This window comes from Drosophila persimilis, unplaced genomic scaffold (assembly GCF_003286085.1).
Source record: "Drosophila persimilis strain 14011-0111.01,24,50 unplaced genomic scaffold, DperRS2 tig00001237-arrow-arrow-pilon, whole genome shotgun sequence".
Classification (NCBI taxonomy): Eukaryota; Metazoa; Arthropoda; class Insecta; order Diptera; family Drosophilidae; genus Drosophila; species Drosophila persimilis.
The window spans coordinates 201,460-326,137 of NW_020825442.1; the positions used below are offsets into that span (position 1 = coordinate 201,460).

At 45.1% G+C, this 124,678-nt stretch overlaps 22 protein-coding genes and 2 long non-coding RNA genes across 34 annotated transcripts; 9 read left to right on the forward strand and 15 right to left on the reverse strand.

Annotated features, from left to right (window-relative positions):
• Positions 1-13,109: 13,109 nt before the first annotated feature.
• LOC6596800 lies at positions 13,110-14,802 on the reverse strand. The gene is made up of 2 exons (XM_002021844.1): positions 14,637-14,802; positions 13,110-14,281 (listed from the first exon to the last, which is right to left on the reverse strand). The coding sequence occupies exons 1-2, from the start codon at positions 14,800-14,802 to the stop codon at positions 13,110-13,112; spliced, it is 1,338 nt and encodes a 445-aa protein (XP_002021880.1).
• Positions 14,803-25,760: 10,958 nt separating this feature from the next.
• Positions 25,761-26,445, reverse strand: LOC6596799. 3 transcript variants are annotated; one of them, XR_003409271.1, is made up of 3 exons: positions 26,307-26,445; positions 26,146-26,246; positions 25,761-26,093 (listed from the first exon to the last, which is right to left on the reverse strand). It is a non-coding gene; the product is annotated as an uncharacterized LOC6596799 (long non-coding RNA). The 3 variants fall into 3 exon arrangements; XR_003409272.1 differs by having other exon boundaries at positions 25,762-26,087; XR_003409270.1 differs by having other exon boundaries at positions 25,764-26,084.
• Positions 26,446-29,654: 3,209 nt separating this feature from the next.
• LOC6596798 lies at positions 29,655-30,339 on the reverse strand. Of its 3 annotated transcripts, none has more exons than XR_003409274.1 (3): positions 30,201-30,339; positions 30,040-30,140; positions 29,655-29,987 (listed from the first exon to the last, which is right to left on the reverse strand). It is a non-coding gene; the product is annotated as an uncharacterized LOC6596798 (long non-coding RNA). The 3 variants fall into 3 exon arrangements; XR_003409275.1 differs by having other exon boundaries at positions 29,656-29,981; XR_003409273.1 differs by having other exon boundaries at positions 29,658-29,978.
• Positions 30,340-31,189: 850 nt separating this feature from the next.
• Positions 31,190-45,651, forward strand: LOC6596797. The gene is made up of 6 exons (XM_026994104.1): positions 31,190-31,381; positions 38,339-38,405; positions 38,486-39,068; positions 39,159-39,309; positions 45,292-45,408; positions 45,490-45,651. Exons 2-6 carry the CDS (start codon positions 38,346-38,348, stop codon positions 45,605-45,607), a joined length of 1,029 nt encoding a protein of 342 aa, XP_026849905.1. The 5' UTR covers positions 31,190-31,381; positions 38,339-38,345; the 3' UTR covers positions 45,608-45,651.
• Positions 40,734-43,450, reverse strand: LOC6596796. Its single transcript, XM_002021840.2, has 2 exons — positions 43,191-43,450; positions 40,734-43,126 (listed from the first exon to the last, which is right to left on the reverse strand). Exons 1-2 carry the CDS (start codon positions 43,324-43,326, stop codon positions 40,941-40,943), a joined length of 2,322 nt encoding a protein of 773 aa, XP_002021876.1. The 5' UTR covers positions 43,327-43,450; the 3' UTR covers positions 40,734-40,940.
• Positions 45,652-45,683: 32 nt separating the features above from the next.
• Positions 45,684-46,664, reverse strand: LOC6596794. Its single transcript, XM_002021838.2, has one exon. It carries the CDS (start codon positions 46,591-46,593, stop codon positions 45,820-45,822), a length of 774 nt encoding a protein of 257 aa, XP_002021874.1. The 5' UTR covers positions 46,594-46,664; the 3' UTR covers positions 45,684-45,819.
• Positions 46,665-46,764: 100 nt separating this feature from the next.
• On the reverse strand, positions 46,765-48,114 carry LOC6596912 (cyclin-dependent kinase 7). The gene is made up of 2 exons (XM_002021837.2): positions 47,963-48,114; positions 46,765-47,876 (listed from the first exon to the last, which is right to left on the reverse strand). The coding sequence occupies exons 1-2, from the start codon at positions 48,056-48,058 to the stop codon at positions 46,890-46,892; spliced, it is 1,083 nt and encodes a 360-aa protein (XP_002021873.2). The 5' UTR covers positions 48,059-48,114; the 3' UTR covers positions 46,765-46,889.
• A 433-nt stretch (positions 48,115-48,547) lies between these two features.
• Positions 48,548-49,408, forward strand: LOC6596911 (U1 small nuclear ribonucleoprotein A). Its single transcript, XM_002021836.2, has 2 exons — positions 48,548-48,915; positions 49,006-49,408. The coding sequence occupies exons 1-2, from the start codon at positions 48,563-48,565 to the stop codon at positions 49,301-49,303; spliced, it is 651 nt and encodes a 216-aa protein (XP_002021872.1). The 5' UTR covers positions 48,548-48,562; the 3' UTR covers positions 49,304-49,408.
• A 14-nt stretch (positions 49,409-49,422) lies between these two features.
• On the reverse strand, positions 49,423-50,604 carry LOC6596910 (thioredoxin-2). The gene is made up of 3 exons (XM_002021835.2): positions 50,588-50,604; positions 49,951-50,496; positions 49,423-49,883 (listed from the first exon to the last, which is right to left on the reverse strand). Exon 2 carries the CDS (start codon positions 50,481-50,483, stop codon positions 49,980-49,982), a length of 504 nt encoding a protein of 167 aa, XP_002021871.1. The 5' UTR covers positions 50,484-50,496; positions 50,588-50,604; the 3' UTR covers positions 49,423-49,883; positions 49,951-49,979.
• Positions 50,605-51,167: 563 nt separating this feature from the next.
• Positions 51,168-51,960, forward strand: LOC6596909 (thioredoxin-1). The gene has a single exon (XM_002021834.2). It carries the CDS (start codon positions 51,280-51,282, stop codon positions 51,598-51,600), a length of 321 nt encoding a protein of 106 aa, XP_002021870.1. The 5' UTR covers positions 51,168-51,279; the 3' UTR covers positions 51,601-51,960.
• Positions 51,961-52,245: 285 nt separating this feature from the next.
• Positions 52,246-54,366, forward strand: LOC6596908. The gene is made up of 2 exons (XM_002021833.2): positions 52,246-54,000; positions 54,062-54,366. Exon 1 carries the CDS (start codon positions 52,341-52,343, stop codon positions 53,847-53,849), a length of 1,509 nt encoding a protein of 502 aa, XP_002021869.1. The 5' UTR covers positions 52,246-52,340; the 3' UTR covers positions 53,850-54,000; positions 54,062-54,366.
• Positions 54,367-54,397: 31 nt separating this feature from the next.
• On the reverse strand, positions 54,398-58,063 carry LOC6596907. 2 transcript variants are annotated; one of them, XM_026994092.1, is made up of 6 exons: positions 57,581-58,063; positions 55,800-57,527; positions 55,601-55,729; positions 55,433-55,515; positions 54,811-55,323; positions 54,398-54,729 (listed from the first exon to the last, which is right to left on the reverse strand). In XM_026994092.1, the coding sequence occupies exons 1-6, from the start codon at positions 57,740-57,742 to the stop codon at positions 54,426-54,428; spliced, it is 2,919 nt and encodes a 972-aa protein (XP_026849893.1). In that variant the 5' UTR covers positions 57,743-58,063; the 3' UTR covers positions 54,398-54,425. The 2 variants fall into 2 exon arrangements, with proteins under 2 accessions (XP_026849893.1, XP_002021868.2); XM_002021832.2 differs by having other exon boundaries at positions 54,811-55,362; positions 57,581-57,851.
• Positions 58,064-67,942: 9,879 nt separating this feature from the next.
• LOC6596906 (something about silencing protein 10) lies at positions 67,943-69,293 on the forward strand. Its single transcript, XM_002021831.2, has one exon. The coding sequence runs from the start codon at positions 67,979-67,981 to the stop codon at positions 69,263-69,265; it is 1,287 nt and encodes a 428-aa protein (XP_002021867.1). The 5' UTR covers positions 67,943-67,978; the 3' UTR covers positions 69,266-69,293.
• LOC6596905 (RNA-binding protein 4F) lies at positions 69,281-72,349 on the reverse strand. The gene is made up of 7 exons (XM_002021830.2): positions 72,282-72,349; positions 71,985-72,196; positions 71,748-71,923; positions 70,773-71,678; positions 70,228-70,680; positions 69,921-70,165; positions 69,281-69,857 (listed from the first exon to the last, which is right to left on the reverse strand). The coding sequence occupies exons 1-7, from the start codon at positions 72,303-72,305 to the stop codon at positions 69,555-69,557; spliced, it is 2,319 nt and encodes a 772-aa protein (XP_002021866.1). The 5' UTR covers positions 72,306-72,349; the 3' UTR covers positions 69,281-69,554.
• A 645-nt stretch (positions 72,350-72,994) lies between these two features.
• Positions 72,995-81,624, forward strand: LOC6596904 (acid phosphatase type 7). 4 transcript variants are annotated; one of them, XM_026994107.1, is made up of 5 exons: positions 73,005-73,341; positions 76,757-76,920; positions 76,980-77,323; positions 79,980-80,541; positions 81,362-81,624. In XM_026994107.1, exons 1-5 carry the CDS (start codon positions 73,191-73,193, stop codon positions 81,494-81,496), a joined length of 1,356 nt encoding a protein of 451 aa, XP_026849908.1. In that variant the 5' UTR covers positions 73,005-73,190; the 3' UTR covers positions 81,497-81,624. The 4 variants fall into 4 exon arrangements, with proteins under 4 accessions (XP_002021865.1, XP_026849907.1, XP_026849908.1 ...); XM_002021829.2 differs by lacking the exons at positions 76,757-76,920; positions 76,980-77,323; positions 79,980-80,541; positions 81,362-81,624 and adding exons at positions 74,133-74,320; positions 74,398-74,744; positions 74,802-76,264 and having other exon boundaries at positions 72,995-73,341; XM_026994106.1 differs by lacking the exons at positions 79,980-80,541; positions 81,362-81,624 and adding an exon at positions 77,381-78,335 and having other exon boundaries at positions 72,998-73,341.
• Positions 81,591-82,818, reverse strand: LOC6596901 (glycine-rich cell wall structural protein 2). Of its 2 annotated transcripts, none has more exons than XM_026994109.1 (3): positions 82,714-82,818; positions 82,286-82,631; positions 81,591-82,184 (listed from the first exon to the last, which is right to left on the reverse strand). In XM_026994109.1, exons 1-3 carry the CDS (start codon positions 82,723-82,725, stop codon positions 81,766-81,768), a joined length of 777 nt encoding a protein of 258 aa, XP_026849910.1. In that variant the 5' UTR covers positions 82,726-82,818; the 3' UTR covers positions 81,591-81,765. The 2 variants fall into 2 exon arrangements, with proteins under 2 accessions (XP_026849910.1, XP_026849909.1); XM_026994108.1 differs by having other exon boundaries at positions 82,280-82,631.
• Positions 82,819-91,017: 8,199 nt separating this feature from the next.
• Positions 91,018-95,871, reverse strand: LOC6596900 (trithorax group protein osa). Its single transcript, XM_026994095.1, has 7 exons — positions 95,727-95,871; positions 95,189-95,280; positions 94,317-95,102; positions 94,041-94,253; positions 92,534-93,918; positions 92,339-92,467; positions 91,018-92,205 (listed from the first exon to the last, which is right to left on the reverse strand). Exons 1-7 carry the CDS (start codon positions 95,738-95,740, stop codon positions 91,222-91,224), a joined length of 3,603 nt encoding a protein of 1,200 aa, XP_026849896.1. The 5' UTR covers positions 95,741-95,871; the 3' UTR covers positions 91,018-91,221.
• An 823-nt stretch (positions 95,872-96,694) lies between these two features.
• Positions 96,695-99,214, forward strand: LOC6596899 (protein regulator of cytokinesis 1). The gene has a single exon (XM_026994094.1). It carries the CDS (start codon positions 96,931-96,933, stop codon positions 99,049-99,051), a length of 2,121 nt encoding a protein of 706 aa, XP_026849895.1. The 5' UTR covers positions 96,695-96,930; the 3' UTR covers positions 99,052-99,214.
• A 1,921-nt stretch (positions 99,215-101,135) lies between these two features.
• Positions 101,136-104,480, reverse strand: LOC6596898 (zinc finger protein 677). The gene is made up of 4 exons (XM_026994093.1): positions 103,380-104,480; positions 102,327-103,329; positions 101,570-102,225; positions 101,136-101,498 (listed from the first exon to the last, which is right to left on the reverse strand). Exons 1-4 carry the CDS (start codon positions 104,401-104,403, stop codon positions 101,431-101,433), a joined length of 2,751 nt encoding a protein of 916 aa, XP_026849894.1. The 5' UTR covers positions 104,404-104,480; the 3' UTR covers positions 101,136-101,430.
• A 203-nt stretch (positions 104,481-104,683) lies between these two features.
• On the reverse strand, positions 104,684-105,682 carry LOC6596897 (probable 6-phosphogluconolactonase). Its single transcript, XM_002021822.2, has 3 exons — positions 105,515-105,682; positions 104,889-105,382; positions 104,684-104,826 (listed from the first exon to the last, which is right to left on the reverse strand). The coding sequence occupies exons 1-3, from the start codon at positions 105,651-105,653 to the stop codon at positions 104,716-104,718; spliced, it is 744 nt and encodes a 247-aa protein (XP_002021858.1). The 5' UTR covers positions 105,654-105,682; the 3' UTR covers positions 104,684-104,715.
• A 401-nt stretch (positions 105,683-106,083) lies between these two features.
• Positions 106,084-121,621, forward strand: LOC6596926 (nuclear RNA export factor 1). Of its 2 annotated transcripts, XM_026994101.1 has the most exons (11): positions 106,215-106,265; positions 106,417-106,612; positions 106,685-106,845; positions 106,922-107,014; positions 116,813-117,334; positions 117,396-117,505; positions 119,159-119,195; positions 119,283-119,512; positions 119,573-119,753; positions 119,827-120,338; positions 120,397-121,621. In XM_026994101.1, exons 2-11 carry the CDS (start codon positions 106,495-106,497, stop codon positions 120,494-120,496), a joined length of 2,064 nt encoding a protein of 687 aa, XP_026849902.1. In that variant the 5' UTR covers positions 106,215-106,265; positions 106,417-106,494; the 3' UTR covers positions 120,497-121,621. The 2 variants fall into 2 exon arrangements, with proteins under 2 accessions (XP_002021856.2, XP_026849902.1); XM_002021820.2 differs by having other exon boundaries at positions 106,084-106,612; positions 119,576-119,753; positions 120,397-120,496.
• LOC113566903 (putative sodium-dependent multivitamin transporter) lies at positions 107,961-109,964 on the forward strand. The gene has a single exon (XM_026994102.1). The coding sequence runs from the start codon at positions 108,136-108,138 to the stop codon at positions 109,948-109,950; it is 1,815 nt and encodes a 604-aa protein (XP_026849903.1). The 5' UTR covers positions 107,961-108,135; the 3' UTR covers positions 109,951-109,964.
• LOC113566904 lies at positions 109,943-110,643 on the reverse strand. The gene has a single exon (XM_026994103.1). It carries the CDS (start codon positions 110,433-110,435, stop codon positions 110,049-110,051), a length of 387 nt encoding a protein of 128 aa, XP_026849904.1. The 5' UTR covers positions 110,436-110,643; the 3' UTR covers positions 109,943-110,048.
• Positions 113,376-114,266, reverse strand: LOC6596927. Its single transcript, XM_002021821.2, has 2 exons — positions 114,014-114,266; positions 113,376-113,935 (listed from the first exon to the last, which is right to left on the reverse strand). Exons 1-2 carry the CDS (start codon positions 114,080-114,082, stop codon positions 113,801-113,803), a joined length of 204 nt encoding a protein of 67 aa, XP_002021857.1. The 5' UTR covers positions 114,083-114,266; the 3' UTR covers positions 113,376-113,800.
• Positions 121,622-124,678: the final 3,057 nt, after the last annotated feature.

The following is a 124,678-nucleotide window of genomic DNA, read 5'->3' on the forward strand; positions in this document are numbered from 1 at the left end:
CCGCCTGATGCTGTGCTTAATTATAATCTCAAGAACTTGGTACTCCTCGCTCGCCCATCAATTTACCCTTCCAACAGAGGTTCGCATGACTTTCACCAGACAGAAAGATCTTAGATCTTCGAGAGTATCTGCCTTGATCCCATGCCATGATGCCATGATGCCATCCTGCTAGGGTATTTTGGGTTTGGGGATCCTGTCCTTCGTCTCCTGTATTGTGTTTGCTCTGCTTTTGTGTTGCTTGGTGCAAAACTTCAAGCTGAACGCCTTGCTGCCATTGTCATTGCCAGAGATTTCTCTCACTCCCTTCTGTATCTGTATGTATCTGTATCTGTATCTGTATCTGTCTTTGTGTCCCTGTCTTCGCTGCATGTCTGTTTGTCTGCCTGTGTGTATGTGTGTGTGTCCCTGTCTGGAAATGGCTGACAACAATAGCAACTATCCTTCGCAGTGTGTGTTGTGTGTGCTGCACATTTACTTGTTCTGTTCTGTTCAGTTCACTTCTGTGTCAGTTTCGGTTACGTAAGTAAATTAATTAATTTTCAATTGCTTTAAATAAACAAACAGCTTTCTAAAAGCAAACAACTTTGAGCAGCAGCAACATCAAACATAATGAACAACCTCGAGGACGTTTAACAGGAATGTGGGCTGGGGGCTTTTGGCTGGTGGTGCTGCTGCTGTTGCTGTTGCTGCTGCTTCTGGGGTATGTGGCAGATTGGTCAGGCTGAGATTACGCCAGCGATAACGATTGCAATTACGCAGGCAACGTCGCAACACTTGGGCAAACAGCATTGTTGCCACGTTGCCGCACTTCAGGCGTGGCGCGGCGCGATGCGCGGCATGGCGTTGCTCTTAATTGAAAAGCGACAGAAGGGGCCATCCAGGGGACATCCACGGAGAGCGATCCCTTAGACACCCTAACCTAATGCATCGATAGAAAAGCTTTGAATTGAGCTTAGTCCATCTAAAACTAAATGGAACTCCAGCCCATGAGTGGTTGATCGGGAGCGGCGGGGTTCCTTGGATAACTGCATGCCGGCTCATCCTGATCGGTGTGACTGACTGGCCCCACAACGTTGAAAAGGTTTGGGTAAAATGTGCCAGGGAGGGCATCAATAATCTCCTTAAATCCGGCCTTGAAGCACCATCCACCGCCCCACCATGCCACCCTTAATCGACTGCAGCAACTTAATCTCTGTTTTGCCACGCCACAGCCCACAGCCCACAGCCCACTGCCCGATAGGAACAGTAAGCACTCGACGCACGGGAGGAGCGTACTCGAACAAGCAGAAAAGTTTTTATAGAAAAGTACGCGTATGATGCCACTTGTTCCATCTTGTTTGGCTGTACTTTTCCGAGCGGTGGTGAACTTTAGAGTGCCGTGCCGGGCCGTGCCGTCGAGTGGATATCTCCGACAGAGATGCCAACCTATTTATGGGGCCATCGGTCCCCGCAATGTGGTCCGATTGGCAGGCCTTAATGGGGGGTGGAGAGGTGGGGGTGGCGCAGCAATTAGCAGGATAGCCCGGGGAAGGGCGTTCGGAAATAATCCAGAAATAATCTGGGAATCATTCTTTGAATGCTTTTGGATGCGCCCCCCATCGCCATCCATAATGTCCTCACACTCGAGAGAAATTTCTGTTTAATTAGCAAATAAAGCGTAAATCTTGCTGCTCTTAAAGGCCAAAAGCTTTGCCATCCCTAATCCGAGGCGAGAGCTTTCCACCACGCCCACTGCGCAGACTCGCTCTTAGCTCGCCCCCGAATCTCTTCGCGGGCTCTCCCTGGTCTCCTGCCGCAGATGGATGCCATGGATGACATGGATGCCACAGATGCATGCGGCAAAGACAAGTCAAGCTGCTTTCGCATTTAAATGGCGGCGGCTCCTTCGCCCTTTGTTGCAATTGTCTTACCCACAAAGCTGATGCTGATGCAGTGGCAACAGCAGCAGCAGCGGCAGCGGCGGCAGCGGCGGCAGCAGTGCTAGAGCGGGGAGACAGGTGGTATAAAGGGTTGCAAGTGGGTCACTGGGGCAGCAGGCGCAGCAGGGGCGGAACGGCAGAGCAGCAGCCCAGCAGCGGCAATCAAAAAAAATAGAGTCAACATGCAGCGCATTGCAATGAAGACTTCCTGTCGTGCTGACGTCATTACGATGGGATCCCCTCCTAAACCCATGACCCCATCACTTTACAGCCATAAAGGCGAGCGCAGGCGTGACTCTTCATCGATGCAGCTTCATAGTAAAAGAATCCATGAACACTTCGAAGATAATTTTCAGAGAAATTCTCACGGATTTCAAAGATCTCTTGACGAACTATGAATGGAATTTACAAGCCATGGATGAGATTTGATACCATCATTCGTGGTGCCCTGGTAAGATCTCCTCTGGCTTTGATTGTGGCCTAGGAGGGACCCAGACCAGACCTACTTCAAGTCCAAGCGTTGTTCCAATTTTCGCACTCACTGTGCCCCGGCGCCGTCCCCGGCCCCGGCCCACCCGTCATCGCCAGACAAGGACATCAACTGTTTCGCTGTGGCTGTCGGCTGTCGCTGTCGCGGCCAGCTCTGCCCAGAGAAGAAACAACAACTGCAACAAATTTCAAAAGTTGCGTCTGCAGTTTTTCAGTTCTTTTTTTGTTGTTTTTTTTGTTATTTTACCATGGCATTTTTGTTTTTGTCCGATGTATTTTTTTATAACCTTTCAGAGGGTATGCGGCGTTTCCGAATCCATGCATTCCATGGTTCATTGCTCAGAGGAGTGGATGATCGGATCATTTCTGATGAGGAGATACAAGCCGTCAGTGCTTTTTTTCCATACCCTATCGAAATGGAATCCCAATCGAATTACAATGGCCTGTATGTACATACATAAGTATAGTACAGTCATAGCAGTGATGCTGATGCTGCAAGAGTAGTAAAAGCTTCGGCTCCGACTTTATTCGAATTTGTTGTTGTTTTTTTTTTTGTGTTTCCAGAGCGACAAACTTTGTTTTGTTATTGTTACCGCCTTCCCGACGTCGCTCTTTTTGTTCGTACTGTGCTGCCTTGTTTTTATTGTTGATGGCATAATAAGAGTGCAGATTTTTGTATTATTAAGTTGAAGTTGCACGCAGTTTGCGGCAAGCGACGGCGCTGCCAGCGCCAGACGCCAGTGGCAGCAACAGCAACAGCAGCAACAACAAGCAAAAACAGGAACCGGAAGGAGCTGCAGCCGTAGAGGAGGAGAGGAGGAAAAGAAAGGAGGCTGGGAGAAATGCAAAAATAAAATGACGGCGGTGGCTAGCCGCAGAAGCTAGAAAATTGGATGAAAAACGAGGGATGGAGAAGCACAGATGGGGGATGGGCAATGAGAATCGAGACAGCGATTAAAGTCGAGACTAAAGCAGCGACCTCCTCCGAAAGAACTCCAACAGATGAACAATAATACCCATAACTACACGAAAAACAGCGCCAGGAACAACTCCAACAACTGCACCAAGAGCAACAGCAACAGCAAAAACGTTGCATACAAATTAGCGCACAAAAAAATAATGACCGGAAGAAGCTAGAAGCGTAGAGACTAGGCGCAGAGACTGGGGCCCAGACTGAGCCAGAGACTGGGACACATACCAAGGATGAGGCATACCAGCTGTGGCGCAGACGAAGGATGCTACACAGACTAGGATGCCAGGGACAAAGACAAACAGGGAAGGCGAGGCAATGTGAGTCTAACAGGATATTGCATATGCAGATGATGCTCATAATTATAGCCAACTGGCGGGGCCGATGCTGGCAAAGCGCTCCACGGAATAGGGATCTGAACTTTTAGGGGGCATGGAAAGCCGCTCAACTCAAGGAAAACTTTAAATTCAAATAATTCCCTCACAAAACACTCCAAAACTCTCACCAACACTTTCACCATAAGATAACAAGACACATCGGAGAGCACATTAGAAATACACCAAGAAAAGCTCACAATCAACACAAAATTAAAGACAAATATGGAAACTATTCCAAGAAATGTCGACTAATTCCATAGATACACACACACATGCACAGTCAAAGGATATGGCGGGGGATCAGCAGCCGCAGCCGTCTCCATGAGAACCCCAGAAAAAGCAGAGAGGAAAATTAAATTGTCGCCATTCAGCGGACTATTAACGCAATTAAGAAGCCCACAAGCAGCCGGGGAGCCGCAACGTTGAGAGGGTCAAGAGTTCCTTAGTGCGCTGGAGAGAAGGATACACTCATGTGGGGAGCACACAGCAAAACAGCATTGTTCAACTTTAATGAGCATTATTAAAAATTAATCAACAATTTACATTTATTTACAAAGGTTGTACAGTGGCCGGAAGCACGGTGCAGGGCATACAGGGCACACAGGGCACGCAGGGCGGTGGTTTGTGGTTGGGGGAGAGTTTAGTGGGTAGTCATTCAACCTCGCTCAAATCCCCTTTGCCAACCACCATCCATGGCTGACCCAAAGCGACCGCACTTCAAACACAACAACAAAAACAACAACAAAAACAGCAACAAAAAACGAACTCAAAATGAAAATGAAACAGAAACTGATGTAGACATTCACTGAAAATTACGTAAATTAAATTTGTTTTTATGGCAGGCAGACGCTTAAATGTACCATCCATTCCTTCCAATCCCTTCCCATCCCTCCCCATCCCCCTTCAGGCTCACACACACACACGCACTCAGAGCTTAATAAGCGGCACACACACATGCATGGGAACCCAAAAAGTTGAAGTGAACACGAAAAAATCAAGAATGAAAGGACTCCATCGGAGGCCGTATCCTTGTACTCTTACAGGCACATGTATTCTAGAAGAAGCTATAAGACAAAGAGATCCAATTCCTCTTTAAACCCGACAAAAAAGTTCGATCACAAGGCATTTATGTGAAGTGCCTTAATAAAAGTGTTTCGTGGTACTAAACAGGAAGATCATGACGATCGAACATTATGTATCTGCAACAAGATCATCGTGCATATACGAATATGGTGTTGGAGATGTATATACGTACATACATTTTAGAGTATTTATGTTGTTAATTGGGCCTAGTCTTTTTTTTTTAATCGAATTGTCTGCAGACGACGTTATGGTCTGGTATTTCCAGAAGGAAGGAAAATGATGCACTCCATCCATTTTCCGCCCTAATACAGTACATCGATGCTGCCTGGTAGATCGAGCTTTCTGTTATTTGTAGCCTTCTCAAATTTCGAATAGGTACAGTTTGGGCGACGAGTTTTCTCCACTTTTACCACAAGTCCTTGCATTATTTTTGCTTATATTATTTTCAAGGACTGATGATGTACACATGGCACAATTCAAACTCAAAATGCCCTCGGAAAGGGTATCTGAAATAAAAAGGAACAGTAAGCTGAGCAAAGCCCAAAACCGGACCGAAGGCAGCCTTGGGGCCAAGCCTTTGGTGGGGGCTGTAGAGAGCACTGAGGGATTCAGGGAATCTAGAGGGGGGCAGAGTAGGGCGGAGCGGAGAAATGTAAAATAAGGACGCAATGGGGAGGCGCTAGACCTTTGGGTCATGCCCAGGCGCTTTTCGGTGCCCTGTTAATAATGAGAAGGCAAACTGCAGGACATGACGGAAGTCCAGCAGGCTGTGGAGCAGGCAGGGGTAGGCAAGCCAAGAGGGTGTTACTGGACAGAGTGGGGAGAAGGGAAGAGGGCTACTTCGGTCAGTGGCTTCATCAATTTTCAGTTTCGTGGCTTTATGTTTGGGCCGAAGAGTTAAAAGTCGAAAAGGTACGCCTGGGAGGGCTCCAACTGCACCCAGACCCGGATTCCAGATCCCAGATCCCATTGTATCCCGTAAAGTTTTCCTTAATATCATCATTATCATTATAGCATTTATATGTTGACATTTTCTTCTTTCCTTGTCATTATTCCCAGTCACTTCTTCATTCTCATTTGCTTCTAAGGAATAAATAAATAATAATATAATAATGGATCTTTTATCTTCCCTTTAAACATCGTTACCTTTCTTTAATGTTCTCTGAATTAAAGCAAACAAAAATTCCATTCCGATATCATCTTATTTCCAGAAATGTTCACCTTTCTTTCTTGTTCCTTTTCCCCCAAGATTCGCTCAACATCTTTCGACCTCTTTCGACGGGAGACAATCCAACCTTTTGCCTCAACTGGCATAATCATGGAAAAAGTTACGAAATCTTGAATCATGAATTACTTAATTTGTTTACTCCTTTCTGGAACGTTTCAACAATTGAAATATCTCAATTTCAACTTGTTTAACATTTGCCAAAATCCCCCACTATCGCCGCGTCTCCGTCCAGCACTCTGCCATGGAAGCGCCACCAGAAAAGCAGATTTACCAGGCGGCACCTGTGACAGAGTCCCCGAGAGTTTTCCGCCTCTTCAGCAACGGATGATGCTGCTGCCCCATCCCAACCCATACCAACCCATCCCACCCCGATGTCCCCCATCTCTCCATAGATGTCTATGCCCTTGCCCCGTTTTAGTTTCGTCAGGGTGGGGTGGGGCGCAGGGAAGGGTTGTCGGAGGAGAGATAGGGGCTATGGGGCCGTTTCTGTTTTCAACTCAAATTGAAGGCCCCTCGTAACTTTCAATGTCGTTGGGCGAAAACTGGCAAAAAGTTTCATTTACAAGAGGCGGTGGCACCGACCAGAAAGACACCAACAACAGCACTGACAATGCCCAGCGCAAATATCAATGATATGTTTGTTAAAAAACACAACAAGGACAACAAGGACCTTCTGCAACCAGCCGCCATCGTTCCACGGAATAAAGTCTGAAATCTTTTTTGTGCTTGGTCTTCTCTTTGTATACCCTTTCCAAAGGCCATTCAATTTTCACCAGATGTTTGTACCAAATAGAAGAAACCATCAAGGATTATTATTGAGTATCGAGTGTTCAAAAGTCGAGTCGATGAAGCATCTGTCGAGCAAAACGACTGTACACTATGAACTACTTAAATACCACCTTTGTTGGGTAAAATCTCAAAAATTAATATTGAACTGTGCTATATTTGCTGCCTTAAAACAATAACCTTTAGTATGTACATATTTTTGAGAGTTTTAAATTTTATTTTTAATTTTGTTGCAGCCAGTTTGTAAGCTGGATCGAATCACCATGTCCTTCAATCGAATAAGACATAGGACATCACACTTCTCCCATTCAAAATAAACATACGCTCTAAAAGGGCATCAAAGGCATCGACCCACTGATGCTGGCCTTCGCTTCTCGTTTTGCTTGATTTTGGTTTATTCGGCAACGTTTTTGGTGGGTCGTGTACTTGGCCCCTTTTTGTGTCCGTCCGGACGCCTGGCCCGGAGAGCAGCCATAGAAGAGTTGTCATGAGGCGGCGAAACTTTTGTAACCGGTCGTCGAGGCTGTGAATCCTTCGAGCGCTACTCCTTTTCATACCCGACAGCCGACACCCTCAAAGGCGGCCAATAATTGTAAATTAAAATTGAAACGAATGAAAGCAAATGGAAGATGGAAATGGTAATGATAGCAACAGCAGATACTCGTATTCCGTAAGGGAGAAAGGGAGAAACGAGAAGGAACCCCAAAAAAAAGAGAGGCTAGCTGGCTGGCAAGGATGGTCCTTGTGGACCAATAGACATGTTCACCGTGTGTCCAAGGGAATGCGAATAGGATTGGCGAGGATTGGGATGGGGATGGGGATGGGGATGGTACTGCACCGTGTCCTGAGAGTGCTTAGACAATTTTAATATCGTTCGAGATACTATACTATCTGGCTACTGATACCGATGAATGTATCGATGGCAGAGTGCTGTAATTGATTCAGTTATCGAGCACTTATTGCGATATACTGCAGAAACAACCAAAAGAATCTCAAATCCCGCCATAACCATATACCCACAGTGCGTATTATTGTTGTCTGGTGGAGGCCCTCCTTCTGGTCGTCTGGCTAATGGCCAACGCTTTGCCTAATTCCCAAACCCCAACTCCCCGTAGAGACCGCTGCTGCCTTGGACGCTTTTGTTACATTTAACTAATGCATTGTGCCTACGCATAATGCCCGCATCCATACGAGCAGGCGGACACCCAGGACACTGTAGCAGCAAGGCAGACATACAGTCGGACAGATATAAAGCGACACGCTGGGAGGCCATTGAAAACACACACTTATTGCTCGTGCTCTCCAGCACTAGAGCCAGCACAGTGGAAGGAATGAAATTGGAAACCATATTCGATATATCGACTTCAAGATTCATTTCTTCACCTTCTTCAGCCTTTGACAGCTTTAATGTAAAGTAAAAATCGGCAGTTGTTGGTGTGAGAAGAGAGAGAGGGAGAGAGCCAGTTGTGGCGAAATAATGGTCAGTAGCGTCAAAATGGAAATAGATAAAATACTCTCAAATTCTAAGCAGATAGCAAAAGAGGAGAAACGAAGTTCAAGAATTAACTTTAAAACATAGCTAGCGGTAGTGCTTCCTCTGACTGAGTATCGGGTATAAATGTAGAGGAGCGACCGTAGCTGCGACTCACAGCGTTCCCGCTTGTTTCAAACTGTAGTTCTTCAGAAAAATTAATTCGCAAAAACACAAGTCAATAATCATTAAACTTGTCCAAAGAATTTCAAAGATAAATCAACAACAATGTATATAATGAACATAATGTAATATAATTATAACATAGCCAAACGTCATAGTAACCAGTGTTATTCTTAAATAAACTGTGTTTTAACTCTAACCTCGTTGTAAATAAATAAATACATACATATATACATATATACAAATACATATGTATATTCTCGTGTCGCCAGTCTTCGGTTGCTTTTCTGCCTGTGATCTGCAACAAGCTTCGGCCACTTATCTTTTCAAGTGAAGCTCTGGCGATTTTCCAATGCAATGGCCCCACTGTGGTACAAGTAATGCGCCAAGGGTCAAACCCAAATGGCATCCCCTCACTCACACACAGAAACAGACAACAGATACAGACACACATTCGGAGAGACAGTGTAGCCACCGCAAAGGGACTGGGAAAGGGAAAGGGAAACGGAAATGCGGCTGCAAATGTAATTTTGTGGAAAAGTGTCGGACTGTTTCCTTGTACTCTCACTCTCCTCTCAATGGCTAACCAAATTCGTAATCGATCCGGACTTCAACTCGTTTGCCGGCATCAATCAATTATCATTTTGGGGAGTACCCCTTCTCCAGCCGCCCTTCGTTGCATGTCGCACAGAAGTGTATCAATTTCGATTTGATTTCGTAGTGTGAAAATCGACACGCGATTCAGCTGCAGAGCGCAGCCTGACGCCGCCATGAACCCCACGTCCGGCCCCACCAATCGCTGGCGCCACCATCCTGATTCCTGAGCCCTGCCCCATGGGGCAGCATAAATCAATTAGCATTAAGGCGGAAGAAAAAACCAAACGGAAAACGGCAAAAATCTGTCCCGGCCATTGCCCGAAGGACAAACACTTCACTTATTGTTATCCCCGGCACATAAATAATTGCCGACAGGGGACGAGAAATGCGGAAAGAGGGCAACGAATGATCAGGAGTGCAAGTGAATGCGAATAAACAAGCCCGAAAGGCACTTAATTGTATCAATTTAAGCAGTTAAAAGCGCCAAACGGCCATCGGGGCCAAACAGCAACGGCAGCAGAATGATAGCTAGATACCCTCTAAGGTCGATCGTACATATGGTAGCTATAGGATACAGTCTTCATATTCTGGTGGTATGCTTTACACGGTACACAGAAGTAATCCCATACATCCCATATGCAACACAGGTACCATGGAGCCATCCACCGATGACCAATATCAAAAGTACTGCTACACCTAACTGCTCAAACCAGTTACTTTAATTATATTATACCATAGATTTGATGCTTGCTAGCAATACTTAGCCACATGCATACATATGTATGTGTTGTACATACTCGATCATCATATTCTTTCCGTTTCTGAAACAGCGACCACGAACTACTAAGGAATAAGCCATCGTTTGGCATTCAAATATATTTAATCGATTAATAAAACTACAACAACATTCGATTATTTCTTTACATTTAATAAATAGTTTTTAATTGACACATTGTTATATTTCGTTTCACAAGGGAACAGTATGATGAGCTTCTGGCCTCGTGTCTCAGCCTGGGAACCGATCATGGATCTGCAGTCAGCCTATTGTACGTACTTACAGATGTATACCTATGTGTTGGTGAAGCATTAATTTAGGAGTACCATTTGGAAGTATTTTTGGGCATACGAAAATAAAATTAGTTTACTAGCTTTTAAGCGCTAAGATAGGGAAGTGCCTTCCCAATGTGCGTAGTACTGTGAATTGATCACAGTACCTGCAAGGCAATGGTGTCCGTCTTTGTTGGAGTAATGGACGTATGGTGCCTTACAGTATATGATTTCCGTATCGGACTTACCCACCAGGGCGTTTCGCTGTTTGCTTCCCCGTTACTAGTGCTCTTCATCTAATCCTCCAGGTGCATGAGAACTTTTATAAACTTCACATCGACGACGAGCTTTGGCGTGTTTTAGTAGAGATATCTGTACTCCTGCAGAAGCAGGAAACATCGGAACATATCCTATGTGACGGCCTTGCCTTGAGTAACTTAACTCATGTAAAAGCCTAGAGCATACACTATGCCCAATATGTATACGGTCAGAGTGCAATGGGGGTTTCTAATAATAATAATAGTAATCTTATAAATATTTAGGCTCGTTAATTTTGCTATCAAGTACGATCCACTCATCTGTTGCCTGTCGGGCATACCCTCAGCAAAGAAGGGTACCACAACGGGGGGAAGAACAAGGCAAAAAAATAACTGGGGGAAAAACGCACCCGCTGCCCCCGCAGGAACGCACACTTAGGGAGACACTCATGCACACTCCCACACACTGGCAGAAGGAAAGAGATGGCGAGAGAAGCGGTGAAAGGGACGGCGATAGACAAAAGGCAAGTCAATTTCATTTATTTTGTCACTTTTGTTGCTTTGTTGTTTGACAAGAAGCTGTTGTTGTTGTCGCTAGTGCCTGACATGTCTGTGCGTGTCGCTACTGGGTTTTCTTTCTCACTTTCGCTCTCTTTCTCTCTCTCCCTCCATTGACTTATTACTGGGAAATCTTCTGATTCTGCTAACTGTACCCCTTCTCGACTGCTCCACTACTCGACTGCTTGACTGCTTGACTGCTTGACTCTTTGTCCGCCATTTGCTGACGCATTTAAATTCTGTTTTCACTGACATCGACACATCGACAGCGATTGACTGCCATTCAGGAGGGGTTTCGGTTTCGGTATCGGTGCCGGTGCCGGTGCCGGTGCCGGTGCCGGTGTCGGGGATGCAATGACCCAGTGACAGGGCGCGCCAAACTGACTCAATTACTCCGATACTTGTATAACAGCTGGAAGAAGACCGAAGATGGCCCTGGAGCTGGAGACCGCCTCAGAAATTCAAAACATCTTGTGCGAGACACTCGGTGTTGGACGCAATGCATCTAACGATTACGTAAGGAAGGCATTCCGCAAGAAGTCAAGCCTTCATCATCTGTACCTTAAGTTTTTGGAGGTAGTGCGGCATATGAGTTGCCATCCAAGCGCTCAAGAGACGAGAGGGGCCATGAGATGGAAACCAAACCTGATCTAGGGGAATGGAAGTAGTTATATTCTTCACAATATAAAGTGAGTGATTAAATTGAGTAAAATGCGCTATGATTTATTAAACTGAATGCAATCAAGGCGTGATTCAATTGAATTCAATTTGCAAATATACGAAATAAATATAGACCTTAAGTATAAGCTTCATTTGAAGTGGCATCTTTGCTTAGATTTTGATAATTTAAAGACCTGAATAATGAATAGAGGGTATGTTTTCCATCCGCACACTTTTGCTGTCTAGGTTTCTAGCCGATCGGCTTTTGCGTTGCGAAATTTTTAGGAAGATTTTCATATTTTCCACCACCGATGCATCGGGGGAAAATGTTTCAGAGATACAGCAACAGCAACAAGAAAAGCAGTGGCATGCATAATGCATGACGAAGAAGAGGCGAGTATTCTGTGGCATGTGCGACTCCCCCAACCTGCAACGTGCAATCAAAACCAAACACTTTTAGACGCGAAAGCAGCGACGTTTATGCGTGTGTGCGTGCCCCGAAAGTGGTCGCCACGCCCATCGCCCACGGCTGGCCGCTCGACTCCCCCTTCCCACCTTCCCAACCCACACGTCAGGCCGATGGAAAACATTGCTATATCCTTCCAAAGGTGTTATCATGATTCAAAAGCAGAAATTATTTCCTACCCCGATCCTACCCTATATCCATATCTATAGTATACTGTATATGTACTGTATTTGCAAACATCATAGATTATATCATACATCCTTCATTGTAGAAAAGTGGTAACATTTAAGGAGGAAATTGCTTTTCAGTTCCATTACATATACATATATTTCGTTTGAAAAACTAGTTAAGCCTTCAGTATAAATATAATATATATACCTTAATATACCTTTTAATAAAATATATACAATAAAAAAAACCCAATGGAACGGAATGGAAAAGAGACATCGTCGCCCCTACTGTACCTATTCGAAACTAAGAAGGTTATAAATAACAGTAAGGCCGATCTACGTACAGACTGGGAACATATCGTACTATACGTGCATAATGTATGTATAATGGCGGTAAACATTCCAACCATTGCCATCTTTGCGGGCCATAAAGGCTCCGGAGGCTGCGGGATGCCTTCGATCAAGGCTGTAGTTCTATTAAATGAATTCGATTTTCACTTACAACTATGTTTCGACCAGAAATGACCACACCCACTTGATTTAGATGGCGTAAAGCTCCGATGGATGGCACTCAGATGATATAGGCTAATTCACAGTTAAGGATGGAAAGCAGTTGGATTTGGCATACAAATTGGAACATTTCCTTTTATTTCTGAACAGCGAAAAATATGACGTATGCAGAATAAGTTTTTTTTTTAAATACAAAGCGAATGCCTGAACTATATGTACATATATGATAGATCTCTGAATATGAAGTCGTGTTACAATAACTTTAAAATTCACGGTAAACCACTCACTTATTATATACCCTCACTTATTATAAATAGATCCAGAGGCAATCCTATGGACTATTTGAGCAGTTCGCTGACATCACCCAAGTGGTTGGGCAACTCTTTGACAGCACCAGCCAGGTCGGAGACAGAACAGACATAGAGATAGCCTCCCTGCATCAACTGCCTGCTTTTGTTGTTGGCCTTGGCCACCCAGCCAAGCCAGGGAACCTTCTCCTCTATGGGATCTATGGGATCACAGATGACATTGGGATCTTTGATTTCGCTGAGGATTGCATTTGGACTGTTGACGCCCACCAGTGCGATTCCGCGGCTGCGGTTGGCTTTGTCAATGAGTACCCGATAGAAAAGACGGGGCACTTCCAACACTTGCCTCTTGTTGGTATCTGTAGCCAGGTGGACAATGGCACTCGCATTAGGGAATGGCATCTGGCCATAGATGCCCGTGTAGACTTCGACCTCGATGCCTGCATTGGCCACAAAGCGGCGTGTGGCCTCCTCCAGATTTTGCCATGACCCACCATTGAAGAGCTGCCACTGAGGCGCCGTGTTCATGTAGTTGAAGCTGCTGCGTTGCTGACTGGCATAGATGAGATCCGCCTTGGCCACCAGATGACCGCGGGAAAGGAACTGGTTTTCCTTCTTGTTCACAAGACCTCCCAGGAGGCTTTGCTGATTTTTGAACGAGTAAATATTATTCATGTCATAGCCCTCGAAGTGTCCGGCAGTTGTGAACTTGGGCCTCTTCACCTTCTGCTGGAAGTGCTGGCTGGCGGGGGTCAGCTGATGGACGGCGTAGTGTGTGCGCACTGTTTGTGGGTCGTGGCACAGATTCATGGTCTCCACGAATCGGCCACGCCCGATGTCGTAGCCCACGCGATACAAATGCGACTGATCGGCTGGGCTGGGCGAGGATCCGCAACTGCTTTCTAACTTCTCCACCGTGTATGTCATCGACTGGGAGCACGTGAACTTGCGAAACTCCAGTTTCGATCCATTCAACTCGAACGTCGTGCCCTGCAGACACTTTGGCTGTATGGATTCCCTGTATTCAGTGATTTCCGAAAAGCTTCCTCTGCAGTAGAGCTCGATGGGATGCCCACTAGGTATCTCCAATTGGCCATTCGCATTGGGCAGCCAGTACAAACTCGTATTTGGTTGAAGGTATAGCGGCTGAAATGATCTCGGGGGGGGCAGATCCCTTTGCACATCCACTTTGCAGGACGCTCCTGAAATTTCAGTAATTCAGTAATCGTTTAGCACTCGAAATGCAGGTGAGGAATTTATTATTCAAATGAAATGTTATTACCCGATACTCAAAATGATTTATGCGGAAGGTGGATGTGTGTAACCCCCAGAAGGAAGGTTTTTCCGATCCCATAAAGTATATATATTCTTGATCAGTAGCAAAAGCCGAATCGATAGAGCCATGTCTGTCTATCCGTCCGTCTGTCAGACTGAGTATCGGGTATAAATATAGAGTAGCTGCCGTAGCAGCGACTCTCAACGTTCCCTGACAAAGTTAACGCGAGAGCGACAGCTTTTTCCCAGCTCTCCATTCAAGTTGCCCGCATATCTACTCACCTTGCCTCCACGCCGTCCCAGTGCCGTCTATATGTAGTCCATCGAGATCTTTAATGATCTGGCCTACTTCTGGACTGGGAGTAATCGCCTCACGTGCCCGAATCTCTCTCAGACTCACGCTTGCCGCGATCACTGCGATGAACAGAAGTCGTGCCGAAAGACTCATTCTTTTCTCGAGCTCTACGTGGCCGCTCCGGTCGCTAACTAGTCGCTATCTAAGTGCTGCCGCTGACTGAAGCATTTCTTGAACCAACAGGTGCTTTTATATTCTCTCTCTCCCTTTTTGGAACGCGTGAGCGTCCCGCCGCATAAGAAATCTCTTTTCTTCACACAGCCAACCAAGTGGCTTCTCATTTTCCATTGGGCATTCAGCGATAAAGCGAAAGAGAGCAAGCTCAAAAGCTCAATTGGTTTGTTAATAATATTGACATTTTATTCTGTTAAATAATTATTGTTAATTTATTTTTGCTGAGGAAGAAAAGAAAAAAGAAAATTCTTCCGTGCGAATCCAGTGCAGGTTGGTCTAGATTGGGTTGGTTTAATTGTGTATTGTGCCAATATCATTGTGGATAATATGTCAGGGCCAAAAGTATATTCATAAATTATTTCTGGCTTTTACGTGTCCAGTTGATGTGACCTTATGAATTGACGTTTTAAGAACGGATTTTTATTTGGACGAAATTGGGGCTACTTTTGATTTTAGGAAATTTGTTATATCCAAAAATAAACCGTTGCAAAAAGGAGGCAATATTTCAATGCTATTCATTTTAGGATGTTGTGCATTGACGTCTGTTAAAAATGGTTTTAGTTGTGGACAACAAATTATTTCCAATTTTTTTTTTTATTTAGCCCTTTTAAACGGTTAAAATATTTATTGTTCTCCGGTATTTGTTGGTTTTCCCAACCTTTGAATGCTTTTAGCAATTTCGAAGGCAGGCCAGTCCCGTCCCCACTCTTCCATCCTTCCGCTTGATGAAATCATCAACTTTGGGCAAGGGTTAGCACCAAACCGCGACCCACCGCACCACCGCACCACACCTTGCCAAACGCTTGTGCCACTCGGTCGGACGGTCGACTGCCTTTCTTGTGGCGGACAAAACGCTTATCTATAAACTAGTCCACGAAAAATCAAAGTTTAACAGAATCATACACAAAAGGAGCAGGAGTAGCAAGACGATAGGGGGGTTGAGCGGACTTACGGGGTAGTAGCAGGAAAAGAGAGATAAAGATGGCTGCAGGGCAGTGCTGTAAAGAGCGAGAAAGGAACATTCCACCTACACGTATTATTTTTAAGACAGTAAATTCGGTGCTTGCTTACATCTAATATGACTAATTTATCATGTATTTAAGAAGGAGGGGCAAGCTGGCCTATTGAAGGAGCAGTGGTTAGCATCGGGGAACAGCAGTAAGTTGGGCCGAGCAGTATTGAGTAGAACACTTTAAAGCGTTAATTTGTTGGCCCTCTAAATTTGGTCAACAGCTTTGATGTGTGCTTTGGGTTCTTATCTTGCTGAAGTAGGACTCCGAACGCGACGGTAAAATGTCATAAGTTTGCATTTAGAAAGGTTCAGAAAAAGAAGATTAGTTGAACCCCACAATAACAGTTCACTTGGACCCAGTTAAAGGCGTGTGTGCAAGTACCAATCAGAGTAAGCAGACAGTGTGTGTAGTAGAGTATGTTATAACTTGGGGAAGGTCATTCACAAATAAAATAAACAGAAGCGGGCCCAGATGACTTCCCTGTGGCACTCCTGAAGTAGCATTAACAATATTTGACAACACATTAGAAAACAAAACAGTACGTTGAGTACGGTTAGAGAGATAGGACAAAATCGAATTTATAAGATTCTTTGAGAACCCTAATAAAGAGAGCTTGTGAATACGAAGAGCATGGTTCACAGAAACGAATGCCATGCTAATGTCCGTAAAAACTACATACATCCGTCTGCAAACCACTTTGAAAATCACGGGGGATGGACCCGCAGTTAACGAAAGAAAAGAATTTTTTAGGATCACTACAAAATTTTCCACTACATTGTGAAAGGTATTGATTATAGCACTATTAACGGCAAGGAACTGAGAACGAGCGGAGGAGTATAGGAGGATAATAATGCCAAAAAAAAATTCATTTTTCTAGCTGATAACTACACCCAAGGTATACACCACAGTTTATAGCATCTTTTCGAGCAAAGCTTTGACAGATGGAACATGCATAATGTACAACAGAATAAAGTAAATGTAAAAAGTAGTAAAGTAAGCGTTCAGCAATGGATGGCGCCAGTGATGCATGTAGTGGAACACCTATTATACATGTAGCTTACACATGTGAGTAATCATGAAGATTTCGAAAATATTAATATATACGGTGGATTTCAATGTTCATAGAAAGCTAAATATATACATATGCACATGTATGTGCGCACATATAAACTAAAATCTATGCTGTCTTGCAGTAAATAAGAGTTTAAAAACTACTCACTTTTCCCATACCACCTTATAATACGCCCAAAAATGTTTGAATTTCAATTGTAAAAGCCTTTAAAATGATTGAATTCTGAAGAACATAAATGAAAACTAGTTAGTTTCTTAAACTTTTAATCAATGACAATGCCCCCTCATAGAACACAATGACTTTCGATAATCCCCCTAATCTGGGGCTGATGCCAGATCCGCGACCACGTCCACCTCTTTTTATTTGTTGTTCTTCTCCCGAAAATGGCGTTAACATGCTGCTGCGGGCATGGCACCGTAGACCCGGGTCCACGTCCCGAACCGAACCCGGGGGCAGTGTGTCAGTGCCGGCGTCGGGAACGACATCGGTAGCCGAAACAACAAACAATGATTATTGTTTATTAGAATAACAATATGACCAGCAAATGCCCAAAGCTGACACGTTTATTAATGGCCACAAAGCACCGGCACCGGCACCGCCACCGCCACCTCCACCTCCACCGCAACGCCACCTGAAAGCCTCTCAGCACTTTGGGGTTCACGGGTGGGTTGTCAGGTTGTCTCCGGCTCTCCAGCGCTCGAGCTCTCAGTTTCTCAGGGTTCATTCACTCACATTAATTGCTACCCGCATTATCCGAATCCTTGATGGCTAGCTTGCTTTTGGATCTTCTGCTTATTATTTAATGAATGCATTCATTGATTTTTAATGATTTTATTAGCAATTAATTGCGATTGCTGGTGGCACAGCTGCTTAAGCCAGAGGCGGTGCTTAGGGGATCACAAGTGGAATAAATCATCGATGAACAAGCGATGGAGGAAGAAGAACAGCAGCAGATGGGCGATAGACACCGATAAACAGCGATTGACCAGCGATGAATAACTGAGTTTTCTATAGATTTCTATAAATATATAGAACCTTTGGCCCTTAGGCCCTTGGCACACCCCCGAAGTAACCTTTCCCGATCGATCGTTCTTCTGGTGGCCATACCGTAGACTGATCGTATCTCTGGGACACCAGTTCGATGTGTTCAAAATTGATGGCAATAAGCAAAGGGTATCTTAATTAGAGAGCAAAAAAACCACACAACGTTTAGCTTTCGGTAAACAACAGATATATCACCTGCAATAACAAAAAGTTTAATCGAAAAAAAATAACGCATACCAATGGATTCTATATAAGCTCTAAATTTGCGCATGACAATGGACTTTCGACAATTCGTCGTGAGGGCGGCAGCCAAAGGTAGCTTCAGTGACTGAAAGACAGACGGACTAGCAGACAGACAAACAAACAACAAAACACGAGTTGAGCCAGCGGGTCAGAAGCGAGGCATACAATTGACGATTAATCGATTAGCTGATATTTGACACCCGGACAATTATCGGCCACGAATGCCACTCAACAACACACAGGTCAACGGGGAAGAGGGGAGTAGTGTATGGGAGAGTTGAATGCATGTCGAATTCCGGGCCTGAACAGCAGCCTGAACAGCAGCCTGAACACTGGAGAACACGCACAACTCAAACCTACACAGATAATTAACTGCGTCGAAACTCCCCAATCAACAAACAATCAAGCCAACCAGGTAATTGCTATATCCACTGCCAGCCATATCAATATCCATTTCCATCTTCGATATGCATAAATGTATGTAATCATCACTAAGTAATAATCGTCCTCATACTCGTACTCGTACTCGTACTCGTACAAGGATTTAGACGAGTAGGGGATGTTGTTGAAGACTGGTTTGGAAGCTCCTCAATGTTATCTCCTACTCGATTTTATTGAGGCAAATATATTGTTTATGGGCAATGGTATCTCCAAAACTTCAAAAAAATTTCCAAACATAAATCTATTATCTATCTATTTATTATCTTTAGGAAACATTTTATTTAAAGCTTTTATCTTTTCCGAAGCCCCAAATCAAAGAGCATTCACAAATCGCATACAGCTTTAACTATTTATCAACGCTTTTATGATTCATTTTTTTTTTTTTCTAAGACCAATCTTGTTTTGTGTGGCTTTTGTTTCTTATAACGAGATTATGACAGTTTTGTGGATCGTTCGCCGTTTTGTTTTATGATATCTCTAGCCGAAAATTGGCCTTAACGATCGACCGATCGGCGATCAGGCAGCAATCAACGCCAAGACGGGTCCAACTTTCGATAGATCAGAATTTGCGGGGGGGCTGGCTGGCTCTGGATCCCTGGATCTAGATCTCAAATCTACTTTTTTTATGTATTGTCATAAATAAATTTGCACATTAAGTGTAAACATTTCATTTGCATTTAAGTTGTTCTGGTTTACAAGAACATACTACGAATATTTTTAGTCAAATTTCAGTGTTTAATTTTCTTTTTAGTGATGGCACCCTGCAACGATTTTTATGGGCCTAGAAGGCGGAGCGACGTTGAAGTGCATTGAACCTTTCATTGGAACGGATCCGAGCTGTTGAAAGGAGAACACTGATTCGCTGCCGACAAAGAAATCGCCAATTCATTTTTGATTTCCATAAAAATATGAATATCTGATAAGCACAGACTTTCTGGATTTTAATTTGCTTAAAACTAAGTGATAAGTGAGACGAAGTACAGAGATACGTTTACGTTGTGTAGTTATTTTACAGCCATACAGCTATGCAACAATCTGTAAGATAGCCAAGCGCGTGGTCTAACAAATAGAGTTTGTATTAGATCATATATGATCATTTCATAATATATATACATAGCTATTAGCTTTATATGAATGTAAATCAAGTAAAAAAAGGAAAACTGAGCCCTTCAAGCGGTTCATAGCACATATGATCGAATCTAACATTCCCCCATTTGTTAAGCAGAAATAAGCAATACAAATAATATATGTGCATTTCAAAGTGAAGATTTTGCTCGAAATGTATGGCTTAGATTGATGATAAATACATAATGTTCGATACCATGAATTCTGATATTTAATAGTATGATTATCTATAAATAAACACACCATTTTTGTCTTTAAAGGTGTCTTTGAACTATCAAATATTACATACACTGCCACTGACTCCTGTTTGAGGCACTTGAACACCAGTTTCCATATGCAACTCCATATATGTATCTATGTATCTCTCAATCGCGTGTCGTTTATATCTTACTAAAATATCTAAAATCAATCTAAATTATTGGCGAGAGCAAAAAACATTAAGTTTATTTTTCATATTTGTTTAATCTGTTGATTTCTTACACTTAATTTTTTTGTGAATAATAATTTTGGCATTAAAATAAAGATGGTTTATCTCACAGTCAATGAATGTCAGCACTTTTCCTATCTGCATTTCTGTTTATGCGTGTGTCTATGTGTGTGTGTGTGTGTTTGTGTGTATTCTCCCTCGTGTTTTTGGATCTGTGTGTGTTTTTGTGCCACAGCATATGTATTTGTTTGGCCTATTTAGGTAACATTTTGCTTGTAATTTCCACAGAATGGCGGCTAGGATGAGCGCTTTTGCATAGCTAAATGCCTCACACAGACATCCTCCACAGACCCTCCACCGCTCACTCCATCCCCCCTCCATCCTCAGCACACAACATCCCAGTATCCCCACCGTCCCTCATGTCCCCTACACCTAGTATTCCCATATCTTTTGCCTTATTTTATGTGACAGTTTTATTTATTTAGTTTCTTTTTTGTTGCTGCTGCTGTTTTTTCTGTTGCTTTGCCTCTTTTTTTCTCTTTATATTTTGTTGTTAGTTTTAGCCCATCAAAAACAGAGAAAAAGAGAATCACAGAGGGAGAAAGACTTGATTGGGGGGAGACGCAGCAGAAAGAGCCTTTTGCATGTCTGTTTCTGATACCCTACGCGTATAGAGGGTATGCGTATTGGGATATTCACGAAAGGCTTTCACTTCCAGAAGGAAGCATCTCAAACGCATACCTTTAATACACAATCATTTTCTGTTTAGTTTCCTCAGTTTTGGGAGACTGATTTGTTGCCAGTTTGCTTCCCAGTTTAAGTGTTGGAGCTGCCAAAAACTATTTCAACTGTTCAACTATGAGATAATCAAATAGATCTTGCACTCCAATTTTCCCGATGATGATCGCGCAGCTGAAAGTGTATACAGACTTCGTTGCAGCCAAAAATTGCTTTCAAGTATTTCTTTTTATTTTATTTATTTCTTGTTGAGGTTCTTTTTGCTTATTTTCCAGCCTCTTCTGCTGGTTCTTTTTTCAGCCGCTTCTTGTGCTTGTTGTTAGAGATGCGCTTTGCGCTTTTTGCGGTTTCTTGGCCATGTTAATGACACTCACAGGCCCAGCAACAAAAACATGGAAAATATGGTGGCGGAAGCAGAGAGAAAAATAAATGTCACAGTAACACATAAAGGGGTGGGAGTACATATCGTACATCTAACACCTCTTCAAGGGCCCCCCTGCCTCCCTTACCGCCTCTGCCTCCCTCTGCCGCTAAGATCCGTCTCTCAATCCTCCCAAGACCCCTCCTGACACCATCTTCAACTACACACATACACTACTGGCCAAAATAATAAGTACACGCTTATGAGCTTTCTTTCACGTCCTATAAAACTTTTCTAGTAAACATAATTAAAAATTCAAATTTACTTTCAGTTTTCTAACCTACAATAGACTATAAAAATGTTTATCATAAGCATTTTTCATTTCAAATATATATTTTATGATCGATTAAACCTTAAAATCATAAATAAGGGCTGGCCAAAATAATAAGTACAGCAATTCTCCAAAGCGAAAAACTAAAAGCGTATCAAAATGTTTACACTTTTTTCTTATAATTTATAATCTTTTAATAGTATCCTATATAGCCACACTTATTTTGGATGATTTCGGCCATCCTTCTTGGCATACTAGCAATAAGTTTGGGGCAAGTCTCCACTGGATTCTCACACCACGTTTTTTGCACAAATTCTCCACAATTCTTTTTCTTTTCGAAAATAATTTTTACTAATTCGACGTTTTAAGTCACCCCAAAGGTTTTAAAATGAGTTTAAGTCAGGAGACTGAATTAGCCAAGCCATAACGTTTACATTTTTTCCCGTAAACCAAGCCTTCACCACCTTTGAGGTGTGCTTTGGGTAATTTTCCGGTAGAAAGACCCATCTCAAGGGCATGTTTTCCTCAGCTTAAGATTGTATAATAACTGTCAATATGTTTTTGTACCCGAATTGGATCACATGATTAGTTGTGTGATGTACCGGCTCAACGCCATGCCAAGAAAAATATCCTCAGATACCTATACATCAGCCTCCGTTCTTAACCGTTTTCTTTGTGTACCGGAAGTCGAATTCTTTGCCTTTGGGTCCTTGTATACATCTTCTGGAGTCATTATCAAAAGGATTTATTTTTGTTTCGTCTCTCAATAATATATTATTCCACTTCTAAGACCCATCTGACCCAGACCATGCCAAATGATTTTCAACGAGTTTTTGCTTCATCTTCAAAATTTTTACTCGGAGTAAGGTAACTTTTCGGACTATACGTGCTGTTAGGTCTATATATTTAAGTCTCCGACGAACCATCAGACCTGATTTTTCTTTCCCAATTTGAGCGTATTTGGCCTTGGAAGACATGAACTGATCCTTTTTTGCAAGACTGATGATGCGGGTGTCCGTTGTTCGTAAAGATTTCTTCTTCCATCCTCGATTTTCAATAAGCACTTTAGATTTGAAAGTATTCTGAACCAAAAATACCGATCGTTCAAGACTTTTCGCCATTTTCCCGGAGAATTTTCCTTTCTTTTTGAAGACTTATGGAAAACTTCCTTTCTTCAGGAGTACGGCCTATCTAAAGAATTTTTTTGACTCTCATGTACTTAAATATGAAGGAACTTAATAAAAAACAACAATCCTTTGACCAAATCCTTATCCAATCCTTTCAAATATATAAATAACACCAGTGTACTTATTATTTTGGCCAGACCAAAAATGCCCATTCTGCAAAAATGTATGAATAGAATTTTATTAAGATGGTTCCCCACTTTAATTTTTGATTTAAATAATTGGCAAGACTGTAACCTTTCCAAATATAAACAATTGGCATCCATACACTTACAAACATTCGAGCTATTCCATAACAAACTAGCACGACACCGATGTACTTATTATTTTGGCCAGTAGTGTACATATGTATGTATGTACATATGTATATGCTACACAATCCCCTTCAACATTCACCTGTAAACAAGTACAGTGAAAACTGCAACTCAGATAGAGTCGTTTTAGAGGAACTTTTGGTTGAGAAAACAATTAGAAAGGATCCCTGTAAGCCGAACATTGGGAATAAATTGTCCCTTCAAAAGAAACGCTATATAACTTTGATGAAATGATTATTATTCGATGTTTACGTATGTTTTCTAGCTGTATACTCGCATACAACTGTCTATATACTACCTACCCATCTATCTATCTGGCTCCTATACGTACATATCCCTTTGGCCGATGTTCTACTGTCCTTGCCTTGGAACACATTAACATTGGGCAGCTAAGGGCTCACCCCAAAATCCCAGAAGCACCATCCCATCGCATCCTCCAGCCTAACCCTCTGCCCTTCCCCTTTTCTAAACTTTCCTCTCCCTGTCGCTCTTCCTCCTCCGTCCACCGCCCTGCAGGCTCTTCACGTTGCCACTAATGGGACATTTGCAATTAAATTACTCGAATAAAGCATGTAAATTGCCAGTGAATGGAGGCGGCAGTGTGCTCCAACCCCCATCTCTGACACATAAGCACAGGAAGTACCTGTCCGTCCACCTACCTTCCTCTCTCTCTCTATATATATATTTACCCTGTTTCCCCCGCGTAGAGGTGAAAGTGCGGAGCCAACAGTGCGTATGTGTAATGTGCTTGGGCCTGGCTAAGTATGCTAATGCTAAGGCTACCCCCTCCCCCTAAGAACCCCAGCAACGACAACAACAACCAAAAATTAATTTAAATTAATTAAAATTAAAAATTTAAGTTTTATGTTTCCCAAATGCAGCAAGGTGGCAGATGGGTTTCCAAGATGGAAAGATTCAAGGAAATTGTAAAGTTTTAAATTCGAAAATGAGGGAAACTCGAAATAGTCCGAGTCACGAATGCGAGTGTACGAGCGGGTCCGGCATTACGGATGCCGGATCTCGCGCTGTTGTTTACCTAATCATTCATAGACTGCGGGGGGGTGTGTGGGGGTGGTGTTGTGGTTGAGCGGAACAGATAGAGCAACCTAGAATGAAGAGAGGTTGTGGTCCGTATGTCCTTCTGGCCCAACGACGACAGCTGCGAGAATGTTCCCGCAGAGTGAAACTCTCTCTCCAGCAGACACACGTTCTTGCAACATCCTTCACAAGGTGAACCAATCATACAAGGTAAGGCACATATTTCGTAGGTCCCTCTCTCTCTCTCTTTCCATCTCTGCATATCCGGCTTTTTAAATCCTGCGCATTTATGCTTAGAGCGCCAGAGAGACAGAGAGAGAGAGCAAACAAAAATTTCCCTCAGCATCAGCTGTTTTGTGGCGGAAAAGAAATATTTCCTACCAAACTGTTATACAGCCGTGACGGGCAATTCAAACGACTCCGCTTTAGGTTCATTGAACCTCATGTTGGAGCGCTTTGGTTGGAGCTCTGGTTGTTCTTTTTTTGCCCATTTTTTGGGGCCACCAATTACATTGCGGCCAATTCTCGGGGCTTATCTAAAGCCCCAAGTCACGATTTCAATTTGAAAGCGAAAAGAGCCCCAAATCGATCTATTGATTTCATATTCAGCGCTCAGAGTGGACGACATAAATCAAAATCTGTTTGCGACAAATGGTGACAGAAGCGAGACGCACCTCAAGGGCATCGTAGGGGTGGGGGGCGGGGTGGGATGATCTAAGGCAGGGTCTAAGCAGGTTTTTGTGACAGAATTCCCGATATGCTGCAGTGTAATGCGATAGGTGCTGCAGACCACAGTACCAGTATCCCCCTCCTTCACTTTGGGGACGACGCCACTACCTCTTACGCGCAAGATCGGCCTGGAGCCCGCCCGCAGACAGACAGACCCTTGGAGACTATGTTGGCAATTAATCAGCTGATTGCCTGGCCGCAGCAATTAGCCGGAATGGGACGGAGCACGCACTTGCCGTAATGCCGTCCCTTTTTTCAGGTGCAGAGGAGAGCAGAGAGAAGAGCACACGGCCTCACCTTGCACGTTTACCGCTTCCTTTGCATACCAAAGCAGAATGCGTTGACGGCAGCAGAGACGCAAGTGGCGGCAGCAGCAGAGAAAAAGCGCCAACGAAAAGACAAAAGCAAAAAGACAGCAGCAAAACAGGAGGCTCTTCAGCCGGTGGGCCGAAGCATTGCATACTCTTTCCATGTGGCAGCTACGAAAATGTATAGGCATTGTAGTGTTGTAGTAATTCCTAAAAATTGGGCTAAGTCGAAATGTAATCCAATTGCAATTTTCTAGGTTAGAATCCATCAGCTGCTTAGCCCGCATGCAGTATGGCAGCACTTTTACTTTTGCCGAAACTTCTCGAAATTTACAGCAACTTGCCTGTCTTCCAAGTCCTCCGCTAATGCGAAAGATCGAATATGCGACCACGAATTACTCGAAGAGTGCATGGCCACAATGGCACAACACCCGGCTATAACTTCGGAACCACAGACCACACACACAGAGAATCATTGTCATATATGTACATTTCTATCGAATTAATAATAAACTAATTATTATTATAGTTTATTAAGATGCCAGAGTCAGAATATCGGAGGCAGCCTTGGCATCAGTGAAGACAATGTAACGGGTCCGGACCACGATGCCATGGCTATTGAGGATCTTAATCAGACTGTGGGCGTAGCTCATATGGGGGCAGTGCCATATATCTGCGAGATGCATAAGCTGGGCGCTCAGCCAGGTGGGAGTCGACTTGGCGATTAGGAGCAGCTTGGCTCTTCCAGTCATAATGGCGCGGACGATGTCGTCGCAGGAGCATTCGAAATCCCCGTCCGCCACATGCACAGCGACTAAGCTCATCTTTGATAGCTGCTGAAACTAAAGCACTATTAGATCCTGCACAAATTGTCTTCTTCTTACGTACTCATACCTTTTTTTCAACGAGATGCAAATTTATTGATGTCTGTTCTACCGACAGCTTTTCTGCCGAACTCTTTGGCTCTTCTTTCGACTGATTTTTCTTGGTAATGTCTATGGAATTAAGCACAATATTAAATTGTGTTATCCGCAAAGTTTCTTACTAATTCGTACCTTTTTCTAAGACTCCGAGTTTTCTTCCGGCCGACTTTTTTCTATCTTAATGACTAGGCAGCTCTTCTTGTGACGTCCAAAGTTTGACAAGCTAATCATACCGATAACCCTCTGTCAAGTGTGACCAGGGCTGTCACCACTGTCTAACATTTTGCTGAGAAGCTTTGCAGTCCTTATTGTGTTTTAGGCGCTTCGCTCGTTCCAAGAAATTACTGAATGATTGGTAGAACTTTTGGTAATATTAATATAAATATAAATATAAAAATATAATATAAAATATATTTATATATACATATATAAAGTATTTAAGACTGCCCTACATCAGCTAGAGTTTTCAATAAGGTGACCAGAGTGCATCAATTATCATCCGCTCTGTTAAACGGTAGCCCTACTCAATCAGCTGTGCGAATTGTTAACAGAGCGCTTGTTTGGGCAGCGTTAAATTGTATTTAATTTGTGTACTATTCGGTGATCAGAGCGGATAAGGAGTGCATTTATTGTGCCATCGAAAATACGCGATACCTTATTGAAGGGTATACCAGCAGCGACGTCAACGACAACGACAACGCCAACGCAGTGCGCATGAGCAGCGCGTTGAGAGAAGTGGCAGCAGCAGAACTGCGCAGCCGCCAATATTATAAAAAAAGACCTGGACTCGGAAGCGTCTTGACGTTGGCGGTCAGCCGCTGCGCTGTCGCTGTCGCTGCCTATCTCACCTACCTTTACCTTTACCTTTGCCTCTGCCACAGTCGCTGTCGGTGCCTCTGTCCACCTTCGCTGCTGTTCCGCGCACTCAAAAGACGTTGAAATGCGAGCGCCGGGCGTCGTACGAAATCAGAACGTTGCCGCTGCGCAGACGCATAGCACGCGCCCAACACACCCACACACACACGCACAATCGGGAGTTATACTCGCTTATACTCGGTACACCACCCATCCACCCGCTGGAGCAAGCCGGCTTGCCATATAAATGTATTGAAAAAACAGAACAATTTTTAAAATACTTCCACAATTTCAAGGAATCTGAACAATTGTTTTGCTAATTTTTTCCGTTTTTATACTGTGTGATTTTTTTTATTGAGCTAAAAAGTTTCCTTCGGGTTTTCAACGTGTGTGTGTGCGTGCGTGAAGAATTTTTTGTAAATATTTTAAAGTGTTAAATAAGTGGAGTACATTTACAGGTAATTTTTTATCTCAAAAAAATGGAAAACAATGAAATATTATCGAGGAAAAAAATATACAAATATTCATATTGCAAACAGTTTTTTGAACACATTTCTCAAATGGTGGAAGAGCAATTTTCCTAAAGCAATACGCAATAAATGATGAACTAAGGAATGTGTGTCCTTGTTAAAATCTTCAGAAACTCTTTCGAACTCCCGATGGTCTCTCTATGGCGGGAAGAGGTGCACATACATCAGAAAATGTATGACATTATTTGTTTGTGGCAATTTCAATTGCAATCAACACTTTGAATCGATTTATGTGTGCTATTATCTCGTCCATCTACAAAATATGTAAAATGAAGGCATAGAAATGTAAAATTAAAACACAATCGCATTAGCATTTCTTATCTTAAATTATGCGGCAGAGTATTAAACAAGAGTTTCATATAAATTCTGATAAAAAAAAGGGGAGAAGGATTGCTGTTCCAAAAATATGGTACGCTGCGGTGCACAATTAAAACAAAATTGTATTCGCATTCTTATCTAAAATTATGCGGGAGAGTAATAAACAAAAGTTTCATATAAATTCTGATCAAAATAAGAGAAGCATTTTTGTTCCGAAAATATGGTACTCCGCGAGGTTCAGCGACATTTACACCCAAACGAGGGGGTGTTGTTGTGGTTGAGCGGAACAGAGAGAGCAACCTAGAATGAAGAGAGGTTGTGGTCCGTATGTCCTTCTGGCCCAACGACGACAGCTGCGAGAATGTTCCCGCAGAGTGAAACTCTCTCTCCAGCAGACACACGTTCTTGCAACATCCTTCACAAGGTGAACCAATCATACAAGGTAAGGCACATATTTCGTAGGTCCCTCTCTCTCTCTCTTTCCATCTCTGCATATCCGGCTTTTTAAATCCTGCGCATTTATGCTTAGAGCGCCAGAGAGAGAGAGAGAGAGCAAACAAAAATTTCCCTCAGCATCAGCTGTTTTGTGGCGGAAAAGAAATATTTCCTACCAAACTGTTATACAGCCGTGGCGGGCAATTCAAACGACTCCGCTTTAGGTTCATTGAACCCCCATGTTGGAGCGCTTTGGTTGGAGCTCTGGTTGTTCTTTTTTTGGCCATTTTTTGGGGCCACCAATTACATTGCGGCCAATTCTCGGGGCTTATCTAAAGCCCCAAGTCACTATTTCAATTTGCAAGCGAAAAGAGCCCCAAATCGATCTATTGATTTCATATTCAGCGCTCAGAGTGGACGACATAAATCAAAATCTGTTTGCGACAAATTGTGACAGAAGCGAGACGCACCTCAAGGGCATCGTAGGGGTGGGGGGTGGGGTGGGATGATCTAAGGCAGGGTCTAAGCAGGTTTTTGTGACAGAATTCCCGATATGCTGCAGTGTAATGCGATAGGTGCTGCAGACCACAGTACCAGTATCCCCCTCCTTCACTTTGGGGACGACGCCACTACCTCTTACGCGCAAGATCGGCCTGGAGCCCGCCCGCAGACAGACAGACCCTTGGAGACTATGTTGGCAATTAATCAGCTGATTGCCTGGCCGCAGCAATTAGCCGGAATGGGACGGAGCACGCACTTGCCGTAATGCCGTCCCTTTTTTCAGGTGCAGAGGAGAGCAGAGAGAAGAGCACACGGCCTCACCTTGCACGTTTACCGCTTCCTTTGCATACCAAAGCAGAATGCGTTGACGGCAGCAGAGACGCAAGTGGCGGCAGCAGCAGAGAAAAAGCGCCAACGAAAAGACAAAAGCAAAAAGACAGCAGCAAAACAGGAGGCTCTTCAGCCGGTGGGCCGAAGCATTGCATACTCTTTCCATGTGGCAGCTACGAAAATGTATAGGCATTGTAGTGTTGTAGTAATTCCTAAAAATTGGGCTAAGTCGAAATGTAATCCAATTGCAATTTTCTAGGTTAGAATCCATCAGCTGCTTAGCCCGCATGCAGTATGGCAGCACTTTTACTTTTGCCGAAACTTCTCGAAATTTACAGCAACTTGCCTGTCTTCCAAGTCCTCCGCTAATGCGAAAGATCGAATATGCGACCACGAATTACTCGAAGAGTGCATGGCCACAATGGCACAACACCCGGCTATAACTTCGGAACCACAGACCACACACACAGAGAATCATTGTCATATATGTACATTTCTATCGAATTAATAATAAACTAATTATTATTATAGTTTATTAAGATGCCAGAGTCAGAATATCGGAGGCAGCCTTGGCATCAGTGAAGACAATGTAACGGGTCCGGACCACGATGCCATGGCTATTGAGGATCTTAATCAGACTGTGGGCGTAGCTCATATGGGGGCAGTGCCATATATCTGCGAGATGCATAAGCTGGGCGCTCAGCCAGGTGGGAGTCGACTTGGCGATTAGGAGCAGCTTGGCTCTTCCAGTCATAATGGCGCGGACGATGTCGTCGCAGGAGCATTCGAAATCCCCGTCCGCCACATGCACAGCGACTAAGCTCATCTTTGATAGCTGCTGAAACTAAAGCACTATTAGATCCTGCACAAATTGTCTTCTTCTTACGTACTCATACCTTTTTTTCAACGAGATGCAAATTTATTGATGTCTGTTCTACCGACAGCTTTTCTGCCGAACTCTTTGGCTCTTCTTTCGACTGATTTTTCTTGGTAATGTCTATGGAATTAAGCACAATATTAAATTGTGTTATCCGCAAAGTTTCTTACTAATTCGTACCTTTTTCTAAGACTCCGAGTTTTCTTCCGGCCGACTTTTTTCTATCTTAATGACTAGGCAGCTCTTCTTGTGACGTCCAAAGTTTGACAAGCTAATCATACCGATAACCCTCTGTCAAGTGTGACCAGGGCTGTCACCACTGTCTAACATTTTGCTGAGAAGCTTTGCAGTCCTTATTGTGTTTTAGGCGCTTCGCTCGTTCCAAGAAATTACTGAATGATTGGTAGAACTTTTGGTAATATTAATATAAATATAAATATAAAAATATAATATAAAATATATTTATATATACATATATAAAGTATTTAAGACTGCCCTACATCAGCTAGAGTTTTCAATAAGGTGACCAGAGTGCATCAATTATCATCCGCTCTGTTAAACGGTAGCCCTACTCAATCAGCTGTGCGAATTGTTAACAGAGCGCTTGTTTGGGCAGCGTTAAATTGTATTTAATTTGTGTACTATTCGGTGATCAGAGCGGATAAGGAGTGCATTTATTGTGCCATCGAAAATACGCGATACCTTATTGAAGGGTATACCAGCAGCGACGTCAACGACAACGACAACGCCAACGCAGTGCGCATGAGCAGCGCGTTGAGAGAAGTGGCAGCAGCAGAACTGCGCAGCCGCCAATATTATAAAAAAAGACCTGGACTCGGAAGCGTCTTGACGTTGGCGCTCAGCCGCTGCGCTGTCGCTGTCGCTGCCTATCTCACCTACCTTTACCTTTACCTTTGCCTCTGCCACAGTCGCTGTCGGTGCCTCTGTCCACCTTCGCTGCTGTTCCGCGCACTCAAAAGACGTTGAAATGCGAGCGCCGGGCGTCGTACGAAATCAGAACGTTGCCGCTGCGCAGACGCATAGCACGCGCCCAACACACCCACACACACACGCACAATCGGGAGTTATACTCGCTTATACTCGGTACACCACCCATCCACCCGCTGGAGCAAGCCGGCTTGCCATATAAATGTATTGAAAAAACAGAACAATTTTTAAAATACTTCCACAATTTCAAGGAATCTGAACAATTGTTTTGCTAATTTTTTCCGTTTTTATACTGTGTGATTTTTTTTATTGAGCTAAAAAGTTTCCTTCGGGTTTTCAACGTGTGTGTGTGCGTGCGTGAAGAATTTTTTGTAAATATTTTAAAGTGTTAAATAAGTGAAGTACATTTACAGGTAATTTTTTATCTCAAAAAAATGGAAAACAATGAAATATTATCGAGGAAAAAAATATACAAATATTCATATTGCAAACAGTTTTTTGAACACATTTCTCAAATGGTGGAAGAGCAATTTTCCTAAAGCATTACGCAATAAATGATGAACTAAGGAATGTGTGTCCTTGTTAAAATCTTCAGAAACTCTTTCGAACTCCCGATGGTCTCTCTATGGCGGGAAGAGGTGCACATACATCAGAAAATGTATGACATTATTTGTTTGTGGCAATTTCAATTGCAATCAACACTTTGAATCGATTTATGTGTGCTATTATCTCGTCCATCTACAAAATATGTAAAATGAAGGCATAGAAATGTAAAATTAAAACACAATCGCATTAGCATTTCTTATCTTAAATTATGCGGCAGAGTATTAAACAAGAGTTTCATATAAATTCTGATAAAAAAAAGGGGAGAAGGATTGCTGTTCCAAAAATATGGTACGCTGCGGTGCACAATTAAAACAAAATTGTATTCGCATTCTTATCTAAAATTATGCGGGAGAGTAATAAACAAAAGTTTCATATAAATTCTGATCAAAATAAGAGAAGCATTTTTGTTCTGAAAATATGGTACTCCGCGAGGTTCAGCGACATTTACACCCAAACGAAATTCAATTCTGAAAAGTGCACCTGCCAAGGAATTCCAGAATTCACGGTACGATTCGTTCGGTTCTGCCGTCATTCAAATAATCGAATTAACCCCGAAATCTCTCGCTGTTTGGGGTTTCGTCGAGAGCCAATTGAAGTGCTACCCGATCGGCATACTAAAGAGGGGAGGAGGCCTTCGTGGAATGGTCAGGGTACTCGCACTCGCACTCGCACTCGTACTTCGTACAATGTGCAGTTAATAGAACCCGCTATGCCAGGGAATTGGGGAAAGGGAATACCAACTTTTATGTGCCCCATGCCACGGCACGGCGTGGCATTTGTGCATTTCAATGAGGCTCTCTTTTAACGTGCCCCTCTGAGTAATTGATTCCACACACCGAACAAAAAGCGCTGTTTGCAATGACTCAAAATCACTTGGCCAGAAATCATTTTTCGTTTAGCCATGAATGCACATATAATATATATACACTTTATACGATTTTATGTAGATATATTATGTACATCACGTTGGGGGTTCTCCATTTGTGGAGTTGTGGTATGGAATGTTGTGCACAAGGAAAGAAAGCAAAAGTTTCTGTTTGTTGTTGCGCAAGAAAACGTCAATGTCGTTTTCGATACAACTTTCTATCACCGGATAGTTCACCCAGAAGTGGGGAAAAACTATTCAAGTTCAAGGAAAGCCCCAGTTTGTTCGATGCATACTTTCGAGCGCCATTGCCATGCAAAAATAGATCTGTGAACGTTTCACGTGCCATCTGCAGTGGGGATCGGGATACCGATCTCCTCCGCTCACTGCTGACCTTCACTGTTGGGCCGTTAAGCCGGCTTGGTTTACTGACCCTCCCTCCCGTCGGAGTTTTCGCTTTCGATTAACACTCTTTAAATGCCAAAAGCGCCAAGGATGCCAAAGCCAGTTCCAGACGTCACGTCGGGTCAAGAGTAGCGGGAGGAGACGATACCGAGAGACTGGTAGACTGGTAGACTGGTTGACTGGCACGCTTGTTCTCACGCCCTGTCGTGCCATAAATTGTGGTCTCTCGTGGCACAAAACAAAAGAAATTTCAAAACGGAAATATCTCAGTGATGCCTCAAACAAAAAACTGGAAATTTAGCTTAAGTTCTAACTGAAACCGTACATATGTACATACACATGTATACATGCATACGATTCTTAGCCAGTAATTGGGCCATTTGTTTGGCAAAGACGGCAAAGATTCATTTGCGGTTTTCGGGGGAGCCAGAAATCCGTATTCCAGTTGACACATTGGCACATTTTTCTTGCCTTGAAAGAATTGGCCATTGATCGACCGATCGATCGACAATCGAACTGAAGCAAAGCGAAGTCTTCTCTTTGAATATAAAATTTACGCATGTTTGCTGGGACTTGTTCAAAGACACTTCTACGTGAGTGGCATCCGTGAGGAGACCGAGACCCATGCGTCGAGTCGTACACTAAATACAGCCTCGAGCTATCCATCCATGACGATTCTTGCTCGGGAGTTGACTTGACAGAGACACTTACAAGTCTGTTTATGTTTTTGCTTGTTTATTTATGGTTAATTTATTTATGAACTTATAAAATGGACTTATCAAAAAGCCATTAGCCACTACAAAACGGTTAGCTCCACAAAAGAAGACACACACAGATTCTGTAAACAGATTTCGTGGGAGATTTATTTCTTTGTGCCAATTCCAGAACAGAACTACTTCCCTGCAAGGTGGAAGAAGCGTGAGGGAGAACCCAAACCAATTAGTGCTCTGCGGTTCGTTAATAGATTTTTTCGATTTCCATTCGATGCCATTCCCATTTGCAAATCAGTTGAATAATTTCTAAAGACTTAAGAGTGTGACCTCCAAAGGGTATTATACTTGGATGAACGTTCGTTCGTTCTGTCATGCCTGGAGCTTACAGAATCGTGACTGGTGCAAAAACTGATGACAACAATGATGATTATCATTATTATGCGTATCAATATCATTATTCCTGATTTATTTCTGTCGCCCAAAATTCGAGACCAGTTCTGCTGTTGTGTGTGGGCTTCTCCACATCAGCATACTCGTACACACGTACATACATACATACATATATGTATTTCAATCTATTTGTATCCGTATATATGGCGCCATGCCATATATAAATCATACAATAGAAAACGGAGGAAATAATACACGTAGCTGAGTTTCTTGTTCAATTATTGATGTGATCGAAATATAAATGAAGAACCGAACATCTTTTGAGTCATGCAGTCCCAAAGAAAAGAAACAGAAAGAGCGCATTGGCATCACGAAACTCCCGCACTCAGTTGCCATATAGTACGGACTTATGTATGTCTTAGCTTAGCCTTCACTATCTTTGGATTTCCATAGAAAAATGTAACATCTGAAAAGTCAATGGTGTGTGGCGAATTTTTAATAGTGTTGTGGGCGTCTCCATGGTCCTTCTCTGCACGACTTTAGACACCACTCATTACGAGCCGAGTGGACATCTTTATTGGCTCGATTATTTCGGACCCGGTCACGCCCCCCCAGACAGCCAGCCAAAAAAAGTCGACAAGACATCGATTGCATAAGGTGATACATTTATTACCTTTTTTCGGTCGCTGTCTGCTATGCACTTTATTAATGCGAGTACTCGTGTGGGGATTGGCGGGAATTGCGCAATGGCATCGAACATTAAATAGCGCCATGCGAAAGACAGGGGCTACCTCCACATATCCACGCTGGTGGTGCTTCTTCTGGATCGCGGTCTCCCCTTTGCACGTTCAACTTACTTCGGTTTTTTTTTTTTTGGACTTCAACAATTTGGTTAATTTACAACTTAATTTCTGTCATGGTTTTCAATTTATCAGAGGCCCGACGACCAGAGGTCCCAAATTTCGTACATTTTCATTTCGAGAAACGGACCCCAGCCCTCCCGCTCCTGTCACATTCTCCTGCTTTACAATTATGATAAACGCTGTTGGTTATTGCCAGTTGTTGTAATTGCATGTTGATTGTTGTAGTTGTTGTTTTTTGTACTTTTTTCCCTCTGTTTCATCCACAAGGACGCTGTTTCGGCTTTGGTGTGTGTTTGCATCTCTTTTTGGGAGCGCCCATTAATCGTTTTTTTCCGCTGTCGTGGAATATTGCATGTTGCACGCTCATTTAACACAGTCGCGACCCAGGCCTGCCTGCCCGCCCGCCAGCCTTCCAGCTGCCTTATTGATTTCTGGGCCCCAATTAAAAACCCAACACTCATGCCTAATTACGTCGCTGGTGCCAGGGCAGGGCGCATGGGCATGGGCATGGGCCATGGGGCATGGGGCAAAGGCAACAAAGCTTACTCTCGAGTGGTTGCTTGTAGGTGGCAAAGCCGGGTGGCAGGTTGTTGCTGCACTTAACACCTGCACTAAGCTCCTAATTAACCGCCAAGCAGTGCTCAATCACTTGGCGAAACTTGAGCTCCGCAGCCAAGAACCCGAGTTTGCTCTTTTCTCCACCCAGGCCTCGTGCCTTTAACTTTTGCCGCCATTAAGAGCAAGCAGAATTTCGGTACAGATTTCCTATGCAAATATTGAAGATTGATGGGCTAGGCTAGGGAAAAATAGAGATAGACATTTTTACGTATTTTCAGTAGGGTCGGCAGCACCCATCGGCTGGTTAAGGATTGCTAGAAAAAAAAGGATTCATTGCGCTGAACACAAAGGTCACGGCGAAGTGTTTTATACGCCATAAGGTTTGTTAATTTTTCAAGCATCTGGTCATCCAAGATACGTATTTCGAATACTGAAACATAGTCCATTTAGTCATAACAAAAGCAGCCTTTCTTGCCACATCGATGCCGACTCAAATCAAGTCCAAGTCGCAGTATCCACTCCCCATCTCTTATGCTCCACAAACGCACCTTGTGGCTCATCTCGCCTGTCACTCGAAAGCCTCGAAAGTCAATGGCCATTGAGAAAAACAACGTAATATTTGCTAAAATATCTAAATTTTTGCATATATTCTGAATTCTTGGCCAAGAAATCAATGTGTTTGCTAGCCAATTTGGTAGAGTGGGGACATTGGACATGCCCATGCTTCGTGGGTTCGGCGGGGAGGGGAAGAAACGTAAATAAGCAAATAAATAAAACCACACTTGGACATTTAATGAGATTCGAAGTCGCGAGAAAGAGAGAGAGCATCTGGATATATATTTTTAGCCCCCAAAAGCTTCTGTGTTGTTGCCTTTTTGTGGTCGGAGGGGGCCGGACCGGGTTCAAGTGCCGGAGTTGGAAACCCGTTTATGCATTGGAGCCCCCCAGCCTCAGCCCCAGCTCCAGCCTCAGCCTCAGCCTTAGTCTCAGTTTCAGTTTCAGCTCCAGATCCAGAGACAGCTCCGATTCCTCTTGTGCTGTTTTGTGCGTAAACTAGATGATGCCATTAAAAATGTTGTTTAAAATTGAAAAAAAAAAGAAAAAAAAAACCGAAGACAGAATACCATGCAGCTATTGACAGTTTTTAATACACTTTAAAGGCGGGCCTGGGTCTTGTCCATGCTGTGAAGAAGGAGTATAGTATGCCCTACAGAACTCAATTAATATCCGCGTTTGGGATCGTAGGAGCACTTTTGTTTTCCAGTTTGTCTCTCAGCTTTTCATGGCACAGACGGCACTGGAACCCCTCGGATCGGATGGCTAAATTTAAGCATTAATGCTTAAGCAACCAGTATATCCCCGTTACGGTATGAACAAGTCAAAGTTAAAGTTTTCCCCATAAATATTATCAGTAGTTCCCCTCAAAATCCAAGTCTTTCCATTAAAAATCTGCCTCTACAGCTCCCAACAAAATTGATCAGGGTAGGCAGGGTATCTACCAACTCGGTCCTTTGCTAATCCTTCTCTCTTGATTACTTTTTTTTGCGCCAGCAAACATGTTTAACATAAAAGATAAGCCCCAAAGGGTATGAAAAAAAAATCATATTTAAACAAAAAAAAAAGAAAACAAAAAACGTAGCAAATATAAATACATACGAGTATTTATCCGTCTGTCTGGATTCCGTCTGGTTGTTGCTGCATCGGCCAGTGTGTGTCGGTGTGTTGCTGTTTTGTAAATTTATTTATAAAGGGCACACAGCTATAAAGTCGGAAAGCGGATCAGGTGGACGTCCTTGCAGGCATTATACAGAGACAGGCGCAGACACAGATACAGATACAGAGACAGAGACAGTGGTGCAAGAGGTGGAGGTTTCGGGTGTTCAGATACTCGTAATTCCGCAGGGAAAATCAAGAGCAGCTTTTCAACGGTAATTGCAAAATCAAATTTACATTCGATAGGGGAAAGCAATTAAAAGAAAACCTGCTGAGGGAGTTTTGTAAAAGAAATTCGGAATTTATTTGTTCACTCTTTATTGGCAATGTCCGCGTAGAAGTTAAAGATCTAAAAAATGAAAGAAACTGTAATGTTTTGGAGGTCTTTCCAAGAGTGTTTACGGTTATTTGTTTAGGACTTACAATCAACTCAGAATCCTATCATTCATTATTCTGTTGTTCAGTTTATCGTATTCCTTGAAGACGGCCCATCTGCAAGAGACAATTCTCCGCTGAGTTTCCATTCTGAAGTGCCGCTTAGAGCACTTTTATCTTGAGGTAACGTCCCTCATGCTTCGACTATCATCAATTCCGACTGATTCCCTCTGACTCCTGCAGCCGAGCAGGCCAAGGAGGAAGTAGACGCCAATACCATGGATGCAGTGATATCTAAGGCCATCGGCGCTTCCGTACGCAAGGCCAGCCGTATTCCTGTGTTGATTGCCAGCTATAGCTACAGCTATGCGAAGCCACGCAAGTATAAGAGGACACTCTTGAAGAAGGAGGTCTCGGCAGGAGATGCTAGCAAGGACAGTATCGGCCTCAGTCCCGGCCCACTCGCCGATGATTCTGGCATTGGCTTGGATAAGTCAGCGGATAACAGTGTGTTCTTGTTGGTTGGCTGATCATCTAAAGCTAAAAATTGAGTTGCAGAATTTACAGACTTCAGCCAACAATTTTAACAAAATAAACTACGTAAAATCTATGTAAAACCTAATGGAATCGGAGTTTAATAAATATTCTGAGCTATTTTTGACATTTATTTCAATGGTTTAATGGTTTCAATGGTTTCCGTGTCCCGAAAAGTCCCAAAATATAAGCCATAAGGACTACAGTACTTAGTCGTCGTTCCTCTAGTCCTCGTTCCACTGTTGTCTCCAAGAGCCCGTTTCAAGGGAATGCATTCGATTTCATGCCCTATGCCTGATGTCTGATATCTGAAATTGAATCCGCATTTCATTAAATTCTTTTTTTTAGGCAGAAGATGCGGCGACAGTTGACAGTTGGCTCGGGCTTCACAATGAGCACGCTCCGAGTGGTTCTGGTAAGTGGTTTTTGGCCAATTAAGTTAGTGACCGAACCTACATATGTATGTCTGTCCAATATCCCTCCCATGTTTTTCAGCTGCTGCTGCTCGGCGTTCGTTCGGTGCTGGGGCACGGCCGCCTGATGGATCCTCCGGCGCGTAATGCCATGTGGCGCTTTGGGTATCCCAATCCCGTGAACTACAACGACAACGAGCTCTTTTGCGGCGGATATGCGGTGCAGTGGGAGCAGAACAGCGGCCGCTGCGGCGTCTGTGGGGATGCCTATCACGTGAAGTCGCCGCGCCCACACGAAGCGGGCGGGGAGTTCGCCAAGGGCATCATCTCGAGGTACTACACCTCCGGCCAGGAGATCGAGGTGGAAGTGGAGCTGACGGCCAACCATTACGGCCGCTTCGAGATGTTCCTCTGCCCCAACAACAATCCGCGGCAGGAGGCCACCCAGGAGTGCTTCGACCGCTATCCCCTGCTGATCTCCGGCAGTCGGGAGCACCGCTACCTTATACCGCGCGATGCCAAAAAAAAGGACATCTTCCGCTACCGTGTCAGGCTGCCGGCCTATGTCACCTGCACCCAGTGCGTCCTCCAGTGGACATACTACACGGCCAATATGTGGGGCACCTGTGCCAATGGCACCGAGGCCGTCGGCTGCGGCAAGGCAGGTAAGTTGCCAAAGATAGAGTTCTTTCTCTTGCCCGTGTCTCATCTGTAAGCCCACAATATCCAACCCCCCTATGTCCTCCATTGCACAGAGACATTCAGGAATTGTGCCGATATAGCCATCATTTCGAACACTGGCGGTGGTGTGCCGCCCATTTTTGTTAATAACAAATCGCCATATCTGCTCTACTATCGGGACTATCGGGCGCCCGAGGACAACAATGTCTTCCCTTTGATTGTGCGGTGAGTACGGTGTACGGTGTACGGTATATGGTGCGGGGATGCGGGGGAAAATGTTTCGGCTAGACATTGTAACCGGTTCGGAAGCAACCTTTGCATTTATCGATTCGGTAGTACGCTTTCTTTAACTGTTTTACTTCTTAGCCACCTCGTTATCCATTGTTTGGCTTTTCTTAACTTTTATTTATTTTTATTCTTCTGATTTCAAACTTGATTTCTTTCTATTACCGCTTCTTCGAGCTCTCGTTTGCCTCAGCTCCCATTCTACGAGGAATTCATTTCCTTACCGATTCCATACTATTTCGCTTCCTCTCCACTTTATCTTTATTATTTTAATCAGGGACCCTACATAATGACAATTTTTTATTTTCGTAACTATTCAGAACAGCCGCACGGCAGTATTATATATACCGGTAAACTACTCTAGGTATAATCTATCCCTATAATTATCCCTTTTAAGCATGTTCTTCGGTGATAATAATAATTTCCTTCCTTCCTTTTTCCCTTAAAAAAAAAGTAAAAATTTTGAAAATTACAAGATTATAGGTAGTTAAGAAAAAATGAGAGTTGAGGATACATTCCTTACTATTTGAGGCATTCTCAAAATGTTTCCATAAAAAAAAATTCAAAATCAGTGTAAAAAAAAGGTATTTTTAAAAAAGTATTAAATTGTGCGTTGTGCTCTATTTTTGATTGTGTGATATTGTGTGATATTTAAAATAAAACTTATTATACGGTCCTTGATTTTAATATTAATTGTTTCCTTCTAATTTAACAATTATTTTACTCCACTCCTTTAAATTCCTCTTTCTAGAATTTTTTTACCCGTTTCATTGCCGATTGGCTATCCTTGCTATCCTTGTCTCTACTATCCCCAACACGATGCTGATTCCTTATTCTGTGTCAGCTATCATAACCGTTTCCACTGACTCTAACCGTTTTGCTGTTTCCTTCACCTTGAAAATCTGCCATTTGAGAAGACAATTCTAACTCTTGCTTTGGTTTTTAGCAATGCCACGCGGCATGCGCGCAAACGAGCCCACGCTTAACCGCTTACTACCTGCTAAATGCTACCCGATACACAGCTTACCCGCATATACCCGGTAACCGGTACCCGCATAGACAACTTACCCGATTCCAAAGTTCTGTTCGTCGCGCCGCGAACCGGGGCTAGAGTGGCATCCGAAACGGGTAAAGGTAAATGCGAGTCTATTAAATATTAAGCAAAAACGGTTATGGTTTCCAAAACACACACACATACATATATACATATTACATACATATACTCATAGACACACTTGCTGTATATAAATAAATGCTTGAATAAACATAAAACATATATAATTCGGATTTATATTGTTTTCTGTTTCGGGCATAGCCGATTCGCAGCGCTTGGTTTTGGCTTCTCTGGGATGGCCCCGATTCAATACGATTTAGTACACAAGAAATTTATTTATTAACATTGATCTGTCGCTCTGGATCCAGTGTCTGTTTGAGTGGGTCTGCAAAGACGAAAACTAAAAAACATAATTTTGATAACCGCATTGAAACGAAACGTTGAGAAGCCAGTGCCTTCTTCAACACGCAACAATTTTGAAAAAACATTTAAGAATCATCAGTAAAATCATGGAACGTCAGCTCTTGAGGCACCGTATCTCCGGATAGACACAGACCAAGATCAGCATGATGAACAGGAACACCTGTAAAGTCCCCACCAGGACTTTCTTGAAAATCTGTACACCCTTGTTATGGACTACCAGGTGCTGCGTCGAGGCACGTATTTCAGGGGGCGGCAGTTTTGAAAGCTCTGCGCGCCCCCCTAACAAACGTGACTTCCAATTCTTGGCCATGAGACTAGAGCGTCGTGGTGTGGCTGGCGGTGACCGATCCCTTGGAATCTCTGTCTGCGTGCCGGAATGCACCTGCGTGGGAATGGGTAGAGAGGATAGCGCCGTCACCAGTAGCCGCTCCACCATCTTCGAAGTTAGTCCAATGTCGGCCTTATGCTCGGGCGCTTGCGTCGAGTTGCCATTGGAGGTCAAGCATGTCTCCATCGACGGGGTCGAGACTCCATTTGGGGTCAAGCATGTCACCATCGACGGGGTCGAGATGCCAGTGGTGGACAAGCAGGAAGCCATCGACGGGGTAAGGATGCCATCGAAGGTCAAGCTTGTCGCCCCCGAATACAATGAGGCCAAAAATTCGCAAAATGGTGACTCCGCGTCCGAACTGCCAATCGATGCCGATTGAATGGATCCCATCGCCAGGTCGGACACGGAACGAGCCAAGCTGTCCTTTTCTTTGTCGTAAATGGATCGGGCCTCATTCACCAGGGGACGGAGCTGACCCAACAGCAAGCTGGAATTTTTGCCCAGGTTCTCGAACGCGATGCGGCACAAGGGGCTCATCTCTTGTATTAGATCGGAGTAGGCGGCAGCACCTGCACGTCGAGAATCAGCATTGGAATCAGCAACAGGAGCCGGAGTAGGCAGCAGTGGGATCCCCTGATCCATTTCGTTATCTGAATCGGTATCGGTATCAAGATCGCTATCTGGATCGGGCTTCAGACTCTCTGTTGCCATCATGCTATTCATCTGCAGATTGTACTCCTCGATCATGCCGAACGACTGGGCCTTGGCGATGATGCGAGGCTCCTGCATCATCATTGGCTTATTCTCAACGTGCCGGTATTCTATTTTCCTGATGGCCACACTCTTCTCGAGACTGGGGCGCATGGATCTGAAGCTGGTGGATGGCGTGTAGTAGCTGCTCGAGGACTCGTAGCCCTTGGCCTCTTTGGCCTTGCCGCCGGTGGTGTTCTTGGTCGAGGGTTTCGGGAGTATCTGGGGTGGGCCTCCTGCTTCAGTGCGGTCTAGCGGACCGATGATGATCTTAAGATTGGACTGCATCCGTCTGTTCATCAATGTCAGCGTCTGGAGCTCCTTTTTGAGATGGGCAGCTAACGGCTTCGGTATTTTCTTCTGGTCCTTTGGGGGGACGGAGGACACGGCTGCCAGCTGCTCGTAAGTGGTCTTCTTTGAGCTGTTCACGTACGGGTTGAGCTCTACGACCATCTCGTTCAGCTTCTGGTAGCTCTCCGTTAACGCCTCCACGGCCGCTTGGTCAGATGCGACCAACAAGGCCGAGGCAATTGGGACGTCGCTACTCGCGGGCGCAGGCGTCTCATCACCAGTGCTATTGATAACGGCATCGTAGGCTTTGTCGGAATGAAAGGAGCCACGACTGGCCGCGGGTCCGGCGTGAAAGCGATATTCCGTCAAAAGGCCGTCGACGTCGTCATCCGGCCCCCCAAAGTACGTGAAGCTGGTTCTTGACACCTCCGCCAACCCCTGGGCATGTGTCCCACTGTTCTGATCGGTCAGGTCGCCGGTGTCACCATTTTCTCCTGTGGTGACGGTGCTATTCTCCAGCACCCGCAGGTTGCTAGCTTCAGTGCGCGGCATCTTCTTGTTGGGCACTGGCCTAGCCAGTGGGGTCTTCAGTTGGCTCGCCTTTGTCACAGGGGGCTGACCTCGGCGGGCGTGTCCTGCCACTCGAGGCGGAAAATCCCTCCTCATCTGGGCACCGGCTGGAGCTCTAGCCGGACGTGGAGCCGCAGCCTCTGCCGCTGCAGCTGCCTCTGCCGCTGCCTTTGCCGCAGCCTCTGCTGCAGCAGTTTTGGCTGCTGCTAAAGTGAGAGCCGTCACCAGTTGCTTGGATTCACCCGAAAATGGACTGTAATTAGCACGGCCGCTGACGGTGATCCTTGGGACGCCAGTCACCAGCCGACGAATGCGTCCCGAGCGTCCTTGAATTTGGGCTGACCAAAGAGCAAAGGATTAGCACAAACGAATTTGGAACGTGGACGCTGCATAACTACTAACCAGTCGGTGGATACTGCGCCGTGTAGTCACCCATATTCACGATCTGCGGCTGCAGATGAAGCGGCACCCGACAGGCCCGTGCCTGGGCCTCGGCCAACTCCCGCAATCGAATACGTTCAAACATTTGGGATCCCATCGCTGCGATTGCGTTCGGATGTGTTCACTTGGTGTTTGGTGTTGAGAATTGTGTGACGTGACTGTTTCTTTGATGGCTTACGCGAAGCTTCTTTGTTTTGAAAGCTGCTGAGCTTTTGACTTTTTTAGTTTTAGTTTTTGTTTTGTTTTACGATGATAGAAAAAATATATTATAGACCGGATATCAGACGACAACTTCCTTACGAGACCGAAATCAGTGTTAGAATGAGAAATTTCACACTCAAAACATACAAATGTTACAAACAGAAAACTAACCGAGAGCTAGATGGATTCCGGGGGGATGGGGGTTTCTTTAAAAGTGACGTCTAAGGTCTTCGATTTGGGAACACATAAATTTAACAAAAACGGCAACCTATGACTTTACTTTTATGCGTCCGTCTGTATCCAAAAGATGGAGATCATCCATTAAATGGCTTTCATAAGACAATAGAAAGCTACCACAAAACTCATAAACAGTGATATTATTTACCTATGTATATTCAAAGCAAATCATCGTAAAAGTCCTATGTTATCGATCTTTGCAGACTCATACATAATACCATTATCTACCTATATTTAGGGAATCATTAAAATCGTATAATTCTTACGATCGGATACATAGGCAAAAACCCTGTGGGATCCACAATTTTAAAGTCACGGAACTCGATCCTTGCAGACTCATACTCATATTTAAAGAATCGACAGAGGGGCTAAAGGAACTCAAAAAGTTCCATTAAGTATTCCCCATCCGCTCGTACACAACACGTCTTCGGTTTCAGGAGGGAATATATCAATGAACCCCTGAAATTTTAAAGATATCTTACAATCGGAACACCTCGAAGATTCTATCAATAAAATGAGATCAAAGATGCTACTGCTCTAGGAGGAAGGAATCTTTGAAAATCAAACTGCGCTTTTTTTCCAGTCAAGGCCTTTTTTTTTGTTTGTTTTTTGTTCTTGTTTTTGTTTTATTTTTTTGTTTAATGCATTGCTTTTTTCTTGCCGCCTGTGGTGTTACCCCGATGTTTTCCTGAAGTTTCCTCCAGTTGGTCAGAACTCTAGGCCTTGCTTTGGTTCTTGGACTTGCCCTTCAGCTTGGACTTCAGCTTCAGCTTAAGCTTCTGGATCATGGGGAACTTATTGCGAGACACCGTCTTTGGCAGTGCCTCGCAAACGATGGACTCAAATCTATCACGATCTCGGTTTTGCACGGGCGTCGCCATGTCCGACGGCGTCTGTCCGGGACCAATCGGATTCAGTGGCCGCCCCACCATCGATGGCACCGACGGCACCGATGGCTTAAGGAAGCATCTCTCCAGATTGTAACCATAGCCGCTGTACATCGGGAGACAATGGTCCAGCGAGGTAACGGCATTGGAGTTGCGATGCCTCACCACGATATCGGTGCGGGGCGTTTGTATCTTGACCATGGCTCTGGAACCGCGCATGTTAATGACAGAGCGGCCACTGCCGTAGTTAATGCGCAGCTCTGGCAGTCGACGTTGCTCCCCCATCTGATTGTGTCCCTTCCGCTGCTGCCACCCGCTGGACACCCAAAAGCGCACGCAATGCAAAAGTTAAATTTTTTTTCTAGATTTTGATTTGCATTTTTGGAAAAACGACAACTACAACGGACAACTATGACGGACTCTAGATGAGAAACGACAGTTGTTTCCTGGATGAGTGACAGATATTTCCTTGATATAGTAGTAATATAGGATTGCCTCGTTCATCCCACAGTTTCGTTACATTTTACGGACCAGATGTTGGTCTTGGAGTTGGGGAAGATTCCCTCTTTCACAATTTTAGCGGTTTTGGAGTAGAAGGAGTAGAAGGACCCTCCCCGTTTAGAGACTGGAAAATCCATACATTCCATGGATATGGATATATGTCTCATTCGATAGACTTTCCGCCTTCCATTAATCTTCATGTTTTAGCTCAATCTTTTGGTTCTATCTTCTTGCAGAGATCAAAAGTGCATTGGGGCATCGGCATTCCGTACGCTGCCTGGAATCGATCACTGGTGCGAGATCAACTGCCTGCGCTATCCGCCCAATTGTCCGGAGGAGGCCTGCCACTGTCCGTAAGTAGCGCCCTTGAATCGAGTGAATGCCCGGACTACCGCAGACTACCGCAGAAACATAATCCTGACTTGTTTTTGCAGTCAGGAATGCGTGGCGATTGGGGAGCTGGCGGGACGCGAAGGAGCCGACACTTACTGCATGGACGAATGCCTCAATTACGAGTCGGACTGTCCGCGCGACAGATGCCGCTGCCAATAGTCCGTGGTGTATCCCCAAGCTGTGCTGCCTATTGCCCCACCCCCAATGGACGAGAGAGGAGAGTGGACGAGATATGTATGTGAAATAGAGGAGATGTATATCGAATATCGGGAATGAATTAAATTTGATTAAGAAAAAAACTGCCGGCGACTTTCAATGGGGTATCCCGTCTTGTAACGTCCCGTCTCGTCTTTCCCTCAATCTCTTCTTTCTCAATCTCTGAATTCCCGCTTCTGTTGATCCATGAGGAAGGGTCTAGTGAAGATCTGTAGCATTTCCCGCTGTTCGCGTAGGCGTCGCGTCTTGGCCACAGGCGACTCCGAGTCATCGGTGTAGCGGCGGGCACTGAACAGAGACGTCACCGTGCTGCTCAGCTGCTGCCAGCGTTCGATGGCACGCGACTCGCCCAATGGCCTTGAATAGAAGCCGTCCAAGTGGCTGCTGTCAAGAGGAAGATCCTTCATCTTCTGTGGTTCTGGTACAGGCGACAGAACGGATAGGGATGGTGCCTGGGGCATCATCTGGCTGCAAATGAGCACCTCGGCCCGCTCCTCGCGCCCATCCGCTTCGGTGTCCTCGTGGGGCTGGGCCACACAGCAGCCGGCTTTCACATTGCACACATGCTCGAAAGTGGAGGAGATGCGGCGCAGTGTTGTATCTGGTGCTCCCGCTGAGGATACTTTTTTAGCTGCTCCGTCTCCTTCTGATACAACAACTGCTGCTGCTGCTGCTTCTGCTGCTGCTGCTGCTGATGCTGCTGCTGCTGCTGCTGATACCGCTGCTGTGGGTCCCGCCTCTGTCACAGCGGCGCTCAGCCGGTTGCGCATGCGATTCAGATTTGCATTGGAAATCATATTACCGTAGCTGAATCGCAATTTCGCACGATGGCGGCGCGCCTCTTCGTCTGTTAACCGCTTGTCCGCCTCTTGAACCTGGGCCAGGGCCTGGATCGGAGCCTGTGTCTTGGTCTGTTTCTGGTTGGACATCGTTCTGCCTTCTGTTGCAACGGAGATACAACACACTTAATAATGACCAAACATACACTGAAATTTGGCCCAATTATTTGATTTTGGCTATGGGGGATACTACTTGGGAAATTTTGAGATACACAATTGATCTACAATGACATCTGCTGCCAGGGCAACACACTTTTTGGCTATTAGTTTCTCACATATTTAATGGACAATATCAACCCGAGCTGAATGCAATCTCAACAATGTTTTGGACACACTTGTCTCTGTCTTAGGTCTCTACACTAAATGCTAAAACAGCTTGGCAGCTCTCAGAACTGCAGTCGCTTCTTCTGTGGCAGGCTGTTGCCGCGAACGGTAGTCTCCACCAGCTTGCGCTTCACCGCCTGGCCGGGCTTCTCGTCGGCCTTTGCATTGGCCGCCACTATGGCCGAGGGCAGGGGTAGCTTTGGACCAACGGTGGGAGCCGGCTTGTTGCCAAAGTAGGGCATGCTCAGTGCCTCGCGGCAGGAGACACGCCGCAGCGGATTCATGGCGAAGAGGCGGCGCATTAGGTGGATGAGGTCATTGTCGGCGGCAGTGAATATATTCTCCAACGGGGTGCCCGTGAAGTGGCGGAACTGTAGATAGTCGTGCAGCTTCCCCAGATACGGCCACTCGGCCTCTGAGGGTGTTCCGAGGGTGGCAAAGATGCGGGTCAGCTGATCCAGATCCGAGTCGCCGGGAATAAAAGGCACGCGCAGCATGAGCTCCGCCAGAATGCAGCCGACGGCCCACATGTCTACACCAGTGCCGTACTGGCGGGCACCAAAGAGCAGCTCGGGCGACCGATACCAGCGCGTGACCACGTGATGGGTGTAGATCCGATTTGGCGAACCGTATGTCTTGGCCAGGCCGAAATCACCGATCTTGAGCACACCGTCGCTATTGACCAGCAGATTGTTGGGCTTCAGATCGCGATGCAGGATCCAGTGGAGGTGCAGGTACTCCAGGCCGCGCAACGTCATGATGGCGTACGCCTTGATATTGGCCTGCGTGAGTATGATCTTGGTGTCCTTGATGATCACCTCCAGGTCGGTGTCCATAAAGTCAAACACCAGCGACACGTTCGACAGCTGTCCGAACACATCCACCAGCCCAATGATGTTTTCATGCTGCAGTTCCTGCAGAATTTTGATCTCGCGCAAAGCGGTTCGATTGATTCCATCTCGAGCATCTTCGCGGCTGCCACGCTTGATCTTCTTCACGGCCACAATCTGGCTGGTCACCGTGTCCCGAGCCTTGTACACAATCGCAAACTGGGAGGGGAGAATGGACAATGCATTTAAAGAGAAATAAACGTCAATATAATATAAATAAAGCTTTAGCGTTGCAGCAAACTCACCTGACCCTCACCAAGGAACGACAGTTTGGCATAGCGGTCGCCTTTGTCGCTGCTGTGGGGCGCCATGTGGGCGCCAGCTTCTCCGCAAAGCACCATTAATAACACAAACAAATTTAATTAGCAAATGGCAAACAAAACTAAACACAAAAATTAATTGAATTGCACGGAAGCAATCGATGGGGCTTGTGCACTACCGGCACCACCGATTAAAGCTGGTAGCATCGTTGACATCGATGGTTTTGCATTTAGTTGGCGCCCATGAAATAACACACACTAACATAAGTGGCTACAACATGTTTATAGATTAAGGCAACATCCCACTGCTTCTGAAAGGACATTTAGGTAAGCTGGGCCAACCTGCTGCTTCAAAATTATTTTAATATATTTTTGATTTCACTTAATTTGATTGTTTTTAAAACATCGATGTTTCTCCAGCTCTAATCGATAGTTCAGTGCGATAGACATAAAATAGTACAACGCGTTGGCGGTGCCGGCTGTTGTTTTACAACACTGATCTCAAGGGAGCATTTTTTTCTTTGCTGCTGTGTTTTCAAGCAAAAAAATAGTTTAAATTAAATTTCGCACGAAGTTCCAACAAAAATGGATGTTCGCCCGAATCAGACCATCTATATTAACAACCTGAACGAAAAGATCAAGAAGGAGGAACTGAAAAAGTCCCTCTATGCCATCTTCTCGCAGTTCGGCCAAATTCTCGATATTGTCGCCCTGAAGACACTAAAAATGCGCGGCCAGGCATTTGTTGTATTCAAGGAGATCGGCAGTGCATCCAACGCGCTGCGCACTATGCAGGGCTTCCCGTTCTACGACAAGCCCATGCGCATCGCCTACTCCAAGTGTGACTCGGACATCGTGGCCAAGCTTAAGGGCACATTCAAGGAGCGCCCCAAGAAGGTGAAGCCGCCAAAGCCCACACCGGGTATCGATGACAAAAAGTAAGTACCCTCCGCACAAAGACAAGCATTCCATTCGTATCCAGAAACAATAACAAACCATTTTCTTTCCGTACACCCCTCCCCCCGCAGGGACAAGAAGAAGAAGCCGGTTACCACTGAAAATTCGAATCCAAATACGCAAACGGAGCAGCCGCCAAATCAAATTCTCTTCCTTACCAATCTGCCGGAGGAAACCAACGAGATGATGCTGTCGATGTTGTTCAATCAGTTCCCCGGCTTCAAGGAGGTTCGCCTGGTGCCCAACCGACACGACATTGCCTTTGTCGAGTTCACCACAGAACTGCAGAGTAATGCCGCCAAGGAGGCACTACAGGGCTTCAAGATTACACCCACACACGCCATGAAGATTACTTTCGCCAAGAAGTAGGACCACCAAGGCTGTAGTGAAACTGAAACACCCCCGAAGCCCCGAGCCCACTTTTTTTTAACGTGCTAATTTAAATAGAATAAACCAATCCATTATAAAACGAAACAATTGCCGAAGAATTCTGGTTGAGAGTTAACATATTTAATTGAACAATTGTGTGTTGTTGTTGCACACATTTCCATTTAGTGTATAGTTTTGAAAACAATATTTAACATGTGTAATTGTTGTTTGTGTTAGGGATGCTGTTGTTGCACATATTTCCATTGGATTCTGGTTCTGGTTAGAAGATTTAAGTCATGTTTTTGTGCTATCGAAATCCAGGATGCCTTACTGGTCGATAGCATCAATAATATTGTTTAGTGTTGCCTTTATGCATTGTTATTTGGTTAGTTGCCTGTGTTGTTGCACATATTTTCATTTCGTGTTTAGTTTCGTTTGCCTGCAATGTATCTGGTTGTTTAATGTCACACAATTATGCATTGCTTTCTGTTTGGAGAACTCTCTGTAGCAGTGCTGCTTTTTATGTCATATTTCCAGGACGCCTCTACTGGTCGATGGCATTCAAAATGCCGTTTAGTGCCTAAAGAAGAATGCATTTTGCTGTGTTACATTTGTGCATTGCATTGCTGTTTTTTTAGACAACTTACTGTGCTGTGTTGTTTGTGTTTTTTGCTCCTTAGTTTTCCATGACGCCTTCTTGCTCCATGGTGTCAATGACGTCGTCGGGGGCGTCTGGCTGCTCCGATTCGATGAAATCCGAATTGATGGCGCACACATTATTGTCACTGTTTGCCCCTTCGAGCGGCGTCTGGCTGTCTGGCTCGTCGTCGTCGGTGCCCTGGCCGCAATCGCACTCGCTGCCCACATACTTCTCCATGGTCTTGGCCAGCTTTTCGGAGTTACAGCCAACGAAGAAATCGACCACGGTTCCGGTCTTGATGAACACGAACGTTGGCAGGCTGGTCACGTTGTACCGGATGGTTATCTCCTCGTTCTCGTCCACATTCACCTTGAGGACGACGGCACGGTCGGCATACTGCTGGGCCAGCTCCTCCAGCTTGGGGCTGATTATCTTGCACGGTCCACACCAGTTGGCATAGAAATCGATCACGATCAGCTTGTCCCCTGCGTCGGTGACCTGCTGATCGAAGTCATCCTTGCTCTGCACCAGATACACCATCGTTAGTAAAGTTCTAAAAGGAAAACAAAACCAAAATGCACAAACACGGAACAAAATTTTCACATTTTTTTTTTATTTGCTTTTAAATTTGCTCGGAGACTTACGATTTTACAAAAATCAAAAACCTTTACGGTTGAGAAACAACTAACGAACTGAAATCTGGCTGAGGCAGTAGATAGAATTAAAGGGCGTCCAAAATTTGTTCAAAGGCAAGGCCTACTTTTTGCACGAAATTTTTCAATTGCTTCTTTGCAACAATGTTGTGTGCTCGTTGATGTTTCAGAAGTATGTTTCGAATTACGTAGATACATTTCAGGGGAGAGAGAGGAGAGCTTTAGTGGACAATGAATCCAATTCCACGAATACAATGCCTAGCTTTCGAATAAAGAAAATAAAAGACATACATATCAATGCAATCACGAATGGCGGCGTCGCTGCTCGTTTCAAATGTACGCCTGATTTGCAGCAGTGTGACCTTTATGAGTGTGTGCAATAATATCCCAATAGTGCAATATAATGTTGGACATTTTGAGTGAGAGAGACGGAGAGAGTATAAGAGCTAGTGGACAATGAAATTCCACGAATTGCAGGTTAATTGTATAGATAAAAATGGCGCGAATTCCAAATTCCGCAGATCGGCCGAGCCGAGGCTATAAAAGGTACCAGGAGGCCCACAAGTAGTCCCAAAAAATGAACGTCGAGCCAACGCATCCCGCTTGAGCAAAACCGCGAGACTGAAAAGTTCTTTGTACACATAGTTTTTTTTAATTTATCGTGTGCACATAAAACACGAAAAATGGCTTGCATCCGTAGCATGAACGACTTTCATAAGAAAATGGATGCTGCCGAGGGTAAGGTTGTGGTCTTGGACTTTTACGCCACCTGGTGCGAGCCCTGCAAAGACATTGACAAGAGCGTCAAGTCCCTGGCCCGCAAGTACTCCACAAAGGCGATGGTCATCAAGATCAATGTGGACAAGTTCTTAGATCTGGTGGATCAATACAAGATCAAGAACATGCCCACATTTATCTTCCTACGGGGCACGACGCGCCTTGCCCGCTTCAGCGGCGCCGATGAGCACAAACTGATTAAAACTATGGAAAAGCTGACCAAGTAAATCCAGCCAATCAAGCCTCAGGCGGGAGTGAGCAGGCTTGACCGCAAATTTAAACCTACCTTTTTTTTACTGAATGTGCGTTATGTGTTTTGTAACCCTCGAAAGAGGGAAATTGTCTTTGTGTATGTCTAGAATATAAGAAATATGTATTTTTTGTGGAAACTGTGAAATTTGTCAAACATAACCTCACCAAAATTGTAAGAGAAAATTTAATCTTTTGGCATCTGCGATGTCGCCTTAACATAACCTCAATCTCACATAAGAAAAAGAAAACGAAAAGAAACAAAACAAAAAATTGTGTATGTATGTATGTAGTCGTGCATCTGTGATGCGAAAATGCGAAATGAAAAAGAGAATGTTGCCCTAAAACTATATTTAATTGATATTTAACGTGTAAGCTTGGAATGCCGCCGTAAAGAAAGATAAACTACTCGAAATGCCTTTTATATGATAATTTGCTTTAACCATTTAGAAATAAAGATTCCAAATTTGACTAAAAACTACATGAATTTTCTTAGTTGGCTTTGGGGAACTTTGACGTTTTGGTTAAATGTGTCTCAGTCTCATTAGAAAAAATCTTAAACCACACACATGAAAAAATCATTTTCGTCATAATAAACCAGCCAAAAAATATTTAGGACGCAGCTAAATTCTCAATTGCAGTTTGAATAAAATAAAAATCAAAGATAATCCAGCAGTTACCCGATAGCAGATAGCAGACGCAGACAGCAGTATCCATCATGTCATACCAGATCAAGTCGACGCCGTTTTTCCGCCGCATGTACAACAATAGCCAAAGGAATGGCCAGCTGCAGCGTTTGAGGGAGGAGTACGAGCGGATACAGGAGTTCAACGACCGCACCATCGAGCTGAAGATGCGCCAGGTGAGGCTGAAGCGACTCTTCCGCGAGATCGAGGAGATCAAAGAGGGGCCCCCCGCCATGTCGGGCACTGGCACTAGCACTGGCGCTGTCGCTGGCGCTGGCCCTGGTCCTGGCCTCGATGGCACTGGCACCTGCAACGTTGGAACCTCCTCCGCCACGGCTAGGTCGATGCAACGACGCCGTCGGCTGGAGCTGCTGGCGCCAACGGTCGAGCAACAGCAGTATCTGCAGCGCCTGGACACGCTGGCACGCGCCAAAGAGCTGGGCAAGGAGATTTCTCGTCGCAATGCGGAACTGGCCGAGGCCGGTGTAGGCCACTACCTGCGCAGCGATCTGCGATTGACCACCAAAATGCAAGCGGCCGTTAATGCGAAGCGCGCGGCGGCGGACAGACGGGAGCGGGCCGCCAAACGGATCAGCTACGGCAATGCCCAGTCCAAGCACAACCTGAAGCGACTCGTCACCAGCCGCTTGCGGCGTCTTTGTGGTGGTGGATCCACTGGCACGGGCGCCGCCGGTGCTGGCTTGATGGACTCCTCCCCTGGCAGCTCTGGCCAGCAAGGACCAGTGGCTGGCACCAATGCGTCACGGCTGCAGCGTCCTGATCTGACTAAGAAGGCCATGCTCAAGCAGCGTCTGCTCTACGGCAACTCGCGCTCCTGCAGCAACATGAGGCGGCTGAGGCGTCACAACCAAATCCAGGGCCACGGCCGAGACCAGGCGCCTGTGAAATTGTGCAGCCAGGTGGAGCTCCTGGCCGACTTCGTCGAGGAAGGGGATGATGGTGATGAGGAAGAGCAGGGCCTGGAGCTGCCGAGCGAGTCATCTGGCCGCTTGCAAATGGCCCACTACACGCCCAGCAGCAGCGGCACCACGGACACCATCACAACGGAGGATCTGGATGATCTGGAAGACTTTGGGGAACTAAAGGACCAGGGGGCACCAGCCACGATTCTAGAAGGGACATCTGAAGAGGAGGATGGCTCCGAGACGGAAATGTGCACGGTTTCGCGTGCATCTACATCCCAGGCGATAAAACAGGGCTCACAGTGCTCCAGGCAGGTATCGATGGCGCTCCAGAATGAAGGTACAGATCGCGTGCACCCCGAGGGTGCGGTGTCCAGCACTCAGGACAACACCAACAATTGGCACCGCATCTCCCTGACCCTGCCGTGGTTCAAGGCCTTTCCCAGATTATTGGACGGCACTCTGCCAGTGCCAGCCTCCACCACCGAAAGCATTGCGTCGAGCAGCAGCTATGAAGATCTGGCCACCTCCAACCATTCTTATGGAGACGACTATTCCTATCCGCAGCACCAGGGATTTGTCCTGCCGCCCTTCAGGTTCCGCAAATCAAACAACTAGAAAGTGCCGATGGGACAGTACGGGATGGTCGGGCCACAAAGCGATGAAGCAGCAAAAAAAAATACAAATAAACCAAAACTTGAGTTCGATTCCTGCCCTAGACTGGACCCGTGACCGAAGCTGTGCTCCAGATCCAGATCTCACCGAAAGGGTAAGTAGATGAAAAGCATAGGATCTGCTAATCCTCCGCTGATCCTCTGCTCACTCTCCAGGACACAGGCGTGGCGGCTACAATTCTACTTTTTTGAGCTCCGCAATGAGCGAGAGAGAGGCAAAAAATTCCAATTGTAACTCCCGAGACGCCAATCGCCTCAGTGTGGGGAAACACAGACGGACACGTGTCCAGGAGGGGATCCGCATCCGTCCATATACCAAGCAGAAGCCCTATCCCAAACGGAGTCCCAATTTCAGACGAAGAAAGACGGAGAATGGGAGATTGATACAGATTATCGGAGAATACATTGAAATTTCTTTGTTTTGAGCGAGTACAAATTAAACGCACAACATTATTAGTTTTTGTTTTTGGTTTTTAGTCTTCCACAGTGTAATTAATAGATGCGATTGTAGATGTTTATTTTATTTATAATCCTTTCTTTTGTAAAAGAATTTTTCGTAATAAGTGCGACGCTTTTCCTCCTTCTCCTTAGCCTTGAGCGCGGCTTCCCTCTGCAATTTCTGCAAGGGCATCTGCTCCTTTTTGTAGCCAACCATCCAGTCACGCAGCGCCTTTTCAAGGTCCTGCAGAAGGGGGTTGTGGCTCGGGGGAATCTTAAATTCCCTAAAATACGATGTTGCGGACATGATTCCATTGAAATATTTCACAAAATCTAGATCCTTATCCGCATCCATGGGAAACACACCAGTCTCGAGCATTTCAAAGCTAAAGGAGACCAAAGGGAAATTGCAGAAATTCACCATTTTAGCATTTAAAATGGATCGGATCTCTCTAGAGAATACTCACGTGGGGAGGCGCTCGCACAAGTAGCGAATGCGGCGGCCACAATGCTGTTTGATGATACGCTCGTCAAAATGATCGCTTTCGCCCGCGAGATTCTCCAGAATCATTTTGCTGTTTAGCGACTCATCAGACCGGTTGTGTTCGTATATTTTGATAGAATAGATCTCATCCTGCTGGTCCGCCTCAATGATATGGGCAAACGTCTCGCGACACAAAAGTGCGGCACGGAGCTTCTCCGTTACGTCGGCCGGCCAAGTGTGATTCAGCGGATGGATATGCGAGAGTGCTCCCCTGACGGCCATGGCCGGAATATTGGTGAACACTTTTGGTAAAAACCGTAGTTCTTCGCTTGCACACTTCTCCAGACGGCCATAGTCCACGTAGAAGACAGAAACGTCCGTAGCATTCTCCTGTGGTGCGGACACAATGCGAACCCGCTTCCAGCCACCCCAATTTGAACGGGCGGCACAAATGTATCCAGGACGTAGGAAAAACCGAGTGATAGGCTTCTGGTATCTGTTTTCGTTGGGTAGGTGCCGTTTGTGGAAAAAGTCGCTGTGGTTAAATATGTACATTTTTTTTGAGCTGCTGTCCAAGAGGGTGGAATGGATACACGACAACTTACCTTATCTGCAAATGCAGATTTTCCAGATCGCGAGCATAATTTTCCTCAGCGATTTGGAACCAAAACTGAAAGGGGCTGTACACCTGAAAGACGAGGGATGATGAACGATGAATATCTCATCAATTCACACAGTTACTGATTTTTTGCTTCTTCAGAGGCAACACATACATTGGTTACAGTGATTTTGAATTTGTCTTGGCGTTTGGCGGCGTCCAAGGACAACAAGGAGAAGCGGCGCAGCTCCTGCTTCCACATCACTGCACATAAGGGTCTATCGATCATAAAAACTGAATCCGTCTGGAGACCAATAGATAATTTGTGGTTAAATAAATGTATATATTTAAATGGGGTGATGGTTTTTACTGACCAAACAACACTTCGGTATGGCCTGTCCACGGAAGCAATTTCCAGATTCCTTATCCTTTTCCTGCTTCTCCACTACGATGTCATCACTGTCGTAGCTATATGTCGAAGAAGCAGCAGTGCCATCTCCGATCAGCCCATCATCCTTGGATTTTACCAGCTGAGCTTTCGTCTCACCGGGCAGGATTATAGCCTCTTCCTTAAATGACGAGTCAGGCTGGGCCTCTTCCTTGAATGAAGAGTCAGGCTGTGCCTCTTCCTTGAATGAAGAGTCAGGCTGTGCCTCTTCCTCGAAAGACGAGTCAGGCTGTGCCTCTTCCTTGAATGAAGAGTCAGGCTGTGGCTCTTCCTCGAAAGACGAGTCATACTGCGCCTCTTCCTTGAATGAAGAGTCAGGCTGGGCCTCTTCCTTGAGTGAAGAGTCAGGCTGTGCCTCTTCCTTGAATGAAGAGTCTGGCTGTGCCTCTTCCTCGAAAGACGAGTCAGGCTGTGCCTTTTCCTTGAATGAAGAGTCAGGCTGTGGCTCTTCCTCGAAAGACGAGTCATACTGCGCCTCTTCCTTGAATGAAGAGTCAGGCTGGGCCTCTTCCTTGAGTGAAGAGTCAGGCTGTGCCTCTTCCTTGAATGAAGAGTCAGGCTGTGCCTCTTCCTTGAATGAAGAGTCAGGCTGTGCCTCTTCCTTGAATGAAGAGTCAGGCTGTTTCTCTTCCTCGAAAGACGAGTCATACTGCGCCTCTTCCTTGAATGAAGAGTCAGGCTGGGCCTCTTCCTTGAGTGAAGAGTCAGGCTGTGCCTCTTCCTTGAATGAAGAGTCAGGCTGTGCCTCTTCCTTGAATGAAGATTCAGGCTGTGCCTCTTCCTTGAATGAAGAGTCAGGCTGTGCCTCTTCCTTGAATGAAGAGTCAGGCTGTGCCTCTTCCTCATAAGACGAGTCAGGCTGTGCCTCTTCCATTAATGAAGAGTTAGGCTGTGCCTCTTCCTCGAAAGACGAGTCATACTGCGCCTCTTCCTTGAATGAAGAGTCAGGCTGTGCCTCTTCCTTGAGTGAAGAGTCAGGCTGTGCCTCTTCCTTGAATGAAGAGTCAGGCTGTGCCTCTTCCTCGAAAGACGAGTCAGGCTGTGCCTTTTCCTTGAATGAAGAGTCAGGCTGTGCCTCTTCCTCGAAAGACGAGTCATACTGCGCCTCTTCCTTGAATGAAGAGTCAGGCTGGGCCTCTTCCTTGAATGAAGAGTCAGGCTGGGCCTCTTCCTTGAATGAAGAGTCAGGCTGGGCCACTTCCTTGAATGAAGAGTCAGGCTGTGCCTCTTCCTTGAGTGAAGAGTCAGGCTGTGCCTCTTCCTTGAATGAAGAGTCAGGCTGTGCCTCTTCCTCGAAAGACGAGTCAGGCTGTGCCTTTTCCTTGAATGAAGAGTCAGGCTGTGCCTCTTCCTCGAAAGACGAGTCATACTGCGCCTCTTCCTTGAATGAAGAGTCAGGCTGGGCCTCTTCCTTGAATGAAGAGTCAGGCTGGGCCTCTTCCTTGAATGAAGAGTCAGGCTGGGCCACTTCCTTGAATGAAGAGTCCGGCTGTGCCTCTTCCTCGAAAGACGACTCAGCCTGTGCCTCGATCTTCTCATGGTTGATATATTCTTTTTTATTGGCGCATGCATGGCCGTCCAACAATGGAGCGAAGTCAAGGACGCTGTTGTCGTCTCCACTTTCAACGAATGGGAATCGAGCTTTATTTTCCGTCTAAAAATGTACCAATTCTTAGTGAGAATACAGTTTACTGGAATTTCACTTACCTGACCGACGAAGAACGCATTTTCATTATTTTGGTTGTATTTCCCTATAATGCCTTCAATGCGCGTCGCAGTTTCGAGCACGAGGCACTCCACATCGCTTTGCTTCTGACCATGGCAAGAGGAGAAATTAGTTGCCAGGTTGATATTCGTCGGTTTTCCCATGCCGTAATCGTTGTTCTTTTGTTTAATTTATTAACAAACGCTTTCCTGCTCCTTAGTGCACACATAAACAGCCAGCAAACAGCAACGCGCAATACGTACGTAATTTTGAGTAACGGAATTCTTGTCCACAAACCTACAATGGCCATATGACATTAGCCCTTGTTCAATAGCTACAAAAATATCCTATGGGAAAAGCAGACAGTGAGAGTGAGACAAATATATGTGTCAGCTTGGTTTTCCAGTTAATCTGGAAGCAGCGCCGCGGCAGAGATGATCGATTTCGGTTGGCTGTGTGTGTGTTGAAAGACCATCGACTGATAGCCGGGACACGTGTCTGGAGATAGCCCCGAACACCAATTTTGCGTTATGTCTTAAAAGCTATCTCTCGCTTTGCATTAAAGTTAGTAAATTTGAATGTCATGACACCATAAATGAATTGAACACAGGTGAACTATCGATAATCTTTTAAAATATTTGCATTGTGGTTGGTCACTAACCATACAGTATATAGATGTGCCAGTTCATACAACGAAAGTGTCACACACCGACTTGCGCTATCCGTACCCCAGAGTGACGTCATCATGAGTGAGAGAGCGCAGAGAGAACATCTTTGCATGTGTTAGTACACACGCAATATGTTTCGACAAAAATATGTGATTGTATGTTTTTTCAGATTTTTTGAACTCTCTCAGGTCTGATCTGTTTTGCCACCAGCATGTTTTAGTGTATGGGTGCACATGCATTCTCACGTACTTTGCGTGTGTGTGTTTACTATTGCTGGCCGCTAGAACTGAAATTTGAGTTTGGTTCTTGTTTCGGGTCTTTTGATGGACTGACCTACCGCCACAAAATAAATGAAGAATGGGCAGGGGGTGGGGGTATGGTACACTAGGGCGCGGGAAACAAAATAAAAGCTTATTTGTTATTTGTTTGATTTATACCACAAAATATAAAATATTACAATAATATAATTACACATTTATTTCCTTATTTTAAACAGGTTGATTATAAATTATACAAATTATGCAAACGCCGTCGGTTCTCGACGTTTTGTTTATATCAAAGACTATACAATACCAAAGACTATACAATACCAAGGGGTTTCAATTCCCTTTTCGCCTGTACTTCGTCTCTACCGCGACCCCGCTGCCCATCGGTTTCGTCTGTTCGGCAATTCTGGACTCTTGAGCCTCAGCACCGTCGAAGCGGTGGTCGCGGATCGCCGATGTCTTTGGAGCGGCACAGTGGGAAAATTCGATTGGAAAATTCTCTATCAGAATTTATCTAAAGCACTCATACAATTTTTTTACTATTTCGGCTGAGTCCCCACTGTGCCGCGCCAAAGACATCAGCGACCACGCTGCCCTACGGTTTCAGCACGCAGACGATTCATATTTTGTTTTTGTATTCTTTCTCTCGAGACACACCGACTCGACGCTGACCGGGCAGCATTAATTTTGAAAACCCTCATGCAATATACGAATGTAATAAACTTTAATATTTATGTGCAAGTTAACGTACCCAATTCCATTGAGCTCTTATACGAGTTGTAAACAATCTTTGGTTTTCCAAAACGAAAACAATTTCAATCTTGGGCCTCCGCCTAATTGATTTCTAAGATGTACAATCTCAAGCGCCCCCGCCGCAATCCCATTCTTTGACACTCGCCTAAATGGAAAACCAATGTTTGCCCACACCCGGCTTCTCATAAACAATCTCACTCCCGGCTTTCTGCAGATCCTGCACTTTAGGCCTTTTACAGTTCTCTCTTTGGATGACGAAATCTAATACTCGGGATGGCGAAATCAATTGAAATGTTTATAGAAAAACGATTCCCGAAAGGGATCAACGATGCAAAGATCAGAAAGTTCAAAGCAGTCTTGATCCAGCAGCGACACCGCAAAGTCTAGCTAAATATTAAGATCGCGCAATCCCTTGGCCCGGAATTCCTTTGTGACCCTCTACTTAAATCTATATCAGTGAAGTTCGAAGTAAAATAAAAACTTTTTAAAAACACAATCCGCTACCGCAGTTGTTTAATTGGCGCCCAACGTGGGGCGACGTTGTCTAAAAAGCACCGAATGATAAAAGTGTTGCGTCGTGCCGAAACCCGAAGGACAATTAATTAATGGAATAAATCCTTCAAAATTAAAAACGCGGAGTGACTGTGTGATATAGATAAAAAAAAGTGAGATAAAAAGGAAACAAACCGGAGCTTAGGGTGTGCAAAAACAAATACAAATACAAATACAAATACAAATACAAATACAAATACAAATACAACGCAAAATACAAATAAAACAAAAAGCTAATCAAGGCAATTCGTAAATACAAAAAAAACCAAAGAAACCCAAAGTTTTTAAAAAAACAAAACCAACAAAACCGACAAAACCAAAATACAAAGAAAGTGAAACGATCAGCGAAGCCAAAGAAGGAAGACCCCCAGAAGACCCAGCTGAGCAAAGAAATTTAAGAAGGAAGACCCGTTCGAAGATCTGCCAAACTAAGAAGGACGACCCCTACCGGATATTTCGTGAGCAAGAGTTGTATTAATAAATATATAAGTTCAATTAGGATATATAAGATTATAAAAACTAACATATAAGAAAAATTAAAAGTGGATCAGCTAACTTTAGATTTTGAAAAACTAAAAATGATTAACTCTCAAGCAAGGACCGATCTCACAGCAGATCTGGTCAAACAATTGATAGCACTTCAAATTTCACAAGTACAAGAGCAAATTGTAAATTTAAAACAACAAATAGAAACTAAATCCGATCAGGTATCGGATTATCAGGCAGAAACAATAGACGAGACAATAAGAGACGACACCACATTGAAGGTAATAGAATCCCTACCAATTTTTAATGGTGGATTAAACCAATATGTAGGATGGAGGGAAGCTGCAGAAACTGCAGTGAAGTTATATAAGAAAGGAAGTAAGCAATATTATATTGCATTAACAATTTTGAGAAACAAAATAACAGGACCAGCACATGACGCACTGACCAACCACGGGACAGTTCTAAATTTTGATGCCATACTTTCACGGCTTGACTTTGTTTACAGTGACAAGAGACCTATTTACATAATAGAACAGGAATTAAGCGTTCTCCGACAAGGGAACCTTTCAATTATAGATTTCTATAACGAGGTTAACAAGAAAATGACCTTGTTAATAAATAAGACAATAATGACTCACGGAAAGGACAGTGAGATCACCAAGGAATCAAATAAAAAAATTAGAGACAATGCCTTACGCATTTTTGTCACTGGCCTAAACGGCGGCATTGCTGAAATCCTATTTTCATTGAATCCCCCAGATTTACCGAATGCCTTAGCAAAGGTACAGGAATTGCAATCTAATAACATTCGGGCCCAATTTGCCTACCAATTCAGCGGTCCCAGAAATTCAGGGAATAATAATTTTAATACCTTAAGATTCAACCAACGACAACCTAGGACTAACAGTTCACCATTCGACCAAAAAAGGGATTTGCAGAGGAATAACATGTCTTGGGGACAACCCTATTTCTTGGGTAATAGACAACAAAATCAGGCCCCAGAACCAATGGAGGTAGACGAATCTATACAAATCCGGAACCGACAGAACAGCAATCAATTCAGGGGAAATAATAACAATAGAAATTATCGGGAGAATACTAACGGTTATTTTAGGAGAAATAATAACAATTATAGCCAAGCCCAGCATTTTAGGGCAAACGTAGTCCCGAATAATCAGTCTAACGACAATCCAGCGCAGAAACGAAAACTAAACGAAATGTCGGAACAACCGGCTAATAAAGCAATGAGGATAAATAACATTGAGGAGGATCATTTTTTAGATCAGCCCCCGAAGTAGGTCTGCCCTACCTAAAAAGAGTAGACAAAAAAATAAACAGAGAATTAAAAGTTTTGATAGATACGGGAGCAACTTCCTGTTATATAAAAAAAGGAATTTACGACAATAAAAATGAATTACCAATCTATAAGAAAGTTGCTACAGTGAATGGGTTTTCAATAATTAAATATTTCCATAATATAACAATTTTCAACACAAAGCAAGTGTTTTATGAAATAGATGGAATGGAGGCAGATTTACTAATAGGATTTAACCTATTAAAGAAAATCGGAGCGGTTATTGATACAGGAAAGGGGACTTTAAGTTATAAAGACAATGAGGAGAAACTAATATATGACGAGGTCCTTTCTTTAAACAAATTAACCTTTATAGAAGGAAAAACCATCCTTCCGTTGAAGGAATATATAATAAAAAAATATTTTGAAGAAGAAAAAGAAATGAAAAGCGATTCAGTAAAGGTAGAAGGAAGTTTATATAGCTTGGGATCAAAAAATCCTGAGCACGCCGACGAAGAATTATCCGTCAATAGTTTGGGATTCAAATATCCTGAGCCCGCCGTCGTTGAATTATCCGACATCCAAAGTTTTAATAGTTTGGGATTAAAATATCCTGAGCACGCCGTCGTTGAATTATCCGACACTAAAAGTTCGAATAGTTTGGGATTAAAGAATCCTGAACACGCCGTCGTTGAATTATCCGACAATAAACAATTTAAAAGTTTGGGATGCAAAAATCCTGAACGCGCCGTCGTAGAAATATCCGACATTCAAAATTATGCAAATTCTGAATTGAAAAAAATGAAATTGTATAACACAATAACCTACAAAGAGGACAATTTAGAAAATCTCAGAGAGAAAATGGTATCTATCATCGAAGAAGACCATGCCAATATAAATTTACAGTTACCGTTCAGAACGGATATAAAAGGAGAGATTAACACTGAACACGATAGACCGGTATATGGCAAGCAGTATCCATACGCTTATTCGGTTAACGATTTCGTTAATAACGAAATAAGTAAAATGTTAGATGAAGGTATAATCAGACCTAGTAAAAGCCCATATAATTCACCGGTAATAGTAGTACCAAAGAAGGGAGTAAATGAGGACGGAACTCCTAAGCATAGATTAGTAATAGACTTTAAGAAACTTAATGAAAACACTATACCGGATAGATACCCTATGCAAGATCCTTCAGTAATCCTTGCCAATTTAGGTAAAGCGAAATATTTCTCGGCCATTGACTTAGAGTCAGGTTTCTATCAGATTTTAATGAGGGAATCAGATATTGAAAAAACATCTTTTTCCATAAATAACGGCAAATATGAATTTCTAAGAATGCCTATGGGATTGACGAACGCTCCCAGAATTTTCCAAAGGGCAATGGACGATATACTTAGAGAACAAGTTGGGAAAACTTGTCACGTTTATATGGACGATATAATAATATTTTCAAAAACTATAGAACAACATTATAAAGATCTAATTCATATAATTCAGATATTGCAAAACGCTAACATGAAAATTTCACTTGAAAAGTCTAAATTCTTTCAATTGGAAACCAAATTTCTGGGATACATTGTTTCCCAAAATATCATTAAAACAGATCCAGACAAAATCTCCACAATACAAAACTATCCAATTCCTAAAAATATCAGAGAGCTACGTAGCTTCTTAGGACTAACAGGGTATTACAGAAAATTTGTCCGAAATTATGCCACAATTGCCAAACCTTTAACAAAATATCTGAGCGGAGTAAATGGGAAAGTTTCACGAAGGGCATCCAAGAAAGCATTAATACAGCTGGATGAACCAGCAATTGGAGCATTTAATAATTTAAAGGACAGTTTAATAGCACATATTGAATTAGTACAACCAGATTACAATAAAAAATTCACATTAACCACAGATGCATCGGACATAGCAATAGGTGCAGTTTTGTCGCAAGATGGGAATCCCATAACATTTATTTCTAAAACTTTAAGTAAAACCGAGCAATTATATGCTACTAATAAAAAAGAATTATTAGCTATTGTATGGGCATTAAAAAATTTGCGAAATTATTTATACGGAGTGAGTGGAATTGAAATACATACAGATCACCAACCTTTGTCCTTTGCAATGTCGCAAAAAAATCCAAATGTTGAAATGAAACGTTGGTATTACTTCATAGAAAGTTTCACACCAAAAATCATTTATAAGCCAGGCTCAACTAACGTAGTAGCGGACGCGTTATCTCGGATTAAAATAAATCATATGACAGATAGTGATGTCGACCAGACAGAATCAGAATCAGACATAAATACTCAGCATTCAGCAGAGAGTAGTTTCGAAAACGTCATTCAAGAGACTAGCAAGCCTCTAAACCAATTTAAACAGCAGCTACTATTAGCGCAAGGGAGATTCACAGTTCATGAGTTAGTAAGAGTTTATGAAAATACCCGACATATTATTGAATTTGATACGGTTGACAATCTGCTAATCATTTTAAAAGAATTTATTCAGCCTCACTTAACCACAGGAATACACTGCACTTTAGAAGATTTATACCTTATCCAAAATAAGCTAAAGGAAAACTTCATAAATAAATTTCTCTTCACAAGAAAGTTCCTCCAAGATGTAGTAAATTCAGAAGATAAAGCTATAATTATAGAAGAAACACATTGCAGAGCCCATAGAGGACTAGACGAAAATTACAAACAAATAACTAAGCTGTATTATTGGCCAAACCTGCACAAAAAATTAAAAGAATATATAAAAAATTGTGAGATCTGTAACAAAAACAAATATCGGAGACACCCTGTAAAAATTCCAATTGGGGAAGCTCCCATTCCAGCAAAAGAAGGAGATCAATTACACTTAGACATATACTATGCCCAAAACCTAACATTCATAACTTGTATAGATTCTTATTCCAAATACTTGGTGGTCAAGGAAATTCAAAGTAAATTAAACATTGAAAATAAGGTAATGGAAATTTTACAACACTTTCCGTTAGCAACATCATTAATGACTGACAACGAACCAAGCTTTACTTCAGCACAATTTAGATCATTCATACAAAGAAGTAACTTAACTATTTATTATGCTGATCCCAGACACAGCACCTCAAATGGTCAGGTAGAAAGGGTACATTCCACACTAACAGAAATAGCGCGGTGCATCAAGGATGAACTAAATCTAACAGATTATTCAGAAATAATAATAAGGGCGGCACTGAAATATAACCTGACGATACATTCAACGACCAATCAAATGCCATATGACATATTGTATAACAAAATAGAACACAAACATAATCCAATATTACTTAAGGAAGCTCAGACCAAAATGCTTAAGATACATAACAAAGATAGAAGAGAAAAAGATTATAAAATAGGAGAAGTAGTCTATGAAAAGAAATTCGGGGAAAGAAATAAACTTCAATCCCGATACAAAAAGCAGGTAGTTAAGGAAAATCGACCGAATAAAATTATAATCAACAATAGAAACAGAATTATACATAAAGATAACATCAAATATTAAATATTTTTTCCAGAAAATGTATGCGAATATACTAATACTGACTTTTGTTATATTGACGACTGCGGAAGTAATTGACTATACGCATAGTGACTATCTATTGCTCAAAGACGACAGAGACGTTTACACTTATGAAACATACGCTGAACTTTTCCATATTACTAATTTGAGTTTTTATAGAGAGATAATTGATAAAGAATCCAAATATGTCAACAAATCAATTAATTCAGACGATGAGTGGGAAATATCAATGGACTTAAGTCTATTAAAATTAATGATTTCAGAATTAGTTCCAAAACGGAAAGAAAGGGGAATAAATGAATTAGGTACCATTTGGAAATGGATAGCAGGCAGCCCTGATCATGACGACTTTTTGAAAATACAAAATAAAGTAAATGAATTAACTGAAAATAATAATAAACAATTTGTAATAAATTCCAAATTTTTCAAAGAAATTGAATTGCTATCAAATTCATTAAAGAATGTCATCTTCAATGAAGAAACGATACTGAGAAAGCATCGTTTAAAATTAATAACTTTTGACCTACTAAATTTAGTTGATACCATAACCCTCTTAAAAGTAAACATTTTCAATACAAAAATTTTAAATAAAAACGAAATAGAGGACATTTATAAGCATGAAAAACATAATGTTGAACTGTCTGATCTGTTGGACATTGCAACGGTTAAAATAATTCGAAATGCAGATTTAATAATCATTTACATAAAATATCCTCAAATTAAAGATATTTGCAAGTTTTACCATGCAAGAGCCATCTCACAAAATGATGGAATGTTAGTTATAAGTGAAAAAGTTTGTGAATGTAAGGAGAAATACTATTTAATGAATAATTTTAAAAGTGAAACTTTTAACAATTACGCACAAATAAATTTAAAGAGTACCTGTTTCACCAATTTACTTAATGGCTTTAAAGCCAACTGCACTAAAAAAAGGGAAAAAAAACAAAGAAATAGACATCATTCAGGATGGTGCCATATTAGTTTCAGGCAAAAATATCGTAGACAATACTACTTTGTTAGGATCGTATCTCCTTATATTCAACAACACAATTGTAATAAATAATATAAGCCACATAAATGATAAGGGTAAAATTCTAAAATATATATCGCATCATAGATATAGCGATTTTGAATTAGTTGATTATATACAATCAAATGATAAGCAATTTTCTTTTGATAATGTTAATATTTTAAATCCCCTTATAACATTAGGTAATACGGCCTTACCATTAACAACATTATTTTTAATCATTTTGATATTGTTAATGTTATTTTACTTCTGCTATAAATTAACCAAATTTGTACTTATTAAATCAATAAGAATACCGTCAGAAGAAATAGTGGAAAGCAACATTCAAATACTGTCAGAAGAAATTAGAGCTCTATCAGAACTTCAAAATGTATCGGGACGAAACATTTAAGAATGGGGGGAGTTAACGTACCCAATTCCATTGAGCTCTTATACGAGTTGTAAACAATCTTTGGTTTTCCAAAACGAAAACAATTTCAATCTTGGGCCTCCGCCTAATTGATTTCTAAGATGTACAATCTCAAGCGCCCCCGCCGCAATCCCATTCTTTGACACTCGCCTAAATGGAAAACCAATGTTTGCCCACACCCGGCTTCTCATAAACAATCTCACTCCCGGCTTTCTGCAGATCCTGCACTTTAGGCCTTTTACAGTTCTCTCTTTGGATGACGAAATCTAATACTCGGGATGGCGAAATCAATTGAAATGTTTATAGAAAAACGATTCCCGAAAGGGATCAACGATGCAAAGATCAGAAAGTTCAAAGCAGTCTTGATCCAGCAGCGACACCGCAAAGTCTAGCTAAATATTAAGATCGCGCAATCCCTTGGCCCGGAATTCCTTTGTGACCCTCTACTTAAATCTATATCAGTGAAGTTCGAAGTAAAATAAAAACTTTTTAAAAACACAATCCGCTACCGCAGTTGTTTAATTTGCATATGTATGTACATAAGATATTTTATAATTGAATTAGAAAATTTATGGGTATTGTCCATGAGAGTATTCAAGGTGCGACCGGCATCTAAATTTGTACTTTGCAGATTCCCGTCGGAAAGCGCGCGATTGACAATTGATTTGAAATATATGTAAAACCAATTCCATTTATATTTATGCATATTTATTTAAGTATAATTTGTTTGCATAATTTGTATAATTTATAATCAACCTGTTTAAAATAAGGAAATAAATGTGTAATTATATTATTGTAATATTTTATATTTTGTGGTATAAATCAAACAAATAACAAATAAGCTTTTATTTTGTTTCCCGCGCCCTAGTGTACCATACCCCCACCCCCTGCCCATTCTTCATTTATTTTGTGGCGGTAGGTCAGTCCATCAAAAGACCCGAAACAAGAACCAAACTCAAATTTCAGTTCTAGCGGCCAGCAATAGTAAACACACACACGCAAAGTACGTGAGAATGCATGTGCACCCATACACTAAAACATGCTGGTGGCAAAACAGATCAGACCTGAGAGAGTTCAAAAAATCTGAAAAAACATACAATCACATATTTTTGTCGAAACATATTGCGTGTGTACTAACACATGCAAAGATGTTCTCTCTGCGCTCTCTCACTCATGATGACGTCACTCTGGGGTACGGATAGCGCAAGTCGGTGTGTGACACTTTCGTTGTATGAACTGGCACATCTATATACTGTATGGTTAGTGGGTTGGTGCAGCAGTATATCGGCGCCGATGTATCGCTTCTGTTTGGGAAAGATCGCTATCGACAGCAGCTCTGAGTTTGTTTACCACGCACGTGCTGTGGCCTAAATTGTTATTAAATTTACTTAAAATGGACAGTGAAGCAGATGATTATGAGCTGACCGGCTCCGAGCAGGAGTATGATGAAGATGAGCGCGAGATCCTGGAAGACCTGCGCAAGCAGCGTAACAAGCGCAAGCAAGACGCATCTGCACCACAGGAGATTTTAGCATTCAGCGATGAAGATGAGGAGGAGGATGACAATGTTGCTGACCTGATGCGCGACAGCGACATCGAAGGGGCCGACGATGATGATGCCCACTTGCCTAACACCATGGACTGGGGCACCAGGCGAAGCACCTACTACAACACAGACTTTGTGGACCCCGACTACAGCAGCTACAACGCCCAGGAGGAGGAGGAGGCTAAGGCCGAGGAAGAGGAGGCCAAAAAGATTCAGCTGCGCCTGGCCAAGCGATTTAGCGAGGCTGACTTCCAGCTAGACGATGTGCCTGCTGCCATCAGTGACGAAGAGGTGGACGGCGATGTTGCCAAATCTGGCATCAAGGTTACCGCCGATCTGACAGGTCTCACGGGGCGCGAGCGCCTGCAGCTGCTACAGAAGGACTCGCCCGAGTTCCTCGGCCTCACCCAGGACTTCCATCTGCATTTGGGCGAGGTTCAACAGCTGATTACGCCCGTGCTCAACTACGTGCGCAACCATCAAGTGCCCATGGTGCCGGCCCTGGAGTTCGCCAGTGTCTACCACAACGTCCTGGCCACCTACTGCTCCAACGTGTCCTACTACCTGCTGCTCAAGGCCAGGCGCAGCAATGTCAAGCTGCATCCCGTGATAAAACGTCTCGTGCAACTGAAGCAGCTGCGTGAGCAACTGACGTCACGCTATGACACGTACATCAAGCCCCAGCTGGAGGCCCTGCTCGAACGCATCCAGGATGGTGATGCCTTCACAGTCCTCGATGTGGCTCAGCGCAAGGCCAAACTACAGATCCTCAACAAATTCGAGCAGAGAAACGAAAAGGAGAACGGCACAGCGACAGCTGAAGACATAAGTGGTGACAGCAGCGACGACGAAGACGCTCAGCTGATGCCTGACCAACAGGACGATGATGAGGACCCTGAAGCCGAAGCTGTGCGCCGCGGCATCACGTATCAAATGGCCAAAAACAAGGGACTCACCCCACATCGCAAGAAGGAGCTGCGCAATCCCCGTGTAAAGCATCGCGGCAAATACCGCAAGGCACTCATCCGACGCAAGGGCGCCGTTCGTGCTGTACGCAAGGAGACGCAACGCTATGGCGGCGAAATGTCTGGCATTAAGGCCACCGTAACCAAGAGCGTCAAATTCCGCACATAAATAAAGAACATGCCATTGCTATTCCACATTTTGTACATTTATTTACTTTGTTTCATTCATAAACTGCTGTGCGGCATATGCCGGAAATGGTGGGTGGGGAACAACATTAAAGCACGTCCGTACGCATGGCGTATAATTGTGTGGCGGGTGTGCGGGCGCGGAGAAGGTTTCCTTGCCCTCCTACAATTAGAAAAAAAAAAAAAGAAAACAAAAAATCGTCACAGACGCGCCTGTTCTAGAAAACAAATTAAACTTAAAGTAATTCTAATTAAAGTTCTAGTTTCATTTTTCAGCCTAGTAGTTTACGAAAATCTTCGTTGGACTTGGGCTTCTCTGGCGATGTTAATGGTGTATTGCAGGAATCTGGGTTTGTAGCTGGGGCTATAGCTGTGGCTTTGTCCCCATCTTTCATATCCACATCCTCTGTCTTGGTGGCCGCATCTGCCTCGTTATCAAGCGACAGCACCTTGCGACGCTTAGTGGCCAGCATCTCACGGGTCACAATACTCGGTATTAGCGATGTGGCCACACGACGTTTGGCTGTCGTGATGTTCGAGGTCTTTGGTGGGGGATCAGAAATGGCAACAGATAGCTGGTGGAGGCAATGATTAGATTTCTGCAAGCTCTTTTGTTCCTTGGGAGAATATTTTCTTACCACAGATCCGTTCAGATTATGGCCATTCAATTGTTCAACAGCCTTCTGGGCTGATTCAGCCTGCTCGTATTCAATGTAAGCAATGTTTTTGCGTGTCTTGTACTGTCGGCTGCCGATTGGTAGCTTTTTCTGGACTATGCGAACATCCTTCAACGTGCCACAGGTGGCAAAGAGTTCGTTAAGAGTTTCAGTTGTCGCATTTGGCAGTATGTTCTTAACAAACAGTTTGGTTTTTTCGAGTTCCGCTGAAATCAAACATAATATATGTAGTTTATATATTCTTACGTTTCTTTCTTTTGTTACTCACTTGAGTACTTGAGACCTGAGACTGGTGGTGCTGCTGTGGCACGAGGTGCTGCTGTGGCGCGTGGTGCTGCTGTTGTGGCGCGTGGCGGCACTGCTGCTTTGGCGCGTGGTGCTGCTGTGGCACGTACTGATGCTTGGGCTCGCAATGGTGGCTGAGACGTCCTGTACGGTTTTCTCTCTCTTAGTTGCTCGCGGGCATGCTGCTGGTATCTGTGAATGCCATAGTTGCGCTCTGCCGGCAGTTTTATCTTCTGGCATGTGGTTATGGACTTGTAGTCCCCATGGCAGCGCTCGTAGCGACGATATTGTTCGAGAACAAAATTACCATCCTTCAGGAAACGCTGCTTCAGGGCCAAATTCAGAACATCGCGACAACGAACACCGCCATTAAACTGCGACTCCATTTGGGCCCACGTCATCCAAAGGTAACCGCTCTGCTGACTTTTATCGAAAGCTGCGCAAAAGAAAAATGTAAACATTTTTAGAAATACGAAGAAAAGTACTTGCAGGGCATTGCAGGGCAAGGCCAACAAAACAAGCGCTTACACATGATGTACTCCCAGATTTTGTAGCCCAGTGCTGGATTCTTAAATTTGGCATACTCCACTTGGGCATACAGCTGGAGCACCTCATAGCTGGTGTCGGCCTCCTCGCCGTACAAGTCGGAGAGTGTATTCCAGGCTCCATCGAATCTCTCACGCACGCGTGTGCACTGATCGCTGTCCGATACATCGCACTGGCGTACCATAAACGCCAAGTAGTCCAAATGCAGCTCCACCGTCGCCTTTATGTTGACAGCCAGTCTGTGGAAGATACCCTTCAGCACGTTATCCACCTCCTGAACGGTGTGTCCTTCGGTCTCCATTAAATGGATGAGCTTGTGGTTCACCAGCTTGCTGTATGTGCTCATCGCAGCGCGTTTGGCCAGATCCAGGGCGCTGCTGATCTGGTACCCGCCAGTGGGTCGCTTGACACTCTTGTTTGTGAAGTTTATGTAGTCGAGCCAAACTCGTTCGATTTGCGGAAAATGCGAGATGGTTATTTCAAATACCACGCAGGCCAAAGAATCACGAATCTCGTCGGTGTAGTCCATATTATTGATTTCCTCCAGTTGGAGAATGTGGACCGGGGTTAAGCGCTCCCAGTCGACGGGCTCACGCGGATCCTGTATGAGGGGGCTCAGCCATTTCTTGTATCGGTCCAAAAGCTCAACCAACTCGGTGCACTTCTCTTCATCAGAGTTCCAGTTCATGCAGCGACTTTCCATCTCCGCTTTAAAAGCATCTGCTTGTTTGTCTGCATCTGGCGCAGAGGCCAAGAGTTCTCGCAGTTTTTCTATAAAAAAGGGATTCTCCAAAGAGTACTTGGACATCAGCGACGACCACAGCTTGATGTTGCTGCAGTTCTTCTGGCCAAGCAAATAGTTGCATATTAAATTGGCCAAATCGACATCTACAGGTGACAAATGACAAGATAAATAAGATGGCAAAAGGGGCGATTAAGTGCTGCTGCTGGGCTTACCATAATAGGAGTTCAAGGCTTCGGCGCAATCCTCCTGGAATGCAACATGCTCATCGGGAGAATGGGTCACCAGGAGACGGACGTGCAGGTATTTGCGCCATAATTCTGGTGGCATTATGGCAATCTTTTTGAACTGCACAGCAGCCTCCATAATCGAATCATATTCGTTCAGTTTGCTGCGGATAAAACAACATTACAGTCATTATTGTGTAATTTCTTGCAATTAGTTATACGTACTAGGCTATCTCGCTCATCCGCATCACTTGGCGGTACGTCAAGTTACTATAACTCGAAAATTTGTCAAACTCTGCTTTCAGCTCCTGCTCCTGGTATTCGCTCATCGACTCGGAGTCGGTGTCGGAATCTGATTCCGAGCTTATTTCAATGGGAGCTAAGTTTACCAGTTCAACGGTGTTGGGAGTCTTGATGACATCGCCGGCATTTTGAGCCTGAAAAAATTTGTTCATGTTAATTTTCACAGGCGACTGGTGACTGGCGACTGGCGACTGGCGACCACAAGCATAAACCACTTACCACTTCAGGTACTTCACTATCCATTTTAACAAATTCTTTTCTTTTATGATAGCTTTATATGCAGCCTTGATGAAGCAGAAATTATTTTTTACGCGCGAATAATCTGGATAATAATTTGCGGCGTCGGGGAAAAGAATTACACGGTAACTACACATTTGCTACATAATGGGAGGAAAAATGGTCACCCTGGAAAGAAGTATGGATTAGTATATCGATAGTCCCGAGATTTTAAACTTATTGCCCTGAATCGGTATTTTTTACTCCAATATCGGCTGTTACCATCATGTGTGAAATAACGCATGTTATTTATAGCTAGTATATTTCAATGAAAAAATGGTTTCAAAGTTATTATTATCGACTCTACCATATTGTTAATTAAATAATTAGCTATTAATACAATATGTCTTCTTATCGATGTATTAAAATGCTCAAAGAACTTGATATATTGACCATAGAAAAAACACAGTTTACTCGAATTTTTTAGAACACATTCAATTTTATAAAACGCTATACTGCCACTTCACTTCACTGCAATGAGAAAAGGATGGGATGCAGTGTGAGCGAGAGAAATAAGAAATAAGGTTATCTCTGTCTACAATTATTCAGTCAGCAAAGTCTGTAATTACATCAATAATTTTGTATGGTCGCACTAGGCAGTTTTTCGAGCAGAAAGCATTATGGCCACACTGCTCCCGCTCTGCACTTTCTATATATTGCCCCTATATTTCCCTACTCTCGCGAATTAATTTGTTTGTGTTCTCGTAAACGTCCGCGTCGTCACGTCGCTAAACAGCAACAACACACAAGCACAAACAACGAAGATATCAACGACGCAGTTGTGATTTGGAAATGTTATTGCTCCAGTAAAGTGCAACCACAAGCGGAAAAACTAACAACTAACAACAAAACATGGAGTCCTTGCAACACCTGCTGCTGCTGACGTCTCTACTCCTGGTGGCCGGCGGCGGCATTGGCTTCATCCCCCAAGTGGTGGGGGCTGATCAGGAGGAGGTCAGCATTGTCCACTACCAGCCGGAGCAAGTGCATCTGGCCTTTGGCGGTGAGTCTTTCATTATATAAAATGCCTTTTTATGTTCGTGCATTTGTTTATCTGTGAGAATGAGTGTGTGTGCATGCATGCATAATGTGTCCAAATGAACAGCGCTTTCTCACCCATCGACTGTACAATCCCAGCACAAAATATTGCAAGCAAATCAAATCGCGCACTGGTTCCCTCCACTCCCAACCCCAATCCCAAGGGCGGGGGAACGTTCCAGTTGCTACAGCTCCACCCATCGCCACATGCATGTCAATCGCCCCCAAGTGGAGCAAAGGCAGACTGATGGACGACTGCACTCAGGGGAACTGTTGGCTAATTGTAATAATTATCAGTACAGATTACGCATTCGATTTCGTTTTGGGGGGAAAAACTCGTCTTGAATCTCCTGCAGCTGTCATAGCTGTACTCTCTTTTAAAGATAACCGCCCAAGTAAACATATTGGGAAAACAAATACTATTTCCAAATTTAGAACTCGGACCTGAAACGTGTGTGTGATGTGGGGCTAACCCCTATTATTATAGCGATAAGGGCGTAATCTGAGCAGCTTTTGTGCGCTAGTTTCTGTGGAACCGAATGCGATAAGAAAACCATAACAAAAGAGCTAGGGAACAAAGCAAACAAAAACAAAAAAACAAGAGAAATTAATCAGCAACGACATTTGATCTTGAATGCCTCTGATGCACTTTTTGAAACGAATACCGAACCAAACCCCCTTTTTGGCCAAAAACGAAATTGCTCAAGTTTGTTTCTCTCTTCTGCATTCCCACATTCTTGGCTTCAACCTCGCCAGAGCGCACCGCAAGCGAGATGGTTGTCACCTGGTCAACGCGCAGCTTGCCGCCGGATACGGCCAGCGTTGTCGAGTACGGACTGATAGTGGCCGGACAGGCACCCTCCAGGCTCAATCAGCGTGCCCAAGGCACGGCCACCAGGTTCGTGGATGGCGGCCGTAAGCACTCCACGCAGTTTATCCACAGGGTATGCGTTTAGATCTGTACAGCGAGCGGAGTCCGAGCGAGACACTCATCCACCCTGCTCTCATTGCCTCCACTTAGGTGACGCTTAGCCAGCTGGAGGCGAACTCCTCCTATGCCTATCACTGCGGCAGCGCCCTCGGCTGGTCGGCCGTCTATCAGTTTCGAACGGTACCCGACGCCGACGCGGACTGGTCGCCCTCGCTGGCCATCTACGGGGACATGGGAAACGAGAATGCCCAGTCGCTGGCCCGTCTGCAGCAGGAGACGCAGCAGGGAATGTACGATGCCATCATTCATGTGGGTGACTTTGCCTACGACATGAACACGAAGGAGGCGCGCGTCGGGGATGAGTTTATGCGGCAGATCGAGACAGTGGCCGCCTACCTACCTTACATGGTGGTGCCGGGCAACCACGAAGAAAAGTTGTGAGTAGTCGGTGGAGGTGTGTAGGAAAGGTCTAATACTGTGTGGTTTCCGTGCAGCAATTTCTCCAACTATCGAGCCCGATTCAGCATGCCGGGTGGGACGGAGAACATGTTCTACAGTTTCGATCTGGGGCCCGTGCACTTCATCGGCATCTCGACGGAGGTCTACTACTTTATGAATTACGGCGTCAAGAGCCTGGTCTTTCAGTACGAATGGCTAAGGAGGGACCTGGAGCAGGCCAATCTGCCTGAGAATCGCTCGAAGCGTCCGTGGATCATCATCTATGGCCATCGGCCCATGTACTGCAGCAACGAAAACGACAACGACTGCACCCACTCGGAGACCCTCACCAGAGTTGGCTGGCCCTTTGTCCACATGTTCGGACTGGAGCCGCTCCTCTATGAATTTGGCGTGGATGTTGCCATCTGGGCCCACGAGCATTCGTACGAGCGTCTGTGGCCCATTTACGATTACGAGGTGCGCAATGGAACGCTCCAGGGCTCGCCCTACGAGAATCCCGGTGCGCCGGTCCATATTGTGACGGGTTCGGCCGGGTGCAATGAGGGACGTGAGCCGTTCAAGGGTAAAATACCCGAATGGAGTGCCTTCCACAGCCAGGACTATGGCTATACCCGCCTCAAGGCCCACAATCGCACCCACTTGCACTTCGAGCAGGTCTCCGACGACCAGAACGGAGCCATCATAGATCAATTCTGGCTAATCAAATCTCATCACGGCAGCTATCAGAATCAGAACTGAGGCCCAGGCCAAACCAAGCTGAACGAGTCTCGGTCAATCGGCAACCGGTAAAAACCGGAGCACCTGTAGCCACTGCAGGAACTGTAGAATTACTGGCAGTATTAGTAGCGCACATTCTCGATCACCACTTAGGAATTAGCTTTAGCAGACAGCGGTAACATTCCCCAGTCGAGCCCAGAACAAACAGCAAACTGTATTTTAATTAGACAATTCAATGGTTCAGCCATTTATGTGGATACTACTTTTGCAAGTGCATTTAATGTTAATACACATATAAGAATACAAACATATATTGTAAGAGCCCCGATACCCGCATTGAAATCGGAACAAGAGGTGGAGGGATCTATTTTGTATATTTCTATGTACTTTGTGAGCGCCAGCAGCTTTGTATTTTCAATGTCCGTTTGGTCTGTATGGCAGGAAAGGCATTTATGTACCCCTATGTATATATGTATGTCTGCATATCCGTATCTTATAGAACAACGTTGGGCAGGCTTCTTGAAAGCCATTGAAAGCGATTTTTTGGCAATGAAATATTTCGTTGCCTCGTTGCGAGCCTTTTATGATAGATATTTTTTACGAGACGATTTTAAGGCCACATATTCACTCGTTCTTCGTGTAGTCGTTCGCTAAACGCTCTTTTCTGAATCTTTTTGTACTCGTTTCCAAATCCGTTTTACGATTATTTTGTTTTTCTGTCGTGTAATGGATACTTTTACTTACAAAACGCTCGTTTTTAAGAGATAAATATTCAATAATGCTTGAAACAATTCTTCCAACATGTTTGGTAAACTATTTCTTGGTAAATTTAAGCTAAAATTGCCAAAAGAATGGAAGCATCAATCCTTTAAATTGCGAATTCTTTTGTATGTGCTTGTTTTGGACCGTTCTATTATAATTTTTTATTTTTTTACTTTATTTTAAATAGTTTATATTGTTTCCTACAGGCGAGGGCTCTTAGTAGAACTACTAGCAGTTCGATCGATTCCAGTGAAAGAGTAGAGTCTCCTCCCTACTTCGATCCACCGATTCCGAATGGCGGGGCTTAACTTATGGTCGGATCTATACGACTATCGCTTGTTGTATCTCTGTGTACCTTTCTCTCATTAAACTGCTTTTATCAACCAAAAAAGAAACAAAAACTGAACGGATTTGCCTTTGGGTAGGCTGTGGTGTGTGCTTGTGCGTGTGCGTGTATGTTTGAGTGTGGATCAAAGTTAATCTCGGTTTGCCGTGTGCTCCGCCCCTGCAGAAAGCGTGCTCGACATGGTCGTCACCTGGAACACGCGCGACAACACCAACGAATCGATCTGCGAGTTCGGCATCGAGGGACTACAGCGACTGGCAAAGGCGCCGCAAGGACCCACAGCCTTTGTGGATGGCGGACCCAAGAAGGCCACACAGTACATCCATCGCGTGAGTATCCCCCGATGTGCCACACACACACGCACACAAACACTCACACACTAACGCAGGTGACGCTGACGAATCTGGAGCCGAATAGCACGTACCGCTACCATTGTGGCAGCCAGCTGGGCTGGTCAGCCACCTACTGGTTCCGTACGCAGTTCAGCCACAGCGACTGGTCGCCCTCGCTGGCCATCTACGGGGACATGGGTGTGGTGAATGCCGCCTCATTGCCGGCCCTGCAGCGGGAGACGCAGCGGGGCATGTACGATGCCGTCATCCATGTAGGCGACTTTGCCTACGACATGTGCAACGAGAACGGGGAGGTGGGCGACGAGTTCATGCGCCAGGTGGAGACAGTGGCCGCCTATGTACCGTACATGGTCTGCGTGGGCAATCACGAGGAGAAGTAGTAAGTGGATATGCTCGGTCAGATGCAGAGCAGATTAATCCCCATCCATCGCTGCAGCAACTTCTCGCACTACATCAACCGGTTTAGCATGCCGGGCGGATCGGAGAATATGTTCTACAGCTTCGACATGGGACCAGTGCACTTTATAGGCTTCAGCACGGAGTTCTACTACTTCACACAGTTCGGTCTTAAGCAGATCGTGATGCAGTACGACTGGCTGGAGAGGGACCTGATCGAGGCGAATCGGCCGGAGAACCGCCAGAAGCGTCCGTGGATCATCACCTTCGGCCATCGTCCCATGTACTGTAGCAATGCCAACAGTGATGACTGCACCAATCACGAGACCGTCGTACGTAAGGGTCTGCCCTTTCTAGAAATGTTCGGCCTGGAGCCGCTCTTCTACAAGTACGGCGTGGACGTGGAGCTGTGGGCCCACGAGCATTGCTACGAGCGGATGTGGCCCATGTACAACTATACGGTGTACAATGGCTCGCTGGCCGAGCCGTATGTGAACCCCGGTGCACCCATTCACATTATTTCGGGGGCTGCTGGTAACCATGAGGGCCGCGAACCCTTCCTCGAGCGCATGCCACCCTGGAGCGCTTTCCACAGCCAGGACTTTGGATATCTGCGTCTGCAGGCCCACAACCGCACCCACCTGTACTTTGAACAGGTATCGGATGACAAGAAGGGCGAGGTCATCGATCACTTCTGGGTGGTCAAGGACAAGCACGGCGCCTACGGGTCTGATCTGTGATTTGATCTCTGCTATAGCTGGAATCTTTGTGATAACTCCCACAAATTTTACACAAGATATTTTAAAGGTTTCTAAATAGTGTTTTTTATTTTTGTAACAACGAAATATATATGTATATGTATGTATGTATATGTATCTGTATTAGCACCAACTATAACTGTCACAATCTAATTATATACCTATCTATGTACCATTTTATCATATGTAATCTCTTTTTATACGATGTATGTACAAATAAAACAAGAACTAAACCAATATTCGGAATCGGAAGAAATCTAACTTTTGAACCAACCTTGCTGATGCGCATGAGATCTTAAGGAAGCTAGTCGTCCTTACTGAGTGGTGCGAAATGGTTGAATGTTACAAGGACAAACTTCAGATACCTTCTTTTTGTCCTTACAAATTTCGAATATTTCAATAAAATAACGCTCAAAAATTATCCAATCCTCGAGAAAATGTATTCATTTATCGGATATAATTATTTGTCTCATAATGGAATCGAAATTGAATAGATTCGAAGTAAACTACAATTTTATTGTTCCGCTAAACTTAATAATACTTAATTAATAATAATACTAATATATGGGCATTTCCACTTTTGCATTTTTCTGTGCATTTTTTTTAAAGATATTTGCATATTTTGGAGAGACTTTTTGGAAGAACCTGAATCATAAATCATCTTTCTTATGGAAGATATGTAAGGGAAACATGGTTATTAAACTACCACAAACTGATTTTAATAGCTAATAAAATGATACATATGTCAATTGGTAAAATTAGTTAAGTTTATCGGGACAGAATTGTATGGAAATGTGTTTTTATAGACTTTTAATTTGTTGGCCTTTCCATTGAAATGCCCATATATACTATGCGGATGTTCAAGAATACGTTCACAAGTTGACTTATTATAGACCATGCTATGAATACTTATAAACTATTTGAATGTACACTATGACTATGAAGACAGCACGATCCGATCCAGTACAAGACGAATCAAGTGTTAGATCAAGACCAATCGGGAAGGCCTTTAGTGCGAGAACAGCTTATGTGTTGCTGCTAACAAAACAAAAAAAAGAGCGAGATAAATAGAGGGGAGCAACAATCTTTCGGTACAGTGGGCACCGCGATTAGCGAACAATAATATAGATTTACTTAAGTCTGAGCCACTGCCTAATAAGTAGGCAATATCTATACGAACACGTCTAGGTATTTATACTAAGCAGCATCTACCATTAGTTACCTTCCCTCTCGTTTTTAATTGAATTCCAACCAAAAACCACACTCTTGCCATTGCATTGCAGACAGCCTGAGGGACATCACGGTGACCTGGTCGACGCGCAGCTCTCCCAACGCCTCGCTGGTGAACTACGCGCGGAATTACGCCAAGGAAAAGCTGATCGTGGTGAAAGGCACCTGGCAGCGCTTCGTGGACGGCGGCCACAAAGCTCGCCAGCAGTACGTGCACAATGTGATACTCAGGGATCTGGAGCCGGACACCCGGTACGAGTACAGCTGCGGCAGTGAGCTGGGCTGGTCGCCGGTGTTCAGCTTTAAGACGCCGCCCGCGGACGAGAACTGGTCGCCATCGCTGGCCATTTTCGGGGACATGGGCAACGAGAATGCCCAGTCACTGGGCCGGCTACAGCAGGATACGGAGCGGGGGATGTACGATGCCATCATCCATGTGGGTGACTTTGCCTACGACATGGACACGGACAATGCGGCCGTGGGCGATGCCTTCATGCGCCAAATCGAGACAGTGTCGGCCTACGTGCCCTATATGGTCTGTCCGGGCAACCACGAGGAGAAGTAGTAAGTGGGCCAGTGGCCTGTACATACCTCTCTATGTTATCGGAGGAACCCATCCTAATCTTCTTTGGTTTTTGGTTTGTCTTGCAGCAACTTCTCGAACTATCGTGCGCGATTCAACATGCCCGGAGAGACGGACAGCCTGTGGTACAGCTTTGATCTGGGTCCCGTGCACTTTGTCTCCTTCTCGACCGAGGTCTACTACTTCCTCAACTATGGCGTCAAACTGCTGACGAAACAGTTCGACTGGCTGGAGCGCGACCTGGCCCAGGCCAATCTGCCCGAGAATCGCGCTAAACGACCCTGGATCATTACGTACGGCCACCGTCCGATGTATTGCAGCGACGAAAAGGAGTACGACTGCGACGGCAAACTAGAGACGTACATCCGCCAGGGCCTGCCCCTAATCAAATGGTTCGGCCTCGAAGATCTCTTCTATAAGCACGGCGTCGACGTGGAGATTTTCGCCCACGAGCACTTCTACACGCGTCTTTGGCCAATCTACGACTTTAAGGTCCACAACGGCAGTGTGCAGCAGCCATACACGAATCCCAAGGCACCCATTCATATCATTACCGGCTCGGCCGGCTGCAAGGAGGAGCGCGAACCATTCTCCAATGATCTGCCCGCATGGAACGCCTTCCACAGCAACGTATGTCAAAAATCCAATAATGCTTGGTAAAACCACTTCAAAATGGGATTCAGTTAGGCATCTTTAGGTCGACCGTCGGAACTGGATGGCCGGATTTTTTTCATCATTCTATATCCTATCCCAAAGTCTATTGGGCAGATGCTTTTAAAGCATTATCTTATTTTCAACGTGCATAAATGTATGTATATAGTAGAGGTCTGATTGAGCAATGCTCAAATGAAGGGAGTAAAATAGTATCGCAGACTCTGAAGCACTGCTTTGCTGTGTGTAAGGTGAAGAAGAAAGAAAAGCAATGAAATAATACACAAAGTGTATAAATGCTTCGGCTATGCCAATTCTTTCATTTCGTTTTGGGCACTATGGATTGAATAACCATATAGGCCTGTCTGTTTGTATGTTTTCTTTCTATTATTTGTAGGTTGAAAGCTTTATACAAATATCGAATCTACATATGTACATATGACGAAGGTGGTTGATGTGACAGACAGACATGTATGCTTCTTAAATAGCCCTTGATTTGGGGATCTATTTTGGGATAGACCTTAGAAGAGCATGATTGGGATATATTTTTGATGTTTCCTTTCCAACTTCACAGCATATACAAGAGTCATTTCAATTTCTGCCCTTTGTAGATATCTCCGGTATAAGAAAACTTTTTTATAGCTTTTTTATGCAATTAATTCGGAATTTGCTGATCGTTTTAGATCAGTAGAGGGTTAAGAGATTGAATTATTTGACAACAAACTATCTACTCAATATGTTGAGGCCATCTTCTGGAGGAAATAATTGTTAATAATTTTGTTTGGTCCCTTTTTTTCAGGATTATGGCTATACCCGCCTCAAGGCGCACAATGGCACCCATCTGCACTTTGAGCAGGTATCCGACGACAAGGACGGCGACATTGTGGACTCCTTCTGGGTGATCAAGGATAATCATGGCTCCTATGGCCTTTAACCTTCTTCTTCTGCTTTCTGCTTCCACCCAATCAAATTAATTGACTTTACTGATCTGTACTCTTTCGATACCCTGGAAAATGATCTGACATTAGTTATCGTGATCGTGGCTACTTATGTTTTTTATGCATTTTTTTTTAAATAAAAATTAAGTTAGAAAAAAAGTTGAAGACAAAAAAAAAGAGAAGTAAATTCCACTAAGCTTAGATGTCGAACGTTGGGTTGGGCGAGGATGAACGGATGGATGTCGGATGCCGGGGATATACCATCCTAGTAGACGGTGCCTGAGATTCCCGCTCCATAGTTGTAGCCGGAACCGATGGGCGGCACCCCACCGGCCAGTGCGCCCAGGCCACCGCCCACTACGCTGTTGCCGTAGTTGCTAGTGTAGTAGCTGGAGGGATAGCCGCCGGCTCCGAAGCGGGTGTTGTAGTAGGGATAGCCAGTGCCGGTGCCGATACCGCTGCCCAGGCGCCCATTGTAGTACGACGACAACGCATAGGGATTCGAGTTGTAGGAGCCGTAGCCGCCGACGCCGCCCAAGCTGGAGCCGTAGCCACCCAGACTGGAACCGTAGCCGCCCAGGCTTGAACCGTAGCCTCCCAGGCTGGAACCGTAGCCGCCTAAGGCAGATCCATAGCCGCCCAGCGCGGAGCCGTAGCCCCCGTATCCCGCAACTGCAGAGCCATCTGTGCGGAACAAAAAAACAAAAGAGGTGTTAATCACTCTGGAATAGGCCGAGCCGAACCTCCGAAGAGAGCTGGGGACTCCATGTTGCGCTCACCCTCACCTAGGCCACCCAGCGACCGGGAGCTGTACGGATTGTAGTAGCTGTCCACGCCCAGTCCGGCGCCAACGCCCACGCCACTGCCATAGCCAGCCGCTCCATAGGCTCCACCATAGCCCGCTCCCAGGGGACTTCCGTACCCTCCGCCATAGCCAGAATAGCCGCCGTAGCCACCGTAGCCACCGTAACCACCAACATAGCGCTTCTCCTGCTTCTTCTCCTGCAGCGGGGCATAGCTGCTGGCCGCGCTCACCTGATCCTCGGCTAGTGGTCCTTCTGCAGCCGGCTCTACCGCCGCCGTGTCCTCGGCCCAGACGCTCAGCACCAGGCTGGCAACTACCAGAACGAACTGCAAAATCAATCAATCAGGTTTAGATCCCATAGGTTGTGTAATCCTAGCCAGCTCCTGGCTTGAGTCTCCGCCGCCTTACAAAGCACTTCATGTTGTGGACGCCTGTGGGTGTGTGGTCTGGAACTGTTTACTGGATCTGGCTACTGCGCACGCGCCACTTGACACTTGTCTAATGATCCGAATGCCGCCCCAGCACTCGCTTTTATACACAACGGATTGGGCCCAAGCTTGTGGCTCTCTCTCCTTCTCTCTCTGTTGCCAGCTTACCTTTTGGTCGAGAGGTGGGTGAGAGAGCTATGAAGTTGGAGCAGCACGAGTGCCTCTGATCTACCTCTATTTCTCAGGGGAATGACACGAGCCAAGCTCTGATCAAGTGAATGTCTTTCTGCGGGGGTATCTTGACAGGATGTTCTTTCACGGATTCACCTAGGAATATGTTGATCAAGTCTTTCTCATCAGATAGGATTCAAAAGTAGATATTCATAGATGAGTGGATAAAAAGAAAGAGATTTTCGGTAGGTCCCATTCGACTCCATACAAATACAAGATTAATTCTTAAGGAAATGGAGAATTCAATTTCTAAATAATGTTGGATGTATTTCTAAGGTTATCAAATGATATGCTCTTACTTGATGGGACTGCAGACATTATCAGTGGATGGTATTAAATATTCCTTCTATCCAATAAAGTCCCAAAAACTTTCCATGGAGAGAGCGTTTCTTATGATACTTTTGCTGTATCACCTGTATTATCAACGCTCTATCGATCCACCCCGAGACAGAGTCTCAGCTGCTACTATTGGACAATCCCCAATCATAAATATTTCTATGCAGCCGATCAAGAAAGGTATACTAAGGTAAGCCATAGGTCGACCTCTTAGTAAAACTTCTAGCCCAGAACAATTGATCTACATATGACAGGGTGTGTGGTGGGGGGGAGACACCATCATTATCAATATTCCCACGATCTGGGTATCAATTATCCCCCACTTCAGTCGGCAGGGGCTATAACAATGATGACAAATGCTAATTGAATCATTAACTTGACCCTGGGCCAACTAATTGCCCAACATAAAACACAAAATACTCGTAGTCGTGGCAAAAACAAACCGCAACAAAATGATTCAGGCCAAAAACACCGCTCGTAGTACTTACTCGTACATATATCCAGTGCAGTGCAGGCCAGCGATTTAGTTAGATAAAATATTGGGGCTAGTACTTCGTACGTGAGTCATTGAAAGTGCTTCAAATCAGTTCGCACTGGGGCTGGATGGGGGATTTTCACTTTCCAGGTCTTTGTTTAGCCACTCAAATCTCGGATATCGGCGGGTATCTAGGTATCGGAGTACTACAAACTACTTACCAGAAAAGAGAAACCCAAGCGGATCTGGTTTTTTTTTTGTTTTTGGCAACAAAGGAGGTACTTGTTACCAACTATCGTCTTGACGTTCGAGGGCAGACATAGGCCTGGCTGGGGGTAAGTGTCCACATAATGTCCCCCCTCATTTTCGGGTCTCCAGAGGTGACTCATTTTTAAAATGTAACGGTCTGGAATCATAAAAATAAATTGAAATGGAGATGGAGATGGAGTTGGAGTTGGGGATGAGATAAGTGTTCCGAGAACTTCTCATAGGTAGTCCATGTAGCCAAAATATGGTTAAAGTTGATCCATTTGTCCTAGCTATGTGTTTTTTCCTCCATATATACTATGTGCTATCTTTAGCACATCTATGCTCCCATCCCGCCCACGCACATGTGAATTCTCCGAGAATGGAAAAAAACAACATACATTGCGTGTGCATGAGTATCGCTGATAAATATATCCTTTAGAATATCCATTCCACTATCTAAACATATATATACCTTATATTCTATCTGGACCATTGAAGGGTACCTTTGATTCTACCAGCTGAAATAATAATCTCTCCCCCTCTTTAGTTATAGATACAGATACAGATACGTGTGTCAAAAGCGATAGTCATCATCCACAGATACATGCCAGAGTCAGAGTTGTGGCTGTCGATCTCGATGCGGCTGCCGCCTCTCCCCATATGAGTGGAACAACATTGTTCTTCATGCCGGGCATGTGAAAAGTGTTAACCAAGTAACTGGGAGCCGACTCTCAGGCCCGGCCCAACCCGGCCCGGACCGGCGATGACACGACTTGGCCATGGCTACGTGTGCACATGGGCCTGAGAGTGGCCTGAGAGTTTTTGGCTCCAACTCTGCGACTGCCACTGAGACAATGATTCTTTAATGCCGAGGCCTAAAAGCTTATTACACAGACACCAGCTGCCAAGGCAGAGCCAAGGCACCATTTCACAGAAAGCATGCAGCGTATACGTAATGCTCATGGAGGTGGAGGAGCGTAGCATCGAATGGGGTGGAGAAGCTGGGAAAGATGGGGGCGTTAACACATTTCGATGTTCTAATTTGCAAAACCAAATCACGCTCAACAGCAACAGCAACAGCCGCGGAGGCAGCCAGCAGCAGCAGCAGCAGCCACAGCAATGTTGCATCATTGCACGCCCCCCAATTATATTTACAAATAGATTTAATTATAATTGAACAACAGAAAGTGCTCGTAAGACGAGAGCAAAACCGCAGGCCAAGTGCACCGCCCCGGTGCCCGGGCAAATGAAGCAGCAAATTATGATGATGATGATCAGCGTGGGGAGTGGGCCTGGGCTTGGTGGGAGGTAGCCCACAACAGAGTACAACGAATCTCGAGTCTCAAGAGGGAACAATGAATGCGACAACGACAACACAGCGAAACAAAACAAAACAAAACAAAACAAAACGAAATGAAACCATGGCCTTTTCCGTTGAACTTGCACTTTGCATAATTGCATACTGCCAAGACCATTGGCCAAGACCAAGAATACTTCACACGATTATCCATGTGCACCGTGCGAACCCCTGCTCGGCCCAAGACCAAGTCCAAGTCCAAGCCCATGCCAACGCAAAGATCCCTTACTCACATATGACATTATAAGCTGTTTGAAGCTGAAGTTCGAGGAGGATGGAACAGGACCAGGAGCATAATGGATTAACAGGAGAATGCAAAAGACAATGGTTAGAGGATCCCTAAGAAATAAAAAGCTACGTTTACCTGGAGAAAACCATTGAAAGACAGATTGAGGATGAAAGAACAGATACAAATTACTACAGGACGTTCTAGAATCAGTCCATAAACACTCTATGCAACAATTATCTATTAGGATAAGATGCTAAGATGACAAGAAGATACATCAATGCACAATAATCGGTTTATTCGGCTAAAAATGTTCGAATCGGAATGAGATTTGTTTCTGTTGGCTTCACGTTGAATGGTATGACAAATGGGTACAAGGCTTGTATGTATAGAGATTTGGCTAATTATGATACATTGAATCATAGGTTGACACGCATATTTTAGTGCGTTTTTGTGCGTTGACAGCAGCAGAACGGAACAATGTACTGGTGAGCGGCAGCGCTGCAGCAGAACACTACCCAATGCACTGCGCGTAGGACGCTGCCGGGCCCTGCATTAATTGATACTGCAGAGCTCCGACCCTATCTTGTCCTAAAGCCATTCCGGCACTGTTTAGCTTATTTCACACCACACAATTTAAGCTTCTTCCAACCACACAAATCGGTCAACTATAACAGCCCCTTTACTAGATCCTGGCGCTGGATATGGTATTCGTATGGAAAAGGCGACAGGGGACAGCAAAGGGAGACCAGCACAGAGATGTTTGGCATAAAACAAAGGAAAAGGAAATAAGAATCAAACTTTGATCGCTGAATTCTTAGCGACTGTCATCTTTTTTGATGGTAGTCTATCTTTACCGTGATGTTTCTTTACAATATCTTTATTCCTATTGATTACGTGATGATCTTGGTCTTAAAAGATTTCTGCTTACTTTGTTACAGACTCCTTACGGATTCTTTACCTAAACCTTCCTTTTTAATCCTTCCATTCTTGGTTAATCGTAAAAAAAGCCTGGTGTGATCAACGGTTGACGTATACATATAGCCCTGGCTTGTTGAGACTCATAAGCGTCACTATTCATATTACATTCACCAGTAACTATATGGTACCCTTGCATTAATCGTTAATGCTCGAATTATAATTTCCTATACCACATTATATCTACAACGAACTCCCCTTTCTCTTTTTAAAATACTAATATACAATGCCCGTAATTAAGTAGTATTAATATTTGTAATATTTCAGTATGCTTAGTAGTTAAGTTTTGTTCTAATTTTCCTCGATCATTAGTCTAATATCCTTTCTTTCTGCATGTACACGATCGGTTAAGTTATATGTGTCGCCCGGAACAGTCTTCGGTTTGATGCCTTATGATGCCACCTTATGATGCCCAGCCGTTGAACGTCAACTTCCCAACTTCTCGTAAGAAGTGCACGAGACACAACACTAGATAGAGCAAAAAAATGTCAGTGAGAAAATATCTGTATCGATTTGTCAAGACTATATTGGAAGGAATAACAGATGGAAAAGGATGGATCAATGTGGGACAGATGAATTAATAGATAATGGAAGAAGAAATTTCACATATTGTTCAAGAGATTCAGGAGGAAGAAAAATAGAACTTCGAAAAGAAAAACTTTTTGTGCAAGGAAAACGCATAGAAAGGGATAATTTGTTGCCTACATCAGAGAGCGGAAAACCCGACTAGACTACTACACAAATCTTTATACTAGTAGACTTCTGCGTACCTCTGAGACGTGATTATGACTGTGACCCTCTTAAAAAATCACAAAGGATGGGAATACATAGTTCCATTGACGTAGTTCCAGCAATGAATCAACGCCGCATTGGATGTGACAAGTCTGTGAGTCACTCTTTTCGATGTTTAATGATGATCTCCTATCCCATCCCATTAATTAGGCGATGCCGATAGAGACCCAAACAATGAATAATTGAAGCCAGGTTGGGGCACAAATTGTGGGGCGGACAATGCCAGGGGCACTAGAGCACTTGGGCACACACAGGAGCAGATGCCAGACACCTAGATCAGTAGATCACCCGCCCGCAAAATGAAAAGAGATTGCATCAATTTGATTGCTGTAAAAAATATACGTATACACAAATATATATAGGACTGTCTCTCCCGCTATATATATGTATGCATTCGTGTATATATCAATTTTATTAAGTCTTCTTCAAAAGTTATTTTGCCCAGAATCAGGTTCAGCTTCGGGCTTCCCTCACGATAGGGCAGGGCCACTCACCCCATCTCTAACTATTAAGTGTGTGATTTTTTGACTCTAGATCTTTTCACTTCATTCAATCTTTTTTTCTTTTAGTTTCGCTTTGATTATTCTTTTCTTTTTTGTACGATTTTTCATGTTTCTTTTTTCTTTTTCGATTTGTACAGAGGTTTGTGCTGAAAGAAAATTAGTTTAGGGTTTCATATATTCGATATTATCCTTTGAGTAAAATTAATCTAAATAATGCTGCTTTCCCTCTCGCTCTCGCTCTTGTTCTCGCTCTGAATCTCTACGTTCCGGTTGAGCTCTGCTGCAGGTGCAGGTGTAGGTGTATTGGTGGTGGGGACAGAGCGAGTAGGCATCGGGCGAGCGGAGCGCAGAAGAGAAAAAGATAGCGATAGAGTGTGTGAGTGAATATGAAAGGGATGGCTTGAGATTGTGTGTAGGGGTACAGTTACGCTTTCACTGGCGAGCAATTCTTGATGGACTGCAGGAGTGGGAGTAGGGGTATGGGATGAGGTTACAACAATTATAAACATAATTAGGTTACAAACTTTAACAAAAACAAAAAATCATTTTGCTAAAACTAACTAAACAACAAAAATATCTAGGTGTGTGTGTCGTAGGTGTATGTATGCATATAGTAGATACGAGTATCTTAAAATTATAATAAATATACGATTAAGTTCGTGCAGACATCGGGGGTATGCAAAACACACACGCACACACGCATACGCACGGACACACTCACTTGACTAGTAGAGTAACATCGAGTTGTATGTCTGCCTACGTTCTTAACTATACAGAAGTGTATGGTATGGTAAGTACATGGATTGTATGAATAGATATGAATAGAGAGCTCTAATTGTAGGAAGCTGGTGAAATGTGTAGTGTGTTGGATAGATAGTGTATAGAAGGCCCCCACCCATCCCCCCTCCCCAAAAAGGCGACTTACAGCTAAGTAGATACATAAGAGTCACACGCAGACTGGGTGCCTGGACGTGTGATTCGTGTCATAGATTGTACTAGTTATGCGACGCACTTAGTATCTAGTTTCATAGATGATAGATGTGTACAAAACAATAAGGTATCAGATCTTAAAAGGTGGATTGGTGGTTGGGTTGTCGGGGGAAGAAACAAACAAAAACATAGTATATTGCGGGACTGTGTGTTGTGTCGGTCTAAGGGATAGCTACGAGTAGTTAATGTCATAGAGTAATATAGTAGTAGTAGTAGTAGTAGTAGTAGTTTATGCGTAATAATAAGAATAATATAAAAATAATCACAGACTCGGATTTGCTTGGATTGGATTGGAATCGTTACTTTTGCAATGTTCGTTATGTACTATGTATATTCCACTTCGAGTGTGGGTTCGGTTTTGTTCAGTTATGTCTTTTTGTTCTTAAAAAGCTAGAATCACGTGGCGTGGAATAACTTAAGATGTTTTATACAGTTATGCGGTTGCATGTTTTTTACGTATGCATGTAATATAATTTGTTTTTTATTAATTCATATATTATCATATTGTGTAGCATTACGATTACTAGAGCTATATACGTATATACGTATCTATGCATATACGATACCGTTTCATTTATTTTTGCATGCGCTTTCGTATTCCAATTGAATAATCTTTTGCGAGCTTTCTTTGTGTACTGTCTTCCATATACATATCTCTATATCTACATATACATATGTTTGTAATATGTGGATATATGTGTCACATTAATAAAATTTCAAACAAAGCATCTCAAGGACAAGAAGTTACAATAACAAACCGAGGAACCAGCTACTGCTGCTCCTACTGCCTACATTTTTCGCCTTAGGATTCACTTTGATTAGATTATATCGGCATTCTGTATTGTGTGTATTGTTACAGGTAGGCATAATATATGTATGTATATGTATCTTTGCATTGCTTTTCATATCTTTGTTTACATTTTATCCGGTTATCTCGTTGCGATCTCATCTCGGTGCTTCAATACATCCTCCGACTCTTTAACATCCTTTACTTATCGGAGCTTATCGTTAAGGCTCGAATGGGATTAACTTATTTTTCTCTTGAATCCTCGCTTAAATATACACACGTTTTCGTGCCTATTATCAAAGTTCTCACACGTCTCTCAGCGGTTTCAATATATGTGTAGTGTAGTGTAGTTTTTTGTGTTTGTGTGTCGTGTGGATTTTATGTGGTAATAATTTAACAAGAATAGTAAATGTCGTTTATGGCTGTGGTCCTTGGATTGGACTTAAAGGCTCTCAAAGACTCTCGCTTAAAGGGGTATATATTTAGTAAATGTAAGTTTTCCTCTGCGAATATAGAGTGGACATGAAAATGGTGGAGAATGGATGGGTTGTGATGGGATCGAGCTCTCATTTAACAATTATTCAAGAGCTTTAGCTTCGGGTGTAGTTTAGTTTTAGTAAATCTAGAGTTAGGGCTCAATATTCCAGTTGTTATGGGTACTTTTTTTCTTACAGGTTTATGGTTTCGACTTATTTGCTACAATTTATATTGGACAAACACGCAAACACACAATCTAAACAAAAAACAACACATTAAAAAAAATTACAATAACAAAAAGTATCAGAATAGACAATGCCGCATCTGATTACAGCCGGGGTTCTATTTGAATTTAATTTTCCATAATTAGTTCAAAGCGACGGTAAGAGTCATCTCTGACTACATCTCATTGAAGCTATTTGTTTGAACGGGACACTCATTCGCAACTAAACTTTAATTACACTACCTATATATATACATATATCCTTTATGATTTATATATATATAAATACATACATACATATATGTATATATATATATATTCATTTCAATGGTCTTGTTTGCATTCCACTAAATTTGTATTTGTTTGTTATTTTTTCTTTGCTATCTCTCTTTTTCGTTTTTTTTTGCTGATGTTCCAGGTCAAGCTTTAAGCATATCCCATACTCTTAATTCTAAGTATAAATACAATTGTTTTTTTTTTTGTTGTTGTTGTTAAGAAAACGAAGCACGTTTTAGTCATAGTTTTACGATCTTTACACTTAAATTCTAATTGAATATCTCTATATCTATGTAAATAGATACAATATATATTTGTATTATAAATAATATGTATGCGCAAATATATATGTATATGTATATGTATATGTATATGTATATGTATATGCTTAACGTATACACGAACATAAGGCTTAACATCTACCTATAAACAATTGTAAGTGTTGCAACTTTAGAGCTTAAAATCTAACATTATCTGCAACATTTATCATCCGCAGAATTTATATAGAAAAAAAAACGATTTATCTTTTACAATTTGAATTTTGAGCTTAATCCTAGCTTTGCTGCCTTAATCCGTCTTCTGCAATCCTCAATCGTGCTTGAGTACAATACGGGCCGGCCCTCGGCCTCGCTGCTTGTGACCGCCGCCGCCGCTTCCTCCAGAGGATGCTGCCTTCCGCTTCTCCAGACGCTCAAAGATGCCTCCGCCTCCTCCTGAGCTACCGCCTCCCGCGTTGCTCCCTTTCCTCTGCAGTATATGGTCATCCCCACGCTGTCGCCTATCCCGCTGCCTGCCATGCGAAGACTGCTGGTGATCTCCTCCACCGCCGCCGCCGCCGCCGCTGCCATTGCTGGTGGGCTTCAACACCACCCGCCTATGGGAGGAGCCAAAGCTGCCCGTTGACGACGAGTTGCCACCGCGAGCAGATTTCTGAGTGCGTTTCACCACCAACATTTCGGGCGTGGCCGAGCGCTTGCTGCTCGCCTTATGCTGATGCTGATGCTGGTTCTGATGCTGCGGTGGTGGTGGCGAGGGTGTGGCCAAAAGGCGATCCTCCTCATCCAGCATCAGTTCATCGTCATCGTAGTCAAGCTCAACCTCATCGTCGCTGGGCGTGCCCAGACGCAGCATATCGCGTGGCTTGCACGTAGTGGGCGGTGTCGCACCACCAGTACCAGAACCAGCTCCACCTCCGCCTCCACTCGATCTTGCTTGGGCGGCAGCCGCTGCCGATCCGTGCTGGTGCTGCTGCTGCTGCGGCTTAGGGGTGGGCGCCAGGTGCTCGGTTATACTCCTCTTAGCCTCCGGCGCTATTTTGGCCGCGGTCAGTTGCTTACGAGCGGGCGCCGCCGATGATGTTTGCTGTTGGTGTTGCTGCTGTCTGCTGCTGCGCCCGCTGTTGACGTTGCCATTGCCCCCTGCCGGGTCCTGGTCTTCGCGCCTTTTCAGGGAGATTACCTTGCGCTCGTGGCTGCCGGCTGCCGGACGTTGCTTTTGTGGTGGTGCCGCTCCCGCACCAGGTGCCTCCTTCTCTTCACGGCCTGGTGAAATTAGCTGTTCAGCGCGCTTTTCCTAAAAAGTTGTTTATGTTTTCTTGTTGGTTCTTTCCGTCTCTCAAATAAAACATTCACCCTGACTGTGTACTGGGTATTCCAATACACCAAAATTGATTGAGGCTGCTTTAGGTCTGGGATGTGGCACTTACCTCATGTAGCTTCTCCTCGGCCGCGCGCCTACGCTTCAGCTCCTTGTCGCGCAGAATTTTCTCCCGCAGCTGCTTCTGCTTCTCGATCTCCAGGCGGTAGATGCGAGTCTCCTCATCCTCCTCGCTGGCCTACAAGACGGAAGAGCGAATCGGTTAGAGGAAAGCCAAGGGTTTTTCTCTTTCGTTGGATCTTACTTTTCCACTGACAGCGGTTCGACCACCGCCAATGTCCGAGGGTCGGCCGCGTGGCTCACCCGAAAAGGGGTTACGATTCACAGAGCCGTTCGAGCCGCTGCGACGTCTCTTGGATGGCACAACAGTACCGCCACCGCCACCGCCACCTCCACCTCCACCGGCACTGGGTGCTGGGGCACTTCCTGGTGCGCCGCCCGCTCCACTGCGATTCTCGTCTCGATCGCGGCTAGCAACACGTCGGAATCCACGGTTTCCCACTGGGCGATTGGCCGTCGCATACCGTTGTTCCCGTTCGCGCTCTCGTTCCCGGTCACGCTCTCGCTCCCGCTCCCTCTCCCGCTCCCTTTCGCGGTCCCTTTCGGCACGCTTGGTGGGCGAATAGCTGCGGCCACGGGAACGACTGCGGCTACGACTGCGTCTCCTCTCCCCAGCCTGGGCCGAGGAGGAGGGTGCCACAGAGCTCGAGCTGGAGCCAGCCGGCGGCGGGGAACGCTCCATTCGCCGCTTCTCAAAGTACTGACGATTCTTATTGATGAACTCCTCCTGCTGACGCAGCAGCTCCGCATCACTGTTGATGGCCGGCATGAAGTGCGTCTCCTTGATGAACTTGTTGGTGGCTGCCTCGACGCCGCCCTTGAAATTCGGATTGATCAGCACCTTGCTGACCCGCGGTATAGCCGCTGGACCACCGCCCTGTTGTGGCGGTGGGCCGTTTGGTTGTGGCTGCTGCTGTTGTTGCTGATTAGGATTAGGCTGTTGCTGCTGCTGCTGTTGCTGTGGTGACCGCACTGGCTGAGGCGGTGGCGGCTGCTGCTGTTGCTGGACCTGCTGCTGCTGCTGCTGCTGCTGAGGCGGTGGCCCGCGCATTCCCACCATCCCATTTGGATAGTTGGGCGGCGCTCCTGGCATCATGTGTGGTGGCAATGCCTGCAGCGGGGGACGGGGCATGCGAGCGCCGTCCCCCTGCGGCCTCCAGCCATTGTGCGGCCGCATAAACTGTGGCGGATGTTGTGGTGGCGGATGGCCGTGATCGCCATAGCCGCCATAGCCAGATGGCGGCGGGCCAGCATTGCGATACAGTGGCGGACGCATTCCAGTTGGCGGCAGGAGTGGTGGACCCGGACCCAGCAGTGCCCCATTTCGATAGCCGCCCTGTTGGGGGGCATACGCCATCGGTGGCTGCAGTAGACCAACGCGCACTTGCTCATGCGGATGCGGCAGCAGATGCGGCGGTATCCCTCCATTTGGATTGTGATTGTGGTGCATCATGTGCGAGGGATTGAGTAGGGGGGAGGCAGGAGCATTATGTTGTTGCTGTTGTTGTTGTGGGTTCGACGCTTGTTGTTGTTGTGACTGGTTCGGAGGCTGGTTTGGCGGATATTGTCCTGGAATTTAACAATTTAACAAATGTTTGAGAAGGAGGCTTGTCAATCCTTTGCTGTCGCATGGATGCATGGATATGGTTGGATGTGGTTTGGGGGGGGGAGGGATGGAACAGAAGCCTTACCCGGCATGCCGTATCGTTGCTGTGGCGGCGGCATCCCGGACATTCCCATGCGCTGCTGCTGCTGCTGTTGCATTACCCCGAACATGGGCGTGGGATTGCGCAGCAGGTGATGACGTGCGCCGCCCATCCCTCTCAGCGGTTTTCCCATTTGATTCTGCGGCTGTTGCTGCTGGCCGTGCATGAATCGTCCACCGCCTCCCACTCGTGATTTGTCTGTAAATCGATTATTTTGTAGTTTCATTCAGGGACATGGCACTTCCTGACGTGGACCCTTACCTGAATGGTTTTGGTGTCGCCTCTGCATTTGCTGATGCTGCTGAAATGGCGACATCGAATGGGACTGCTCCTGATGCTGCCTGTGACTGCTTTCGACCCGCTCACTGCCAGTCTTGTAGTTGGTGCGCTCCTCACGCTCCTCCTCATCCTCACGCAGATCGGCCAGCTCGGAGGCAGAACTGCCACTGGGCAGGCTCTCCTGGGATGAGGCCAGCAAAGAAGAAGTTCCCAGCCCCAGTCCGGGTTCACTCTCACTATCTGCCTCGCTCTGCTTGGCTGTAGAATCCCCAGCATCTCTGGATGATGTCTCTTTGGTGCTGATGCTAGTAGTTGTGCTGGCCTTGGCACTGGCGCTGGCCTTGCTACTGCCACTCGGCTGAGTGGGTGGCGTGGCTTCCTTCTTTGACTGTGGCTGCACTTGTTCCGCGCTTTTCTCTTCTGTAACCTTCTCGTCAGCCACTGCTGTCGGGGGAGTGGTTTCCGCAACTACAGCGACTACTGTGTCGTCTGTCTGGACGCTTGGGGCAGGAGCCACCACGGTAGTTGGACTTTGCGTCGATGTGGAAACCTTTGCGGCCACAATGGAGGGTTTAGTTTCCACATCAGCTACTGCAGCTGCTGTTGTTGCTGCTGCTTCTGCTACGGGCGCTGATGCTGCTGCCTCAACTGAGGCGGCTGACTGTGCTTTTTGCTTGCGCTCATGCTGACGCAGTTGCTCCTGGGCCCATTCCTCGGCCTCGGCGCGCATTTGTTGCTTCACCTCGCTAGTGACATCTTTTTCCAGCTCTGTAATAGATCCGATTCGATTATTATCTCCACATTTCAGTGTTTGCCGGATAGCCTGGCCGGGACTGGACGGGACTGCAACTTACCTTCATCCGAGAGGAGCAGCTCATCCTCATCGGCACCAAGCAAGGCCTGATCATCGATGTCGTCGCCCAGTTCGTAGTTAAGCAAATCATCGCTGCAAATTCCAGAATAGGTTTAATTGAAAATCATCTTCAAGGAGTATCGTCCTCCGCAGCCCCCCCACACACACACACACATGTCAATTTTAATATTAAATAAAGTCCCGTTTTATAGTTACTTTTATAAATAAAAGAAAAATAAACAAAAAAAAAACAACAAAACTCATTGCATTTGTTGGGACGGACATGAGATTCCACTAACTTCTGCACACACTCCTGCACCCACACACACCCACGCACTCTCACAAAAACACCTTGAATGTGTTATACATAGAGGAACATCAAGACCTCATCCTTTAGGCCCTCCTTTCACCAAACACACGCTCACATTCGCTAGCTGGGAACTTTTCTTTTTTACTGAGATATGGGACATTTGATAATCAATTAATCGACTGCGGCTCCTCTTCACACTTGAATTTTCCCCCTTGTGCAGGCTACTTACTTAATGTCCGACATTTTGACGGCGGGCGGCCAGGGCCAGGGCAGCTGTTGACACTCGGCGGCGTGTCTTTGTATGCGTGTGTTATTTAGAGAAGTAGAACAACGATTGTTCCCACATTCCGTGACTCGATTAAACCATATTGAAAATTTATTTAGTGCATTTTTAAAACACTACTGAGCCATGCACGCTTTTGCAAACACAAAAACTCCTACAAAAATTGCACGAAAATTTACTTTTTTCACACAGGTAAGCAAAAATTTGCTGTCAATTTTTCGAGGGATGCAGTCCGAGCTCGGTGTGACCGAGCTTGAAGTATTTTTATTTTTTTTTTAGTATATTTGCAGAGCGGCCTTCTAAACGGCCAGGTCTGGCAGCCATTTGTTCAAAAATTCAACGGCATTTTAACTACTTTTTTATATTATTTTTTGACTGATACATACTGTTATAGCTTATTAACAAACAAAAATAATTACGCCAGCAAGTAAACTTTGCCGATCCTGCTTTGTAGCATGTTCCTTGGCAATTTGTCTTCTTGGTCGGGTCACACACCACACGCACATTTCAATATTTAAGACACCTTTGCAAAATACCAAACAGTTCTTGGTTTTTTTTTCCATAATGAATACAATCACTGTTAATTCACTAATTTTTAGAATTAATAATACTTTCGTATGTAAGCCAATTTTCCCTAGCCGGCTTCGTTTCTTTTTGTTTCATTGGTACTGCCATCTAATAATTGGCAGAAAGCGGTATTTTATCGATGGCCACACTTTTTTCAGTATCTGCCATTCACCATGAATAGCAATATTAAAAATCGGGTGGCAGCACTGCAGCCGCCGCCATTTCATTTTGAATTTACCGAAATTTTGTCTGGCGTCATTCGCGTCTGTGCGGTGGCATTCTGCTTTAGTAAACACATTTCTCATCCTAAATTATCTTTACAACTGGAAAACCTTGAAGGAACTTATTTTCAATATATAGTTGGTGTTTTTTTGGCCGCACGTCAATCAGAATCAACTTGTTTTGTGCTTTGAGGCATGAGGCAAATCAAGCACACAAAATTTTCATTGTGCAATTTGTGCCAACACGAGAGGCGTCAATTATCTGTGCGGAGGCATTTGAGCAACACATTGTGCAATTGAAATCCTGCACACATCACATAAATTCCTTCCATTCGCGAATACAAGACCCATTCCTATTGGCTATGGTTGACCCAACCTCCATCAAGGGAGAGATCCTTGAGATGACTGGCGAGCATGTGGAGCAGCTCCATTCAATGTGGTCCCTCATGTTCGAGCCGAAGACATGCAAAGACTTTCTGCACAAACTCAAGGCGCACGCGGATAATTTCTATACGGATCTGCTGACCGAGTCGCGGGAGAAGCAGGCGGCCATCCTGGATGACATAGCAGCACTCCGAGCCGAGGCCACCGACCTCACCCGACTCCTCCATGAGACGGTGGACATTGGTGAGAGGCCCGACGATGTGCCACTGATCATATGGCAGCTGAAGCTGGACAAAAGCATTGAGCATCTGCGCGAGGAGCTCTCGAAACGTCGGGCGGAGATCGGGGAGCTGTTGCTCCAGCAGGAGCAGCTCTGCGAAGAGCTGGGCGCACTGCCGCTCCCTCTACTGGCGGACCCGCTGCCCCTGCCCGATGAGATGGACGGCTTTCGCGACCATCTCGACAACCTGCGCTCTCAGCGCGCAGTGCGCCAGACGGAGCTGGACCAGCTGCGCAAGGCCATCAAGCATGACATGAAGATGCTCGAGCTGATGCCCCAGACCGATGCAGAGGATCGCCTACTGAACGATTTGAGCCACAATCTAACACCAGAGACACTTGAGCGGCTGCGGCAGATGCGCAACAGTTATGCCGAGCAGATCCAGGAGCTGCGCTCCAAAATCCATGACATGCGCGAGAAGATCTACGTGCTGTGGGATCGCCTCCAGGAGACGGACGAGAGCGCCATGCGACGAGTACGCGAGTGCACCGAGAATACGCAGCGCACCTATGACATCCTCCATTCGGAGCTGCAGCGCTGCCAGGCACTGCGCAGCCAGAACCTCAAGACGTTCATCGAGCAGCTGCGCGTCGAGATAAGCAAGTGGTGGGATCTAACGCTCAAGAGCCAGCAGGAGCGCAAGCGTTTCTCCAACTACTACAATAAGTATTACAACGAAGACTTGTTGGAGCTGCACGAGCTGGAGCTGGATGATCTGAAGAGCTTCTACACGTGCAACAAGGATATTTTCGATCTGTACGAGAGCCGTGCAGAACTTTGGTCGCGCATGCAGGCTCTAGAGGCAAAGGCCAACGAGCCGAATCGTTTCAACAATCGTGGCGGCCAGCTCCTTAAAGAGGAAAAGGAACGCAAAGCCATCAGCTCGAAGCTGCCCAAGATTGAGCAGCAGATCACTGAACTGGTGCACGCCTATGAGGCGCAATCGCATGGCCCGTTTCTGGTTTATGGCGAGAACATACTGGAGCTGATGGCTGGCGAATGGGAGAACTATCGCCAGGCCAAGCAGAGCTCGGCCCGCAAGAAGGCCCCGCCCACCACGAGGACGGGCAGCAGCAGCAAATTGATGATGCCACCGCCGACTGCCGGTTCAACGGCCCCTCGCACGCCCCGAACTTTGAAGAACATGTCCTCAATGTCGACCTCGACAATGTCGTTGCGCAAGACCCCAACAATCCAGCTGATCACTCCCAATATGACCAAGAGCACTGGGAATCTGCACAAGCGACTGAATCCATCAGCAGCCGCCAGCTCTTCGGGGTATCGGACTCCCAACGCCAAGCGCAGCCTCATGAGCTCTCTGAATTCGATACGCCCGTCGCCGTCTACCGCACAGCGGCTGGCCAACAGCCAAGTGAAGGCGTCCAAGTCGCCACTAAAGCGGGTCCGCGTCCTGGACAACACATTGCGTCGCAGCGGGGGATTGGGCAGACGCAGCCTTGGCACACGCTCGAACAAGAAGCCACGCACAAAATCAGCGGTGCCGGATACAAGATCGCCCAGCGATTCCGAGTATATGACCGATGAGACCACTGAAAATGACCGCGAAGCCGGGATCTCCTATGACGAATTTGTGCCCACGAGTCGCTCCTCAGTGCTGCCCGTCGGCGGGGCTCAGCGTCAGCGCAATCGCGTGGCTGTGCCACGAATTCGCCATGTCCTCGTAAACCACAATTCGGTGTTGTCGGCCGCCAACACACCGTCAAAGCAGGCGGTCAATCAGGAGGAGAGGCCTCGATTTGGCAATCAATTGAAGCTCCCGTCGCCACGTGAAAGTCGCATGTGGCCGAATCCACGATGAATTATCTATCGAAATTACTACTAAAATGTACCTATATTTTGGAATTTTTATTTGCGTTTTATGTTTGATTTTATTTTTTGTACCTTTATCTGTTTATCTCTGTTTCATTTATTTTCGATGTTGGCCCAATAAAATAAAATTATCTTCAAGAAGGACAACCGAACCACACAAGCAAAAGATAGTCGTCTATTTGAATTTGAACTATCCTTAATATAGGAACACTGGATTGACCGAACCGCTGAGGCCTTGATGGAGTTGGGGAATACTCCACAGTTATTTTGATGCCAGAAAGCACTTTTTGTATTCTAAAATCTCACTTTCCGGCACCAGTGAGAAAAGAGAAAGCAAAAACAAAATGCATGCCGTGTATGGTACGCAACGCACCTGTGTGAGTGCTTTTCGAGCTCGAGAATCCGCGGCGTGGGCCATAAAAATCGGTCGAACCGCTTGGTAGTTTTTGATATGTCTCTTTTTCTCCAATTTACTCCCTTCCGCCTTATCACGCACACTGCATGAGAAAGGTGTGTGTTAGAGAGAGACAGAGAGAGAGAGAGAGAGCGAGTATGAGTAAGCTCTGAAATTCCATTTGTTCCTTCTGGCTATAATAATGATCCGATCTGCTATTGCTATTTGCTCTTCGTCCTTGGTGGAGGTGGAAGGGGGTGGGGCGAAATTTCGAAATACACTTGTAACAGTGTGATATCACAGGAGTCTGGATACAAAATTTGGTTGATCTAGCTCTTATAGAGTCTACGATCTAGGCGCACATCGGCTCGGCTATTGATGCTATTCATATACTTTATGGGGTCGAAAACACTTCCTTCTGGGTGTTACACACATCCACTTCACCACAAACCTAATATACCCCTATACCCTTCAAGAACTGGGTTTATATACATATGTGCGAAATGTGCGAAAAAAGGTCCTCGCGAGTGAGTCTCGGCACCGAGAATCCAACAACAAAATGCACAAAGTTGATGATTGCTTCCCGACTCGAGCCTCGCCGATAGCGCCTAGTTTCCACTACATTGTAGCTTTAAACATTTATATAATAATAATAATAATAGTAAAATATATGTGCATGAATATGAGTAGGCATTTCGGTTGGCTTATCTACAGTAAAAAGACTCATTCCAATGGCAGCCAGAGATGTAAAAATATGATAAGCAAAGAGAAGGAGACGAAAAGAGAAGAGGTTTAGCTTCCTGATCAATAATACGGGACGACAGTGAGTTTGCTGCAGGTCTACACAGATGGCCGCTTTTCTAAGATACTGGCATATTTCTAGAAATTTTGAATAACTTTTAAGAGAGCAGCGGCCACTGATTTTGAAGAACGTCTCGTCCCTATCAGTTGCGAAATGAGCCCTTAAAACATAATCTATTGGAATAGAATATAACTTTTAGTTTTTGTCGCTTACGATCACTTTGCCAAACGATTTCGCTATGCAAGGTGCATTTTGTATGTGAAATTACAGCACAATTGTACAGATTGAACAGCTCTAAAGATTCACACGAAATAAGATCATATAAGAAATCATTTGTTTACGATCATTCACTTATTTTCTGTACTAAAATAAATGCATGCTATAGAATTTTTTTTTTTTCGTGCATGTTTTAGAAGAGACGATTCACAAATTGAATGAAAAATTGCAAGTCTCTGATTGGGGGGGTCTTGGGACTCAAATACAAAAAATGTATACAAATAAATAGGTCCTCCACTTAGCTAGATGGTGGCCTAAGATAATTTCTATACTATAAAACGAATGTAGGCCTACAGTAAACAGAAAGTGAAACAGAAGCTTGATTTTGTCGACCTGTATAATATGCGAGTGGGATATGGGATATTTATTTAGTTCATTAATAGTTATCTGCTAAATATGGACTAAGATAATAATAATATGGAACTCGGAGGAATAATTCTGTATTATTTTTATCTAAATAAATATAAGTAGCAGACAATAGTTAATTAAACAAAAAAAATATAGATGTGTAGTGTAGGGCAAAAACATCTGCTCAAAGTCGCTTGAGAGTCTGTAATTCTCTTTACGATCGTTCCATTTTCTATGGCAATTCTGTCCCAAATATGATAATAATAATAATAGGCATTTATAAAATACATCCATTTACTGGGTGAGGGGTGGGGGTGGTGGTGTGTGTTGTGCTACATTCCATGTGATGTAATCTGGGCTCTTACACTAGTTGTTCTTATCACATAAAATTCTAAAACAAAAAAAAGTTGCTTCCCAGCAACTTCCATGATGCAGTCGTCTCTCTGAAATCCTGTACAGCGGGGAACATAAGATTGCACTGGAATAATAGTTGTGTTTGCTCTGCTGATGGAGTGCCAGTGGCTGTGGGAGTAGCAGCAGCTTTGCAGCTATTTACCAGTCTCACTGCCGCTCTGACTGTGCTGGCTGCCACCAGCATGATTGTACAATAGATGCGCTGCAAGCAGAGAGGAGGAAATACATATTTGCTTTAAAGGCACAAGCTCTTGAAACACATTTAAAGCTTACCCACAACGACGGGGGGAAAATTGAAGGCGCCAAAAGGTGCTGCATTCACAGGCGTTGGCGGCGCCGGGGCCGGTGCATAGGCGGCCCCATCTAGAGTGGCCGATGGCGATGTTGTGGGCACAGCCCCTGTGGTCACGGGCGAGGCATGGTACGCCGAGGCGGCCTCTGGCAGCGAGTGGTTATGAATGATGGTGGTTGACGAGCTCTCGACTCCCGTACCCATTACAGCCACAGGGCCTCCCATTTGTTGCTCCATTTGGTTGGGATCCTGCCCGGTCGACGCCGACGACTGATAGCGAACGGGGGGCATCACGACAGTGGTCAGATGGGATTGAGTGCCTTCCTCGAGGAGACCTGTACGCTGCAGCCGACCCGTCTTCGTTTCGATATGCTTGTTGTGGGCACTCAGGCAGTGGTTCCTCATGTTGTACAGCTGCAGGAAGTAGGCATCGCAGTGCGGACACTTGTACCGCTCGCCCGTGTGCCGACGTATGTGGGCCTTGAGGTCATTGCTCTGTGTGAAGCTCTTCGGGCACTGGTCGCACTTGTACGGCCGCTCGCCCGTGTGGGTGCGCATGTGGATGGTTAGATTGTAGGCCCGATGGAAGCTCTTGCCGCACGTATTGCACAGATTGGGCTTGGTGCCCGTGTGATACCTGGAGGGAAGCAAGCAAGGAAGGAAGGAACAGAGGTTCGATCATCGAGGGATCATTTGTAGCCAGGACAGGAGGACAGGAGGACAGGAGGCTTCACTTACCGCTCGTGCACCTTGAGATCGGTGGCCCGGGGAAAGGCCTTCACACAGTAGCGGCACTTGTACGGCTTCTCGCCATTATGCCGCCGCATGTGCACCCTCAGGTAATCGTTGCGGGCAAAGCTATCGCCACAGATGCAGCACAGGAAATTACGCTGACCAGTGTGGCTCTTCTCATGCTCGCGCAGCTGCTGGCGCTCCTTGAAGGTTTCCTCGCAGCTCTTGCAGGCGTACAGAAAATCGGTGTGGAGCAGCGTGTGCTTGCGCAGGTACGTTTTGCTGGAGAAACGCTTCGAGCAGTATTCGCAGGTGTGCTCCGCCAGCTGGAGCTTCAGTTCGCTGCCCGCCTCCAGGCCCTCGCCATTATGCTTGCTCACCTTGTGCCGCTCGAGAGCCTCGGGGCGAGCAAAGGCTGCTTCGCATAGGGTACATTTGTGCTCCTTGTTACTGTGCAGGCTCTGGACATGGGCCTTCAGATGGTCGCTGCGTGCAAATGCCTTGGGGCACTGCGGACAGCTGTGCGGCTTCTTCTCCAGGTGAGAGAGCTTGTGCCGCAGCAGGTGGCAGTGGCGGGAGAACGTCCTTTGACAGACATCGCAGCGATTCTCCGGATTGGGTTCTCCACTCTGTTTGTTGCGACGTCGTCGCTTTGTGGGCTTTGATTTTCTCAGATAATCCCTCATGATATCTAACTTGGATTTGTCTACGCCTCCTGGAGGGGCATCATCGTCTTCTCCATCATCCTCATCGTTGTCCTCGTCATCCAGGTCGCTCTCCTCATCCCCATCCCCAAAGTCGTATTGCTCTTCGTCCTCCTCCTCCTCCTCCTCCCCCTCCTCTTCATCACTGAGAGGCAAATCCTCCTCCCCCCCAGGGCGGCTGGGGTCTTCTATGAATTCATCTTCGTGCCGTCCTTCAGGCTCATCCACGCTGCCAGCCGCCGGCTGGCTTTCCTCTTTGATGTGCAGCGTCGTCTGAGTTGGCTCTGTGCTGGGCAAAGGTTCATCTGGAGAAAAGTTGATTAAATCCATGCTCTAGGAATGTTTAGCCGCTCACCTTTAACAGCGGCGGCATCGGTAGATGTTTGCCGCTCCTCGGTTTCAGTCTTCTCTTTCCGCCGGCGGAGCTTCTTCTCGAGCTTCAGGTCAAGATCTTCGGCTTCCAGGCAGGGCTCCGGCTTAATGTGCAGCCACAACTCTTTCTTGGCCTCGTCATTGACCTCGTCCTCTTCCTCATTGCTGGATATGGGATTGATATTGCACTGATAGGCATCGCCCTCATCATTCTCGTCTTCGTTGAGCAGGACCTCGGCCGAAACGAGCTCATCGCCGGCAGAGCTCTGCATTGTCGCCTCGTCCTCCAGCGGCCAGGTGCTATCTGACTCTTGTTTGTGTATATTGCGTATGTGACGAAGCATGTGATCCCTGCGGGTGAAGGCTGATTGGCAGTGGGGACACTGGAGACGCTCAGTTTGGTTATGACACCGTGCTAGATGCGCTCTGAGCTGACGCAGATGCGGGAAATGTTGCGGGCAGAATTTACACTTGAGCTGCTGGACCACCGCCGCCACCCCTTCACTAGCACTAAGACTGGTACTGGTGCCGGTGCTGGTGCCGATGCCGGTGCCGCTGTCTCTTGTTTTGTGCACCCTATTCCTGTGCAGGCGCAGCTCCAGGCTGTTCAGGAACTGGTCGTGGCACATTTCGCAGGGCAGGAGGGCCACCTGCTCTGTTTGAGTGCACACATCGCTGCTGATGCTGCTGAGTGTGCGCCCCAGTAGTGTCATCAGCGAGCAATAGGACTTTTCCGCATCGCGCTTGAAACGGTAGGCGTGGCGGGCCGCCTTGATGCACAGGTCGCACATTTTATGCGGCATCTTGTCGTCGAATCGGTCGCAGGTGTAGCGCGTGCACTCGTTTAGTATCTGGACGAGATTGGCTCCCTGCTCCACAGGCGCCTCGTCGTAGATGAAGTGCATCTCCTCGCCCACCGCCACACTGCGCAGGCAAATTCGGCAGACAATCTCAGCATCGAAATCGAAGCTGCCGCCCGCTGGCACTGGTTGGGCTGAGGCGGCCATTGCTGTGGTTTGGGCGTGGATGTGGATTGTTATTGCATATGTGCATTTACAAATTATTGCCGCTGCTACTGCATTTCCTTAATTTTTTTAATAATTTTTTTTGTTTAACCACTGTGTGGGATTTATTACTATTTTGAATGCGGTCATATTATAAAAGGATTTCTTACATTTCCAAGCAAGGCCACACTAAGCCATACATCGATATTCATAATAGTAAAAATATCGCATCCGAGCCGATAGCTCCCGCTCAAGCAATTTAAACTACAAATTAAAAATAATAAAAATGTATTATTTACAAAAACGCAATACAAATTACGAAATAATCTGTGATCCAGCTCCCGCATCAACAATTAAGGTCAGCTGGCCATTTGTGGGATCTACCCATGCAGCGGGAAACTGTTTGTCCTGATCCACGAACACGCGCTGCAATTAAAAACGCCATTATTAAATGTAGTAAATCATATTGAGTCCCCCATTGCTCCCACCTTCACAACATCCGATTTGCTGGCGCCGGTCACCACAAACGCCACATCCCTGGCATTGTTGATCAGCGGCAGAGTAAACGTGATGCGCTCGGGCGGAGGCTTTGGAGAATTTCGGATGGGAATCACCAGGCGAGAGGTCTCCTCGAGCGTGGCAGGCTGCTCAGGGAACAAGGAGCAGGTGTGGCCATCCGGCCCCATACCCAGCAGCAACAAATCGAATTGTGGAACACTGTGACTATTGCCAAGTTTGACCTTTACTCTCGCCTCGTAATCGGCGGCACATTCATCCAGCAGCTTGGTGGTATCAGCCTTGACAAACTGCGAGTCCAAAATCGACGGTAGCTGGCTCAGCCACTCGGTTCTATAGGCGCAAAATGTGGAATCGCTGTGATCATCAGCCACATAGCGTTCATCGCAGAAGAAGAACTCCCAGTTGCTTGTGTCCAGAGTACTTTTCCTCAGGGCTTTTGTCAGTAGCTGCACCAGGGAGCCACCTGATCATGGAGAAATAGTTGGCATTTTTGAATGAAAGACCATTTAAACACCTGACAAGGTCACCTTAAGTTGAGCTTATCAACGCACACACACACAGGCACACACTCAGATCGACTCGATCGGATCCTCACCTGAGAGGCCAATGCTGAAAGTCGCCTTCCTATCTTTCGCTTGCTCGGAGCAACGCCTCAGCAGATTGCTCAATGTCTCAATCAATTTATCTTCGGACTCGGCCAAGCTTATTTTGAAGGAACACTTGCGGTCGGGCATATTGAAAATGATATTAACTCCCCTTGGACTCCACTTGGTGATGTTTAGTGTATCGATTAGGACTGTTTATATTATATCGATATGTACATTAATTTTATTTGTTATATGATAGTATTGTGCGATTTTATCAAATATCATTTTATTTATTTATTTATTAACGATGAATGGCCTGTTCATGTATTAACTCTATTTTATGTATACATTGTATAATTTCATCATGTACTTGGTTAGTGGCCAGGGAAAATGAGCTATTGAGATTACTCAACTATCGATGGATACCTACCTACCTATATTTTGCAGTATGTGCAAATGAAATGTATCGATACATCCTTAAAAAATTTCATGAAATTGCGTTGTTTAATTTTTTTTTTGTGTCTATGGCATAGACTTTATGCTAGGAAAAACATTTTCATTATCCAAAATATCGTACTAAGTGCCATTACGGCATCGAAAGTGGATAAAACATATACTATACGGAATTATAAACGCGTTTAAGGCACAGCTAAGAGAGCGCGTATTGTTTAGTCTGGCATTTGGCACACAAAAAGGAAAGAAAAAGACACCAGAACAATTCCACACTATGCAACAACAACAACAACAACAACAACACAGATAGATTGCGAGGCAGCAGCGGTCCAAAACAACGTGTACGGGTGCTCAAAAAAAAAAAATTTTTTAGTCTGGCATTTGGCACACAAAAAGGAAAGAAAAAGACACCAGAACAATTCCACACTAAGCAACAACAACAACAACAACAACACAGATAGATTGCGAGGCAGCAGCGGTCCAAAACAACGTGTACGGGTGCTCAAAAAAAAAAAATTTTCTGTGGAAAACAACAATGCCTAAGCGCGGTGGTGGTGGCGGCGGCGGCGGAGGCAGCCAGCGTTACAATAATAACAATGTTGGCAATGGCGGCGGTGGCGGCTCGCGTTACTCTGCCCTGAAAGATTTTGATGGTGAGTGGAAATCGCAAAGCAAAATATTATATACCAGTGGAAATACACACATATACAAATTGTGCAATTTAGCCGATGGCGATGATATGCAACGTCGCAAGGATCGCAACAAGAGGCGTGTCAGTTTCAAGCCTCCACAATTCCCACACAAAAAGGATATAAAATTGCGCATGGAAGACTTGCGTCGTTGGGATGAGGACGATGACATGAATGAAATGACAACAGCAGCCAAAGTAAGATCAACCTTCCACCACGACTCGCATTGGATCTGTATTTATTCATTGACTCTCTCTTTCTCTCTCCGTGTAGGATCGTAATGCTCTGCGCCGTCGAGGATCACCGATTCCACGGGGCAAATTTGGCAAACTGATGCCCAACACCTTTGGATGGTATCAAGTGACGGTAAGTCCTAGGCCAGCCAGCCAGACAAGCCATTAGCCATTAAGTGGTTATCCATATAGCGAGAACGACAACCATATAGATATCTGTGTACTATAAACTATGTATCGTATGTGGACGACTTGGAACTAGCAATTTTCCAGCATACAGATTTATGTGCTAAAACGTAATCAAAACTATTGCGGATCTCTCATAACATGCTTATCGCATGCACACGCATGTGACGGTGTCCGATGTCTGCTCGAGAATAGATTCTTGGAATTCGCAACATCCATGCGACGCTTGTGGACTGGACTGGTGGCGCATGTGTCCATGTTTATCCATCCATTTATCAGCGGTGTTCGTTTTCGATTTAGCCCTGGCGTCTGGGCATCTCGCGACTCTCCGTTCCCCGGTTTGTGGTCGTTTGCGTTTATTAATTAATTTCAATCGTAAAACCCGTAAACAACAAAATCTCAATAGCAGACACGTTGTGCGGGGTGAGGGGAGGGGCGGAGCCACAACAATTACAATTGCAAGCAAGCAAATAAATATTTATGGCTGGACGGGCCGGGTCGGGGCACAGTGCCTGCCGCCAGTAGAGGGTCCCCAGCATTGGGAGCCGTCGTGGCATTAGCAGATTCTTCCGAAATATATAGAACCATACCGGAGCCTGTCTGTGGTGCTGTAGGTATTCCCTCTGTGGGGCTCTGGTGGGCCAGTAACCTTCGGCTACACTGTGTGCGTGCTATTCCTCCCACCACCTTGCACCACACGTTGCTATCTCTCTCGGCGGTGTCATAAAAACACGAGAAACAACAAAAAAAACCCAGGTAGAAAGCAGTTTGGCACAAACCCTATGCTGACGGTGCTCCTTTAGGCCCGCTAAGCAGCAGTAGAACAGAACGGAACAGAACAGAGCTCTGGCCAGTGGGCACTGACTTCATTTCATCGACAGCCGGCAAACGCTAAAGACTGTGAAACTGTGCGCGCGCGCTGCCTGGAATCTCAAGAGGCACGATTAGAGGCCGGCGTGGCAGACCCCAGACATACAGCCATCCACTTATCACACCCGGGAGTGATTAGATGTGCGATTAGATACGAAGCCCCCAAACCCCAATCGCAAGAGAGAGAGAGAGGAAGAAATGGAAGCCACTTTGGGAGCCTGGGACTATGCCATCCTGGCGGTGGTGCTCATCATCTCCGTGCTGATTGGCCTCTACTACCGATTCGCGGGCAAGAGGCAGAGCACCACCACGGAGTACCTGCTGGCTGGTCGCTCGATGGGCGTCACCCCGGTGGCGTTTAGTCTGATGGCCAGCTTCATGTCGGCCATCACCATTCTGGGCGTATCGATGGAGAACTATCAGTTCGGGACAATGTTCGTGATCATCAATCTGTCGTACGTGGTATCCACGCCCATTGCCGCCTACCTCATCCTGCCGGTCTTCTATCGCTTGAAGACGGCCAGTGTGTACGAGTATCTGGAGCTGAGATTCGGCTATGCCACCCGATTGGCCGCCTCCGTAAGCTTTTCACTACAGATGATCCTCTACATGGGCATTGTGGTGTACGCCCCGGCCCTGGCCCTGGAGGCCGTCACGGGCGTCAATCAGATCTTCTCCATTGTGATTGTGGGCGTCGTCTGCACCTTCTATGCCACGATTGGCGGCATGAAGGCCGTGCTCGTGACCGACATCTATCAGTCGGTGCTGATGTTTGTCGCCGTCTTCAGTGTGATCATCTGTGCCTGGGTAAAGGCGGGCAGCCTCGGGGAGATCTGGCGCACAGCGCAGGAGAACGGACGCATCGATTTTACCAACTTTAGTGTGGATCCAACGGAGCGGCATACGTGGTTCACCCAGATCCTAGGCGGCTGTGCCACCTACCTGGCCATCTATGGCGTCAATCAGGCCCAGGTGCAGCGCCTGCTGGCCGTTCGCAATCTGAGCTCTGCCCGGGCGGCGCTCTGGTGGTGCCTGCCCATCCTGTGCCTGCTCAGCCTGAGCACCTGCTTCTCCGGGCTGTGCATCTACTGGTACTACCGCGACTGCGATCCTGTGCTGGAGGGACGCGTCAATTCGCGCGACCAGGTGATGCCGCTGTTCGTGGTGGACACCATGGGCGAGTACACCGGCCTGGCCGGGCTCTTTGTGTCGGGGATCTTCTGTGCGAGCCTCTCCACCATTAGCTCGATCATCAGCTCCCTGGCGGCCGTCACCCTGGAGGACTACCTCAAGCCGCTGTACAAGTGCTGCTCCAGTCGTGGCGGCACCCTGACGGACCGCCAGACCTTGTGGTACTCGAAACTTCTGTCCGTCTTCTATGGCTTGCTGTGCATCGGGCTGGCCTTCATGGCCGGCTCCATTGGGGGACTGCTGCAGGCGGCCCTCTCCATATTCGGGATCGTCGGGGGACCGCTGCTGGGCCTCTTCACCCTGGGCATGTATGTGACGTCGGCCAATCAGAAGGGGGCCATCGGTGGGTTGCTCATTTCGTTGGTTCTGTGCTTCTGGATCGGATTCGGGCAGCCGAGGCCGCCGCTGGTCAGCCTGCCCATGTCCACGGAGGGATGTCCGATTGATAGAACCTACGCAAGGGACGCATTCTTCTCAAAGGTGGAGGAGCAGCAGCAGGACGAGCACTACTTTTACTTGTACAGGATCAGCTACATGTGGTACGCCGCCCTGGGCTTTCTGGTGGCCTTCTTCGGGGGCTGGCTGCTCTCCTGGCTGTGTGCGCTGCTTAGGTGGGACGACAACCGTCGCATCTACCAGGACGCAGAGTGCACAATGATCAAGCACGATCTGTTTGTGCCGCCATTGGCCAAGCGGCTGCAGCGGCGTCAGATGCCACGGCTGGTCGTGACCGGCACCAGCTCGGAGATCGGGGGCATCGCAGTGGTGGCACCGCCGCGACTCGACCAGATCGAGTGGGAGAGGCAGAAGGATGTGGCGTAGCGCAGCAGTTTCTTTCTTTATTTCATAATAAACTTTTGGCAACACGGAATTTCACAATAATAAAAAATGAGCAAACAAAACACAAAAGAGCGACGGCTTCACCCGACGATTTCGGGGGCAGGACTCGCCTCGTAATAGTTCCGTCCCGACGAGAGGTGCCACAGGGCCAGGAGGCGGGTGAGCTCCTTGTAGCTGAGTGTGTGCAGATCCTGGCGCTCGGCCGTGTAGACTCCCGCTGCCTTCAGCTCCTGCACAATGGTGTTGAACAGCTCCGGTCGATCCTCGCCCTCGGCTGTTGCCTCGCCCCTTGCCGCGATGCGTGAAATGTGCGATGGCTGTGCGGCGGCTGCTGCTGGCTCCATGGCATCCAAGGCAGCCACCAGCTCCAAGTCGTTGGTCATTGGCAGGGCATTTGAAGTGCCTGCCGCTAGCAGGAGTCCCGCCAGCACCAGTCCCAGTCCCAGCAGTCCCGGAATCTGTTTCATTGTGTCCGTCCGATTGCACGAAGCTTTGCCTTTGCACTGAGTGACCGCGGCAATTGAATCGCAACGAATACGCCTCCTAACCGAACCGAACCGCAGTTTCTGTTTCAGTTTCTGTTTCTGCTGACACGCTGCTGCCTCTTGCCGTCGATCGCGGCCTGGTGTCTGGTGAACCGGTCCCTCGGTCCCTCGGTCCCTCGGGGTGCGCTCCAATTTCTGTGTTCTATAGCGGCCTGCCCTTCCTCCTCGCTCCGCGCTTCTGATTCACATTTCTGTTGATTGAAAAGTCACTGTAGGGTCGTTCAATTATTTTATCTATGTACATATGCAATGTGTGTATCTGTCTCTTTTAGTATATTGTAGGTCGGGTCTGCTCAGTCGTCTGCCGTCCAGTTGCCAGTACACAAATTCCTTTAATTGATTTGTACTTTCGTTTTATTTTGATTTTGGTTTTGGTTTTGGTTTTGCCTTTTTGTTTGGTTCTTCGGTCTTCGTGCGCTTCGTTTTAGGCCCTGCCTGCCGTGCCATACAAGCGATACAAGCAATCCAAGCGATCCATGAGATACGATCCAATTTACGATTATATCTGCGCAGTTGTGCTCTCTCCCTTGCGATGGTGTTTGTTCTCTCTTGTGGCACAATCTTATCTACTTCGATATCTATATATATGGGGTATATGGGTATATATTCTGTTCTGCAACAGGGCTCTGAATGTCCACGACTCCTGAGACCCTACAGTTTCTCCGACTATCTTCTGAGGCAGCAGCGGTTGGCAAAATACATGTCGTGTATAAATAATGCCACATTATAATAGATTTTTTGTGCTCCGAATCAGCTGATTGTTTCCTGGCAGAACTGTTCTAGAGCTTCATTGGGATATATGTATTCCGGATATGGATCAAGGAAAAGTCTATATATGTTTTTTTTTATTCTGTGACTAAAACTGGTATACCCTCTGGAGGGACAAGGGGTATGAAAATAATGCAGAAAGATAGATCACTTTCGTGTTGCCGGCTTTGGGGCGGTGTCAAAAAATATTAATGAAACAAACAAAAAACTGCACTAATCAGGCAGGCTCAGTTTTTCATTTAATTTTGCGGATTACGTTTTCCGCCAAAACGTTTCGTTTTCGTTTTAAGGTTTCCCATTTTTCACATATTTTTGCTGTTTGCACCAAAACGAAAATTGTTGTTTCCCGGGCCAATTTTTTCCGAGCCAAATTTGAGGTTGGGTTAAAATTAAATTATTTATAAAGAAAGCAAAAGTTAAATTACCCTGATATAGGTGTCAAGTTTATGTTAATGCATCAATAAGTCATCTATTTTTTTCATTTTGCAATTAAGGTTTGTTTGGTTTACTTTTCATTTCGCCAACGAAAATGTTTTCGTTTTGAAAAGAAATAAATCTTGCGGAATGTGAAAACGGGAGCCCCAATTTATGTGTATTCAAAAGTAAATCGGAAAACTTTTGTGAATGTGAAAAACGGAGCCCGTCTGAATATTTCGATCTTGCGCGTGACTTACAGCACAATTATGGTCGTTTTCTACTACCCTTTACCGGTATTGAGAGCAGTGGAAAACGACCATAACCGTCGCTAGTTTGCTATCGTTAGCGAAACAAATGCAATAATCCATCATGGGCATTTTCATTGGCACTAAGTTGCGTTATGGCGTCTTGCGTTATGAAGACTGTTGATTTGTGTGGTTGATAAAAAGAACTACATTTTAAAAAACTATACTTAATAATTTATTCTTTATTTTAGTTTTGCGAGCTCGTAATTTCAAGATCATAATTCTCAGTAATGGCCGTATGGCTACAGGTGTACACTAAAATCTCTTGTTATGATACGATAGATACGATTGGTTAAAATAATTTGTTTTAAGGATTCCATGTATATTTTGACCCTTTCCCTCGCATTTTTCATCGGCAAGAACAGCTTTTTTTCGTTATTGCTAGTGGTGATAGATGGCAATTGGCGGAAAAGTCCAGAAATATAAAAGAAAATCGATTAAATGCACCTGAAACGCAAGAATAGCTCAATCGACGTCGCGATTGGACAGTGGTCTGTTATGCTTTGGTCTTTTCGAAATGAACGTAATAACGCAAGAACGCAGCTCTAGTGTAAACAGGGTATTATCAGCCAGCAGTCTGGCAACGCTGCCTAAGTGGTATTAAATGCAAATTGTAATTGCTGACTGATTCAATTTGCATTTCCCTAATTGATGCACATCTCCGAATGGGAATGCCAATGCGAATGGGAATGCGAATGCATGCATGCATAAATAGACACATGTATTTGTACCCGTAATCATCTGAATGGATTGAGATGGCTTAAACATTAGGGAAATATGGTTTTGTTTTTTTTTTTCAAGTTCGGGAATGACTGATCGCTGACGTCTAACACGTGCCGATGGCTCATGGCTCGGCTCTTAGTCACATTTTGGCCTAAACCATAAACGAAAACAACAAACTCAAATCCATTGATAACCAGAACACTGACTCATGGACAGTAGGGGGGAGAGAGGGAGGAACCCACCACCCAGCACCACCCAGCACCCACCCACCGCGTCTCTTTTCGTCTCTCTCTCTCTCTCTCTCTCTCTGTTTTTGTGCTTTTCCGCTGGCTCTGCTTCTTGTGCCCGTCTGTCGTCTGTTGTCTGCCGTGCCGTTCTTTTGTGCATCGCCTGATGTCATCGGCCAGCAATGCGTTGGATCGTTGGATCCGCTGAAATCGTTCTCCTTATCTCGTTCTCCAATTGAATTGGCATGGCCCCTGCTGCTTGTCCCCTGATCTTTCTCTCTCTCTCTGTCTCTCCGTCTCCCTGTCCTTTGTTTGCGCTTGTGTTTGTTTGCTTTACCGTTAATTTTGCCGCCTTTGCTTAGAAGTTCGCTGTGGGATTGGTGTTTGGTTTTGGTTTTGGTTTTGGGCGGATATTGCAAACATTTTGGCGATTCAACAATTTATTTTTTGTATAAAATTGCAATTCTGGTATAACAATTAACGGCTTCACTTAATTCATATATTCACATGGCTGTCTACCCTCTGCTATGTGCATGCATACATTCGGCATAAATATTTACATACGAATAGATACATACATATGTATCTCTCTATAGCCCGCACCCGAACACGCACTCGATCGCATACATTTCGAGGAAAGGCCGCCACTTCTCGACTCATTCTTTCTCTTTCGAGCAAACACACTTGTCCCCACATGGCATTGAAATACCACAAAAATGGTACAAAAAAAAATGGTATAAAAAAAAATAATTATGATGTTATTGTGGATACAATAATTATGGCTCCGCTTTGGGTTGGGTCTATACACATAGTAGTTGCAGATGGATCCGTTATCCATTGGCTAATGCTAATCCTGGTCACCATCGCTGGTGGTGGTCACCGTTTTCTCCTGTGTGCTCGTCGTGGTGGTGCGTGTGAGGGTAAACACTCCGGTTGTACCCACATCATCCATGGGCTGGGCAATGATGGTCGATGTGGTGCTCTGCGGTTGAGAGGGGAAAGGGATGATCTCTGTACATCATCTCGCTCTCTCTCTCTCGCTGGACAGAAAAGTACTTACGCCATTTTTGGTCTCCTCGGGACTCCAGGAGCGCTTATCATCCAAGTCCTTAGAGCAGCAGCCTCCCATTTTTGCTGGATGTGATCTGTCGTCTGCTGGGTTACTGGATGTTGGAGCTTCAGCTGCTGGCTGGCTGGGTGGCTGGGTGGCTGGGTGGGCTGCTGTTTTTTTTTTGTTGCTGCTTCAACTTCGCACGTCTGTCATCGAATGCCGCCGTGCCGTTTTGTGCCGTTCCGTTCCGTTTGCCGGTGTTCGTTCACTTGTTAGGCCCCCACGGGCCCCAACCCATCGACAGCGTCGCTGCCGGCGATGACAGCGACCGAGGCAGAGAGCAGAGGCATAAACAGAGACAGAGACAGGGGCGTCATAGCTCCATATCAATTCTAGAAATATGTCTCAGTGCTCCGCTCGTATTCCGTATTTTGTATTTCGTATTCCGTATTCCGTATTCCGTATTGTGGGGAATACAATGGAGAATTCATATACAACAAAAAAGGTTTACATATAGGTATATTGTACGAGTACTCCCCCAATCCCGATCCCAATCCAAATACAGAATACAGTCATCGTCTTTATTTTTAAAAGGCTTTGTAATATGTCTGTCTGTCTATCTGCCCTTGTGGCCCCTTAACGGTTAAAATTCCGATAGGTCAGGTGCGCCGACAGCGGACAGCCGACAGCCGATAGCCAGGGTTGCCTATGCACATTCCAGGCTGACGACTCACGTTCCCGATTTCAGCAGGGAAAAACCTCTAAAGCTCTGACGCTGATATTCTAGGCAATCCACAGAATACAATTGGAACCTATGGCCTCCAATGGCCGTTCCTACTAAAACCTATAAACAGTTTTTAAGAGGGGGCCTGGGGCCGATGCCTGGATGTCTAAACGGCTGAATGGCGGTGGTGTGTACTCGCAAAGGAGACAAAAATAATCATAACTAATGCCCCGTAATAAATGAATTTATCGCACTAATGCGCAATGAATGAGTGGGCGGGTGGATGGGTGGTTGGGTGGTTGGGTGGGTGTTGTTGCGAGGATTGCAGACTTATCTTTTATATACTATGCAAATGAATATGGTGCATGAGGTGACGTCTCATCTTTGTTTGTTGTTTGACTGTACTCGGAACTCGATCGTAACATATAAATTGAATTACTCTCCACTGATTCAACTGATTCTTGCTTGGCGAGTGTATGTACCTTTGTCATAAAACACCGATTAGATACTACTAATATAATAATAGCCGAGTGACCGATATTCATAGCTGTGACCTTCACAGTCGCAGTCACGTTATCCGTCCGCAACACTCCCACTCCCACTCCCACTTCGAACTCCGAAACTCGAAACAGTGTATACTCGTACTTACGGTCTGCCTCTACTACACCCAGAGAAAAGAGTCCTGACATTTGAAGTATAATAGATTTGTACAAATTGTAGCCCAAGTCGAATCCTACAGTACCATTGAGGGTTAAAGCCACAGCAACAAAGGCTTCAGATTTAATATAACAATATTCGATGTAAAGTGTTTTATGTTCAAATTAAAATAGACTCTTAAATGCAATTACACTACTTAAAAACCGAGTGCTTAATTAAAGTATAGGTGTTTCTTTGTTTTTGCTATGCCATTTTTCGCTGAGTGTACTGTCTCTGCGTGCGTGTGTGTGTGTGTGTGTGTTTGCCATACACTCATCATAATCATAATTAAATCGGAAACCGACAAGGATGGACGGAAAAATAGAGAGAGAGAGGGAGACGCAGAACTATGTGCTGGCGATAACGCCGAAAAAAGTAATTAAACGACTAGTCACGGAGTCGGAAATGCTATGCAAATATCTGCACACACATTTACATATGTACACAGGTACGTAGGATGCTATTGGATCCGAACCATACCCCAAGCCAATTTTCGATAAACGATGAAATCGAACAGTATCCAACCGACTGCGCTCGTTCGTTCCCCTGGACAGCTCGATCCCTGATCAGTGATGGATTTCTTACAATAGTTGTGGTAGACGCACATGATTAGTTATTATAATGCATAGATTCATTCTGATTTTCAGAAAAGGAGTGAAAAGGAGATGTCATCATCATATCATCATCCTTACCATCGCACCGTCGTTAATATAGTCTGCTCAGAACCTACTGATATTGACTTTAGTGGGTATTCTAATCGATATGTCAGCGTTCTATATAAGCCAATAGCAATCGTACTATTTTTACGCTCCATATCGTAAGAGCTCTATCCCTGATCAAGTTATGCTGGATACCTTTCATTGATACATGGCTAATTGTTTTATATCGATAGCCGACAAATCGATAAGAATAAGAAAAGCAAATCGAGAAACAAAGCCAAAATAAACTTAAAAAACATGATACCCGATTCATCATCACTGATAAGTTGTCCTAATAAAATTGCTCTCATATTTATTTGATTGCAAGTAGAAGTATTTAGTAGTCTTACTGATTCTGTTTCGTCAATTGTGGCAGAGCCCAGACCTCGAAGAACGGACTGCTATGTTTAGACGTTCCACATGGTGACTTCATAGTTGGTCTTCTGTGATCTGATCTGTTTAAGGCTATCTTTTAGTTTCCAATGAAGCCCCTCATGACCATCCGGGGGTAGGGTATACCACTGATAAGTAGACCAAAAGTAGGGCACTTTTGTGGGGGATAGTCATGCGGAGAGATGACACAATTCGGGTCGCTATCTCTAGTCTATAACGAATCCACACTGACTCGCTTCCGCGTATCTTTGTACAATGTATTTATCTCCATTGCTATTTGTCTCTCTCTTACCCCAGATACACAATGGACAGATTTACGGGAAGGATGTGCTATTGCGTGCCTTATTGGCAGCCCTTTCTCCGCATCCGTTCAACGCCCAGTACTGGCGTGCCGAGAGAGATAGCGTCTGCTTCTATGTGGACGACTTTGACATGGCCGAGCACATTCAACAGCTGGGAAAACATGCACAGTTGCCTGATGGCTTCCGCCTGTCGCCGCGCGTCCGCAACGGCATTCCGCTGGCGACCGTCGACGATGCCCTCAAGGAGCGTATGAAGCAGGTCATGGCAAAACGCTACAACAGTCAGACCAAGGCCCTGGATATGTCGCGCTTCTACGCCGATCCCGACATAAAGCAGGTTTTCTGTCCCCTGTTTCGGGCCAATGTGATGGGTGCCGCACTCGATATCATGTGCGACAATATACCCGATCTGGAGGCGCTCAATCTGAATGATAACAATCTGGTGTCCATGGAGGCATTCAGACGCGTCGATAAGCGCCTGCCCCACCTCAAGATACTCTACTTGGGCGATAATAAGGTGAGCATCAGTGACAAAACCCGGCACTGCCAAACCTCATCGAGTAATGTCCCTTCTGCAGCTCCCCTCGCTGGCCCACCTCCTGGTGTTCCGTAATCTGCCAATTGTGGAGCTGGTATTGCGGAACAATCCGTGCCGTTCGCGCTACAAGGACTCACAGCAGTTTGTCAGGTATACTATGCTGTGACTTGTTTGGCTTTTTCTAGCGGATGTCGCTGTCGCTCGTGCCATCGTGTGCCCGTCCAGTCGACGTGGGAGACACCTCGTCGAGAGTCATACACACAGGACTAGGACATGCATTTCCATTTCCACTTTTTGAGTTGTCTCCCATTCCACCTAGAATCTACACAAGGCTGTTGCACTCTGCTCTGGAGTATGCTGGAGTCCTGAGACCCTATCCTAGGGCAGATCCATGCCCCCCCTCCGTTTGGTTGAGGATCATTAAGGATCATTCGGGTTTTATTCAGAGCGGTATTTGACACTGGGCAAATGTACTTGTTGCGGCAAGGGTTTTGTTAATCATCGGCTGCTATCTGTCGCAAAGCAAAGACAGACCGTTCAGCAGAACAGGGCTTTTGGGCAACGGACTTAAAAAAAAGGAACAAACAAAAAAAAAAAAAGAAAAATGAAAACCCATATTTATGAACAAGTCCAAGTCTCAAACAAGAAGTACAAGAAGAAATAACAGGTTTGGTGCAGCGGTTCGACACAGAAAAGACTGAACCTGAACCTGAACCTGACCTTCGGACGGACACGGACACGGACACGACAAACGGCAACGCTATTGTGAGGCTCCGCGCACACGTGTGTCCACTGTGCGGGCAACATTCCACATGCAGCACATTTTGGTATGACAATGAAACATCATAACGGCACACACTAGTAGCCAACCACAACAACAATTAAACACCAACCCACATGCGCACACCCCGTCTCGAAAACCCACAGACGCGCGCGGACACCCACACGCAGGCACGCACGTGAAAGCCCACATGTTCGCGAATGTGTGGGTTGCGTTGCACTGTGCTGTGTTGCTGTTGCTGTTGTTGTCGTCTGTGTGGTGGCGGTGGTCGGCTGTGGAGGTGGAGGTGGAGGGACAAGGGACAAGGAGAAATTGGCGTTAACACGTCAATTGCTACGGGGTGGGGGAAGCATAATATTTTGCTAATCCTGGGCGCATGAGTTGCCTGTGGAGTGGCTGTGTGTGTGGGCGCGAGCTGCAACAGCAGACATCGAACCGATCCACCGCTCATCGAACCGACCGTACGAGATCGAACCGCATCGAACCGAACCTCTTCCTCTGTCTGATGTAGCAGGCAGCTTTTTTGCATGCCAGCTACAGGACCAATTTTTTTTTGAGATTTGAATTAAAAAATACAAAAAAAAAAAAACAATAAAAAAGGGGAAAAAATGAAAAAAAAATATACAAAAAAAAAAAAAAAGAATTAAAAAAAGATGCCCAAGGCACAGTGCAATGTTTAAGGGTTCTGTTCCGCTGCTGTTCACATTTTTGGATACCCCTTTGCAAAATATCAAATCGGATGATATAGATGCAAGTGCCTTCGCCCATTCAAAAGTTCCTGCAATAAGTTGAACAATTCATCGGTTTTTAGCCGAATCGTTATCGGTTTGTCGGGACATCCCAATGGAGTTAAAGGTGGGAGGAGGATCTGCCCCAGGTTGGGCCCATCTCCAGTACCTGCTGTGAGCAGTGGGCAACGCCAATAGAGAAAAGCTACATCATTTTGTTATATTTCCACATCATCATCATAATGCTAATTCCGAACCACAAACCTATCGCATATCCAATCAAACTATTTACAGCGAAGTACGACGTAAGTTCCCCAAACTGGTCAAACTGGTAAGTGCGCTTGTCTATTGTGTTGGATAATCCAGAATATCTAGATCTCTCTGTCTACATGATTGCATGATACGCAATAAATAATAGGATGGGGAAACACTGGGGCCGCAGGTTGCCTTCGATTTGGCCGGTTCCGGCACAATGCCAACGACCCAGGCCTCGTTTCTGTGCGACAACGCCGGTGCCGATGTGGTGCGCCAATTCTTGGATCAATACTTTAACATATTCGATATGGAGAGCCGCCAGTCCCTGCTGGATGCCTATCACGAGCATGCTATGCTTTCCATCACAATGCCAAATGCAGGCCACGCGGGCAGGTGAGTCCCACCCACCGAGATTCATCCTTTATCCTACTACTATATACGTTTATTTGACAGCAGATTGAACAACTTCTGGAAGTTTAATCGCAATTTTCGCCGCATTGTTAACCATGATCGCGATGACCATCGCACGAGGCTGCTCAAGAACGGCCGACTGGCCTGTGTGGCCACCCTGAATGAGTGGCCACGTACGCTGCACGAACGGCGCACCTTTACCGTCGATCTAACCATTTACAACGTGAGCATCATGCCATCCATCTACATATCGGTTCCCCCTTCTCTATTGTGCATTTTTGTACACTTCCTTTTAGCCCCAAATGATTGTGTTCACCGTGACGGGGCTGTTCAAGGAGCTGAGCGGCGAAGACGACAGACCATCCACCTCGCAAGCCTACGAGTTGCGCCACTTTATGCGCACGTTTGTGGTGGTGCCACAAAACTCGGGCTTCTGCATACGCAACGAGACGATCTTTATTACGGCCGCCACGAATGAACAGGTGCGCGAGTTTAAGAGATCTCAGCATCAGCCAGCTCCCGGCGGTATCGCACCTGGTGCTGACGGTAGAAACACAGCATCGGGCATGGATGGTGCATCCGGATCTTCGCTACAGAATCGTTTAGGAACTGCAAGCGGTGGCGGCGCGTCCACAGTTGCACTTTTACCAGCAGTTGCCTCATTGTCCCTAAATATTGTGCCCAGTGCCACCGGAGGGCCGCCGCCCGTCTTTACCAGCTCCGAATCAGCGACAGATGATGCCACCAAAATGCAAATGGTCCAGGCCATGAGTTCACAGAGTCAAATGAATCTAGAGTGGAGTCGCAAGTAAGTGCGGAGGAGGAGCCAAGGATTAGTCCATTTCTAATCAATTTCCAATCTCTAGGTGCCTAGAGGAGACGAATTGGGATTATAATCATGCCGGCTTTGTGTTCGGAAAACTCTTTAAGGAGAACAAAATACCGCCAGAGGCCTTTATCAAATAGATATGCCAATCGTTAACCAATAACAGCAACAACGGCTGGCGCAGAAGTAGGATCAACGATCAACCGGTGAATTAGCAGCAATGAAATTACAACACTCGTACCAAGGACATACCCACACAAAAACACCCTTTTGCCATGTAAATCCATCGAGCCCATACACACACTCTGCACACACACACAAACACAGTGCTCCTCCGTCTGCCCGGCCACAGAGCCCATGGGACTGCCAGGCCCTGTAAAATTTTTGTTTTGTATAATAGTATACATATATATAAATGTATATATATATGCTCGTATATATATATTTTTTTTTATAAGTCACAAACATGTTTATGAATAAGTTTAGAAGCCAGGCCACGAGCCCCCTGCCACCGCATTCGCTACCCTTTGATAGGATAATTTATTTTCATTTTAGCCATGTGCTGGACCTGGACCTTCGAGGGATGGATGGTGCATCCTCTCGAGCGTTCAACCAGAGCGCGGGCACTAGTTGTATTTTTTTGTTTTTAGCTCCCAAATAAAATTATATTGTATAAAGATCATAAACCTAAAGGTAAATTCAAAACAACTCTGGCACAGAACATAGCTACACAGAAGGCATACATACTCCCATACCCATGTACCCATACCCATTCCCATACCCATAGCCATACCTCCTTCCTCCAATCAAATCCCCTCCACGTAGCCTTATATTTGTACACAAGCAAAATGCAAAGTGCAAAACAGCAAACCAACGAGAAACAAGCAACAAGAAACAAAACAAACAAAAAATAGATCAACTATTTTCAATCAAAAGAAAAGGCGGTAGAGAGAGAGTATCCCATAAGAGATTTGGAAAAAAGCAATACTTCTAATGACCGATTATGTAAATTTGATAACGATAGCGATACAGAAATCAAATCTTCTTACGTTTTTTCCTGTTTTCCTTAACTAAGTAATAGTGGAAATAACAAATTGCTCGTGTACCCTGACACGAGCCTAGCCATAAGTCGCAATTGAATTACACTTGCAGTATATACAAACTATATACAAAATGCACGGATAATTATAGCATAGGAAACTAAATAAATGTACGAGAGTCGGAATGTGAGAAGGAGGAGGCTCTCTTGGTCTTGCTCGAATAAATTGTTTAATGTTTATTTCCCATGCAATTTGGATGGGGGGTTCTCCACAACAAAGTACCTACAGTGGAACACATATGCGATATTTGAACGCCCCTAGCGACTGGTTTTGGTTTTTTGTATGCGATACTAAGATCGCATTCGTTTAGTTAACGATGGTTGTTCAAAAGTACTAGTTCCTGTCGAAATTGGAGAGCAGATGTTTAAGGTCTGACTGGGGTTCGGTTAGGACTTGCTTTATTAAGAAAAAAGTATATCTTCATATATAGTTAACAGTGGATGGTACACAGGCTTGTTATGTGATGTATAATAAGATAAGGATGTTATCGATAATTCCTGGGATGTTTTAGCATCCATACAATACCATTTTTTGAATAAGATACACACCACTCCACTCGTTACTTTGCTCAGTATGCTCTCTATTTACTATCAATGGTTGGTTTTAGTATCCTTAGTATTATAAATTATCAGCATAACATGCGTTTGTTCTCTGTACTGTGCATTGTTTGTCTTATCATCGTAAGTACGGTAAAAATTGCTGCATTCAGCTGAACCTCTGCCCCAACCCGAACCAACCATTGCAGATGACCCATTTTGTTACACCTGAAGCCAGGCCGATTCCTCGATCTACACGGGCCACTGGGCAAGAGCAACCGCAGCTCCCACTCGATGTGGGAACAGAGGACGAGCCGAAGCTTGACTTCCAAAACACTATGGATGCAAGAGGCAGGAGAATGCACCGTTTTCGGCCTCAGGTACCACCGCATACGCCACGCCGCAAACTCTCTGAGGAGGACGGCGGTGTCAGCAGTGAAGAACCAAAGCTAAGAAACGAAGACCTCCGTGGAGCAATTCAGATCAACTGCCACCGACCGAACATGATAAGGTTCAAACTCATTGAAGAGCTGTATTGCGAGGCTCTCAGTCTCGCAGAGAAGAACCCTGGCGGTACAGTCCATTACAGAATTCATAGGATGCCGACGTAGAGCCATGAAAGTACATAGTATGTGAACACATAGATTTGATTTATTATTTATGTAATTTTCACGAATTAAATATAATCGTAAGTCAAAATTATTCTTGGCGTGTAGGAGTGGTGAAGTGCATGGAGCTTCCAAGGCAAAGAGTATAGGGGGATATTCGAACCGTTTGTAACCCCATGAAGTATATACATATATTCTTCGCCAGCATCAAGAGCAGAGTCGATATAGCCATGAATAGCAGTGGCTACGCTCAACCTACGCTACGCGCGCTTACTCATTCGCTCTTTCCCACAAACTCTTCCTCGTGCAGTGTGCGCTCTCTGGTGGAGGGGAGGATATAATGACTAATAAGGACTATTCACGCCCTCTCTCGGCTCGGCTCGGCTCGGCTTTCAGAGAGACAAGCGCTAGAAAGAAATAGCAAATGCTTTACCTCAAATGGGAGAAGATGTGGTGACAACATCACCTTGTTACTAATTCAGCCGTCAATAGACGAGTCGTTTAAGAGGTAGAACTTTCTGGCTGACGACTTCAAAATGCGATGGTCATTCAAGTATTTCTATCTTAATTCCAGTTCAGACAGAAATTATTTAAGAACACAAGAATCGGTTAATAAAGACGACTAATTAACGGCACAGGCCGAAGGAGATCTTCAGAGAGAAGTTCACCTCCAGAATACTGCCGAGGTCTTGCTGTTCCCCTCGTTGCTTATCAGCTCCGTTGCTGGCTCGAAGAGGTCTCCCCGATCCTCGCAGAAGTTTTCTTGGACAGTGGGAATCTTGGGCATTCGGGGAAAGACACACATAAAACATCTATCTGCAGGACGGTCGCATTGATTTTAAGGTGTGTATACTCTTACGTTTATTTATTACCTAGATAATTTGTTATTTGTGTGTCATGTTTCGGTGGGTTGATGTCTTGGCTAAAATTAGAGAGGACCAACAAATTTATCTCAGCTGCAGGAATGCTCCCTAACAATTAATTCTACATTTTACATTTTACATTACACGCTCTGTCAGAAACGAACAGTGCTTCCAAGTGCAAGAGAAAGCGCGCCATTTTTAAAAAATGTTCAATAAGGAAAGCAATTTATTCCATCCTGCAACCTTAAACCTTTTGCACCCATGCACTTATCACGGCATTGCCTTTCCAACAAAATGTAATCCACTTAAATACCGACTCATGTGCCCCATTCACTGCAAACAATGTGAATGCTTTATGACCTGACCCCTGTTACGTACATTGTGGCCAGAACATGTGGCGGCTGACTAGACATCACTGAGGTCCTGGACATGTGGTGGCTGGTTGGCTCAGCGGGGTGGGAAAGTGTTCCGTTTCCGTTTTGTGGGGCTACTCGTTAAAGTTAAACAGCTTAAGGTGCTACAAATTAAATTAAATGAATACCAAGTAATTTCGCAATGAATGGAACAGGAGCAAAAGGGCGTTGGGGGTATAGGGAGGGCTCATTGTCAGGGTCGCACCAGAATCCCCTCCCACGCACGAACTCACATAACCTCTGAAAAGTGACGACAGCTGCTGTTGCTGCCGCTGCTGCTGTGGACTCTGACGTGTGTTGTCTGAAGGGGTGGGTCCCAGGTCCTTCCTTTCGCGTCTTCCTGTTGAGCCAAGCAGCTGTAAAAGCTCCTTCGTCTTCTAACGTTCGCTCGCTGGCCAACACTTCAAAAAAGCCCTCATCTCTCGCTGTCTCTCTCTCTGTCTCCAGGGGGAAGCTTTGGTGCAACATCAAAGCACCAGGCAGCCGCCACACTGCCATCCGCAACAACCGGATTGTTTTCAGATTAGATAAGGGATACATATGTATATGCCATAAGAACAGTAGTTTTGTTTGAAAAATGTTCAGATGTGCAACGTCCAGCAGGGCACCATGTCATGGGATGCCACTGTGCACTTGTACAGCTTTTGAGAGCGCACCGCTTAAGGGCTGAACTTATGCTCTCTCGTCTTTCGGTCAAAATTGCTCTTTTGCTCTTTCGATGGCAGAAAATGTTGCTTGTAAAACATCTGCATGTTGCTAGAAAACATTAAGAGGGTGTACCGGTACAGCGTAGTAGAGCTTT

Coding starts and splice junctions, on each gene's coding strand:
- LOC6596800 (XM_002021844.1), bottom strand. CDS start 14,802: ATGAGTCTTTCGGCACGACTTCTGTTCATCGCAGTGATCGCGGCAAGC. Junction 14,282..14,636: donor TGGGACGGCGTGGAGGCAAG/GTGAGTAGATAT, acceptor CTGAAATTTCAG/GAGCGTCCTGCAAAGTGGAT.
- LOC6596797 (XM_026994104.1), top strand. CDS start 38,346: ATGCGGCGACAGTTGACAGTTGGCTCGGGCTTCACAATGAGCACGCTC. Junction 39,069..39,158: donor CGTCGGCTGCGGCAAGGCAG/GTAAGTTGCCAA, acceptor TCCATTGCACAG/AGACATTCAGGAATTGTGCC. Junction 39,310..45,291: donor GTCTTCCCTTTGATTGTGCG/GTGAGTACGGTG, acceptor ATCTTCTTGCAG/AGATCAAAAGTGCATTGGGG.
- LOC6596796 (XM_002021840.2), bottom strand. CDS start 43,326: ATGGGATCCCAAATGTTTGAACGTATTCGATTGCGGGAGTTGGCCGAG. Junction 43,127..43,190: donor GGCGCAGTATCCACCGACTG/GTTAGTAGTTAT, acceptor CTCTTTGGTCAG/CCCAAATTCAAGGACGCTCG.
- LOC6596794 (XM_002021838.2), bottom strand. CDS start 46,593: ATGTCCAACCAGAAACAGACCAAGACACAGGCTCCGATCCAGGCCCTG.
- LOC6596912 (XM_002021837.2), bottom strand. CDS start 48,058: ATGGTGCTTTGCGGAGAAGCTGGCGCCCACATGGCGCCCCACAGCAGC. Junction 47,877..47,962: donor CGTTCCTTGGTGAGGGTCAG/GTGAGTTTGCTG, acceptor CTCCCCTCCCAG/TTTGCGATTGTGTACAAGGC.
- LOC6596911 (XM_002021836.2), top strand. CDS start 48,563: ATGGATGTTCGCCCGAATCAGACCATCTATATTAACAACCTGAACGAA. Junction 48,916..49,005: donor CCGGGTATCGATGACAAAAA/GTAAGTACCCTC, acceptor CTCCCCCCGCAG/GGACAAGAAGAAGAAGCCGG.
- LOC6596910 (XM_002021835.2), bottom strand. CDS start 50,483: ATGGTGTATCTGGTGCAGAGCAAGGATGACTTCGATCAGCAGGTCACC.
- LOC6596909 (XM_002021834.2), top strand. CDS start 51,280: ATGGCTTGCATCCGTAGCATGAACGACTTTCATAAGAAAATGGATGCT.
- LOC6596908 (XM_002021833.2), top strand. CDS start 52,341: ATGTCATACCAGATCAAGTCGACGCCGTTTTTCCGCCGCATGTACAAC.
- LOC6596907 (XM_002021832.2), bottom strand. CDS start 57,742: ATGGGAAAACCGACGAATATCAACCTGGCAACTAATTTCTCCTCTTGC. Junction 55,516..55,600: donor TCAAAATCACTGTAACCAAT/GTATGTGTTGCC, acceptor CTCGTCTTTCAG/GTGTACAGCCCCTTTCAGTT. Junction 54,730..54,810: donor TTGTGCGAGCGCCTCCCCAC/GTGAGTATTCTC, acceptor GGTCTCCTTTAG/CTTTGAAATGCTCGAGACTG.
- LOC6596906 (XM_002021831.2), top strand. CDS start 67,979: ATGGACAGTGAAGCAGATGATTATGAGCTGACCGGCTCCGAGCAGGAG.
- LOC6596905 (XM_002021830.2), bottom strand. CDS start 72,305: ATGGATAGTGAAGTACCTGAAGTG. Junction 72,197..72,281: donor ATAGTGAAGTACCTGAAGTG/GTAAGTGGTTTA, acceptor AAATTTTTTCAG/GCTCAAAATGCCGGCGATGT. Junction 71,924..71,984: donor CGGATGAGCGAGATAGCCTA/GTACGTATAACT, acceptor TTTTATCCGCAG/CAAACTGAACGAATATGATT.
- LOC6596904 (XM_002021829.2), top strand. CDS start 73,191: ATGGAGTCCTTGCAACACCTGCTGCTGCTGACGTCTCTACTCCTGGTG. Junction 73,342..74,132: donor AGTGCATCTGGCCTTTGGCG/GTGAGTCTTTCA, acceptor CAACCTCGCCAG/AGCGCACCGCAAGCGAGATG. Junction 74,745..74,801: donor GGCAACCACGAAGAAAAGTT/GTGAGTAGTCGG, acceptor GTTTCCGTGCAG/CAATTTCTCCAACTATCGAG.
- LOC6596901 (XM_026994108.1), bottom strand. Junction 82,185..82,279: donor GCTGGGTGGCCTAGGTGAGG/GTGAGCGCAACA, acceptor TGTTCCGCACAG/ATGGCTCTGCAGTTGCGGGA.
- LOC6596900 (XM_026994095.1), bottom strand. Junction 95,103..95,188: donor GCTGCTCCTCTCGGATGAAG/GTAAGTTGCAGT, acceptor GATCTATTACAG/AGCTGGAAAAAGATGTCACT. Junction 94,254..94,316: donor GCGACACCAAAACCATTCAG/GTAAGGGTCCAC, acceptor ATCGATTTACAG/ACAAATCACGAGTGGGAGGC.
- LOC6596899 (XM_026994094.1), top strand. CDS start 96,931: ATGGTTGACCCAACCTCCATCAAGGGAGAGATCCTTGAGATGACTGGC.
- LOC6596898 (XM_026994093.1), bottom strand. CDS start 104,403: ATGGCCGCCTCAGCCCAACCAGTGCCAGCGGGCGGCAGCTTCGATTTC. Junction 103,330..103,379: donor CGATGCCGCCGCTGTTAAAG/GTGAGCGGCTAA, acceptor ACTTTTCTCCAG/ATGAACCTTTGCCCAGCACA. Junction 101,499..101,569: donor TTTTCCCCCCGTCGTTGTGG/GTAAGCTTTAAA, acceptor CTCTGCTTGCAG/CGCATCTATTGTACAATCAT.
- LOC6596897 (XM_002021822.2), bottom strand. CDS start 105,653: ATGCCCGACCGCAAGTGTTCCTTCAAAATAAGCTTGGCCGAGTCCGAA. Junction 105,383..105,514: donor TTTCAGCATTGGCCTCTCAG/GTGAGGATCCGA, acceptor CTCCATGATCAG/GTGGCTCCCTGGTGCAGCTA. Junction 104,827..104,888: donor GCAAATCGGATGTTGTGAAG/GTGGGAGCAATG, acceptor TTTTAATTGCAG/CGCGTGTTCGTGGATCAGGA.
- LOC6596926 (XM_026994101.1), top strand. CDS start 106,495: ATGCCTAAGCGCGGTGGTGGTGGCGGCGGCGGCGGAGGCAGCCAGCGT. Junction 106,846..106,921: donor AAATGACAACAGCAGCCAAA/GTAAGATCAACC, acceptor CTCTCCGTGTAG/GATCGTAATGCTCTGCGCCG. Junction 119,754..119,826: donor TCGATCTAACCATTTACAAC/GTGAGCATCATG, acceptor ACTTCCTTTTAG/CCCCAAATGATTGTGTTCAC.
- LOC113566903 (XM_026994102.1), top strand. CDS start 108,136: ATGGAAGCCACTTTGGGAGCCTGGGACTATGCCATCCTGGCGGTGGTG.
- LOC113566904 (XM_026994103.1), bottom strand. CDS start 110,435: ATGAAACAGATTCCGGGACTGCTGGGACTGGGACTGGTGCTGGCGGGA.
- LOC6596927 (XM_002021821.2), bottom strand. CDS start 114,082: ATGGGAGGCTGCTGCTCTAAGGACTTGGATGATAAGCGCTCCTGGAGT. Junction 113,936..114,013: donor CCGAGGAGACCAAAAATGGC/GTAAGTACTTTT, acceptor TCTCAACCGCAG/AGCACCACATCGACCATCAT.